At 40.8% G+C, this 144,179-nt stretch overlaps 1 protein-coding gene across 1 annotated transcript; it reads right to left on the bottom strand.

The window, feature by feature from the left end:
* Positions 1–38,460: 38,460 nt before the first annotated feature.
* On the bottom strand, positions 38,461–143,730 carry SLC6A11 (solute carrier family 6 member 11). Its single transcript, XM_054281045.1, has 15 exons — positions 143,509–143,730; positions 142,872–143,102; positions 140,091–140,225; positions 139,777–139,917; positions 138,281–138,371; positions 118,170–118,302; positions 91,697–91,831; positions 57,677–57,780; positions 50,701–50,825; positions 48,892–49,004; positions 47,130–47,267; positions 44,366–44,468; positions 43,557–43,657; positions 42,113–42,283; positions 38,461–39,764 (listed from the first exon to the last, which is right to left on the bottom strand). Exons 2-15 carry the CDS (start codon positions 143,089–143,091, stop codon positions 39,612–39,614), a joined length of 1,863 nt encoding a protein of 620 aa, XP_054137020.1. The 5' UTR covers positions 143,092–143,102; positions 143,509–143,730; the 3' UTR covers positions 38,461–39,611.
* Between the last annotated feature and the right edge of the window lie 449 nt (positions 143,731–144,179).

Raw genomic sequence — 144,179 nt, 5'->3', positions numbered from 1 at the left:
CAAGCACTGGGGAGAGACAACAAAATGGGAATCACAGCAAAGTCCATTTAGGGTGCCCAGTTCTGTCCTCAGATATTTCTTCTCGGGGATTCTGCTGCTCAGAGTGACTCTGAGATGCGTTAGAAAGTCCCTTTTCCCAGCCTGGTGGTCAAAGGAGGAGTCAGAACTCTTTATTTCTCGTTCTCAAGGTTGTTCATTGTTTTTTATCTATAAAATTCTTTCTCCAGACCTGCTGAGGTCTGATCAGCAGGACAGACAGAGGCACTTCCCAATACCTATCACCTATGTCAGACAGTGAGCTTCTACCTTAAACCAATCTAAAAGTGCCAACATCACAGCAGAAGATGGAGGCCAAGAAGAAGAAGAAGGAGCAAGGCTGGACACGCCCAGATCCCTCCATCTTGCCCCCTGAACCCCCAATCTAAAAACCCCAAAAATCTACTTTTTCACCCTGTGATAAATTTACTATCGTTCTACTTAAACATTCGTGGCTTGTAATTCTTCATACAAGGTTGGTAGTTGTTTTTTCAAAGGTCTTGGGTTCTTTGCCAAGGTCTCTGAGCCCCCTGGTAAAGGGCTCAAGTCCTTCAGGGCAATCAGAGGAGTTTCCTGGGTTCCCACAGTTTCTCCCAGCAGGGCTCCTCACCTGCCTGGGTGAGAAGGGCCAAAACAACCAGAAAGGGTCAGGAGAGGCCTCAGAAAGTGAATATTTGGGAATTCAGATGGATCCCAGCCTGTTTCAAGCAGAAAGGCAGTGGGGGCAGAGCTTTGGGTCGGTTTTCATGGAAGGAGGAAGGATTCCATGAAATTCCTCCTGCCCTCCCACTGGGGCTGGGCTTTTGGCAGCAAAGAGATGGAAATGGTGGGATTGAGCAGCAGCCATCAGGGATCTCCTGGATTCACTCCCAAACCTCCCCAGGCCTCCTGGTGCACCCTGAGTTTGGCATTTCTGGGGTGGCTCTGGAATCTGCAGGAGCCAAGGGATGGAATCTCAGCCTCCATCAAAGACCTGGCACTGTCACATTTCTGAAAATTCCCTTTGCCAGGATTTCTTCTCCTGGGAAACTGAGGAGCCTCAAAAAAGAATGAAAACAACAATTATCTGATTGCTTCTCCTGTATTTGCTGCTTTGGAGTGTGGACTGGAGATTGTTTACCAACTGGTCAATGTTTGATTGGTTCCATGTGAATTTTTTTTAATTAATGACCAATCACCATCAGTTGTGTTGGACTCTGAGGAGTCAGTCACGAGTTTTTATTATTTATTCTTGTTAAGCTTTCTTAATGATGTATCCATTTTCTTTCTTTAGTACAGTTTTAGTATAGCATAAATATAATGTAGTGTAATGTAATATATAATATAATATAATATAATATAATATAGCATAATATAATATAATATAATATAATATAATATAATATAATATATAATACAATATCAGCCTTCAGAGAACATGGAGTCAAATTCTCATCTCTCACCTCATCCTGGGGACCTCACAAACTCAACAAAGGCCTGCTATTCATTTCCAACCATGCTAATTGCAATTTAAAAGGTGTGAAAGGAACCCCTTTAAAAATTGCCTCCCCCACAAGTCCAGTAGTATTTTTTAAATTATGAACATCAAATTTTTGAGGTCCACATTTTAGGAATTCACGATTTTGAAATTCAAATAGCGATGCTCTTTTGCCATCTGACACAACCAATTTTTTGTGGCTTAGATTTTTGTTTTTTGTTCTGTGTCTAAATTTTAATTTAAACTGCTCAATAGAAATTACTGGATTAATTTATTTTATTTAGAAATAGAAATAGAATTATAGATTAGAAATATAAAATAGAACTAGAAAAAGAATTATAATAGAAATTACTGAATTTTTAAATTCTTTTTGAAAGAGATTTTCTGAATTTTGAAAAGAGTTTTATGCTTGTAAGTGTATCCAGGATACTTAAAAAATTTTAAAGCTAAATGTATAAGTCAAAGCCCCTTTTATAATTATGATCTCTTATTCAATGGGGTACAGAGTGGCTGCATAGAATGCATTAAATTATTATTTTTTTTCACTTACACGATATCCAGATACAGAAATCAGGAATACTCCTGGTATTTCTCAGATTCAGAACCTGAATTCAGACTCACACACAAGAAATGAAACGAGGCAGCCAGGAGAGAGCAGATAGTGACTCAAGAGAACATTCCTTGAATATTAACCACCATTTTGAATAAAGTCTTTACACTCTTCCAAAATGTTGTTTGCTGTTCCTCAGAGCAAATATTTACAGAAATAACAGAAGGATTTGCTGGGAACAGCACAAAATATTCCCAGCGTGGTGCTGCAGGAGCAGTAGGAACTTCCTGAGAGCATTTTTGTGCGTGCACCTCCAGCTGAAGGCAGAGTGTTTACACGGCAAACAGCCTCGTGGAGCAGTGCAGAGCAAATTCATCTTCTCAGGGCAGTGCAGGAGGGATTCTCAGCTGGGCCTCCAACAAGCAAAAATGTCTTTGTTTGTTTGTGTGCAGGAGAGGATCCTGCGCTGGACCAACGGATAATGCAGGGGTGTAAATCAGAGATGTCTTGGAATACCCCAAAATGAAGGATGCAGAATTTCCATGTTCCTAACATCCATGGAAAAAAGCCCCATATAGAGCAGAAAATAAAAATTAATTCCTTCTGCATTGCCTTGAGATGGTCAGTCTCTTAACTGGAATAGCTGGTAGGGAAGGTAGCAATGGAAACAGCAAAACCCCCAAAATTACTAAATTTGGTAAGTGCAGTGCCTTTAAAATGGCTTTAAAAGTGGAATTATTGGGCAGTATCACCAGAGAAAAGTGTCCTCAAACTTAAGAGGCATTTTTTGTCCTTGGATATTGGACACTTCAGAAAATTGATCATCTCAAGGCAATGCAGAAGGGACTCTCAGCTGGGCCTCCAACAAGTAGAAATGTCTTTATTTGTGTGTGTGCAGGAGAGGATCCTGTGCTGGACCAACGGATAATGCAGGGATGTAAATTAGAAATGCCTTGGAATACCCCAAAATGAAGAATGCAGAATTTCCATTTTCCTGACATGCATAGAAGCAAACTTCATACAAGCAGAAAAATAAAAATTAATTCCTTCTGCATTGCCTTGAGGTGATAAATGTCTTCATTGATGGTAGGGGAGGTGGGAATGGAAACAGCAAAAAAAAACCCCCAAAATTACTAAATTTGGTAAGTGCAGTGCCTTTAAAATGGCTTTAAAAGTGGAATTATGTGGGCAGTATCAGCAGAGAAAAGTGTCCTCAAACTTAAGAGGCATTTTTTCTGCTTGGATATTGGACACTTAAGAAAATTCATCTTCTCAAGGTAGAAGGGGATTCTCAGCTGGGCCTCCAACAAGTAGAAATGTCTTTATTTGTGTGTGTTCAGGAGAGGATCCTGTGCTGGACCAATGGATAATGCAGGGGTGTAAATCAGAGTTGTCTTGGAATACACAAAAATGAAAAATGCAGAATTTCCATGTTGCTGACATGCATGGAACAAACCCCACGCAGAGCAGAAAAACAACAATTCAGAGAGGACTCCAGTGCCGGAGAGAAGAGCAGGAATTCTGCAGGGCTGCTGATGGTGGAAAACTCCCTGTGCACTTTTATGGGTGAATTATTGCAATTTTTGGGTAAATTGTTGCATTTTGGGGCTGCAGCCTTTGGGGTTCTTGCTCTGGCCAATGGGATGGACCTTAAAGCTTAAACTTCAGGAAAATCCAAGATATTGAAAATATTAAATATTTTGGAACAAAGTTTATAAAAAGTCAATGATAAGTAATTATAAAACAATAAATTTATGATAAATGTCCAATAAATGTTCAATAAAAGTACAATAAATGTACAATAAATTAAGAATATTTTTAAAATAAAATGTCCTTTAATATGACAAGTGGCAAAGACTATAGGGCCCATTGTGGTGACTTATTGCCCTGAATTTTTTGTCTTGAGGACGATGATTCCTGAGGGTTTGACAGTTTCTAACTCCATCAGAAGCTGCAGGTGTTGCTGCTGCCATTATTCTGATTGGTTACCTTGGATTGCTTGGCAAAAATACAGTTTTCATTCCAGCTTTTTTGGGTTTTCTTTCAGCCTTTTTGGCCCCGTGTTGGCCAAGCTGCCTTGACAAATATCATCTTTCCTTTGATTTATGCTGATCTTAATTCATAAAAATCATACATTTTTATGAGAAATCCTAATTCCTCCAGCTCCTTCTTTGCACTCCAACTGAAAGGAGACAATTTCATTTTTTATCTGACATTTTAATTCCTATCTTAGCACCCAAACGATACCAAGCTGGTGGAATTGGACAATTTGAAGCTGGCCTGCACTTTTTGACACCACAAAAACCCCAAACCAAACTTCCTGGCCTGAAAACCCCATGTGTTATAAAAAATCTGAGAACAGCCCCATTTATTTCCCTTTTTCAGTCACAGCTGTCTCACCCTTCCCTTCTTTTGCTGACTTGCATAGAAAATGTTCCTGCAAAAAATGTGATTTTTGTATTGGGGTTCCAAGACAAAAAATGCACAAACCCCCTGATTTTGGGGTTTTTTCCCCCACTTTCCATCCCAATGTAAAGTTGGTGCTGAGAAAACTCAGTAATTTTGCTTCCCCTGCCTCACTTCACCTTTAATACCTGCAAATCGTATTAATTACCAATAACTCACAGCAAGGGGCTGTGGCCACAGACAATTCAGCAGCTCAATTTTCCATGGATATTAGGAATAAAATTTAAAAAAAAAAGACATTAGAAATCTCTTTCAGGTTGCAAAGTCAAGCACCAAACAAAGAGGAAGTGCTGGAATTAAACTTGCCTGCAAAACCTTAATTTGGCCCTTTTATGCACAAGTATTGTGATATAGACTTTAATTACATGAACACAGCCTATTTTTTCCACATCTAAATTGCATAGATGTGCAAATTCTCAAGCAGTTGACTTGATTACAAGGATGCCTAATATAAAAGTTCAATAGTCTATTGATATTTAGTCAGATTGCAGAAATTCCACATATTCATGGCAGCAGCTGACTATGTTGGGAGACTATGCCAAGAGCTGAACAAATGAAATCAGATTACTGCAAATGACAAGGAACAAATAGCCAGGAAAAAAAAAAAAATAGCAGGGCCACAGGAGAAAAAAAACAACAAACCCAGCATGGTGAAGAGTAGACAACTGAATTAGGTTCAGCTGAAACAAAGCAAGAATTCTAAAGCAGCCCACGAATAATATTTAGTTTTTTCCTCTGGTCCCAGGAAAACAGAGGGATCAGCACAGCATCACTTGATATTGGCAAAGTCCAGAGACCAAACCATGGAAATGGGGTCAAAGCTGAGCTTTGAAATACACACAAAATATTCGAGCCGACATCTTGGCCCGTAGGTCTTCTTCTGGCTGCAGAAAAAAAATAGAAAAAGGTTAATTTGAAGGTTAGAACTAACCTTGTTCTGGTGGGTTTTTTTCCCCAGAGCCCAAAGCAGAGCTCATGGCCAAGATGTCACCTCGAATATCCTTTACTGTCTCAGCTGTGAGGTTTATATTAACCTTTTCTCCTAAATTTGGCAGTCAGAATGCTCTGAAGGTTTTGCTGCAGTGTGAAGAAGCTTGGCTTGATCTTCTTTTAATCAGTGGCCCAGCAAGCTCAGGGCTGGGGATGTTGGTGGCAGCGTTGCCACCCTTTTGCACCTCCCAGAGCACAAACCAAGGCACAGCTGGGCTGGGACCTCTGCAAACAGCAGCCAAGGAGGGAAAAGCTTTATTATTCACAGATTTATTTCTCTTTTTGATGTCTGAGAGAAACGCTTGGAGATACAGGAACGTTTTCAGGCTCTTTTCCCACATGCTGCACATTGTTCTGCTCAGTAATTCATGCCTGATCCTCACTTGGTTTGCTGAGAAAAGTTCAGGACCAGACCTCAAAACTGGCCTGGTAAATTCCATATATTGCATATATTCTAGAGATACTCAGATAAGACTGGATAGTCAATCCAATTTTCAGCAAAACCAAATTTCCCTTTAACAGGTTCTTATTTATTTATTTATTTATTTATTCATTTATTTTTTAGCCACTCTAATTCCTCAGCTGATTCTCTTCAGCCCCAGCCACATCCCTCTCCATAAACAGGGATGCTCAGAGCTAATTCCAACTTAAAAGCTACAAATTGCTCTGAACAACAGCTTTGCCCACTGGTTTCCAGTATTTTATTTAAGGTTCTTTTTGTGATGGTATCTTTGGTGATGCGAGTGTTTGGCAGAGCTTTTTATTTTTCATTTCCACCCAGAACTTCCCACATCCCACCTCATTCCCACCCTGATACCCAGAGCAGAGCATCCCATTGCAAAAGCCTGAACCTTTTCCTAGGCTGTTGGATTAAATTATTTTTGATTTACAGATGGGGTAACTGAGAGGTGTTTTAAAAAATTTTTATTTTATTTTTAGTTTTATCTGAAGAGTGAGTTAATACAGATGTTATAATTCCTATTCTTATTTATTAAACTCCAATATCTCTATAAAAACTAAACCGACTAGAAATCTCTATAAAAAGTCTCTATAAAAACCCTGAAACTGGCATGAAGCACTGAAATTATTGTGTGATACAGCATAAAGATTAGCATAAGAATACTAACCTTCAATAAACAACTAAGCTGGTTTTACAGGAAACATATTCAGTAAAGTATTTTATATATTAAGCTATTATATTAATAGCTCTTATATTAATATTTTATATATTAAGCTGTTATTTATATATTAAGCTATACATAAGCTATTCTTAATATTATGAAATGGAGGCAAGGAAAAATAAAAGAATAATAGAAGAAATAGATTTTTTTTTTCCTATAAATCCATTTCCCACATTAGGCTTTTCCACAGTATTTTACAGCACATCCCAGTGCCATCAGGATAGTTAGAGCAAGCAGTGCTCACCATTTGTGCCAGGGGTGAAAATACAAAATAAATACAAAATACACAACACAAAATACAAAATAATACAAAATACAACCCCCCCCCCCCCAAATAATACAAAATGCAAAATAAAAAAGTACAAAATAATACAAAATACAAAATGCAAAATGCAAAAATCCAGTGCAGCCCGCATGGGTGCACTGATGTTGGAGTGTCTCCCTGCCTCCTCTTGATGCAAAATGTGGGAAATTCAGCTTTTAGTTCAAATTACTGAACTGAGCCTTCTGCTAATTTTTCTGTTCCGTGAGAGAGTTAAGGAGAATTTTGCAGCTCCTTCTCAGGGCTCCCAGGCTGGAGTGCACAAATATAGTCCAGAGGGAGGAAGAGCTCCAGGGAGAAGCTGTCCAAGGCAGTGTCAGTGCCCTGCCACAGCAGAGCCGGGCACAGGGGATGCCCAGGGCATTGCTGCCTCCATGTGCTGCAGGGGGCTTTGATTTGGGGCAATTAAAGCCAGGAAGGAAAGGGATGAAGCTCAGGAAACGGGCAGCAAATCTTGGTACCTAACCACGTTCCTGTTTTGTGTAGAAATATCTCGTGGATGTGCTCGTGAAGATCAGGTTTCTCTGGTTTGAAATGGGGGGTTTGGGGGAGAGCAGCACAAATCCAGGCACAAATCCAGCACAAACAACGTGGAATGAAGAGAGAAAAGCAAGCAGGATGGGACTGCATGGGCTAAAGGTGTTATTGGGAAATTAACTCCAAGATGCAAATGGAGCAGAGCTGATCAAAGTGAGAGGCCCCGTGCCCGGTCGTGCATTTTGGGACCAAATGGATTCTGTCTTTGCTGGTGACAGAGAAAGAGCAGGAACCATCAGTTTGGCTGTGCTGGGGACAGGACACAGGGCTGGATCTGCTCCATGAGCAGCCTGACAAGCACAGCCTTATTATTATTATTATTATCCTCATTTATTCCTTTCTGAAGCAAATGCAATGAAGACTTTGAGGCTGCAGGAGATGGGATGGCTGCAGGCTGCTGTGACAGAGCTTGGGGCTTGTTCCTGACATGTTCCCTGCAACTGAACCTTCCCTCCTCGCAGGGACAGCCAGGGTTCCATGCTCTGACTCATTCTGGAGCAATCCCACGTTCTCCTGGTGGCAGTCTCATTAGAGACCCCCAGGAGCAAGCTGGGCATGGAGCTGAGCCAGAGCCCCTGGCCAAGCCAGGCCAGGCTCAAAGAGAGAGCAAAGAGAGCACCAGGTGCTCCTGCTGCTCTCCTGAAAAAGGAATGGAGTCAGAAATCACCTTTAATCCATTCTGTGCTGTTTGAGATACGGCTCTGTGCCCTGCAGGAACTCTGGGTCCATGGATTGCCAGGCAGGCAATAATGTCTCAGGTTTGGCTTTTATATTTTTCACGTTCTGTGCTGCTTTAGTGTGTGGGTCTGGGCTCCATATGAAGGGATGGTGAGCTCTGTGCACAGAGCAGGGAGACAAAACAATTCCTGCTCCAGCTGGGCACCAAGGACAAATGATCCAAATCTCAGCCCAGGAACACAAACACCGTGGGCTGGAGAGAGAAAAACAAGGATGGGACTGCATGGGCTAAAGCTGGAATGGGACAATGAACTGCAAGGTGCAAATGGAGCAGAACTGATCACAGTGACAGACCCCGTGCCCGGTCGTGCATTTTGGGACCATTTTCGTTCATCTTGGGTTCATTTTGGGGCCATTTTGGTTCATCTTGGGTGCAGCCCTGGCTGGGTTCTTGTGCTGCCCAAGGTGGATCCATGGAGGAGAACCTTTGAATAAATCCCTGCTTTATTCTGTAACTCCAACCAGCCTCTGTTCCAGGTCACCCTTCCCAAGGCATCAGGAATGTTCCTTATTCCACCAGGCAAAGCTCTGTCTCTGCAGAGGAAGACATTGCAGCTCCTCTTCACTGGAGCAATGATTTCCAATCTCATTTCAAAGAGTTGGAGTTAAAAGGATGAAGAAGAAAATACCTCAGGTATTCCCAGGTGCTCTTTCTTGTCACCTATAACTCAAATCCTCTGTCCTGCCCATGGCCTCGCAGCTGGTGCCCAGAGGCTGGCACACAATCTTCTTCTCTATATTGCAGCAGGAATTTTATTACTCTTCCAAGACTTCCCAGAGCTTTCCTAACTAGCTGAGAATGACATTTTTATGGGATTAACACTTGCAATAAAATGCAGCCCTGGCTCTAAAACTCAGTTAAGAGCACAGCATAAATGAGATGTGACAGTAGAAAAGATGAGATATTAAAAAGATGAAGAAAAGCTTCAACCTCAGCCTCCCATAACTCCATTAAACACTGAGAGCCATGAGATACTCAGTCTGCTGTCCCACAAAACACCAACAGACCTCTTTGGCAGGGGTTTTTTAGCACATCACTTCTGATTTCCATGCCAGTCCCATCCTTTGAGGGCCCCAAAGCCACCATCAAGAGTTGCCTAGTGACAGCACTGAGCCTGGTGGGACCATCCTGCCACTGATTCCCGCACTGATAGTTTGGTTCCAAAGGATGCTTTGGAACAACAAAGGACACTAATAACCCTGTTTTCTTAATTAATGCTTTTGCTGGTGTGAAAGTCACTGCTTTCCAAAAAAATCTAACTATTAGTCAGCTCTCTCAGGGAATCTGGGAGCAGCACATGGCACTGGGTCCAGAAAATGAACCACAGGTTTCAAACAAACAGCGTCTGGAGATCTCTAAATCCACACAAAAATCATCATTAGCCATGAATTATTGCTGGTGTGACTTCTGAGCCACAGAAACAAAGCATTTCAGGTTGAGGAGATGACTCCAACACCACCTCAGCTCACTGAAGGTCTTTTTAATTAATTCTATTCCACTCTTGCAATCAGTGTGAGGCCCAGGAGCTGTTTATTACATATAAATGGATTATTTTAAATCTAGACCAAAGGCAAAGGCAGCAATGATTTGTGTCTTTAAGAAAACACAATAATACTCTTAGGCTAAGTGGTGAATTTCTGTTCCATCCTGCCCCAGCTCAATGACAGAAATAAAAATCCTTCAATGATTGAGGACAGTACTTTATTCCCCTTTGTTTCTGCTGATCTGAACAGATAAGTCATAGCTGTCGCTATATTAAATATGTTTCTTCTATTAATATTAAAATTTGGGAAAAAAGTGGACAAAATTTGAGTAAGAAAATCCTGGGGCTTTTAAATCCCATGGCCAGCACAGTAAGAATCAATGAGACAAAGTATTTATAGACCTGCAAATAAATAAGCAAGGTGTGAAGTACACCCTAGAAATGGGTCTTAATTTGCGTTTGGGGAAAGTTTTAGGATATTCCTACTCCTTCATCTTCTGGTGGATGCTCAGGTAAGAGGCACTTAAAGTTCAGGAGCTGGAGGATTCTTCTCCCAGAAGGTTGAAATCTGCTGGTGTGCAGCTCACCCCAAACAGGATTTTTAAGCCCCTGCTTTGTGAAGCCTCTGTGCCTGAGCAGGCACTGGGACACAGGGACAGGAAGGGGCTGGGAGAGGGATCTGAGCACAGTGCAGGGACAGGGTGGCTCCTTCCAGCACAGTGAGCCACAGGTCAGTGCTGCTGTTCACAGCATTTGTGCTCCTGCCATGTGCAGCTCCTGGTGACAACCACCCTCCTGACTGCCATAGATATATTTTATGGAAAATCCTTTACTTAGGACAGGCCTCAGAAATGAAATGTTTGCAAATATTATCTGCTGCTGTGGAATGCAACGGGTGCATCTGGGATTGGTCTCATGTGGTTGTTTGCAATTAATGGACAATCACGGTCAGCTGGCTCGGACTCTCTGGTCAGTCACAAGATTTTGTTATCATTTCATTCCTTACTAGCCTTCTGATGAAATCCTTTCTCCGTTCTTTTACTTTTAATATAATATATATCATAAAAGAACAAATCAGCCTTCTGAAACATGGAGTCAAGGTTCTGATCCCTTCCCTCATCCTGGGACCCCTGTGCACACCATCACATTTGGTGACCCCGAGTGAGGAACATTGCCACACCTGACCCCAGACTAAAGCCCCGACTAAAGTCTAAACCTCTCCCAGATGCTCCTGTACAAGCTGGTGTCAGACTGTCACATTTCCAGGGTACTCCACACCAGAACCCCCCAAAGATCCAGCCCAGACTGGCATTGCAATAGCAGCGATGGAATCATCCCAGGTTTGATGGGAAGCAGGATTCCACTAATTCCACATGGGAATGGATTCATTCCCACTGAAAATTGTCAGTTCTCAGCTTCTTTTCTGCCTCTGTCCAGATCAGGATTGAAGTGCTCAAGATGGTATTTGGTGTTCAAGCTCAGGTGTTTGTTAGTTTTTATCTCCATCACAGTCTCACAAACCCTGAGTTCTACAGCATTCTACTAACTGTTGAATTCGCTGGCAATCCCAGCATGGCAAGAGATGAGGATCTGACTCCATGTTTCAGAAGGCTGATTTATTATTTTACGATATATATTATATTAAAACTATACCGAAAGAATAGAAGAAAGGATTTCATCAGAAGGCTAGCAAGGAAAGAAATGGAATGATAATAAAATCTTGTGGCTGCTCACAGCCTCGACACAGGTGGCTGTCGTTGGTCATCAAGTAAAAACAATTCACACGCTGGGTGAACAATTCTCCAGATCACATTCCAAAGCAGCAAAACATGGGGAAGCTGAAGCTTCTCAGCTTCTCAGAAGAAAAGATCCTAACAAAGGGATTTTTCATCAAATATGTCTGTGGCAACTAACAAGCTACAAAATGGCTCACTCATTATCTATTTCTACAAGGCCTTTTAAGGATAAACTGTCCAATTAAGAAATGACACCTAAATTATTTTTACTTCTAACCCAATAACCAACCACCCCTGCCTGCAATGTGGACTTTTTTATCCAATCACACAAAACCGCCCAAACCCATGGAGAAGAAGGTGAAGAAGAAGAAGAAGGTGAAGAAGAAGAAGGTGAAGAAGGTGGAGAAGGAGAAGGAGAAGGAGAAGGAGAAGGAGAAGGAGAAGGACCAGCCACTGCCCTAAAACCTCCATCTTGCTTTATATCTATTACTATATTCTAAACCCTTAAACTCTGAGTTTCCCACCCTGTGATATGACACACTTCTGATCAAACTCCACACCCATAATTCCAGTTCTATCATTCCATTCTGGAAGCTTCTCCACAGCCTCAGGTCAGTGCAGTGTTCTCTTGTGGGTCTTTGTCTTTCTGCACAGAAAGTTAAAATTCTCATCAGCCAGGGTTCCAGCAGAAAATGCCTGTCCATCCATGCCCCCAAACCTGAATTTCAGCCATCAAGCTCTGCAGAGCTCTCCCCACACAGATTTCTGCCTCCTCTCCTCAAATTCAACTTTTCCTCTCTGCCTCTGCTCTGGCTGCCAGGAAACTGCAATGAGACCTCAAGTGGCTTTGGGGAAGGCTTCAACCTTCATCCCAAAGAAATCAGCTGGCATGATTCCCTCTATTTTCATGGCAGAGGCAGCTCTCTTTAACAAGAGAATCTCAAACAGAGCGAGCGCTTTGACAATTATCATTTTGAACAAATATTTCCAGCTTCACGCAAAACACCGTGGCACAAAAAAAGGCAAACTTTCAATAAACAGAAAATAGATGATTGTTCTCAAATGACAGCTTTCACGCTGTTTATCCCAAAGGATCCTCAGAGCTTATGGAGTATGAAATAAATTTGCCACTGGTTAAAAATGTAAATTCTTTAAATACATAAAACCCTAATGAAAAGGCTTGTAACATTTCCCTTTTCCTGATTCCCACTTTTCTCTTTTTATCTTCCTAGAAGAAGACGTTGATTATAATTACAGTGGGAACTAAAATGTAGGCTTGATTTTGTGTTTAAAAAAAAATTGGGAAGTAAAAGGAGCTCTTGGTGTGATTGGGTGTGTGCGTGTGCTTCCACACATGCATGTGTGGCTGAATGGTGTCACGGCATTAAAAAATACATAAAAGACCTGATAAATTCCGTATTTAAATGCACATAATTTGTGGAGAGCGCACAGAAGAGAGGTTCTGCTGATGGAGATGAGAGAGAAAAGCTGCTCTGAGCTTCCAGCCCCTCTTTGGTGCTTGCAGAGTGCACAGGGATGCAGGAGGCAGGGCTGACACTGCTGTCCTTGGGCAGAGCGAGGATGGAGGGATCAGATCTCTCTGCAAGAGTTCAGGTTTGGCTCTGGAGTTTGCAACCCAGATCCTCCTCTGCCTTTTTGTCTCATAGTGAGAAGAGCACAGACACAAGAACCCCCAAAACAGCATTTTGTTTGTATTTTTAGTGAAATATCTCACTAATACTTTCTGCCTTTTTCCTAAAAAAATACTATTTTTACAATCAAACAAACAAACAGAGTGAAAAAAATGTACCATCCCCTCCCTTTAGTTGTGACAGAAGAACAAAAGGAGCTCTAATGCTCACGTGGGCTTGAGTTCAGATTCAAATTGTGCTTTATGTAAAATTTAGGCATTCTTCACGTTTTGCAAGTTCCTCACGAGGGAACTTTGACTTACTGGGTTGTCTGAATTTGCTCTGAGCATGAAGCTCACGCTGACTCTGGGGCTAAATCAGGCAGCCCAAGTAAAGCTCAGTCAGGTCTCAACCCAGGGTCATGGCAGGGGAAACCAAAGTGCTTGAAAATGCAAACCCACAGCCACGTTTCTGTGCCAGATGGGGCATTTTTCACACCACTCTTAGATCGTATGAAATTCATCCCATTTTCCATTGCATTAATGACAAAGGAGTTGGGAAAAGTTTAAAATAGTCTGAAGCAGACTAAAATATTGATTGCTCACTTCACATTTTTATGTGGGACTGGAGATGCTGAAAAGTTTTTTGGTTTTTTTTTTTTCTCTAAGTGATTTATTTATGTGAAGAAGAAGAAGGAAAGAGAAACAGATATTCCCAATCTCCTGCTAATACTGCTTCACAGATTGCAAACAGTGGGAAATTGTCATAGAAGATCTATTACAAAGGTTATAGCAATTCCAGGGCTGTGATTTCCAAAAGCCTTGTTCCAGCTTTGACTACTTTGAGACCTCAAAAGGATTCCAGAGTTTCCCCTGACTGGAAGTTTTCAACACCTTCCTTCCATGTCAATTTTCTTCTGTCAAAACATGACAGTGCAGCTTTTCCCTCTGGGAGAAAAGAGATTTAATTCCCATAAATGCAGCACCTTTCATAGGTTGGCCCTTCTCTCCTTGGCCACATATTTCCAGAAGCCTTTCAGTAATTCATTGTCTCGAGCCCTCTGTCCCCTTCTCTCACACAAGCACAAAGATGCCTGAGGGCACGAGGAGAAATGAGTGTCAAAACCTCCCAAGATTCATTTCCTCAGGATGAAGATAAATCAGCTCTCAGATATTTTCAGCTGAACCCCTGGCTGGAGAATTTGGGAGGATGTGACTCTCCAGCCTTGCCTCTGAGCTCTGCTGGGAGCAGTGCATGTGGAGTTTCTCAGGCTCCTTCTCTTCCCACATCTCATTGTTCTTGTGCCAAAAGAAAAGAACCACAACTCTATTTTTAGAGTAGGTTGTTCCAGCTAAATGCATCCATCATCCTCTGAAGTTATTGTACGTGGGTGAACCTTCTCTTTTCATCCCAAACCGGGCTGAATTTTACAAATATGAGTTTCAATGCAGGCAGGGAGCAGCAGATCTGACTGTTCAGAGAGGGATCTGCACAGGCTGGACCCATGGGCTGAGCACCTTTGGGAAGCTCCTGCCCTTGGGTCTGCTGAAATCTGGGGGATGAGGAGCTGGAGGTGCTGGGGACAGTGGCTGGACATGAACCCAGCTGTGCCCAGATGTGCAGGAGGCCAAGGGCACCTGTGCTGGGTCAGCAATGGAGAGGCCACAGGAGCAGGGCAGGGATTGTCCCCTGAGCTGGCCCTGCTGAGGCACCACCCCAAACCCTGGGGCCACTTTGGGGCCCCTCACAAGAGGGACCTGGAGGGGCTGGAGGGGCCCAGGGCAGGGAATGGAGCTGGGGAGGGGCTGAGGGAGCTGGGGAGGGGCTGAGCCTGGAGAAAAGGAGGCTCAGGGGAGACCTTGTGGCTCTGCACAGCTCCTGACAGGAGGGGATGTTGTAAAGTGAAGGAGAAGGGGAAGGAGAAGGAGAAGGAGAAGGAGAAGGAGAAGGAGAAGGAGAAGGAGAAGGAGAAGGAGAAGGAGAAGGAGAAGGAGAAGGTGTTCTCCTCTCTCAGGGAACAAGGGGCAGGACAAAAAACAGTCTCAAGTTGCACCAGGTGAGACTGAGGTTGGATATCAGGAAAAATTCCTTTGCTGAAAGGGTGATCAGACATTGAAAGGAGCTGCCCAGGGCAGTGGAGGAATTGTGGAATCACAATCCCTGGAAATTTTCAGAAGACACCTGGATGTGGCACATGTGGTGCTGGATCCATGACTGGACTCAGCCCTCAAGTCCTCCCCACCCTTTCCCCATTCCATGATTCCATCCCCCAGCACACCCTGGATCCTTCACAAGTCCCAAATTACCTGATTTGCCCTTCCAGTTTCTGTTGTGGATTCACAGCAAAGAAGCAAAGGGGACTTTGCACCCTGCTGCTGCTGCTGCTTGGAAGTCTCTGCACGCTGGATTTGTCCAAGTTATTTCTGTTAAAGGCAGCTATAAATAACCTGCATAATGCCTCAAGAGTGGTACAGAATCATTGGGAGTTTTGCCTGATTAGAAGAAGTAAGAAATAAAAATCTCTGAGGAAGGAGCTGAGGATTTTACACAGCAATAAAGAATAGAAAGTGAAGGGCCATATATCTATTTGTGGGCTTAAAAATGAAGAATACGCTCAAGTGTTTTGCTCAGCTGGAGGTAATTTGGGAAATGATATTGGTCCTTATATAGCCAATACAAAAATGGCCACAAGATACCTTGTGTCACACCATGTGTGAGTTTCACCCGAACTTTTAATTGCTATAAAATAATTTATTCAGTGTTCTCACCAAAACCTTGTTTGGGTTTCACTTTTCATGCCCATGATCCAGAAGCAATTTCTCAGGAGCTTTCTGGAGAATAAAGGCAATGTTAAGGTGGAGAATAAACTGCCAAAGATTGGCCTTGGACACTTGCAGGGATCCAGAGGCAGCCACAGCTGCTCTGGGCTACTGTGACAGGGCCTGCCTACCCTCACAGGGAAGAGTTTTATATTTAAAATATATTAATTTTATATTTAATATATAAATTATTTTATATTTTATATATATTAATTTTATTTATTTTTATATATATATATATATATATATATGCCCTAATATTTAATCTAAACCCACTTGAAGCCATTTGGAAGCCATTCCCCCATCCCCTGTCACTATTTCCCCTGTAAATATTATAAAAATGCCCTAAGGAAGGTTGTGTGTTTTTCCTGGAGCCATCATTTTGCTTGGGCTGCCACATTCACTGCTGGTTTATTTGGTGAACAGGAATTTAGGACTGGACTCGTGTCTCTGAAAACCTCTTGGAGTTTCTTTTTCCCCAGCACAGAGTTAAAGCTCCTCACATCCCTCCTTTTTCACCTGAGTGATTTCAGTCTGTGATAACAGGATCAGAGGAATCTCTCTCCTTTTCACAAAACCTCAGCCTTTAATTCTCTTTTGCTGCAAAGTCAGGGCGGTGGGAGAAGCTTTTACCACCTGGGCAGTGAGCTGCTGCTCTGCTAATCTAAACTATAAATTTATCCAAAATTATAAATTATCTAAATTAGAAATCTAAATTATAGATTTATCTATAAATAAAGGATAAATAAATATAAATAAATATAAATAAATTATCTAAATTATATTATACTGGATTTTGGGAAGGTGGCTACCTACTGGAATAGCTTCCAAAGAGAATTTTGCATTCCTGTGCCAGAAACCCAGGAATTTTCCTCAGCTGAAAAGTTTCCTGCTAAAAGCCAGGTTTCCACTACCTCCTGTAAATGGGGATTATTGGGAAGAGCTCACCTGGGGCCCTCTGGAGACACTGAGCTGGACTTGTGCCTTCAGTGGGTATTTGATGAGATTCAACCACCCAGGTGTGCTGCAGACACAGATTCCAGCTCAGGCACTGATGCAGGAAGTGCCCCATTACCATGGATAACGTGGTGGTTTTAATATGGTCAAAAATATTACAATTTATAGTTCATCTAAGCCAACCAAGAGCATCAATGGCATAAAAGATTATGATCTCTACATTTACTCAGTTTTCTGAGGTGACCATTGCTCAACCACAGTGCAGTGAACACTTTTTCTGTATAAATTTGAACAGTTTATCACCCATCAACCCCGAAAGTTAGAATCCTCCTGTTTTGTCTGACTCAAGGGCAGAGCTCAGGAGCTGAGGGACAAGGGAGCAGCAAGGACTTCAGAATTGTCTAGGAAATGCTTAGAGAGTGATGGCTCATATTTTAGCTTTTATATTTTCAGGTTCTGTGCTGCTTTAGTGTGTGGGTCTGGGTTCATATGAGGGCATGGAGAGCTCTGTGCACAGAGCAGGGAGACAAAACAATTCCTGCTCCAGCTGGGCACCAAGGACAAATGATCCAATCTCAGCCCAGGAGCACAAACACCGTGGGCTGGAGAGAGAAAAACAAGCAGGGTGGGACTGCAGGGGCTAAAGCTGGAATGGGACAATGAACTGCAAGGTGCAAATGGAGCAGAACTGATGCCAGGGACAGACCCCGTGCCCACTCGTGCATTTTGGGGCCATTTTGGTTCATCCTGGGTTCATTTTGTGACCATTTTGGTTCATCTTGGGTGCAGCCCTAGCTGGGCTCTTGTGCTGCCCAAGGTGCATCCACGGAGGAGATCCTTTGAATAAATCCCTGCTTTATTCTTTAATTCTGCCCAGCCTCTGCTCTAGGGCAGCCTTCTCCAGGTTCCCAAACCGTTCTTTATTCCATCAGGGAATGGATGCACAAGGCATCAAGAGAACAAATTCCACAAGCACCAGCATCCCCTGAAACCAAATATTAAGGAATAGATAAAATATAAATATTAATTTTGGAATATTGAGTAATATATAAAATATCTCATTTCCAGAGAAGAGGGGTTTGGTTTCCTCACTATGGAAGCCTCCAGAAAGACTGCCCAAGGACACAGCCACACAATCCCAGTGCTCCCAGTCCCTCAGGAGCTCAGCATCTGTTACCAAGCAACTGGGGAGGCAATTTGGGAGCAGGCAGCACCCTCAGCACTCTCTCCTTGCAGACCTGTCCCAGCCCCAGCCTCTCAGTGCAAATAATCCTCTGCACAAAGGCCCGAGGTTGATGTAAGAAGATTATACATTTCCAGAAATAAAACTGCTTCAACACTGCTCTAATCTATAGTTAGGGGGTGTTCAGTGTATAATTTTCCTCACAACCACTGGATACTTAATGCAACAACTGATCAGGCCAGAGCTCTTTTCTAGGTCAGAGAAAGAGTTTTGGGGAAAACTTTGCAGTGAATTCATGTCTTGGTCAGCAATTGATGTTCTTGTTGCCACAGTTCAGGCTGGGCTGCAGGAGGGCTTTATCCTACTTGAGAAACTCCCAAAGATCTCAAAAGTTATTTCTGAACACACATTCTGTGGGTCTCCATGTTAGATGTTGATGGATTTAATTTAAGAATTTGTATCCCAAAGATCTCAAAAGTTATACCTGGGCACATGCTATGTAGATCTCCATGTTAGATATTGATGGATTTAATTTAAGAATTTGGATTTCAAGTATCTCAGAAGTTATCTCTCAACACACATTATGTGGATCTCCATATTTGATATTGATGGATTTAATTTAAGAATTTGGATTTCAAGTATCTCAGAAGTTATCTCTCAACACACATTATGTGGATCTCCATATTTGATATTGATGGATTTAATTTAAGAATTTGGATCCCAAGGATCTCAAAAGTTATTCCTGAACACACATTGTGTGGATCTCCTTGTTTTAGATATTGATGGATTTTGTTTAAGAATTGGCTCACTCTGCATCAGTCATTGAAGATATTATCCAATTTACTGTGGGAAATGGCTGGTTTGTGGTAGGCAGAGGCCACAGCTTTTTTATGGGGAGCTACTGGATTATTTACTATGAGAAGGGAAGAAACCCCTCAAGTATTGAAAGTGAAAACTTACTCAAGTATTGTCAGTGAAAACTGCATAAAACAGCTGGAATTTAGGCACCAACACAAATAAAATTGTATCAAAAATCCGATGGCACTCTGGTCAAAACACTGGCTCAGAGAAGTGAAAAACCAAAAGATTTTGGGTCATTAGACAAGTGACCTTTCACTGCTCAAACACTTTTTTACCTGAGCAAAATTTGCATATCTTCTGAAAGGAGACTGGCTAAGCATCTTTTGCTATCTCTTTACTATTAATTTACTATTTTTCACTTTTTGTTGCCAATTTTCAATGGTTGGGTGTGCTCAGACATGCAGACATTTAACCAGGTCAGTGCTCAGGCAGTGAGAAGAGCCTGAAGGAACAATTGTCAGCAGAAAAAATTCAAATTACAGGGTGGTAGGGGCTTCAGACAGCAAGCAGAAATCAGCTGAGCATCTCAATTTTACACCATGTAGCCAGTCAAGGTTTTGGAGGCTTTCACTTAAGAAGCGTTAGAAAAGGACAAAAGGTGGCTCCAATCTGTTTCCTCCTCTCAAAAGAAGCTGCTGTAATTGGAAGTGTTCAACAGGATCCCAACAACACCAAGTGCTTTTCCAAAACCAATATTTGTGTTCTGCAAGGGCTCCCTGTGCTGCCTGTTACTGCCAGCCCATCACTGATAAGAGCTGCAGGAAATCTTTATCTAAACCCACAGATAACTGGGCACTCGTAATGCAGAAATGAAAATATCAGGCAGACAAGGCCTAATCTTGCCTGGCTTTGAGTTTAGACTGAAAACCCCTCTCATTTTCTGAGCTGTGTCTCCCATCAGGGACAGCACAATTCAATGTGAGCAAACCACAGAAGCAACCCAAGCCTTCCACCTGTGTACTTAAGCTTTGAGTGACGCTCAGGAAGATTTTAAAAGGATGATGTGTTTTTCCATAGGGACCTAAAAATAGGATATCTCTGCTCCTAATGTTGGTAATTTTCTGCTTTTAGCAGGAAATGGGATATCCAAAAACAACAGGGCTGTCCTGGGGTGGGTTGAGCTAACTCAGAAGTGTTCCAGAATTTTTCTTTTCATGAGGGTGCTGGAACACAAGATTGCCCAGGGGTTGCAGAGGCTTTGATTGCTGGAAACATTCCAGAGCAGGCTGGATGAGCTCTGGTGGAAGCTGTCCCTGCCCATGGCAGAAATGACCTTCAGAGCCCCCGGGATTCCTTGTTGCCTTGGTTTGGAAAGCCAGGAGTCTGCTAAGGAAGGCAGGAGCCTCCCCTGAAATGGAGAATGTAAACCCTCCCCACCTTCAGAATTGTTATAATTGTTAAAAATTTTAAATTAAGGGGCTCTTAGGCAAAAAATATGGGAGCAGGAAATAACAGTTCTTTAAGAGGGAAGGAAAAAAATAAAGGGATAAAATGAACAATGCAGTACACTAGAACAACACTGACAGAGTCAGAGCCCAACCTGACACTCTGTGGGTCAGGGTGTTGGTGGCAGTCCCATTGGAAATGTGGCTGCAGCCCTCCTGCAGTGTCAGGGGTGGTTCTGTTGGAGCAGGGGGATCTGTAGAGAAGGATGGATTCTTCCTCTGAAGATCCAGTGGAAGGGGAGGCAGCTGCTGTTCCTCTGGGGAATCCCATGGAGAAGCCGTGCTGGTGTCTCAGAACCTCTGGATTATATCTGGGCAGCAATGCTTGGCTCCTCCCTCTGGATTATATCTGGGCAGCAATGCTTGGCTCCTCCCTCTGGATTATATCTGGGCAGCAATGCTTGGCTCCTCCCTCTGGATTATATCTGGGTAGTAATGCTTGGCTCCTCCCTCTGGATTATATCTGGGTAGCAATGCTTGGCTCCTCCCTCTGGATTATATCCGGGTAGCAATGCTTGGCTCCTCCCTCTGGATTATATCTGGGCAGCAATGCTTGGCTCCTCCCTCTGGATTATATCTGGGTAGTAATGCTTGGCTCCTCCCTCTGGATTATATCTGGGTAGCAATGCTTGGCTCCTCCCTCTGGATTATATCCGGGTAGCAATGCTTGGCTCCTCCCTCTGGATTATATCTGGGCAGCAATGCTTGGCTCCTCCCTCTGGATTATATCTGGGTAGTAATGCTTGGCTCCTCCCTCTGGGCTCACATCTCCCAATGGGATGTTTCAGTTCTTATCAGCCATGCAGTGACATTCAATAGCTGTTATCAGCAATGTCCCCTCCCCAGGGAGGAGTGAATGTGGTCACTCAGAGAGAGATAAGGCAAACTGCCCACTTGGCAAAGGTAATCTGCCATACAGATGGGAATGGAAAACAACTTGCAGTTTTTAACACTTGTGCACAACAGGCTCTGGGGCTGTGGATCTGCCCCAGATTATCTGACATTATAATGCAAATTTCATTATGGAAAATCTCAATCTGCATGAGTTTAAATAGGCACAAAAATACAAGAAAATATTTGACCACATCAGGTTGAGGGCAAAATTTGCAGCTCCAGAAGAGCTCTTACAAACTCTCCCCAATCCACTGCAGATATAAAACTAAGCTTAGCCCAGAAGCACCATCTCCCCACTTTAGGAGCTCTGCTGAATTAAGCAGGAATATTCCCATGAAATCTCTTAAGCAGATTTTCCTAAAGTCACCAGAAACTTTTCACAGAAAGCCTTTTCCAGACCACTCACCCTGCAAATTTCCTTTTTGGATGCGTTCATCTTCATTTCTGGGGGTTATGAAAGCCCCCAGGTGCAGCAGGACAGTCCTCACCTGGTGGGAACCTCACCCCAATCCTGGTTTTATTTGGAATCCCAGCTCAGGGGTGGTTGTATGAGCTGCAGAGCTGTTTAGGTGAAGATGGGGGGATTTAAGGTTTGGTGTAACATTCACACAGCAGATTTGAGGCCAAGTTTTAGACAAAAATTCTCATCTTCCTACAGCAGGTGCCATGAAGAACCACCCCACACCCTGTGAGGTTTTTGCATGGCAAGAATGCCAAAATCATGCAAGGATTGATCCTAAAAGGACTTCCCGCAAGGGCTTTCATTGCTGCTCCAGGAATGTAAATGATGTTTAGGGCCATGGAGCCAGCTGTGCTTGGTAAAACTTGCAGTAAAATGCACCAACAATCAGCCACTGTAATCAAGCTCCTAATCAACCAAAATAGCTTGAAATGCACCACAGCTACCTGCTAGAAATCTGTTTTTGTTTTATTTTTATTGCTGTTTTACTCAAAGCTTGGGGAGGTGCAGTAAAAGAAAGACAGAACCAGGCAGGGAGTTGCCAAAGCAAGGTCAGGTATAAATGTATTTATGGCTAATGAGGCCAACATTGCCTGGTGAATAAAACAAGACACATGAATAAACAATTGGTGTTAAAACAACCAATAATCCAATGCAAAAAAGGAAATAAAACCCATTCACTGTGCCACCATTGCCTCACAAGGGCTTTTATTTCCCACCCCCATCTTGCCAGTAGTTGAGCATTAACAAATAATTGATAAATTGAAGCATTAATAAATAATTAATAAATGAAAGAGTATCAGAGAACCCCAGAAAAGTATCAGTGGTGTTGGGCTCCTTTCAGAGGAGTTTGCAGCAGCCTTTCATCTCTGCAGGTTCAATTTTGGGGCAGAAGGTGGAAGCACATCACAGCCCCAGTCCCATTTCCTCTCTAGCTCTGCAGAGCTGTGGGGCTGCCTCTGCTCTCTGCAGCCTTTTTTCTCCACAAACCTGGGTTTGGAACTGAGCTCAGCACATCCAGCCCTCCTAAAACGGTGGGAATGGGGTTCTGGTACAGAGCTCTGTAAGGGGCACCTCATGGCCATGAGCTGGCACAGCCTCAAAAATAAGAAATAAACTCAGTGGGAATATTTTCAGAATTACAGGCACGTCCCCTCTTTGATGAGAGCCCTTACATATGAACAGAAAGAGAGAGGATTTGTTGTTTTTTTGTTTTTTTTTTTTTTTTTTTCTGGGAAGGAGCTCTGTGCATCTTGCATTTTGTATTAATGAGCCTTTAGAAACTTCCAAGGGCTGCATTTTCCTGCCCATTTACATGAACGATAAAGAGGCACACGGGGGAAATGAAGGCCCTTTCCTGACACTTGTTTAAAGGGCTGAGCTATTTATGTGTCACTGGGGAGGCATTCATTGATTTCCCAGAGATGAGCTGGGTAATGGAATTCAGAGATTCTCACTTGGAGTCACTGAGTCAACTGCAGGTCATTACTGCCTAAAAAGAATCAGCCCCTTGCAGCAGGAGCTGTCTGACATCTCTGATCTCACCTCATCTTGTCGCTCCTCTCCCAGAGGAGCCCCAGATTACAATTCCTGGGATGGTCCCTCTGAGATTTCCACTGACATCAGAATTCCAGACGAACTTCCACCAGGAAACAGATTCCTGTTGCAGACATCTTTTATGAAAAGTCTTTTTTTTAGGGTTTTTCCTCCTGAGGAGCTGAGAGGCCTCAGGAACAAAATGTAAACAATGGTTATCTGCTGCTGTGGAATGCAACAGGTGCATCTGTGGTTGGTCTCATGGGGTTGTTTCTAATTGATGGCCAATCACAATCAGCTGGCTCGGACACAGAGCTGAGCCACAAATCTTTGTTATCATTCTTTCCTATTCTATTCTTAGCCAGCCTTCTGATGAAATCCTTTCTTCTATTCTTTTTAGTAGAGTTTTAATGTAATATATATCATAAAATAATAAATTAAGCCTTCTGAAACATGGAGTCAGATCCTCATCTCTTCCCTCATCCTCAGAGCCCTGTGAACACCGTCACAGATTCCTGCTTGCCCAACCCCTTTAGAGCAAGGCTCGAGTTAAAAGACAAAATTTTGTAACTCAGTCATCTCATTATGTAATTAAAATTTTGCACAGTGCCCTGACATTCCATTCTGTTGTAATAGATGGGGAAATTATGCAGCTTGCCAGAGAACTTACATTTTGAACAGCATTTACTGGATTTTCCAGCTATCTCTATCTGTTATTAAAAATGTTTTAGAAGTAATTAGCAAGTCTATTTAGATTTTAAGCGCTGTCTGCAGCCTCTGTGCAGTTATTTCAGCACCTTTTCTCACACTGTGAGTAAAAGGATGTGGAAAAGGGAGGGAGAACCAACTACACTGAAAGTGACCAGTGGTTTATAAAAGTTAATCAAGGTGAGACGGGCAGGAGAATCACAGCAACTCTGCTCAGCACAGGTCAGGTTGTCACACCTGGATAATTTAAAATGTATTACCCAAGTAATTCGTGCAGTAGTTCATGAATGGAGAGGCTCCTCTGCTGCCCTTGATGCTTCTCCACCCTCCCAAGCACCTGAAAGGATGATTCTCTATCTCTTTTAGGAGCACTCACACTCAATTTATAATTTTTGGCTGATTTGTGGCTCAGGTTCTCTGTGCAGCAGCTCAACTCCATCACTTGCTGCTTGTCCTTAGGAAAGTCACTTCTCTGCAGACATTTTACACTTGAATTTTGTAATGGCACCATCCATGGTCCCTGAGCTGAATTAGCTTCTGTCTTCTTGTCACTCTTTGAAAATGGAAAGTTGAGGACAGGGTTAGATTTTATTGACTTTTGATTTGATTTGAACACTCAACTTCCACACTGCTCAGAAACTCTCAAACTTTTAAGGAAATGGGACGGACAAATAGTCAGAGCTGACATTTTCCTTCTTTCTACACCCCACAAAACCCCTACAGCACGGTGAGGCTCTAGAAAGAAATCCTGAAACATCCAAGATGATACAAAAACCCAGAATGAAACCTGGGATGCTTTACCCTGATACCATATTTGAGTTATCCACAGGTTCTACATGGGAGATTCTGAATTATTTCACCCCCTTTTGCTGAGGAACCTGGTTTCACAATGGAAATGTAAAAATTTGGATTGCCAAAGCACTTTGAGCTTTGTTAGAGTGACATCCAGTGGCACTGAAAGTTTCCTTGCTGGTGGCAGCTTAAAGCAGAGGAATCTCAATTTGAGCAGCAGCAGCTGTGCAAACATTTCTGCTCAGGACCAGGTCAGTGACCAGGACAGGAGAAGCAAATGCATCAGCTGAACTCTCCAGATTAAAGAAGGACATGGAAACTGGTAATAGATTTATATAAATTACCTGCTGGTGTTGGGAAAAGCAGAACTCTCTGCTGGATTATGGAATTTATGGGAATTTCTGAAGAGCAGGATCTGGAAATCCCAGTTTATTGAGTCCAAAGGCACCTTTAAAACATCACCTCAGCAAACCCCACTAATGCAATAACCACACACTCTGCTGCTAAACCTGGGGAAACATTCTCTCTTCTCTCTTTTTATCCAGCTGTGCTGACAGAAAAGGCATCAGAACCTCAGAACCAGATCCCTGTGCACATCTGTGCCCCAAGCCCTGCAGAAAGGAACCCACCTCAATTAATTCTTAAATGGTGACAACACCAACAGGGGGATGAAACACTTCTCCACCCAGAACATGCTAAAAGCAGGAAAGGCTCCAATCTGAGGCAGATGTCACAGCCCAGAAAGGAGATATTGGAACAACTTGGACAAGGTTTTCCATTCCAATATTAATTCTTACCTGTTCTACAGAAGCCTGCTGCTCCTGCAAGCTCAGGTTCCAGGTTAATTCACTGTTTCATTTATTTTATGTGATCATGCAAGACTACACCTAGTCCAAGCAGGATGGCAGAGAAAATATCCAGAAAATATTTTAATTTAAATTTTGCATGGATGTGGAGAATCCAGTCCCATCTGAGTCCAGTTCCTTGGTGCAATCTGATGCTCCAAAGAGCAGCCCAAGGAGGAAAAAGGGGAGGATGTGGCTCAGTTAAGCCTGGCAGAGGGGAGCCCACGTTCAGGTTTCAGACATTGCCACCTCCTCTGATCTTTGCAGCTGAGGAGGAGCTCAATCAGAACCCATCTCCTCAGGCTGATGGGCTGTGCTTCCTGCTCAGCCTGGTCCTAAAAGCCCCAAAGAGCATCTTCACCTGGTCCTGAATCCCCCAAACATCATCTGTCTTCACCTGGTCCCTAAATCCCCCAAAGAGCATCTTCACCTGGTCCTAAATCTCCCAAAGAGCATCTTTACCTGGTCCCTAAATCCCCCAAAGAGCATCTCCAGCAGCAGCCAGCGGAGCCAAAGGGAGCCCCAGATGGGAGGAAGGAAACACTTTGGGGTCAGGGTGGAAGGCAGATCCAGCTGTGGGGTACATCCAGCTGTGAGGCAGATCCAGCTATGGGGCTGCCAGAGCCAGCTCTGAGGGGACAATTCCTGCTGTGGAGGGGAGAGGAGGGGTCAGAGCCAGGCCAGAGGAAATTTGGTGTTTTGAGCACCAACTTTTCCAAAGAAGGAGTCACAAGGAGTGGAGAACCAGAGCTGAGTCAAACAAGGGTGAGACAAAGCTGGAAAGGAGCAGCAGAAGAGGCCAATGGATTTCTCTCTGTACCCCTCCTTCCTTTCCCAAACAGTTCTTGGCAAAACAAGGAGAAAAACATAAGAAAGGTATTGAGGGATGGCAGAATTATCACAGAATCATTTAGGTTGGAAATGCCCCCTAAGACTGAGCCCAGCCACTGCTGGCACATCCAGGTACAAGTGACAGCAGAATTTAGGCTCAGCCTCCCTCAGTCTGCACAAGAAAATAAAATATTTCTGCTTTAACACTGTCCTCCAGCTGGTGCTTCAGACACTCTTTGTCCTGCAAGTTTACACAAACACAGCTCAGCCCATGCAAAATCTGCTTCAAAAGACAAAATTGCTGAAGCAATTTCCAACATTTTTCCGAAGCAAACGTTGCTCAGACAGACAAACCTGGTTCTGACATGCTCCCCAAAAATAGCCATGTCAGACTCAGAATTTACATCTACATAAAGAAGGTTAATGAACCAGGCAAATTGTACTGCACAGGAAACAAATGCCAAATATTGCTCTTAGCTTTTTCTTGTGAGTCAGTGGCTGCTCTGGGAATGGGGGCACTGAAATAAATAGTACCACAAAATCCTCAGTGCAGTTGGAACATTCCAAAATGCCATGGAGCTGTCGGTCTGCTTGTCAGAATCAATATGCAAGCTTGTCAGGAGAAAAGCAGGGGGAATTTGGGGCTTGAAATAGTCACCAGCTTCTAGGGTTTAGTTAAAAAGTTATATTAGTTTAAAAGTTGTAATGTAAATATATATATACATATAAAACAGAAACCCATTAAGTAAAATATTGATATTTTAACATATAAATAATTTTAATATTTATATTATATTACATTTTATTATTATTTATATTATCAATTGGGTTTTATATATAAATATTATAATATATAAATATATAAATATATTATATAAATATATAAACTATATATATATAAACTATATATATTTCTATAATATAGAAATATTATATATACTATATTATTTATAGATTATATAAAATATATTATGTAATAAATAATACATTATATCCACAATACAACAAAATTAAGTAAAGGTAATAAATCACACATAAAAAAAACCCTATAACAACTACCTATTAGTTTAGAAAGTTATATATTACCTTATAACAAAGAAACTTGTAACTACTCCTAACCTATAACCAATTATTTGCTGCTTTCAAATCTCACAACCTCTAATATTTATCTAAATAATAAATCATTCTTAACCTAAAAATAATCCCATTCCTTCATTAAACCAACAACAATAATAGTATTATTAGTATTAATGGAAGCAAGGTCACCTCAGGATTGTAAATCAGGCTCTTTGTTCAGAACTGTGCTGTAAGAATGTACTTTTCATGTGAAATCATAGGAGATACAAATTTATTCCTGTCTGAAAAAGAAATCTTCCTATCAAAGGTGACAAAACAAATCAGATTATTTGAGGATGTTCAGGGATCCAATCCAAGTCTAAAATTGGAAGCATTAACAAGATTTGGAGAAAGAAGGGCTTTGAGAAAGCAGAAGAATTTCCACTGCTATTGACAGAAAACCAGCAATGGATCCCAGAATTTCCAGGGCAAACCCTGAGGGTCCAAGCTGGAATTTCAAAGAATTCCCAGAAATTAGAGCTGAAGGACCTCAAGAATGAGAAACCTCCCAGTTGAAGCCTCAGTGTGAATTATTCCTCATTTTCCCCCTTTCAGCCACATCCTGGCCCATCTCAGGTGGTTTTTTTTTCTCTCACACAGGTCTGGTCACAAAGAACGCATAGAGATAGGGAAGGCTTTGCTTAAAATGCAAGCACCAACACAATTAAATACAAATTGCACTTTGTTCCTGTTTTCCTTTGCCTTTTCTGGCTTTCCTTTGCCTTTCCTATGCTGGTTTTCACCTGCACCTCACCACCTCACACCTGGATCCAAAACTGTCTGTGGGTGTTAATTACACCTGCTGCTAATTAAATAGGAGGTTTGCTTCAGCTGTTGATGCTCTGATTCCCAGATATTCAATGAGGAGCCTCAGAACTGTGGCTGATGATGGGCTGATAGTGGGGATATTTTATGTGTGCAGGCTGGATGTTCTGAGATGTTCTTCAGAAATATTGGGCAGGGTTCAGACAGAGCAAGAAAAAAAGAAAATTCAAATTTGAATTTGAATTTCCAGGTTCATGTAACCTGACTTGAGCAACAAACCCAGACGAGAGTGGCTTTTCCCACAGGATGTCTTGTCATCATTTTCCCTCACACCACAAGTTATTCCCCATAATTTAAACATCTATACCACTCTCAGCCTGAAGATTTATGGATATGTAAGAAAGAAGTTTCATTTTATCTTCTTGTAAGGACTCACTTCATTTTTTGCATCATGATTCAGATCCAAGGAAACCTCTCCTGACCTTCTGTCTTCCAGCTCTGGGGACAAACAGATTTTGTGTTGGCATGTGCTGCCACCTAATGATAGGGAAACCAAGATTTTGGAAGGAAAAACCTCAGAATTGCATTTAAAAAAGAGAAAAAAAGAAAAAGCAGCTACAGAAGGGATTTGTAAATTTTATCACCTGGTACAGGGAAGGGCAAGTCCATGTATGAAAAGTGAGGGTAAAGCTGGGTGTGAGGTGGGGATTGGATCCAAACCCAGGTTCAGACTGCTTCTAACCAAAAGGTGTCCCCACAGCACCACAGAAATGCTGTCCAAGGTTCTTTGTGGAGCACCTGCAGCCTGGGGTGAGGTTACCCTGCCCCCGAGGGCAGCTCAGGAGCCTTCCCCGGGGAGCTGCTGCCTCCTGCACTGCACAGGGCACACAGAACAATTGGCTTCCTACAATTCCTGATCTGAAATGGGACTTTCAGCTGGGATTTTTGAGTCAGATTTCACTTACTATGTCCCTGATAAGGAGAAATAATCTGTTTTGGATAATTCCATGTGAATGCTGTGAATGCAGAGTGGTGGTTGCTGCAGGGAGCTGCTGCCTCCTGCACTGCACAGGGCATGCAGAACAAGCAGCTTCCTACCATTCCTGTTCTGAAATGGGACTTTCAGCTGGGAGAAATCTGATTTTTGAGTCAGTTTTCACTCACTGTGTCCTTGATAAGGAGAATTAATATGTCTTGGATAATTCCATGTGACTGCAGAGTGGTGGCTGCTGCAGGGAGCAGAATCCCAGTGTGCAGAGTTCCCTGAGTTTCAGGGTTCCTCAGACAGTTCTATCAGCCCATAAAATATCCACATTTATATATACAATATTTATATCTATATTTACATTTATATTAATATTGTTTATATCTATATCCATATCTATATATTTTTATATTTATATTTAATAACAAGCCCAGAGAAGCAGAACCCCTTTTCCTGCCCTCGGTGCTGCCTCTTCACTCCATGCTGCCTGCAGACTCCTCCCCAAAACAGAGCTGACAACACAACTTCCCACAGATTGGATCATTTCACAAAAAAACCCCAAACTCTATAAAAATACAGGTAAATTGAACTAAGCTGAATAGATAAAATTTATTTCACCTTTCTAAAACAACTCAAAGGACACTTAGTATTAGTATACACTGTGGGATTAGTCCAGACTATGTTACATTCCCAAAAATACCAAACATGGCTTTGTCAATATCTGCTGAAAAAACCCCTTTAATTCCAAACAATTTTAAACCACTTTACTTGAATTAGCCAAATAATTAGGATTTTTTAATTAGCAGCAGTACTGTACTACACAGAGCAGGGTTACAATCCAACCTGCAGGGGTGGGGTGGATAAAACAGAGGGTTGAGGAGGCTGAGCTTGCCAAGGGCAGGAATAATTAAGGAAAAACTTGCACATTCAATGAATCTAAAACCTGAAAAAAAACCTCTCAATTTGGATCACAAAAAGGCCTCTGAAAACACCCAGAAGCACATGAAAAAACCACAAACTCCAGAAGTAACAACACTAGAAAATGAATTGAAAAATAAAGCTGCCACCCCTCCTTGCTGCATGCTCAAGGAAGGGAGAGACCTCAGCTTCATCCCAAAAATCCTGCCCAAAAATTCATCCCAAACTTTGTCCTGCCTTCTCTCCCTATCACTTCACTCTCCTTTCCCAGTCATGGACATCATGTGCAGCCAGATTCTTTTAATTAATCCAATTAGCTAATAGGCTCTAATAGGCTCCAACAGGAGCAGAGGCTGCAGTGGCAGCTGAAGATGTTGAAAGTGAAGCTCAGATGTACAAAAATGATGCCTACAGAAGATGGAAAGGAGGAATCTGTGCCCCAAGAACTCAAAAAGTTTCCTGTGAAGTCTCAGGAAAGAGCTTGGCAAAAATTCAGAGGCTTTTAAGCATAACCTGGGCTGGTTTGCGGGAAATAATATCTAAGAATAAGCAGGAAAAGCTGATTTAAGTGTCCCTTGTACCACTTCATGCTTTCATCCCTGCAAACAGCACACAGAGATTCCCTGTTCCTGTTTGATCTTAATGGCCTATTCTGCTCTTATTGCTGTTTTATGGGCTGTTTTTTCTGGTTTTCTGAGCTGAGTTTTAGGTTCCAAGGTCTTTAGCCTGTGACTTTTGCCTCCATTTCAACCCAGCCAAAAGAGCTGATTTCACTGGGAAAGGAAACCAAAGCCAGGCAAGGTGCTAAAGCCCAAAGGAATTCCTGAGCAGGTTTCTGTTGGAGTTCACACATTTGTTCTTCAAAGGTGATGTGGGGCAGGCTGGGGGAGACCTGGGTGTCTCCAGAGCAGGCAGAGCTCAGCTCCTGCTGCTCCACAGAGGGCTGTGAGCACAGACACAGCCTGACCCCCCCTGGCACCAGTGAATAACCCACAGAAAGCCTGTTCTTGTCAGGAAAATTAATCCTCAAACACCAGAGATTTGTGTCAAAAAGGGAGACAGAAGAGGCCTAGAACTTTATTCAAATACAGGGAGAGGCCATGGGCATTTCCTAAGGGGTGTCTCAAATTGTTAGAGCATGCAGTCATCTTTTTATCCCAATTTCCTGGCTGCATTTCCCTTTCTCTTTCCACATTGGCTGAGACATGGGACAGGTACAGACTTCCCAAATCATGTAAGACAGACCCCTTCTAATGTATACCCCCTTTTTCTTTTCCTAAGGAATTTCTGCTTCCTCCCATTGCTTCTTTCACCTCTCAGCATCCAGCTTTGCCCACAGTTTGTAAAGACAGACCCCTCTCATTCCTTTCATTGATCAGTGGAATCCCTCCCATTGTCTCTTCCACCTCTCAGTACCTAATTTTATTTACCAGCAGACCCCCAGCTTGTTTGTACAGACAGATCTCTCTCTCATTTCTTTCATGGACCAGTGGAATCCTTCCCTTGTTTCTTCCATTTCTCAGTACCCAGCTTTATTTACCAGACCCCCAGTTTGTACAGACAGATCTTTCTCATTCCTTTCATTGATCAGTGGAATCCTTCCCATTGTTTCTTTCACCTCTCAGTACCCAGCTTTATTTACCAGCAGACTCTCCCTTGTTTATAAAGCCAGATCTCTCTTATTCCTTTAATTAATCAATGGAATCCTTCCCATTGTTTCTTCCACCTCTCAGTAACTAGTTTTATTTACCAGCAGACCCACAGTTTGTTTGTACAGACAGATCTCTCTCATTCCTTTAATTAATAAGTGGAATCCTTCCCTTGTTTCTTCCACCTCTCAGTACCCAACTTTATTTACCAGACCCCCAGTTTGTTTGTAGACAGATTTCTCTCATTCCTTTCATGGATCTGTGGAATCCTTCCCTTGTTTTTTCCACCTCTCAGTACCCAGCTTTATTTACCAGCAGACCCCCAGATTGTTTTTAAAGACAGACCCCTCTCATTCCTTTCATTAATCTCTGGAATCCCTCTCATTGTTTCTTTCACCTCTCAGTACCTAGTTTTATTTACCAGCAGACCCCCAGCTTTATGAACAGATCTCTCTCATTTCTTTCATGGATCAGTGGAATCCTTCCCTCGTTTCTTCCACCTCTCGTTACCTAGTTTTATTTACCAGACCCCCTGCTTGTTTGTACAGACAGATCTCTCTCATTCCTTCAATTAATCAGTTTAATGCTTCCCTTGTTTCTTCCACCTCTCCGTACCCAGCTTTATTTACCAGACCCCCAGCTTGTTTTTAAAGCCGTATCTCTCTCATCCCTTCCCTTCTGAGCCCTGCTGAAGGCACGAGGGGCCATGGCTTGGCTGTGCCCCTGTCCCCTGCTCTCCCCCTGCCCGTGGCTGCCAGGGCTGTGACACCAGTGCTGAGCAGTCCCACGTCACTGCTGCTGCCAAACTTAGCCCTGGCCCTGGAGGTGTCTGCCCAAATAGCTGCTGTGTGCTCCTCTGAGCGTGGCATGCCTCAGCTGCAGACAGCTTCCAGCCCTGTGGCAAGAGGGCAGGGATGATTCATCCTGAGGAGCAGGGCAAGGAAGGGATGGTGTCAGCCCCAGCTCTCAGTGCTCCTCAGAAGATGTTTTACAGCAATATTGAAGGAAAAGTGCTGTGCCTCCTCCAGAGTGGAATGGAGGGGAGATTGAGGGGCTGGATTAACCAGCACACTCCAATATGTTGTCGTTAACCACTGCTAGCAAGGAATTCTTGACTATCCTTAGGCTTCTCTTCTTGTTTAATTGGAATACCACAAGGATGGTAATCCCTAATTCTCAAAGCCATGGAGCTCATATAAATTTAAAATAAATATCAATTATAACCATAACTATAAATATTTCCATAATATAAATTAATTTTATAAATATAATTTTAAAAATATAAATATAGATATAAATAGACCAATTTTATAAATATAAATATAGATGTAAATATAAATATATTTATATATATAGATATATAGATAGATGATATAGATATGTAGATATAGATATAGATATATAGATATAGATATAGATATAGATACAGACATAGATGTAAAGCCATGGAGCTCATCACAGTGTGAAAGGAGCCTCTCCATCAGCTGATATCAACACCTTGGGAGAAACAGGAGCCTGGCTGTTACTCTGGCACAGAGTAAAACAGCACAGAAGCACCGGGAGTGGCACAGTCAGAGAGGAGTGCAAAGGTTTTGTCAAAATCCACGTTTTCCTTATTAGAGCCAGACTTGGGTAGTCAGGATGAGAAAGAGCCTTTAAGAAAAGAATTTCATTTCCTGTGTTGCAGGCTGCAGGGTAAGAGGGTGCCTCAGGGGCAAGAGCAGAATTTTTCATGTGTGTGTTGTGTGTTAAAGTAAGAATTTCTCCCTGCATGTGGGCCAGAGATATAAGAAAAGGTCATAGAAAAATTTGGGTTGGAAGGGGCCTTAAAGCTCACCCAGTGCCACCCCTGCCATGGCAGGGACATCATCAAATGTCCCAGAGGGCTCCAAGTCCCATCCAGCCTGGCCTTGGGCACTGCCAGGGATCCAGGGGCAGCCACAGCTGCTCTGGGCACCAGTGCCAGGGCCTGCCCACCCTCAGAGCCAGGAATTCCTAATTGCCAATATCCCATCCATCCCTGCCCTCTGGCAGTGGGAGCCGTTCCCTGTGTCCTGTCCCTCCATCCCTTGTCCCCAGTCCCTCTCCAGCTCTCCTGGAGCCCCTTCAGGCCCTGCAAGGGCTCTGAGCTCTCCCTGGAGCTCTCTCCTCTCCAGGTGAGCACCCCCAGCTCTCCCAGCCTGGCTCCAGGGCAGAGAGGTCCATCCCTCTCATCACTTTTGTGGTGTCTTTTTGACTTATTCCAACAGTTCCACATCCTATTGATGCTGGAGGCCCCAGGGCTGAACACTCCAGGCACCCAGCAGAGCACAAAAGCATAAAATCAGAGCCCTGGCTGGGAGGTTCTTTCATTTCATTTCAGCAGCTGGAAGATGCAATTTCCCTCCCTGGGGCATCTCCTCTGGCTGGCCAGGGAGCTGAGGGCACTGGGAGCTCGTCTCAGGCTAGGTTTTCATCCCCAGCAGCTCCTGAAGCACTCCCTGCATGGCTCTGACTGTGCCAGGGACACAAAGGGGCCCCACAAAACCAGCCATGGGTGAGAGGGAAAGGCCAGCAGCAGGGAAGTGGTGGCTGGTCAGCAAATATATATATATATTTTTAATATATATTTATATTTATGCTTTTATGCATACATACTTATATACTTATATACTTATATTTATATTAATATCTACATCAATATCTATTTATATTATTCATATTTACATTTATTATATGTATATTTATAATTTATACTGTAATTTTTTACAAATTTAAAAATATGTTTTAATTTTTTAAATTTTTATAATTTATATGTATAATCTTTCTATTTATACTTACTTTTGCTTTATATTTTTATCTATATTTATTTATATCTATATTTTAGATAGATATTTAGATATAAATAGATATAGACATATTTATATAGCTAGATTTATTAATATAATATAATATAATATAATATAATATAATATAATATAACATATATATATATATATGGCTGAGAGAAACTAAAGTTCCCTGGGATCTATATCTATACTTATTTTTAATATATATATTTATACCTAAATATCTATATAAAATATAGATATAAATAGATATAGATATAAATAAATATGGATATAGGCCCCAGGGAACTTCAGTTTCTCTCAGTCACAGATTTGCTGCATGACCTCAAAAAAGTTGCTAAACCTCCTTTTGTTTCTCAGTTCTTCACAAAGGACATTTGTTTGCTCTGCCAGGGTAGCTGGGGTTATTTAATTCATTAAGGGAGTGTCATGTCCAGTACATGGATATAAACTAAAATACACAGAATGGGGTTTGCCCATTTCCTTCAATTTTTGAGAACAAAGTCAGTAGATGAAACCTTGTGCCCTTCAAAACCAAACAGAATTTTTCTTTGTGTAAAATGTTACAGAAACCTTAGTCATTGTTGATTTTTATTGTATTATTTTTAATAATTCTGCAGATACTTCAGAAAAGGGCAGATAAAAAAATCATTACCACAGAGCTGGGTTTTTTACATTTCCCCCTCATACAATTTCAAAAATCCCCCAACCACAATTAGGAAATTCACCCTCCCACTTCCCTCCCCACAAAAAGAAAAAAAAAAAATCTTTTTTTTTTTCTTTAAATCAGTAAAGTGTTAAACAAATCAGCAATTAGGAGCACACAGAGCACAGCAGTAAGAGCAGGGATGCTTTAGAGCACAGGTGAAATGTTCACAGCAGCACAGGAGCAGCTCCTGGGCACAGCACAGCCTTCCTGCACTCACACAGAACAGGGGACCCTTTTTGTCCTGCAGCAGCGTTTATCCTGATCCCTGTAATGCTTTAGGGTTTTAGCTTTTGTATTTTTCAATTCCTGTGCTGCATTATATAAACTCCATACAGAGTGCTGGTTGCTGTCTTCAGGTTTTGGTCAAGGACCAAAGCACTCACACAAAGCACAGGGAACCCTTTTTGTCCTACAGCAGAGTTTATCCTGATCCCAGCCATGCTTTAGGGTTTTAATTTTTGTATTTTTCAATTCCTGTACTGCATTAGTGCATAATCTCAACTCCATTCTGAGTGCTGGTTACTGTCTTCTCATTTTGGTCAGACACAGCAATTCCTCTCTGGGCCTGGAACTCAAGGACACCTCACTGTCTCAGGCCCCAAAAAATACAATCAAAAGTGAGCTTTGCGGGGAGCAAACTGAGGATAAATGACTGCATTCCCTGCAGCTCTAATTGGAGCATTAACCCCTGATCTGTGAATGCCCAAACTGATCATTGTGTGACAAACTCGTGCCTGTGGCCCGCCTTGGGTGCAGCCTCTGGAGGCTGTGGCTGCCCAAGCTGTGCCTGCTGAAGGCTTTCATAAATCCCCACTTTATGCTCTGAACCTTGCTCTGGGGGCACCTCCAAACCACCATTTCCTCTCCCATTTGGGTGCCAAAATCACCAAGGCATCCCCTCAGCCATTGTGTGGTCACTTTGTGCCCATGGATGGCCCCAGGAGCAGGGGCTGAACCTCTTGGCATTTCCTCAGAATCCTGATTGCCAAGGGAATGACACTGAAATCCAGGCTGAGCACAGCCTAAAGGTTCTCAGGAGTCCCAAATCCAGGCCAAACATAACCTAAAGGTTCTCAGGTTCTCTCATGTTCTTGTTTTTTGGCCTGAAATCCAGGCCCAGCACAACCCAAAGGTGTTCAGGAGTCTGAAATCCAGGCCAAATACAACTTAAATGTTCTCAGGATTCTGAAATCCAGGCCCAGCACACCCTAAAGATTCTCAGGAGTTCCAAAATCCAGGCCCAGCACAACCTAAAGGTTCTCAGGAGCCTGAAATTCAGGCCAAATACAACCTAGAGCTTCTCAGGAGTCCCAAATCCAGACTGAACACAACCTAAAGGTTCTCAGGAGTCCTGAAATCTGGGCCAAACACAACCTAAAGGTGTTCAGGAATCTGAAATCCAGGCCAAACACAACCTAAAGGTTCTCAGGAGTCCCAAATCCAGGCCAAACACAACCTAAAGGTTCTCAGGAGTCCCAAAATCCAGGCTGAGCACAACCTAAAGGTGTTTAGGAGTCCTGAAATCCAGGCCAAACACAACCTAAAGGTTCTCAAGTTCTCTCATGTTCTCATTTCTTGGCCTGAAATCCAGGCCAAACACAAACTAAAGGTGTTCAGGAATCTGAAATCCAGGCTAAGCACAACCTAAAGGTGTTCAGGAGTCTGAAATCCAGGCTGAGGACAACCTAAAGGTTTTCAGGAGTCCTGAAATTCAGGCCCAGAACAACCTGAAGATTCTCAGGAGTCCTGAAATTCAGGCCAAACACAACCTAAAGGTTCTCAGGTTCTCTCAGGTTCTCATTTCTTGGCCTGAAATCCAGGCCCAGCACAACCTAAAGGTGCTCAGGAGCCTTAAATCCAGGCCGAACACAACATAAATGTTCTCAGGAGTGCTGAAATCCAGGTCAAACACAACCCAAAGGTGCATCTCCCTTCACTGATCAGAAAATATCTTCACATTCTCCTTGGGAGTTACCATAACCCACCCCAGGGCCCACGTGTGGCTTTGGGGCCTTGGTTCTGCAGCCTGGGTTGGTGGAAAGAAAGCCCAAATCACAAATATTGTTAGAAATAGTCCTGACTTGTTGGGACTTCCAAAAATGTGAATTCCTAGATTTTGGAGTGTCAATGCCAATTCAGTTTTTTCATTGTATATAAATCAATCTGTGGTTTCAATTCTGGAACATTTCTCTCCCAATTTTCCCATGGGACTGAGTTTTGGTTCCCTCTGAGGGAGACACAAAATGATGGTTCTGTGCCTTCCTAAATCCAGGTTTCTTCCAAATGTCCTGCCCCAAGCACCTCACAATGGAGACATGCAAACAAGGCTTAGAGGATTTGAAGTCCTCTGCTAGTCTTCCACCTTGCCACGCACAAAATAAACCCCTAGAAATAAGATAAAGTAAAAATGAAATAGCTCTATTAGATTTAATGAAGTGACTCGAGACAAAGCAGTTCCATAAAAATGCTTTTTTTTTTAAGAAGTAACAGCAAGAGCTCAGAGAAGTGCTGACTGCAGGTACAGTTCTAGCCTATATTAAGATATATTTAGTGATTTCTAGGGAAACATTTCCTTGGGAGAAGGTCAGGAGCCATTTCTGTTGTTTAAAACTCCAGGTGCTGTGTCTGAGCTCCGGTGGGTTGGAGTTGCAGAGAAGGCAGCAGGTTTTATGACATTTCTTCTGGGCTGTCTCTTGTCTTTGTCCCCAGATCCTGTGCAGTACAGGATGCTGTTCCTCCACAGGTTTCTCACACAACCATCAAATAACAAAAAAAAGGCAAGAAAAAATTGTCCAGAACAAATAACCATGTTTGGAGTATTATCAGCTAAAAAAACCACATTCTTAGACAAAGTTTAGGAGTTTTCATACTGGGGCATCTGCACACCTCCCGGAACAACCATCCAGCAGCTGGATCCACGTACAAAACCACATTATTTAAAGCCAGGGAGTCAGTCCAGAGCAAGGGCTGACTGACACACCCAGCACTGCTCCCTCTATGCCACAGAGGGGTGACAGGAACCCTGTGTGAGTCCCCTCCTGCACCAAACAGAAGTGACCTCCTGGGGCTCCTCCATGCACAAAGGACATCACCCCAACCTCCTGCTAAAGAAATCCCTGCTCTGACTTCAAACTCCATCCCAGCTGGGCAGAGGAAGCAGTGCTTGATCTGAGGGGACCTAGGAAGGACTTTGAAGAGGAATCAGAATTGCAAGGATCATCCAGCCCAGCTGCTGGCCCTGCACAGGACACCCCAAACCCCACCCTGTGCCAGCAGAGGAGCTGGGTAGGGCTGCACTGTAGGATCCTGGATTCCTGTGGAGGGGAATTAGTTGTACAGACAGAGAGAGCCCTAAAGCTGGCCTTAAACCTGTTCTTTTCCCCTCAGGACACCTCCATTCTGTGAAGTAAATTGATCTGTTGGAGGAGCACACACAAACACAGGTCACTCCAGGGAGTGGGAAGTGCTGGCCAAACTTCAGGAGGAGCCACCCATGGAGGAAAATGGAAAATGTTTGGGAGCACATCCTGACAGAGACCAGGAACTTACAGCAGCAAAATTCAGAGCCCTTCAGAATCAGCCTCTATCCAATCTTCAGGAAAACAGTGGCTCAGGATGGGCCCATTCCACATTTGCAGCCCTGCTGAAGCCAGTGGAGGGTGGAGGGAAGGAGATGGGAGCAGCTGAGGCGCTGTCAGCATCACCAAACTCGCCCTGAAAGGAGATTTCTTCCCAAGCAAACCACAGGACAGGCTGGTCCCCTTTATGTACACACATGGACAGCTGAAATGGGCTGAAATGCTTACAGGTTAGAAGGTCTATACAACATTACACCAGCCACAAATCAAAGTAGAAAAGTTTTACAGCACATTATACAGGTCCCTCTAAAAGTCTAAAAAAAAAACCAAAAAACATTGACTGGAATCACCATATTACAAGAAGTCATCACTAACAGACCATATAATACTATTTCTTTTTCTTTTACAGAATCATTATGGATAGAGTAATTTAAAAAAATCACTTTTTAAACAAGTATACAATTTTCACTTTAAAATTAACTGGTTAATAAAATTCTGTGCAAAACAAGCCAGCCTCTATAATTAAGTGAATTTATTTATTTCTTTATACAAAAAAAATAAAACAAGAAAAAAAAAAAGTTCTTTCAGAAATGTGTCTCCTTTTCTGTGATGGTGGAAATGGTGCCATCTCCTTTCAGTTTGGCATCGCAGTCATTTATTGCTGCAATGTAGGCTCCTCCTCCAAGCTTGCCCCGCATTTTCAGGTCTGAGCTAGGTGTAATCAGCTTCCTGAATTTCTAGAAAATTGGAGAAATTGGAAATCATTATGTTTTTCTTGGTCACAGACACACCTGTCTTTAATAGATCCATTAGAAAAGCCTTTTCTCCTGCTTTTCTCATTTATTTCCCTGTTGTGGGCACACCCTCAGACCTGCAGGCTGCACAATTCTGGATAAATCCAGACCAAAGACGGCAAAGCTCAAAGCAAAGTGAATTTTTATGTTGATTTAACCATCCCTTTTTATGAAGACTCTCAGCACTGTGTCTGTTCTACAGGTACATTTTGTTTCTCATTTTATCATCCATGATGTCCACTGGAAAAAGAAAATAAACCAGAGACAGCCAAGGTGTATTGAGCTGTGATAGAGCAAAACCTGCTTTCACTTTTCTAGCAATGACATCCACAGCAAGGTTGCTGCTCACAGCAGGAAGTTGGCTCCTCAAGAAGCTCCCAGCTGTGATTCAAAGAATCCTCTTGTCATCCTGGCAGGGAAAAGATATTGACCTGTCTGCAGTGCTGCAGCTCCAGCAAAGTCTGCTCACCGGCAGGGACAGGTGAATTGAGGAGATATTTAATGTTTAGATTTGTGCAGGCTTCCTTTTTCGACTCTCTGAGACAACTAAATTATGGAGAATTCAGTTTTAGTTTATATATCCAGTAAAGATTTCCTAGGCAGTCTCCAGGCTGTGTTTAACCAGCTGAACAGGGCCTTTGCAATATGGACAAAACGAGGCTTTTCTGCAATGTTAGAACCCAAAATGGCTGAAAAACATTTGTATTTTTGTTTTTTCCACTATTGTTTCCTTCACTGCCTTTCTTTGAAGCTCCCACAGAAACGAGCAACTTCCAAACTTAAATTTGATGATAACCTCAGTCTAGACCTGAGCTAACCTGATACCAAATGTCAGAAAATTCCACTGAATCTCTATGTTTCCCTGAGTTTCTCATTTAAAGAACTGAAATTAGAAAAACTCTCCAGAAAATGGGAACGTGGGCAACCTGGCTCCTGGAGAAAATCCTGGCAGCACAAACGAAAACCATGGGAAAATGGAATGGCTGGTACAAACCTTGAGGGATTTGGGTGATAGGCAGTCTCCAGGCTGTGTTTAACCAGCTGGACAGAGTCTGCAAAACGAGGCTTTTCTGCTATGTTGGAATCCCAAATGGCTGAAAAAGGTTTGTATTTTTGTTTCTTCCACTATTGTTTCCTTCACTGCCTTTCTTTGGAGCACTCACAGAAACGAGCAACTTCCAAACTTAAATTTGACAACAACCTCAGCCTAGACCTGAGCTAACCTGACACCAAATGTCAGAAAATTCCACTGAATCTCTTTATTTACCTGAGTTTCTCATTTAGAGAACTGAAATTAGGAAAACTTTCCAGAAAATGGGAATGTGGGCAAGGCAGCTCTTGGAGAAAATCCTGGCAGCACAATGAAAACCTTGGAAAAGGGAGTGGATGGTACAAACCTTGAGGGATTTGGGTGATGTTACAACATTTTAAGCTACAAATTGTGCTGGGACAGAGCACTTTAAATTGGTTGGTTTATCACTGGCAGCAAAAATCCCAACAGGAATTCAGAACAAAGCAGAGAAAGTTCAGAATTTTCTTTCCAGCAGCGGCTGAGAGCCATAAGGCAGGGAACAGGGATGTGGCACTGCTGTTGTGATTAGAGGGTGCAGGTGAGTGTTGGAACTCAGGACATCCCTCTGGCTGGCCTGGATGGCTCAAACCCCTGCCAGGGGGCTCAGAGACCCTGGCACAGAGCCCAAGATCCCTGTGACTTTGATCTTGACCCATGGAAAAAATTACCAACATTATATGAAGGGTTACAAGCCACGAAAGTCTAAGTAGAATAATAATCAGTTTGTCATGGGGTGAAAAATAGATTTTTGGGGTTTTTAGAATGGGAGCTCGGGAGGCAAGATGGAGGAATCTGGGCAGGTCCTGCCTTTCTCCTTCTTCTTGGCCTCCATCTTCTGCTGTGATGTTGGCACGTTTAGATTGGTTTAGAGTAGAAGCTCACTGTCTAACATAGGTGATAGGTATTGGGAAGTTATGGTAAATAGTGTACACGTAGTTTTAATATAAAAAGATAACACCACCCTGAGGGTAGCCAGTGTGCCTCTGTCTGACCTGCTGGACGGACCTCAGCAGCCCTGAGAAAGAATTTTATAGATGAGAAACAATAAACCACCTTGAGAAAGAAAATAGAAGAGCTCTAACTCCTTCTTTGACTGCCAGCCTGAGAAAAGACACTTTCTAACATATCTCTGACCAGCAGAACTCCCGAGAGGCGAGGAGTCCACCCCCTTCCCAGCTCTTTTTGCAGCATCACTGATCTCTCTGCAGCTCTCTCTCACCTCCATGAAGGTGCCCTCTGTCTTCCAGAGCTTGATGCAGATCCACAGCGGGATGCAGACCATGGAGGAGAGTGCCATCATCCAGCCGATGCCGTAGCCCCAGTCAGGGTAGATGTACACGTTGTTGTACTTCAGGGGCTTGTATTTCACCAGGAAAAAGATGAAGATTCCCTGAAACAAGCAGAGATATTTTGTCAGAGGTATCTGGGCAAAGCCTGCGTGTGTAACAAGGATTTGGCTGAGTGTTTAGACCAGGCCAGGCTCCCTGAGGAGGGAGAGCAGAGGGAAGCTCTTCACTCACAGCAAAAAACCCACCAGCAACATCCTCTTTTCTGTACAGCCTAAATAACACATCTCAGAGGCTCCTGCAGGAACGAGCAACCTTTCAAGTTTAATCCTATTTACCTCTTGATGACAATAAACCCAGCACTTTGATGGCAAACAGCACCTGGGCAGGAAAGATTAAGTTTTGCTACAGTGAACCAGCTGTGATTAAATAACATGAGCTGGGTTCTCTCCAACCTGTCAGGATGAAAAATGAAAGCCAAAATTTTTGAAGTTGCTTTAATCCACTGTGTCTATCTGCAGTTCCAGTGCTTTCATCCTGCCAAAAACCCTAAAAAATCTGTCTCCATTTCTAATCAAGCAGCTTGGACCATTTCAATGTATGAAATAGAGAAAAGCTACCATGTAATTTTCCCCAAAGTGGTGAAACGAGTGCACATGGTATGGAGGCCATTTCAGATTTGGTGCAAATGGGTCAGAAATTTTCCTAACTTTGAAAATGGGAGCCTGGATCTCGAGGTGCCCCAGCTGCTGTGGTTTGCAGTTGCCATCACTGGAGTGTTGCACAGCTGGAAGGGGTTTTGGCATCTCATCCTCAATTTTAAGGGCAATCAGCTCATGCTGTTTTTGGAACTTTGTCCCTGTGATGCTGCCACAGCTCTGCAGAGCTGGCACCATCTTCCATCCCCTTCTTCATGCCCATGGGATGGGCTTTTGGCCTCTCCTGCTACTTTTAAAAGTAAAAAATGTCTTGTCTCCTTTGGAAAATGTCCACTCCCCCCAAAGAAAGAGGAGAAGGGAGGAGAAAGCAGCAAAGGACCCAGCACAAATCTGGAGGAGCTCAGGCTGTGTGTTGGCACACAAGGTGCACCAACTAGAGAGAAAAACATCTCTCTTGTTCTGGCAAATGTTTATTTAGGGCACTGGGATTATTTTTGTCCCTATGATTGTACCTACTAAGATTTTTCACAGAATATTTAGCAATTTTACAGATACTTAACAATTTTACAGATCCTACAAAGCACTTTTTATTTGAAATACATGCTACAATTCAATAGGCATTTCTCTCAACTATTAGCTGCAGCAAAAGTAGAAAAAAAACATTTTCAGTGCCCCCTCTTTATGTCTAAAACAAGTGTTTTGGACATTCTGTACTTACTGCACAAATACCTGGAGTTAGGACCATCCAGCACCACTTAATCAATGACACAGGTTTGTACCCAATCATGTCTTCGATGTTCTCATAAAAGCGATTGCTGCCTGCCCAAAACCAAAGGAAAAGCAGATGTAGAGTGCACATGGAAGGGGCTGTCCAGGTCAGGATTTAAAGCAGGGAAGGACAGACAGGGGAAGGCTGAAGCTGCTCCTCTTTCCCTGGAAAACTCCTCCCTCCCATCTGCACTAAGGGGTTGAGCTACAATTTCTGCTGCTATAAAACTTCTGCTGCTATAAAACTTTTATTTCATACAGATCATTGTATCATTTATCAGAGAGAGAGGTTTCATTAGTGTAGCACAAGCTGTCACAAAAATATGAATATTTCATTTAGTCCTACTCTCCTTTTTCCTCCACACCTTGAGTTTTGCTTTCCTTCAGAACAAGTATAAACCTAATATATTCTGCTTAGTTGGTTTATTTTATTTGTTGTGGGATCAGAGTGTAAACAACTCCAGTCAAAGAGTATCTATTGTATATATAAATATAAATATAATTTATATATGTGAATATATTTAGGTGCTTATGTGTGAACCCAAGGATAGCTGGGCGCATGTGATCTGCAGTTCTATGGTGCTTTACAAAGTGAAATTATCCAGAGAGTGCATCTTTGTGGAGAAAAAGGCATTTATGATTTTTTGGGGGGAATAGGAATGGGGAAGGTCCCATTCCATAAGGGTACAAGGTTGTCACTTTGTTTTTATGCAAATAGAAAACTTTGATAAGAAAACCAGTGCAATTTTCATCACTCACCATACACCCAGCCTATGCAGACACACTCAAATATGGCCACAAAGAGCAGGCACATCCCACTGGCTGCATAGGAGTCAAAGAGCTGGAACACATACATCCCACCCTGAAAGAGAAAATGGGAAAGGGGAAAAAAAATTGGGGTTGGCACCAGTGGGAATATTTAATAGCAAATCTCTTTAAATTACACTGTCAAGCTGTTGGCTGCCTGGCAAGCTTCCTATTCAAGTTGGTTCCTTCTTGAACAAAGAATTTTAATTTCTTAGTTTGTTTTTTTACTCTGCACTTCTTTAAGGGTGGTAAATCTGGAGTGGGGAGAAGTAAATTTGATTTTTTTTTCCCAAAAATGCTCTCCTACCTCCCTGCTTTTACCTCTGTTCTTTTTATCACATCAAGCTGTAGATATTCCCAGGTGATTCTGACCTCCAGATCCTGGTTCTGTATCTGTGTTGTTAATATGTAAAATATTTAATTAAAATGTGGGGAAAGAAGGTAAAATCTGTAGCTACAAAAATCCCTCTCTGATGGTGTAGGGACTAAAAATTGAGTAAAGTGACCTAAAAAGTGTGAATGCAGCTCACAGACTTGAAGCCGCATGACTGAAACAAATCTTTATTATTTGTCACAAAGAAAAAGAAATAAGAATTCTCCAATCAATAACATTAGGGTTCAAATAATTAAAGTTTTATGGATAATATTATGCTTTTTATGTAAGACATAATTAAAATTATATAGATAATATTACACTTTTTATGTGAGACACAATCATTTATCACATCTGTATTTAATATTGAAATAATGAGGAGCAGGAGTTCACAAGAGAGCATTTCAAAGGAAAGGAATTCCAAGGAAGGAAAGAGGGGCTTGAGATGAGCTCCTCAGTTGGAATGTAATGTTTTTTGGGGAGCTCATGTAACCCATTGCATCTCAGACAACTTTCTGCAGATGGAAGAGAATCCTAAAAATAGGAAAAAAATTAAATTTCTACTGCAAAATCATCATGGTGAGGCTCAGCAAATACCTGAGCAAAACGCAAATTTAGAAAACAACCAACTAAGACAATACAAGGTAAGGAGAACAAAACCCCTGCATGGATATTCCTGCAGTTTGCACAACTTGCTTCCCTTTCACTTCTCAGTTTGTATTTTTTATTTCTTTATATTTCTTTTCTTATATTTCTTAGTATATCTTAATATCTCTCAGTGCTCTGTTCAGCATGTGCCCTGTGGAGGGGTTATTCCAAGATTTCCCATTTTGCATAGCAAAGATGATTTATTTCACTGAGAATAAGAATAATTTACAGGTAAATATAGAGTCAATAAATATATAAAATTTCTGTTCAATGCATTATTTCACACAGAGCATCACATCTCTTATCAGACAGGGAGGTTTGATTAGTGTAATCAAATATTAATGTTCCAAATTCCAGATTTTTCCAAGTTGGAAGGGACACGAAATTTCTGCTCAGAGACTGGCAGCACTGACTGACATGGCCTGGTGATCTGGAAACCAAAGATGGTTTGATTTTCTCTTTTCCCTTCATCTTTATTGTTCTTTCCATCCAAAATGTGGTTGTTCCTGCCCAGGGCAAGCAAGCAGAAGCCATGATCAGTGTGTCAGTCAGCTGCACTGATTGACATGGCCTGCTGATCTGGAAACCAAATATGGTTTGATTTTCTTTTTTCACTTTACTTCATCTTCTTTATTGCTCTTTCCATCCAAAATGTGGTTGTTCCTGCCCAGGGTGAGCAAGCAGGAACCACAATCAGTGTGTGTGGCTGTCTGGTGCAAAGCAGATGGAATTTCGTTGGCTGGGCTGTGTATTTCTGATTAAAACATTTCCTGAGCTCAGCTGATAAAACAAAGCCACTTTTCCAATTTCAGTTGTTACACAGGAGATGAGAACAGTCTCTCAAGGATTTTATGGCCACATTCCTGTCTGTGGCAAAGGTTCTTGTGCTTTATCTGTGGTGGTAAGAACCACAAGTTCTTTCTCTCTGAGCAGTGCAGGAAAAGCAGGGGAGAAAGTGGGGGAAAAAGTGATGGGGAGAAAGTGATGCATTCATTGATATCAGAAGGCCAAATAATTACTTTATTGTCACCATGATATTTTCTGAACAATCCCTTTGCCAGGATTTTCTCCTGAGAAGCTGAGAAGCCTCAGAGGAAAAGAAAATCAATAATTATCTGCTGCTGTGGAATGCAACAGGTGCATCTTTGATTGGTTCATGTTGGTTGTTTCTAATTAATGGCCAATCACAGTCAGCTGGCTCAGACTCTGAGAGTCACAAGATTTTATTATCATTCCTTTCTATTCCTTTCAAGCCTTCTGATGAAATCCTTTCTTCTATTCTTTTAGTATAGTTTTAATATAATATATATCATAAAATAATAAATCAGCCTTCTGAAACATGGAGTCAAGATCCTCATCTCTTCCCTCATCCTGGGACCCCTGTGAACACCACCACATTTTATTATACTGTATTATTCGATATTATATTACACTACATCTAAACTCAATCTGCACAAGCACCCAGCTCAACTGCACAGAATATTGTGATTGTGGGCTGAGTCCCAACACACACATTTGACCCTGACAGGCTGAAGAAACAAACCCCCATCACTTTGGGGGAACAATCTCCACATTGCATTCTGCTTTGGCACAGCACAGACACAGCAAACGAGATAAGAATTGTTTTGATCATTCTTTACTCTGCTTCTCTCAGGTTCAGAGGGTGTGAATGCCTCAGAGCAGGGCAGCTCTCACCTCAGTTAACATGACGAGGCCGAGGAAGTAGGACACGACGGAGAGGCCGAGGATGAGCAGCTCCCTCCTGTAGCCCCTGCGGAACACCTTGGGGTACATGTCCACCACGGCTGTCACAATGCTTTCCACACACACAAACTGCAACAAAGGACAGCAAAGGTCCAGTCACATCTGTCTCCTCTGCTGCCGCCATTGGCATTTGCCACCTAACACTTCAAATATCCTGCTGTGTTTTCATCATCCCCAGGGTGATCCCTGGGGATGCTCCATAAGGAGAAGCTCAAGCTGAGAGGAACATCTCCCAATGAAAAAGTCCAAGTTTATGGATTTCCACCAAATTTAAACAGTTGGATGCTCTAATATTATCCCAGACTGTATTTACCCTGTAGCAGGTGGACTAAATGAAAATTAAACCTTTCAAATGTGGCTTGAATGGGAATTAAATAATGTACAAACCCTTCATGGGATCATGTCACTCCAGGCACTTTTGCCAGTTTTGCTATGTATCCTTCAACCTGCTAAAGGAGCAGCAGGGTTTGGGGGAAGTTCTCTCCATTTACCAGAAGAGAGAAGTTCCCCAGAGCTGTTGAGTGCCCAAGCCAGGTACCTCTAACAAAATTCAGTGTCTTTAAACATCAAAAAAAGCAAAAGCCCTGAGCTTCTGAGTCAGGGCGCTGGAACAAGGTTTCTAAAACAGACTAATTCTAACCTAGTCAGAGGTCTATGAAAAGTCAAAAAATATTGTGTTCTTCTTAGACAATGGAAATGGAATCAGAACAACCTATTGGTTACTAGCAACATATTCCTAAAACTTATTCCCTTATAAAGAACTATTCCCATTAATCACCATATAGACAGCAACACTATCATTAAAATAGAAGCCCTCTTATTATCACCACCTGGATATGTAGTAGTATACAGCATTTGTAAATACTTTTAGAACATATATATATATATATATATATATATATATATATATATATAAAAACACACACACATGTATATATATATATAAATTTACATCAATTTTTAAACATATATGCCTGAAAAAAACTAAATTAACTCCCCAAAATAGACATTGGAATAGTCAAGAGCAGAATCCAGGAACTGGTCACTTAAAAAAAAAAAATACTTTTAAGAACCTGATAGATCATTAAAAAGAACAGTTATTAAAACATTAAATTTAAGGATTGGAAATGTCATGCAAAATGAGCCCTGCTGAGCTGTAGAATCATAAACTTTCTGCACCCAGTGGTGCCAAGGGCTGAGCTGCATGCTAAAAATCTCGGGCACTTCACATTTTTCTTTGAGCAGCTTTTGTAATTTTTACAGTCACACAAGGACAACGACTTCTGTGCTGCCCCTTTGCTGCAGGATATGACTGCACATTCCTTGCTATGGTGTCTTGCAGTAAAAATACACCATAGAAAATTACATTATCCCTATCTGATATTCAGCTTCAAAATTCATTGCCGAGTGCTTTAAGAATGGGCTGGTGTTTTACTGAAGCGTGAATTTTAATCAGCCCTGTTGAAGTTCAGACTGATTTCCATGTTAATAACGAGAGCTGGAGTCAGGCTGAGCCAGCCTTTGCAGTGAATCATGAAGGAATATCCAGAATCACAACTGAGATTTAAAATAGCAAAGAATCGAGTTAGGGTTCAGTCATTCATCAGACTGATGGTGTTTAGGAGTGATTTCCACCTGGTGGGGAGGTGGAAATAAAAAGCCAAAGCTCATTGCAGTGGGGTTTGTTTCATACCTGACTGTCCAAGCCCAGGAAGATGAGCATCATGAAGAACAGAGCTGCCCACAGAGGAGACAGAGGCATCATGGTGACAGCTTTAGGGTAAGCAATGAATGCAAGCCCTGGTCCTGAAAAGGAGTAAAGAAATTAAAAGTTTATACTTGTGTGGGAGTTTGAGATGGAGTTCAGCTCCTCCACAGCAGCCTGAGCTGTGGGAGAACAGCACTGCTGACACCAAAAGTGAGCAGGGCTCACTCAGCATCACTTTTCACACTGTTTTATCTGGACACAGCCATTTTCTCACTTTTCCTCTTCCTGCTCCGTTCCCCATCCCCTGTGGAAGCTGAGAGTGTGGATGCCCAGCCACTGCTCAGGGTCAGCCCACCACAATCTCATTCTTTTCCATGGCAGATAAGAGGAACTAAACCCAAGGCTGAACTCTTGACAAACTCTGCATCTCTCATAGTCTAAACAATTTTATCAGAAATGGCACAACCCTGCCTGCATTCTGGCCAAAGGATGCTCAGCTTCTCTTCAGGCATCCCAGTGCTTTCTGTTCCCCTTTTTTGTGTGGATGTGCAGCTCTACAAACATCCCTGAATAAATCATAGCTGTGCTCCTGTGATTGCTTTATATAACTTAGGAACATATCCTGGAGTCTTTTTTTTTTTTCTCCTATTTTTCTTCAGGTTGGTTCCCATCCTGCTCTGTGTTTTGGGGTGCTGCTGCTGCTGCTGTGTGACATTGGCTACATATTTAGAGAAATCTTCAAAATAGAACATTTTTGTAACTGATAACTTCTCAGATCTGCTAAGGCACCTTCTCACCTTGCTCATGTTTTTCTGGTTTTATTTATCAGATGTTTTTTTATGAAGCCAGCCAGCTTTCAAAGCAGGGGCACAAAGGCCAATAAAGAAGAACTCTGTGCTCCTGCTGCAGTAACTTCAGTGCAGATCTGTCACACTCTGCTGCTTCTTCATTTAAAGCAGCATTCAATAGCTCCTATAATGAAGTGGAAACCAATTGTATGGATTTTAGGAAAAGATAAATATTTTCCATGAGAGCATCAGTGAAACCCTGCTTGTTTTGCAGTTTTCCTGGGATTAACTCCATGAGAGTCATTTTTCGTCCTCAACAGCTCAGCATTACATTGGTTTGGTGTTATATTTTTGGGGGGTTTTTTTTGTTTGTTTTTTTTGGTTTTTTTTGGTTTTGTTTTGGGGTTTTTTTGGGTTTTGGGGGGTTTTTTTGGTTTTTTCTTTTTTGGGGGGGGGGGGGTGTGCAGCCTCCTGCTCTTTTTCTCCTGCTTGAGGATGTTACAGCCACAAAGGTGTGGAGTAACTTCCATCAGATGCCCAGCTCCAATGGTGGTTGTGGATGGTTAATTTTTCATAAATCTATGTCTGTGTGCCCTTCTGATTTCTCATTTAACAGCAACAGCATCTTTTCTTTAATATCCTTTTTCATTTTTTTTTTCCTCCCAGAAGGAATAAATACTTGTGGATTTAAGTCTGTCTCACTGAAAAAAGCTGGAATGCAGATGAGGATTAACACTCGCAACTGAGTTTATCTCTGCTGAACAACATTCTGGATGCTCAGCTGGAGAAAGTTTGTGTAGTTTGTGACTCCCTGAATTCATCAGTTTGGTTCTGTGCACAGCAACATTCATTTTTTCCACACACAAATGTGTGGCCACAAAAAAAAATAGTTCAGAATTCTTCCTGCAGCAGTTATTCCATTGAGTCATCCCATCCACAGACTGTGAACTCTGGCCTCAGCCTCTGGGCATTTTTGTTAACTCAGAAATCTGCTTTTGGAACTCACCTGATTCTGCAACTTCTGCAATGGGCACGCCTTGTTCATAAGCCATAAATCCAAGAACTGAAAAGATAGCAAAACCAGCAACAAAGCTTGTGCCACTGTTCAAGCAGCAGAGCATGATGCAGTCTCTGAAAATATAAATAAAAAACACTGCAGTTGATCTCCAGAGCTGGGGTTTCTTCCATCCACTCAGCCAGAGGACTGACACAACCCTGGGCTGCAGGAATGGAAAGTTCATTAACAGTGTTGTTCATTAACAGTCAGGTCCCAACTCAGATTATTCCTGAGAGCAACCGGGAATTAGGAGGATTATCAGAATATCCTTGCTTGTGTTCTGACTGCTGGAGTTGACTTGTTGCAAGGCCCTGGCAGTTTTCAAGTAAAATCTTTAAAAAACATGTAAAACTATGTCAAACATGTAATAATTGTTAAGAACAATTTCTCCATAATAATTATACTAATAGATTCCAGAGGGTATGAACTCATTAATAAACTCCATAAAATGGTAAAGCTTGTTTGCTGGGGGAAAAAAACCCAAAATGTGGTCAGATCTCAGCTCCTTCTATCCCTATTAAAGAACATTGGAAAAATATATCCATGCAATATATTGGCAAAATATATCCATGCACTTTGGTTGCTAGACATATTTAAGAAATGAAAAGTAAGAAATAAAAATAAAAATAAAAATAAAAATAAAAAATAATAAAAATAAAAATAGAAATAAAAATAAAAATAAAATTAAAAATAGGCAAGGGCTGTGCAGGGCCAGAGAAGTGTCAGATAATCACATCCCACACTTCAAACCACGACAAGGAAAAGGCCAAGGTGAAGGAGGATTTCTTTACCCAGGCTGGAAACATCTTTGATAATAATTATACTAATAGATTCCAGAGGGTATGAACTCATTAATAAATTCTTTAAATGGTACTGCTTGTTTGCTGGGGGAAAAAAACCCACAATGTGGTCAGATCTCAGCTCCTTCTATCCCTGTTAAAGAACATTGGAAAAATATATCCATGCAATATATTGGCAAAATATATCCATGCACTTTGGTTGCTAGACATATTTAAGAAATGAAAAGTAATAAATACAATAAAAGAAATAAAAATAAAAAGAGGCAAAGGCATTGCAGGACCAGAGATGTCTCAGACAATGATATCCCACACTTCAAACCACGACAAGGACAAGGCCAAGGTGAAGGAGGATTTCTTTGCCCAGGCTGCAAACATCACCAGAGTAAATCACTTTGCAGAAAGGGAAGATCCTCCTGCAGAAAGGTGTGATTCCCCTAGAGCCCAAGGAAATATAAATTTTGCTGTTCCTGCTGCTCTGACAGCCCTTCAGGAGTGACAGGTGATTGATGCTGACAGTCCCTCCTTGGGGACTGTTTGCAGAGACAGCTGTGTGCTTGAGAGAGTAACAATCCAACCTGGATGTCTGGGGTAAATTAGGGTTCTAACCCACTGAAACACAAGGCAAGCCTGGGGCTGTCTCCAGCCCATCCCTTAATCTGCTTTATCCCCATCCCACTGTGGCTCTGAAGGAAATTTTTATGCAAGATATCAATGAGAAGAAAGGACCCTGTAAAATCCAGCAGATTCCTAATTCACAGCTTCAATAATTCAGTAAATATTAATATAAATAATAATTCATCTTTGTCACAGATTTGTTGAGAATCAGAGACAAATCCTACTTCCAAGTCCTGGCAATTATTCCCTCCAAACTTCTCTGCTGATCTCCCTACTAAATATTTGTCCCATTTAGTATTTTTATCCTGCCACTTCTCATCCATTTTTGGAGCTCAGAGTGAGGTGAGCAGTTCCAGCATCCTATTCCTTCACTGAAGAGCCCTGCAGTGGCTCCCAGATGTGCCCAAAGCTCTTCTGGCTGCCCTGGGACTCACTGAGCACCAGGCACACACATTTCCCTGGCAGGGAGCACCTGCACATCCCTGAGCTGCAAAGCCAAGCACCAGCTCAGCCTGGGGCCATGCGAGCCTTTGGCTCCTTCTCATCACCTCAGCTACACTTCATTTGAACTATTATTTTGGGAAGGTTTTATGTTTTCACAACAAATTCAGAGTGAAAATAATCTCTGTGGCACAACATCTACAAATTGCCAAAATGTGCCCAGCAAAGAAAAAGAATGAATATTCCCATTTGTACTGGAGACTCAGACATGGACAGGTGATGTTCACACTTGATTCATGCCTGGACTCTCTCTCACACTGTTCATTTGCAGTGAAATACTTGCTGAAATACAATTCTAACCTTTATTTATTTGTTTTTCATATTAAATTCTCCCTGTACTTGTGCCCTGTGGCACAACATCTACAAATTGCTGAAATGTGCCCAGCAATGAAAAAGAATGAATATTCTCATTTGTAATGGAAACACAGACATGTACAAGTGCAGTGATGTTTACACTTCCTTCATGCCTAGACTCTCTCACACTGTTCATTTGCAGTGAAATACTTGCTGAAAATACAATTCTAACCTTTATTTATTTGCTTTTCATATGAAATTCTCCCTGTAGTTATGCCCAGCCAGGCCAGTTCTACACTTGGGACGTTTTAAAGCAAAATAGCAATCCAAAATATAGAACTGAGGAGCACAGAGGCCGTTGTGCTTAGCAGAGATACAAAAAAAAAAAAAAAAAAAAAAAAAAAAAAAAAAAAAAAAAAAAAATCGGCCCCTTCTTGAACTTCTGAGTGAATTTCAGCTCTGAAGAGCTCTGGGGGGACTCTCATCCCACCTCTCTCATCTCAGCAACTGGTGAGTTCAACACCAAGAAATTGAAACTGAGTGTGATGAAACCCTGTTGATAAGAGAGGTCAGAAAGATGAATTTTATCATCCTCTGGGGGGAAAAGAGAGCTCCTGCTTTGGGGGGATGCAGCCAGATGATGCCTCCACTGGGCACGGGCTGTTTGCTTCAGATAAGATTTGCTTTAGATAATTCCCTGCTTCAAATGCAGTCTGAACAAGATCTTTCCTTCTGAGAAGTGCTGTGGCACAGGGAATTTGAGAGCTGCTGGTTCTGAGTGGGAGATAAAGGCTGAAACCCCTGGCAGTGATGCCTCAGGTTTTGGCTTTTATATTTTCAGATTCTGTGCTGTTTTAGGGTCTGGGCTTCACATGAGGGGATGGTGAGCTCTGTGCACAGAGCAGGGAGACAAAACAATTCCTGCTCCAGCTGGGCACCAAGGACAAATGATCCAAATCTCAGCCCAGGAGCACAAACACCGTGGGCTGGAGAGAGAAAAACAAGCAGGGTGGGACTGCCTGGGCTAAAGCTGGAATGGGACAATGAACTGCAAGGTGCAAATGGAGCAGAACTGATCACAGGGAGAGACCCCATGACTGGTCGTGCATTTTGGGGCCATTTTGGGACCATTTTGGTTCATCTTGGGTGCAGCCCTGGCTGGGCTCTTGTGCTGCCCAAGGTGCATCCATGGAGGAGATCCTTTGAATAAATCCCTGCTGTCACGGACATCTTTTATGAAAAATCCTTTCTTTAGGATTTTTCCTCCTGAGAAGCTGGGAGGCCTTAGGAACAAAACGTAAACAATGATTATCTGCTGCTGTGGAATGCAACAAGTAAATCAAGTAGATCTGTGATTGGCCCATGTTGGTTGTTGCTAATTAATGGCCAATCACAGTCAGCTGGCTCGGACTCTCTGTCCGAGACACAAACCTTTGTTTTGATTCTTGTTTGTCTATTCTTAGCCAGCCTTCTGATGAAATCCTTTCTTCTATTCTTTTATTATAGTTTTAATGTAATATATATCATAAAATAATAAATCAGCCTTCTGAAACATGGAGTCAGATCCTCCATGTCTCTTCCCTCATCCTCAGAGCCCTGAGGATCTGGATCCATTCACTGTGAAACCAATGAGTTTTAAACCACAAATGCTCAGGAACCAATGGAAGGGCAACATGAATTTTTTATGTGCCACCCTTGGCAGGAGGACATCAGAGCCTGACTGAAGCCCAGACTGATTTCAAGTGAAAGGAAAACTTGAAATTTTTATGAAAACTTCACATTCTTGCAAATTAAACTCCTGCCAATCACCTGAATAATTGAAGATGTGCATCACTTCTCCTCTCCCTGTCTGACAGGCAGCACACCTCTGAAAATTCATCCAGCCTTCCTGAGGAGCCTCTCTGAGCCCACAGAGCCCCTGGCATCCCTCCAGTCCCTTCCTTGCCTTTATGGGTTCCTTAAAACCCAATTGAGAAATTCCCATTTCTCTTTTCCTCCTAGACTAGAAACTTGACAAAGGACAAATGTTCAGGTCTTAAAAGTTTTGTGCATGTGTGAAATCACTCCTTCATCTCCTGCTCCACAATGGGAACAGGGGAAATGACCCTGGACTTTTACCTGGGAATGGATTTGGGATTCTGAGTTGGATAAAGATCAGAGGAAACATCAGTACAGCTGTGTGTGATCCCTGTGGGGAAACACTGCCAGGGTTTCACCTTCTCAGAGGATTCACTTGGGATCCACACTCTGGGATACCCCGGAAGGAATTTTTTTATGTTTTCCATAAAGTTATGTAAAGATGATAAAAATTCATTTCCCATTTAAAGATATGAAGTGAATTTTGCAATTCATGTACCACATTAATTAAATCAGATTTAAATCTTTAAATTCTCTAAATTAAAATCTTTAAATTCACAAGGCCCATGTGCAGTTCAGGCTTTCACAATTCCTGCCATTATTCCAATTCCTGCCATTATTCCAACTCTTGCCATTTTCCCTTAGGAAAGGGACGTAAATGGAGTAAAAAAGAACAGAAAATGATGATGTTACAATCAGACTGTGAGAACTGCAGAAGAAAAACCCCCAGCTTGATTTTATTATTTTTAAGTGCTGATTTGAATAAAAGATTGTCATTTTCACATCAGAGCTCTGTTATATTTTTCAATGAAAGGTACGTAAGGATGATAAAAATTCATTTCCCATTCAAAGACATGAAGTGACTTTTGCAATTCATGTACCACATTAATTAAATCAGGTTTAAATCTTTAAATTCTCTAAATTAAAATCTTTAAGTTCACAAGGCCCTTGTGCAGTTCAGACCTTCACAATTCCCACCTCTTGCCATTATTTCCTCCTGCAATTTTCCCTGAGGAAAGGGAAGTAAATGGAGTAATAAAGAGCAGAAAACGATGATGTTACAATCAGGTTGTGGGAATTGCAGGAGGAAAAAAATCACCTGCTTAATTTTATTATTTTAAAGTGCTGGTTAGAATACAAAATTATGGTTTTCACATCAGAGCTCTGTTTATGTCTTGCCCTGCCCAGCTTGGCCACATTCTGCTCATCACTGCTGTCCTCCCCCTTCCTTCAGACTCATTAAAAATCACATGTCAGGACACATTAACATCTGTTTCCTAGCTGGGAAATTTGGGGAATGTTTTGTGAGGGGAATTGTGGAGCCTGGATGGAGTAAAAGGTGTTTGGCTGCAGCATCCTGCTCTGCAGCTCCAGAGCAGAGCCCCAGGGTAAGGGAGAAGGAAACAAAATTCCATAAATCCAAATTCCTGCTTTTTGTGAAAAAAAAAAAAAAAAAGAAATCTCAGGAAAAGCATTCCTGCACTCCTTGAGGCATTGACAGTTTCTAGCTGGCATACAACTGGAAAGAAATATAAATAAATATAAATAAAACTGAATAAGAGAGGAGAGGAGTGGTGTCTTTGCTGAAGCTTGTGCTAATTAGGGAAAAGGTTCATAAGCAGCAGCTCTGGAGGTTTTAGGGGACTCACATCACTTTCTGCAGCAAAACATTTTGTCTTGCCAAGACATGGAAAGAAGGAGCATTTCCTAAAACTGCCTCCTGAGATGTCCAAGTCAAACTGCAATTAGGAATTTAAATAAATTTGGGGGTTTCGGGGTGGTTTGTTTACGATTCTTTCACTTTTGGACCGTGTTATTTCCCTTACAAAAAAAATGAAATTTTAATTCTCTGGAGATCTTAATGGAGTCACTACAACCAAAATTCCTTGTAGGAATTTTAGGAGAACTAATTCAATAGCCATGAATTCCAGAAGAAAAGATTGGTGTTCACATTGCTGCCCATGCCAGAGATGTGGAACAGAGATTTTGTGCAAATCAATCCTTTGGCCATTGACTCAGGAGAGATGAAAATCTGCTGAAGCCATTGGCAATTCCCTCCTTGGGAATACAGAGATAAACCATGAAATGCCCCCCATTACCTTTGGGCTGGGGACTGTAAACCTCCCAAAAAACGGGGAAAAATGGCAGTCAGAGCATGGACCAAACTGAGGTGATTTTTATTGACAATTTCTGGTAGCAGTTTTCAAAAAGCAGCTGAAGTAATGCACACACATTCAATGATACCTGCCAGAAATCCTGCATTTTACATGAAATTTCTATCTCTGTGTGTGCTGAGGGGCTGTGGAAGGCTCAGATTTGACCAAAAGGGATGAAACCACCACATTTTGGATCAGAGTTCCTCTGGAGCCATTCCAAAGAACATTACAGATCTCTGTCCTACAAAACCACCTATGGGAATACGGAGATAAACCATGAAATGCCCCCCATTACCTTTGGGTTGGGGACTGCAAGCTTCCCAAAAAATGGGGAAAAGTGCCAAACATTTTTATGAGAATTTCTGGTAGAACTTTTCAAAAAGCAGCTTAAGTAATGCACACAGTGTCGTGGTTTGAGAGGAAGTGAGTTATTCAATTATACCTGTTTGAAATCCTGCATTTTTACATGAAATTTCTATCTCTGTGTGTGCTGAGGGGCTGTGGAAGGCTCAGATTTGACCAAAAGGGATGAAAACCCCACATTTTAGAGCAGAGTTCCTCTGGAGCCATTCCAAGGAACATTACAGATCTCTGTCCTACCAAAACCACCTGTGTGTGCTTGTGGTTATCCATGGAGGAAGGGGAAGGGAAGTGGTTCCAAATGCCACCCCAGGAGCAGAACTGCAGGCTGGAGGGTGTTACCTGTAGCAGTTGTTGTTGTAGTTGTTGTAGCTCCCCAGGGCTGTCAGGCACCCCAAGCAGATGGCGTAGGAGAAGAAGATCTGTGTGCCAGCATCCACCCACACCTGGGGACAGAGAGCAGGGAGAGCCTCAGAAAGCAGCCAGAGAAATCCCCTCCTGCCAAATGTGGGCTGCAGACCTGCACACGTGGCTCTGCAGGTCTGGAAAAGCTTTTACAAATCATAAACTCCAAAAAAATAACGTGCTGAGAGGGAAATTCCCCTTCCCATCCCAGCTGACCTTTACAGTCTCAACCTAAAGGGATACAGAATTCCTAGAGAAGAACCTCACCCATTACATTCAATAATTGCTTTTAGATAGTTTTAGTAATTGCAGCCTAAATAGGATCACCTGCATTTATCTCACTCCTGTTGGAAAGTTATTTATTTAGATTTAAAAATGTACTGTGAATAATTGCTCCAAAGACAAAATGTGCTATTCCTATAGCACATAAATATATAATATATTGTATATATAATATACAAAGATACATATAATCATTATACGTAATAAACATATAATAATTATATATTATCATATTAAATAATAATATAATATTATAATTCAGATAATATATATTATATTTTATATATATATATAATAATTCCTGTATTATATAATAATATAATACAAATAATACATAAATATATAATATTTATGTATTATCTGTATTTGTGAATTATATTATCATTAATATATATTAATTATATCTATTAATATATATCATATATATGAATTATAATAATATAATTCATAAATATAGATAATACATAAATTAAGCTGAGGAAAGAAGGGACAATTTATCCAGGGAAAGGATGTTTTCAGCAAAATTTAATGGATCAAACAGGCAAAAAGTTACAGCTTTGGTCACTGTACAATCAGCAAACAAATGTTCTGTAGAGCTTAATGAACCAGTAGCTCTGTAATGCCATTGTGGGAACATTTGTATCCTAAAGTGATGTAAACAATTTGAAATCAGAGAAAAGGAAGCGTGAGTTGCCACAGTGAGATTCTCCTCCTCAGAGCAGCCTCAGACCATTAATGAGCAAGTTCATTTTACTTTAACAATATTGTAACAAAGCCATTTATTTCACCTGACCAGTGTGGGTGTGTTCCCACTGAAGGTACCCCTTGAAGTCCTGGATATGGAGATATGGAGACCCCAAACCCACAGAACTGCCATCCAATAAAATCCTGTTTTCCTGAGATAAATGATCCCTTTAGGTCCTTTGTTTTCCTGGGATAAATGATCTCTTTAAGTCATTTTTTACAGCAGAACAACCAAAACCAGACCCTGAGTGATGCTCAGAGGCAGTGGCTGTGCAGCCATTCCCTGCTGAAGTTGGAGCCAGGGGAGAGGGAGTACAGGCATGATTTCCTGGGATAAATGATCTCTTTAGGTCCTTTGTTTTCCTGGGATAAATGATCTCTTTAAGTCCTTTATTACATCAGAGCAACCAAAGCACCAGACCCTGAGTGATGCTCAGAGGCAGTGGCTGTGCAGCCATTCCCTGCTGAAGTTGGAGCCAGGGGAGAGGGAGCACAGGAATGATTTCAGTGCCAATAACAGCCATCAAACCCTCCTAAACACACCAAGGGGATGTGTTTGTTTTACAGCCGATCAAGTGAGACCTTGCTCTCTGGAGCTGTTGAGTGTTTCTGTTTAGAAATAACATTAAGATCACATTTGATTTACATCAGAGGCTTAAAGGGTTTCGTTGCTGTCACCCCGAATAAGACACAGCTGGTTACATCCCAGAGCTTCACCAGGAAAAGCTGCACACAGAGAGCCTTCTGACAGACAGGCTCTTTAACAGGACTGGAAGCTCCCAAAAAAGCTGTGAGGAGTGTGGGTCAGCTGAAATGCTCCTTCTTCTGGGGCCCACAGAAAAGCTGGGAAAGTGGATCAGCACATGGATCCTTCCCTTCCCTTCCCCTTTCCCTTTCCCTTTTCCCCTTTTCCCTTTTCCCTTTTCCCTTTTCCTTCCCCTTTTCCCCTTCCCTTTTTCCTTTCTTTTCCCTTTTCCCTTTCCCCTTTTCCCTTTTCCCTTTCCCCTTTTTCCTTTCTCTTTCCCTTTCCCTTTTCCCTTTCCATTTTCCCTTTTCCCTTTTCCTATTTCCCTTCCCCTTTCCCTTCTCCTTTTCCCTTTCGTCCTCCCTTTTCCCTTTCCCTTTTCCCCTTTCCCTTTTCCCTTTCCTTTTCCCTTTTCCTATTTCCCTTTCCCTTTTCCTTTCCCCTTTCCCTTTCCCCTTTCCCCTTCCCCTTCCCCTTCCCCTTCCCCTTCCCCTTCCCTTTCCCTTTCCAAATAGGAATGGAGAAGCAATTTTATTTGCTGAACGGAATAATACAACCTGTACAGCTTCTTTGGGGTTGTATGCTCAGAGGACAAGTGACATTTAATTCTTTCAGGTTTCCAAAATGGCCAGAAGTGATCAGCAAAGTGGCAAACATGAACATCCATTTAGAAACCACAGGTTAAATTTTCTGTGGCTGAAAACCACGAGAGCTGGAGTAACCCTGGTGTAAACTGCCAGACACACCAACACTTTCAAGCCCTGAAAATGACATTTCAGATCAGCTCTCCATCTCCTTCCCCTGCAGCCAGGGACCAGCTGACACTTAGCCTCAGACTGCAGCGCTCAGTTCGTGGCAGGAGGATGTGGTGAGGTCTCAAATTGTTCATTAGTCTGATTGTCCATTAGTCTGACTGTCCATTAGTCTGACTGTTCATTAGTCTGACTGTTCATTAGCCTGTGTCACCCCAGTTTGCTCATTCCCAAAAGACACCTCAGGGAACTTGTTCTCATTCCAGCTTGATGGGCTCCTGTAGAACACCAATCCCAAATCCAGGTGCCACCCACCCAGCTCACAGCCACCAAACCATGATGGGACATTTCTGAGAGTGCTGAGTCTGCCTTAAAAACCAGGAGTTGTTCCCCTTTCCATGCAGAGCAATGACACTCTGAAGGGCAGGGACGCAGAGGAGGACCTGGGGCACACCAAAGAGGACATTTGTCTGAAAGGTGACACAGCTCCATGAGGAGAGGACCTGAGAACACCCTGTGGGTGCTTTATGAACTTTAAGCCTTGAAAACCCTTAGGTCAGTGATAATAAATTCAATTTAGCACTCACAAACTTGGGATTGGAACAGTTTTCTAGTTTCTATCAGCTACTACCTTAAAGAAAGTAAATAGACTTTTTCTAGCTTTATTCAACTCATATTAAAAGTTTCCATGCCAAAACAAGATTAAAATTAAAGCTCAAAAACTTTGACAATTAATGCTGATATTTGAAAAATCACAATTTCAAATGACAGAACCTTACAAAACAATAAACAGGAGCATTTTCTACTAAAAAATTGAAAGTGCTGCTCTGCAACATCTAACTCTCAAGCCTGGCAATGCCCTCAAAATTTAAACTCCGTGTGGGTAACCTCAATTTGGCCTTCTTGTGGCAGGTCTGGGGCACAATCTCCATTTCCATGGGTGTTTTCTGTGCCCAGGGAGATGAATGGAGCTGGCCAAACACAGGATGCTGCTGTCTGGAGGATGCCCTGCCTCCTTTGTAGCTCGTGCCATGAAAGCAGGAGGAGGAAGAAGGAAGGGGGATGTGCTGTAGTGCAGACAACACAGCCCTGCTCTGGACAATTGGCTTCTTTTCATGTCCCTGCCATAAAGTTTCTATGGGATGGTATGTCCATAAATCACTTCAAGCCACCTTTTCTCATGTGCTCCTTGGCTTGGCTGTGCCCTAATGGGTGTCCAAAGCAAAGGAGAAAGATAAAGTTAAAGTTTGCTGCAGATAAAGTGAATTAAAGTCAATTTTTGAACAACTAAAAAACCCCACAGTTTAACAAACCAAACTGCAAATCCCCAGAAGAGTGACAGCCCCTCATTTTAGTCTCAATAAAAATGTATTTCTGTCAGTAAGATGGGGTCATGCCATACACTGAAAATAAAATAAATGAGGTGTTGAAGCACATGGCCAGTGCAGAAATAATTCCCTTTGCAAGGCTGAGCCTTGAGTGTTTTTGTGATGATCAAGCCTTATGCAGTGAATTTAGAGGGCCAAGCAAGGGGTGAGAGGGATAAACCAAAATATTGCATCAGTGTCCTGAGCTGAGCTCAGTGCCTGAGCAAAGCAGAGACCTCAGGGACAACCTGGGATGTGTTGGTGCTGATTATTTCCATCATGCATGGAAGAAAAAACAATTCCTTCAGGTGGAATAAAAAACAATTCATGGAATTGTTGTTTCTTTTGGAAAATAACAAAATCATGGAATAAAAACCAATTCCTTCAGGTGGGATAAAAACCAATTCATGGAATTGTTGTTTCTTTTGGAAAAAAATAATGGAATAAAAAGAAATTCCTTCAGGTGGAATAAAAAACAATTCATGAAATTGTTGTTTCTTTTGGGAAAAACCAAATCATGGAATAAAAAACAATTCCTTCAGGTGGAATAAAAAATAGTTAATGGAATTGTTGTTTCTTTCAGAAAAAACCCAAAATCATGGAATAAAAAGCAATTTCTTCAGGTGGAATAAAAACAATTCAGGGAATTGTTGTTTCTTTTGGAAAAAATAAAATCATGGAACAAAAAACCAATTCCTTCAGGTGGAATAAAAAACAATTCATGGAATTGTTTCTTTTGGAAAAAGAAACCCAAAATCATGGAATAAAAAGCAAATCCTTCAGGTGGAATAAAAAACAATTCATGGAATTGTTGTTTCTTTTGGAAAAAAACCAAAATCATGGCCTAAAACCCACAATATCTCAAATTCCAGGGGTTTCTCTAACTTTGTTCCTTCTCTTTGCTTTCTGTGCTCTCTGGATATATTTTGAGCAAACTACAGTGCAGCTGTTATGAAATCTCTCTGTGGCTGCAGGAAGCATCTCCCAGGACACTCTGACTTTAACTGGCACTTCCTCCATGACAAACAGCTGAATAACTCCATTTTTTGTAGTTGTGTAAAAAAAAAATTTCATCAAATTGTTCCATGTCTGGGCAACATGGGGAAGTCAGGCAGCTATTTCCAGTCTGATCCTCCCAAAAGACAGGCACGGCTTTTTTAAAAAAAATAAAATATATTCTGTTGTCACCTGAGAAGGTTCATTTGACAGCCCAGGGGATCATGTGCAGCTTCTCTCGTAGCACAACACATCTCCACTTCTATTTTGGCAGCATTTTAAGTTCCATTTCACAGGTTTCTGTGAAATTCCCTTTCACAGATCCCTGGGACACTGCCCAGGTGACAACCTGGGGTTCCAGTGTCATTGACACCTGGTGCCCAGGTGTCAGTCTGGGGGAGCTGCCACATCCAAGGGTTCTCCATGTGAACAGGAACAATGGAACACCCGGAGGGTTCTCAGAGTAAATAAAATCAATATTTTGGTTTTCTCTCTGTCCCTGGCCTTTCCTACAGCCCACACAGCTCTGTTTGCTCCCTTGAGAATTGCTGTCAAAATCAAATGCAATAATTTCAAATGCAATAATTTCACATTGAAGCCCAAAAACTGGCTGAGATCTGCATAAATATTCACTTTTTTTCCCCCCCATCATTCTTAACAGTGAGGTTGAACACCAAAGCTGAAAGCATCCTTAATTCCAGAGTGGAAATGACAATCCCATCATGAAGCACTGCCTGAGAATATGGGAGAGCTGACAGACCAGTTAAAACCTGTGCTTGCTCTTTAAAACACGATGTTCCAAATGTTGACAGTCATTTATTTCCCATTTTGTTATCAGAGAACAAGCAATCACTCCAGGTTTCCTTTTAATTTAAATTATTCATTACTTTCTGATGAACCTCTACAGTGTATGTATTTTAAAAAGCAGTTTGCCTTCAGTTTCAAATGCGAATTTTATAAATAAAGCCGTGGCTGTCAGGAGATAATAAATGAAATTTCAAGGTTAGGGCATGGAATGACTGCAGAATTTTATCACAAATGCCTGAATAAAACAACCTGTTGCCAGATAAGTTTAGGTATGACAGAACTGCGGGAAACCATCAAAACGTGAAGTCTTGACCTTGAGGTAACACCTGCACTGAATGAGTGACCCCAGCAGACATGGGGCGATTAGCCACAGGTTTAAGAGCACTAACAGAAGAATAAAAATTTTTGGAGAATAAAAGCATTTCAAAAGTACCTGCCAGAGCTCTCCCTAACAAAGCTTTCCTTCCTCTCATGTGGAATGAGGTGGGAGAGTATCACTGGCAGGGGCTGTGTACAAATCACAAATGGGACGGGGCTGCTGTGGAACGTGCCTTGAGCTGTTTCATTTTCCAGCATCAGTCTCATTACATGGTTATGACAATGGGAAGATGCCACCAGCTCACATCCCAGGCAGCAGACAAAGAACTCAATGTTACAACTCACTTTAGAAGTTTTTTGACCAATCCCACAAAGCAAAAGCACATTGAGAGTAGTTCCATCCAGCCACTATAAGCACACGTACCTTTGGTTAAAACAATGCTTGCTTATTTCAAGTACAATACCTGCTTGTAAGCCTGAAAACACAATGCACAGAGCTCCATTATTAAGCTTTAACCTTCCTAATATCTTGCTGTATAAACTGTTCTGTAGCTTAGAGAGTTATTCTAGACACGCGTTAATACACAGACCATTGTTCTATTTGTCCTTGCTTTTCTACTTTTTAAAAAATTTTTCTGCTGACCAATCTCATGGCTGTTGCTTAGCTCTGCTCACAGTTCTGCTGTCTCTGAGGCCTGCCTTTTGCAGCTTTCCCAAACCCCTCTGATTTTATGGATTCCCACAATTCCCCCTCTCTGTTCACTTAAAAAGAAACCTTCACAATTGTGTCATTTATTACTTACATTTCATAGTCTTACTATGATATTTCTGCCTATTACCTGCTTAAAGCATTTTCTTGCTTGCACTAAGCATTGCTATATTACAACACAGCAATTTAATGTTGTGAAAGTCCAGTCAGTTGAAAGGGCATAAATTACACCTGGCAATAGTTACAAGTCATTGTTCAAGAAAGTCTTGTCCAGGGTCTTAATTTAAAACCTTAATTCAAAATCAGTGGATCAGGTTCTGCAACTGAGCTGTTTAAAAAATTAAAAACGTACAAAGCTTTGTTCAGCCTCATCTGTGGTGTGACCTCTACTCCCCCTCTCTGTTGATCTAAAATGCCCCAAGCACTGCTGGAAGAACTCAGAACAATTTCTGACATAAACTATAGGAAACCCTCACAATAAATGCTAAAAACAAAAAACAGGATAAAAAAAAGGCAGTTTCTAATAGCTTTGGGAAGAAGGTAAAATCCCAATTCCACCCTGAGCTTTCATCTGCAGCATCCTGGGAAGTTCTTTTCCATCAATGGTTCACTGGAGCTGCTTTCAGTGCCCAGCTGACTGTGAAGCTGGGATTAAAAACCAGAGGGAATTGCTGTTTTCACCCACAGAAAACACAGGCTGCTCGTGCTGTGAACACCCCAAATATTCAGGCTTGGAGAAACAGATCCCATTCTGACCTTGCTGTTATTGCCCAGACAGTGAGCTTTAATATTTTCTATTTACAGCACTCCTTTTTCCAATCTTACATCCCAGGTCTCTCCAATAAAGGACAATTTTATCCCCAAGCTGAACTTTTGGTGACACCAGGGAACTAAGAGTCATTCTGCTGTAATGTGCAATGAAAAGAACCATTCCCTAAATTGCATTTCATTACACTCCTCTGCTACAAGCCCCATCTTTATGTATATATATAAAAATATATTTCCAGGAATAATACTAAAATAGATAGCAGTGGAAGACTCAGCATTTTACCTCTGTTCTTATTCCAATAAAGTGATTTTTTTATTCTCTGGCTTTTTCATTATAAAGAGCATCCAACCACATCCCAGCCTCCTCTGTTGGGCTTGGTGTGGCAGCAGGGGGAGAGAGGGAGCTGCACACATGGGGAGGGAGACAACAGATCCACACCTGGCTGCTTCCTTTAATACTTCCCCTGTTCCTCAGGCTGAAAACATATATATTATATATATATTATATATATATAATATACCACAATTCACTGCCAGCAACAAATTCCTGTGCAGAGGCAGGAAAATAAAGCCAACCAGTTTGCATTTACTCTCCAGTCACTCTCCTGCAATCAAGAGAAATTTTTTCTTAAATAGCAGCGAACACAGAAATCAGCTGAGTGTCTGGGCTGTGCAGCTGCCAAAATTCAGAATGCAGAGGTCAAGGCTCTGTTCTACTCACAAAACAACCCAAACACTTGGGGGATAGAGACATTCAAAGGGAATAATTCCATTCCTTGCATGCATCCTGCTGTTCCCTGACTAGGAGCACACTGATTTTACCTCATTCCTATCAATCCTATCAGGATTATATCCAATTCCTATCAGTCCTGCAGGCAAAATGACACAGGGAAGAATAAACTTTATTATCTTCATTTTCCCACATTGTCAACACAGTTGTTGTACCTGTATAGTTTACAATAGTTTAGTTCAGTTATAGTTAATTATATTTGACTCAAAAATAGCCAAATACAAAAATTTATTTGATTCTGACATAGTCTTGGTATATGTTTAATTAAAAAAAAAGACTACAAGTCTTCTGAACACAGTTAATTTAAGAGACATTTTGTGTTTAAAATCAGACAAAAGAAGTTATTTCATAAAATTAAACCAGGTAATCCCTGGGATCCCAATGAAAACCTTTTTGCTGAGTATGAAAATGCAGAACTAGAATCTTGAAACACCCAGTCAGTAAAACAGACTGCTATAATATAATTTTAAAGCAGAATATTGCTTTAGCTACAGACACAGGCTAAAGCCCTGAATTTTTAGGATGCTTTTGACAATAAACAACTCTGGATGTCACTGCTGTACAAATAAAATCTCTGATAAAACTTACTTCTGATATATTTATTTTCCAATGCATACATCCCTTTAAAAGTCAGCTTCCAACATCTTTTATCCTCTCTGCATTTATTGAACCTCTGCTGGGAGTGTGAATGTGGAAAAATGAGGATATAAATCAGACAAAAATGAGGATATAAAACAGACTGTTATAATATAATATTAAAGCAGAATATTGCTTTAGCTACAGACACAGGTTAAAGCCCTGAGAATTTTTAGGATGCTCTTCACAATAAACAACTTTGGATGTCACTGCCTCAACAAACACAATCTCTGATAAAACTTACTTCTGATATATATATTTTCAAATAAATACAGCCCTTTAAAAGTCAGCTTTCAACATCTTTTATCCTCTTGCATTTATTGAACCTCTGCTGGGAGTGTGAATGTGGAAAAACAAGGATATAAATCAGACAAAAATGAGGATTTAAAACAGACTGTTATAATACAATTTTAAAGCAGAATATTGCTTTAGCTACAGACACAGGCTAAAGCCCTGAGAATTTTTAGGATGCTCTTCACCATAAACAACTCTGGATGTCACTGCCTCAACAAACACAATCTCTGATAAAACTTACTTCTGATATATTTATTTTCCAATGCATACAGCCCTTTAAAAGTCAGCTTTGAACATCTTGTATCCCCTCTGCATTTATTGAACCTCTGCTGGGAGTGTGAATGTGGAAAAACGAGGATATAAATCAGACAAAAATGAGTGATATAAATCAAACTATCCACTGAAGATGTGCCTGGGGCTGCTGGAAGTGGCAGCATTGTGACATCCATCCATGCAGGAGTGTTTGCTGTGATGTTGGCCAAGTGAAGCTCAGCTCCTCCAGGCTCCTCCAGATGGCAAGAACAGCACAAAAATATCCCTCAGTTATCTCCAAGCAGCCTCAGCTCCAAGGAGTTGTGGCTGAGGGCAAAGCTGAAGAAAATAAAGGGAAAAAAACCCACTGGATCCATCCAAGCAGCCTGGCACCAGCCACGTTACCTAAAATAAATTAAACTCTTCAGCCCCTGCCCCCTGTCCCCAAATGCCTTCTTGGAAACAAACAAACAAACAAAAAAAATTAATTTATCTCTCCCAACTCAGTGGGAAAGGACATTAAATGGGGAATTAAACCCAAACAAAATATGAGCTGTGCATTGTGGGGAAGCAGCAAACAGAAATGGTGAGTTTTGGATGCAGGAGTGAGCTTGTGGCTGAAGTTTACTACCCAGGGCTTTCTAAACAACACAGCTTCTGAAAGCAGAGCCTTCATTAGAGCAGGAAAACAGCACTTAAACGGCCAGGCAGAAAATGGCTGAATTAAGCCCTTTTTTTCCCCTCTCTTTAATGGTGGTGATTCTCAAAAGATCCAAAGTAGGTTAGGGGAAGAATAAAACAGCTATGTTTCTAGTGTCTACCTGACAGCAGCTTTTGTAGGGGTGAATAATTACATGAAAATCACTTCCTTTCCACCTCTCTTTGGGGTTTCTGTGGGTTGCTAGGCACTCTCTCTGCTACCTTCTGCTAATGTCACTTCCAGAGGGCTGAATGCAGCAAATTCACTGGGAGAATGGAAACTCGGGAGAAGAAGGACCTAAATACTCCGAGGAGTTTTGTTTATTCATTGGTGCCTTTGGAGGCCAGCACTATAGCTGGGATCACTTTCCAACCATTGAAATGCTGATTTCCCAGGGGGTGTTGTCAGCCAAGAACCTCCCAGTTAAAATGGGGCAGCGCCTTCCTCCACACTGGAGCCACACCAGTTGCATGTTCCTGTGGCAACATCCAACTTGGAAAATCAATTTTTCAATTATCGAGCAATTCTTTTCCTTCCTCTCACTGCTTTTCATAAGTAAAATATTCCTACACTCATTAATCTAAAATTTGGGGGTATCTTGATTGTCCTGGTGTGACGAGGAGGCGCAAGGTGCAGTTGTGCTCCCCTGAGTAAATCATGAGGGTGTTCATCACTAAAGGGGTATCAGGACAGCTAAAAGTGATACAGACTCCATCATCAGAAGGCATGAAAAGACACATTGTTATTAGAAATCTAATAATTTAGATTAAAGATATCTAATAATTTAGACTTAAGTTCTTCTAGAAACAATGGTGGACCTAGGACCTGATTGGCTTTTAGGAATTTTCTCTCACATTACTGGTGAAATATGAGTAGCAGACTTTGGAGAACCATATCTATAAAGAATGCTTACAGAAAGAGAGAGAATAATTGTCTGAATTCTTTCCTCTGAGTTTCTTACAGATTATACACAGATTCCCAGGATTTTCCTGGCAGAACCATGTCCCTCTCTGTTCAGAGGATTTGTAATTACTACAGGTGTTCACAGAGGGCAGAAAATCCTGGCACAGGTGCCCAGAGCAGCTGTGGCTGCCCCTGGATCCCTGGCAGTGCCCAAGGCAAGGCTGGATGGAGTTTTGGAGCAACTTGGGACAGTGGGAAGTGTCCAGGACCAGGGTGGAGTTTTGGAGCCACCTGGGACAGTGGAAAATGTCCTGCCCACGACAGGGGGTGGCACTGGATGATCTGTAAGATCCTTTCCAACCCAAACCACTCTGTAATAGGGCCTAGGTTAAAAAAAAAAGAAGAAATAAATTTAGAAAAATTAATAAATTTATCCAAAGATGCCTCTCCAGTGCAGAGTGCTGGCTGAGCAGGGATGAGTGAGTGCCTCTGGAAAGGGCAGAACCAAACCCACAGCAGGGTTCTGAGGGGTCTGAAAGTGCCTTTGATTTCCACTTTCACCCTCCTGAGCTTGGATTTCTCTTTGATTCATTTTCATCCTCAAAGTTCCCTCACTCAGCCTGGCACAGGGAAATCCAGAGGTTTGAATTCACCTCCCTGTCAGCATTTTCTGAGGGCAGGATTCAAATCCCTTGAAATATCTGTCAGTTTTTCATTAATTTAATTCTGGAGCATGTGGAAGGAGATACCTGCCAGTATTAAGTACACAGAATATCCCAGAGATATTATTCATATAAAATAATTTCTATCCTTTTAAAATGATTTTGGGGAGGAAAAAAAGTATCTGGAACAATTTTGTGTCTGAGTGATGGGAAACAAAAATTGTCTTCAGTGGGTTGATAGCTTGACTTTGGGAAAATGGCAAGCTGGAAACATTTGTAGAAAGGTATTGATATTTAATCACAAAATCTCCTTTTAAAAGGTATTGATAAAAGGCCAAATATCATTAAATCCCAATATCTCTTGGGAGCAGCACCTTTTTCTTCACTTCTTCATTTCTCTTAAGTGTCAGGGCAGGAGGATGTTTTGTATTATTGTTCTGGGACGTTTTGGGTATGGAAACTATCCCACACTGTGGGAAGGTGAAATCCCTGACTGCTGAGCATCCCCATGGTCCAGTTTGCTGGGGAGCCCTCTTGCCTTAAAACCATCAAAAATTCTGCCTTCTCCTGTACTTTCACTCTATAAAGCTTCAGGCATTTGGAAATATAATTCTTTTTTTTCATTCTGTGTATGGTATGGAAAAAGCCCAAAGAATAAATACTGCCTTTCTTTCTCTTTTCATATTTCATATTTTTCCATGTATATTTCAGATCTTTTCAGCCCCAGAGACACCAGAATTTACCAGGTCTTTTAGGCAGCCTGTTAATGTCATTTCCTATAAATGATAAATAAAGATGCTCAATTTTTTTAAAATAAATGCAGGAAGTGCAGTCAACTAATTTTTAAAATGAGAGTGTTGATTAAAGTTCCACTTTACTGAAAAAACACCAACAAGTGCTCTCAGGATGAGAGATCTGGCAGCTCCCACACCCACCAGAATGCACTCACAGGGGTTTCAAAATATTTACACTTAATTCAGCTCAGGCACTGATGGAGAGGTGACCCTGAGTAGTTTCTGCCCTGCTCTGAATCCAAACCAACGTGGTTTTAAGGTGTTTTTTATTTAAATATTTTATTTGTGCTATATTTACCAGGGCTCTGGGGTGGGTTTGGCTTTTAGGTTTTCAGGGGGATGCAGGAGATTTAGCAAAGGCGGTGGGGTTCCGTCTCCTCTCACCAAGCTGATCAAAATATCCAATTTTTATTACAGATCTGCTCAATTGTAATATCCCATTGACAAAAACCTTTTTCCAATGGCTTTTTTATTAACTCCTCTTACTCTCTTTAGTTTTTTCACCATCCTTGAAGCCTGAGGAACACTGGAGATGCCAAACACAGCATCCAGCCCTGATATTTGAAGTATTTGCAAAGGGGAAATGCTTTGGTCATGATCATTATTCACAGAACTCATATGTTGGTCATGATCATTATTCACAGAATTCACATTTTGGTTATGATCATTATTCACAGAATTGATATTTTGGTTATGATCATTTATTCACAGAATTGATATTTTGGTCATGATCATTATTCATAGAATTCATATTTTGGTTATGATTATTATTCACAGGTTTCATTCAGAAATTATGAGGAAGCTGAACTTGGGTTATATAACATCAGGCGAAGTGTTATTTAATCTGACTTCTTTAAAAATAATAATTCTCAAGTTTTCTTTTTAAGCCACCTGAAGAATACTTATCCATAAACTGAACTCCTAACAAAGGATCTAAAAACCCTGTTCAAAACAGAAGAAAATGCAGTTACAGAAGCTGTGGATAGTTTGATCTTATTTTTTTCTTTTTCTTGAAAGCAGCCTGAGCCTTGTATAAACAGCTGACCCCAAAAGATCCTCCCAGAGTGGGTTCAGGTTCTGTTGGGAAAACAGAACTGCTGCCTGCAGAACAAAGCCATGCCCCACCACACAAGGTCACACATCAAAAACATTGGTTTTTCCCCAAAACTCCGCAGTTCCCTCCTTCAGAGGAGCCCGTTTTCTCTGTTCCTGATATGAGGAATGGAAACCACTCCATTGGGGTTTTTCCTGCTCTTCAGGAATCCCCAGGGATTTTCAGGGAGCCCAGAAGATCCCAGAGCACTTCAAGTTCTGAAGGTTCTGCTCCAGCTCCATATTTCACCTATTTCCATAATTCATCACATGAAAACGCCTCTGTGTGAGGTAAACTTGCATTTAGCACTGTGCTAAATGTACGTTTAGCACTCTATTTAAAAAATAGAGAAAAGGGTGCTCAGAAAATAAAGAATGAAATGCTTGAAAATTGTGCGTTTCTGCATTTCAAGTAGGTGAAGTTTCTGCCATGTCACGGCTCAAAATTCAAAGGAAATTTTCCCATCAATTTCCAGGAGCCTGGATTTTACCTTGCTAGATTTTGCAGAATTAGAATTCATGAAAACAAGAAATGCAACTAAATGCTGATTTATCAGCTTCTTTTTCTTGCAGAAATATTTTTAAGCTAAATTAAATATGTGAAGAGGTAATATATAAATATATCCTACCACTTCAATGTATCATTTGGCAAATGATGGGCTTCAGGACACAATATGCAGGGTAAAAATTAAAAAACCAAAAAATCATCCCTTACATTATAAACACCTTAAAATTGAGCTGGGTTGGAGTAATCAAATGTATGCTATAAATACTCATCTAAATAAAAAAACAGCCTGCAGGCTGTTTTATTTTAATATAAATATATTAATATATTTTAATTTTCTAAGCAATAAATCAAAGTTCGTCTCACCTAAGTTTAACTGTTCATCAGAGCTCTGTTTTCCCCTCACAAATCCCTTAGAGGACCAAACTGCCAAAGCAGCCCTGAAGGTGGCAGTGGGGTATTAGGCCAGGTGGAGAAAATAGGGAAAAATAAACTTATCCAGAGACTGTCTCCTTGGATAAACTGTCCCGAAGGCAAAGTTCCCTGCTAAGATCCCTGCATGACCTTGGGTGTCAATGAAGTGTTAATTGTGACTTCAACAAACATAACTCCTGATAAAAAGAACTTTTTCCAGTGGGACAGTTTTGTCAAGGGATAGCTGAGGGTGGGTTGGTTTTGCATACCAATAATACAGGCTTCTTTTCTCTGGGTTGGATCCTGCAGTGAACTCTACTTAATTTCTGGGATGAGGGTGGGACAGGCACCAGCAATGCAGGGCGAGCCCAACCCTGGTGGAAACAGCTCCCCTAAAATGTGCCCTGGATGCCCTGGGAAGGCTGAGCTAGAACAGACAGAGCTAAAGAATAAAGCAGGGATTTATTCAAAGGATCTCCTCCATGGATGCACCTTGTGCAACACCAGAGCCCAGCCAGGTGTTGAACCAAAATGGTCACAAAATGAACCCAAGATGAACCAAAATGGCCCCAAAATGCACGACCAGGCACGGGATCAGTTCTGCTCCATTTGCACCCTGCAGTTCATTGTCCCATTCCAGCTTTAGCCCATGCAATCCCATCCTTGTTTTTCTCTCTCCAGCCCACGGTGTTTGTGCTCCTGGGCTGAGGTTTGGATCATTTGTCCTTGGTGCCCAGCTGGAGCAGGAATTGTTTTGTCTCCCTGCTCTGTGCACAGAGCTCACCATGCCCTCAGATGAACCCAGACCCACACACTAAAGCAGCACAGAACCTGAAAAATAGAAAAGCCAAACCTGAGGCATCACCCTTTATGGTTAAGCATTTTTTTTCTTGTTTGTTTGTTCGCACATGTTCTACAGCAGCAGCTCCAGCACTAAAGGCTGTTTGGGGCAGTAAAAATTCCATTCCCACTTTCTCAGATCAGATCAAACCCTCCCTCAGTAGCTTCTCATAGGGAGCTGGGGTTGTTTAGCCTGGAGAAAAGGAAACTCAAAGGTGACCTTATCACTCTACAACTCCCTGAAAGGTGGTTGTAGTCAAGGGGTGTTGGTCTCTTTTTTCAGACAGCAATGGAGAATGAGAGAACAGAGTCTAAGGCTGCATCAAGAGTAATACAGGTTGGATAACAGGAAAAAGTTTTTTTACAAAAAGGGTGATAAAGTTCTGGAACGGCTGCTTGGGGAGGTGGTGGAGTCCCCATCCCTGGGTGTGTTTAACAAAGCCTGGATGTGGCACTGGGTGCCAGGGTTCAGTTGGGGTATTGGGGATGGCTTGGACTTGAAGGTCTCTTCCATCCTGACGATTTTGTGATTCTGTAATTCCTCTGTGTTGGGGAAGATGTCATTGCTACTGAGTTCTATTTCTCCTTCCTGCAGTTTGTGCTCTCACACCTCTGCTGTCAGAGCCTGCAGCCAGCAGGTGATGGTGAGGAAATCTCTGAAATCTCTGTCTCCTGCCTCTCTGGAAAGCAGAGGAACCCTCCTCAGAGCACAGGAACCCTCCCCAGAGCAGAGGAGCCCTCCCCAGAGCACCAAGAGCAGCCCAAGCCCGAAGGCAAACAGAGCAGGATTTGGCAGCGTGGCCCTGCCTGGAGGGCAAGAACAGATTTCCATTCTCAGCCAGCCTGGCACAGTGCCCTGGGTGGGCACCTCCAGGCTGGAGCCTGGCCCAGCTGCTGGAATGGTGCCACTGGCAGCTGCATTCTGAAAATGAAGGAACCAATGGGGTTTCTATAGCACTACCAGGGCAGAATTCACCTCGCTCTCTCTGCACAGCCTGCACCTTCTGTGCCTTCTATACTTGGAATTGGAACCAGCACAGAGGCTGCTGGTAAAGCTTAGAAACTGCAAACAAAAAAGATAAAATCCCCCCCCCAAGAGAGAATATTGTTCCTAAAGGGCTTTTTCCAAGTGGTCAGCAACCACGTGGTGGAAGGTGAAGGAAGCCTGGGTTTATATTCAAAATCACTTTGGAAAAAAAAAATCTGTCATTGAAAGCTCTTTAGAATTGAGCAATTGTGGTTTAAGAAAGTCACTGCTGGAAAAATCTCAGGGGAGCAACCTCCTGGAAGGTGCCAGGAGGGGACTGGCTGACCATCAGCCAGCAGTGGGCCCTGGAGCAAAGAGCAGCAGCTCCTGGGCTGAGGATGAGGATGAGTAGGAGTTACCAGCACCCTTTCCTCTGCCCAACACCACAAATTCAATGCTGGGATCCCAGTCCATGGGGAACAGGGATTTCCTGCAGCCCAGTGATGTGGTTGAGGGGCTTCTGCATCTTGGAAAAGGTGAAATTTTTGAGAGGCTGAGAGAGCTGGGACTGCACAGGTTGGAGGAGAGAACTCATAATTCTTGGGTGTAAATAAATGTGTATAAATAAATACCTGGCAGGGAGTAAAGGACAGGGAATCAGAGCCTTCTCAGAAACGCTGACAGAAGGACAAGAGGCACAAATTGAAACACAACAAATCTCATTTAAATTAAGGAAAAACTTGTGGAGAGAGTAGTAAAACTCTGGAAGAGGGTGACCTGACAGAGCACCCTTGGAGAGCTCAGAACCTGATGGAATGTGTGCTGGAAATTCAGGCTCTCAGGTCCAGGGAATGATTGGTATCTGACTTTAGGGTTTTGGAATGTTGAATACTCATTTTATTAAAACTATATTACATTACATTATATTTATGTATACTATATTTATCTATACTATATATATATAAATAATATAAATATAAATATGCATTATATTTATCTATACTACATTTATATTATTAAATTGTGTTAATAATTCTGTTAATAATTAAATTAGTATTAATTGTGTTGGAAATTTGGGCTCTCAGGTCCAGGGAATGATTGGTACCTGACTTTAAGGTTTTGGAATGTTGAATACTCATTTTATTTAAACTATATTATATTACATTATATTTATGTATACTATATTTATATTAGATATTATATATTGTAATATATAATATATTATATATCTACATATTATATTATATTATATTATATTATATTATATTATATTATTATACTATATATGACATTATATATCCTAAATTATTAGGAATACTAAAGAATACTTACTATTAGCTATTGAAAAATTTGTGAAATTTGTCTGTAGAAATACAGTCTACACAGCTTGGACTTGATTGTTTCTATTAATTAACCTATCTCTACTAGAATCTAACTACTAAATTCTTTCAGATAAACAATATTTTCTAACAAATTCTACATGTGCAAAACATTAAGAGCAGCAAGAAGAGATAAAAATTGTTTTCTCTCTGTGCTTCTCCAGGAAAAAACGTGAGAAAGAGAATTCTGTCTCTCTCTGTTTAGAGGACATGAGAAAACCACAGACATGGACTTTGGTGGGGTTTAGGGTTGCACTCGATGGTTTGAAAGGTCTTTTCCAACCCAAGTGATCCTGGGCTTGTTCTGCTTGAACCTGCTTTGGGGGGCTCCATTCAAACAGGAATTTTCTGACCTGCTGCCATTTTGCTTCTCTTTAATTTACACTTTATTTTCCAGCAGGGACACTGAGACTGCCCCAGCAGGGTGGACTCCCCAGGACAGGGAGCCTCCCAATAAAAGCTGCACAGAAACCAGCCAGAACCCCAGGTTAAATCTGGACTCTTGTGTTTAACAGCTCACAATTGGCCCATCTGTAATTAATTGAATTAATTGATACTTTCAGCCTCCCACATCCTCCAGCAGGGAGTTCCACCATTTAGTCATTCATTGTGTGAAAAAGCACATTCTTTTGTATTTTTCCAAACCCACTACATCTCCATTTTTATAGACTTTTGCCAAAGCCAGGGCAGGGCTCCAGGAGGACCTCCTGAGTTCCTGGCTGAGGGCCACCCAAACAGGGAATGGTGCCTTGGCTGTGGAATCAGGAGGAATGAGCTCCATTTCCAGGTTTGACAGTGTGTAAAAGCTAAAAGTAAAAGCTTTTTTACTTTTTTTTCCCTTTTTTTTTTGCCTTTTCACAGAAAAAAAGCACCAGTGACTGTTGGGTGTATAGTGTCCTACACTGCTATTTAAGGAGCATCACAAATAAATACAAATCTCTGAACAGCCACTCCAAAACCTCAATTTTCTACAAATGTGCCAAAACCGTGGCCTGGCTTCCAGTTATTATCCACCAAGTAACTCTATCATAATTTGATTTATTAAAAAATCTAATTTATTGCCTAAAGACCAAAAGGAAAAAAGGAAAAATGTTTTTAATTTAACAGAAAAAAATCCCTCAAGTAAACCCAGTGTTTAATAAACCCATTAAAAAGGCCAAGTGACAACTTCTGACCCACCATTGTGTCACACAAAGAAAATCTTAATTGAAGGCAGCATTGATTTCCTGCTGCCCACAGAACAGCCTAAATATTGCCCTTCATAAGTAGAATAAAAACTGAGTGCTTAGGCAGGATAAATACTAAAGACTCAATTAAAAGTTAATTATGTTTTCTAAAGTAACCTCAAAACAAAGAAATGAAATCTGGGGCAACACATTGCTTCAGATACTGCTAGTGACAATAAGGGTCAACAATCCAAAAGGACAGACAAGAAAGTATTTAATTTTATTCTAATTTAATGCCATTTCACTCAAAGCTACTGATGTGGATAATCCCATGTTAACTCAGCAAAAACTGGCCCAGAAATCTGTGAAAATCCATAAAGCTAACCTAGAGCATTAACCACTTTATTGAAACATCCTTTTTCATTTGAGAGCCATCATTTTCTGTTTAGTAAGGTTTAATAGCATGGAAAGGATTGAAATCACTATCAAGGCATGGAAATAAAACTGTTTTTTCACCTTTGCTAGTGATACTTGCAAAAGTAGCAAAAGTAGCAAAAGTGAAACCTGTGTCACCTGCTAGTTTCACTTTTGCAAGGGACACTCATTAGTTATAAATACACAAAGATGTGTTCAGCCAGTGCAGAGGTCACTCATTGCCCTTTTTTGATTGTTGCCAGAATCCATTGCAGTGACCTCCTCTGAAATGTAGGTCACAAAACCCTATAAATTTATTTACTGCAGCCTCAAACCTCCATAGTCACCAACACGTGGCATTCACATCCTCTGAACAGAGGGAGACCTCACTCTCTCTCCCAGGATTTTTCCTGGAAAAGCACAGAGAGAAGAAGAGAAAACAATTCTCATCTCTATTCTCTGCTCCTGTTTTTTTTGGCACATGTGGAATGTGTTATGGAGATTGTTCACCCAAAGTGATTTGATTATTGTTCCCCAGTGAGGGTTGTTTTGTTTCCTTGGCCAATTGGGTCAAAGCTGTGTCCTGGCTGTCTCAGACATGGGTTTTTCTTTAGTATTCTTTAATAAAATATCTCTTTAGTATGTAAATTAACATAGTGTTAGTGTAATATAGAATAGCTTAGTAAAGCATTTGTTCAGCCTCCTGAATCATGGAGTCATAGCACATTATTTCCCTAGATTGGGGTCACCCTGAATAAATACAAACACACACTCTGCTCCTTTTTTTTTTCCCCTGTAGCCTCACCCTCAAATTCCACCAATGAAAGTACTGAGCAAGCAACAGTCATTAATTTTGCCATTATACAGAATTATATTATTATATATATTTTGCCATTATACAGAATTGTATTATATTATACATGTTATATGGAATTGTAGAATAACTAAATTAAGTTTAGATTCATCTCTCCCCAGCTCTTAGGGTGGGAATTCCACAAGCACAGGGTGTGGGACCACAAGCCCCAGGCAGGAATTTGGGGTGGCATGAGGAGAAATGTCATATTCTGTGGCTGAATGAGCACGAGCCCAGCTCTGGCACTGCCAGGGCAGGGATGATAGCTCAGGGTGGCCCAGCTGCCTCTGCCTCAGAGTTAATTGCTGCTGAATGGTGGCTGGAATTTGCTTGGAACCAAACCAAGAGCTTGGCACCCACCCAGGATTATGTGCCAAGAATCTCTGAGATTACTCCAGCAGGCTCAGAGCAACAATTTGTCCGACCAACCTCTGATTCTAAGAAGTAATTTCTTTTTTAAAGGGGCGTTTGGGATTTGTGGTTTCTCTCAGTTACAAGGCACTGAGAGTCCCCCTGACAATTTAGGGAATTTAAGGAGATACTGACAGCACCCAGGCAGAAAAACCAGAATGAGCTCCCCAAGTAATTTTTATAAATAAATACAGGGAGGGATCAAAAAAGACAAAGCAATAAAGCAAATTTGGTTTTTAGACCTTGAGGCACAAGCTTGTGTTCTCTGCCCTGTGACAGATTTGTCTGGGTGAAGTTAATTAGGAAAACAAACAAAGCACTGCTGATGTCCTGGGCTTGTTGTAAAGGTTTTTTTGAAGTGTTCAAAGAGTGGTTTAGGGGTGGCTTTACCCCAAAACCATCCCTGGTGTTGTGTCTGTCCCTCAGAATCACTCCCTGCATGTTCCCCCTCCATGGGAAGGACCTTTGGCTTCTCTCCGCTCCGTCCAACCTACTATTTTGGGTGAATCACCCCAGGAATTTAATCTAACCTTACTTTGGTACAAAGTATTAAGGAGAAAGATTACAGGGAAAATACGCTGACAAGTATGAGTGAGTCTTCAAGTGTCTCTGATAGAACAAAACTTTTTCCAGAACAGTTGAAGGAAGAAAAGGGATATCTTACTTTAGGAACAGAAATTTCTTCACGTCCACATAGGTAATTTATGGTGATCCTTTCTTTTAAAGATATACAAATGCAAAAGCAAACTGCATCTCACACCTTAGCCTGCCCTGTTTGCCTTTGCCTGTTTTTTGTAGTATTTAAACAGAAATATCCATTCTCTCCAACCAGCCTCCTATGTGATCACTCCCTACACAGAGTGGAAAAATTAAAAAATTCATGGGTTGGTTTATTTCTTTCCTTTCTCACTTGCTGCCAGCTCACTTAGTGTTGCCTTCTTCAACTCTGTATTTTGGAAATATGCAATCATCTCTTAATTTTAGTTGACCATGGACTTGAATTTTAAGCCAGAGCATAAAATTAAAAAAAAAAAAACTCAAACAAACAAAAACCCCAAGCAAACAAACAAAAACAAAACAAAACCAAATCAACAAAAAACAAAACAGAAACAAAACCCCCAAAACAAACCCAAATAAAAAAAGCCCCAACAAACCACCTAAACTACTTAAAAACTAAACAATTTAACAATCTGCAGGTAAGTGGAGTTCTAGAAATACAAAAACACATTTACCAGCAATATACCTGAACTGAAAATCATTGTCTGCTGAAGTCAAAATGCACAAGAAAGTGAATTAAGTGTTATTTAATTTCTGCCTGGTTCACTCAAGCTGAGGCATCTCTGCTGTGGCTCTTGGGCATTCCAAGGGCTCCACAGGACCAGGGCAAAGAGGAATTTCTGGGATTGATGATTTCTAGAACCAAACCACACTTTTCCCTCCCCTGTTCAATACAATGGCCCTAACCACCTCACCCACTTTGTAGCCAAGATCAAATCACCAAACAGACAATTTATATTTGGAATCCCTCCTCCTCTGGCACATTTCCTGCCCCCATAACCAGTCACTCACTGAGGGATGCTGCTCCCCAGTGGATTTTTTGGTGCTGCCATCATTCCCCAGCTCTGCTGTGCTCCCCTTCGTGGCTGGATAAACAAATTCCCTGAGCCCCCCAGGCTGGGAAAGCACCAGGAGCTTTTTGTGAGCATCCCCCAGAGCGCCCATGTTGTTTTATTATTTTACACAGAAGGGATTTGGAGCATTCTAAAAGCCTGAGTTGTTTTTGGAGTGGCAGGAGCTGTGTACCCAAGTGGTGAATTTTAGTAAACAAGCCACTCAACATTCACTGGGATTCTGCTGGGAGCCTGGGCCTTTTTCAAGAGAGCTGGGCAGTGGAAAACCTTGCAATTATGCCACAGAGCTGGCAGGAACATAAAGTAAAACTGAGATTAAGACCAAAAAAGTGCTAGGATAAAAAAGCTGCCATTTAGAAACCATATTCAGGACCTTACTTCTTGTCATTTGGCCTACTAAATGTACTGAATTTAATCAAATGCTTAATTTTGCAGAAAAGTGAACCTTCCATTTAATTTTATTTGCAAATTTGTATGAAACATAAAAGCATTTGGACAAAAAACTGGAAGGTGATTTGAGAAGCCAAATGTTGTTGCTCCATTTTTTAAATTAAGCATTTGCTTTTTAATTCCTAAACAAGATTTTATTTCAAAATGTAGCAATAAGTAAATAATTCAAATGTTTAAAATAAAAACAATTTTTAAAGCTCTGGTCTCTGTGAAATATTTTCTGTCTATTCTGCTAAAACATCAGTGTGCAAACAGAACTTGAGTGCAGAATCACCAAGAACCAGATCCCATTTCCCATTTTCAGGGGTTCAGCTCCACTTTTTGATTTAAATATTCTCTGGAATTGACCAAAAACAAGTGAGAAATCAGTGAACGCTTACCCCAAACTGCAGCAATGTCTGCAGATTTCCTGCCAAATTTGTAACACATTTTCTCAATGTATTTCATTCCCTTTCTGCTTGTGACACCCCAAAATTTTCTTATCTTTTCCTTATTTACAGACAATTTTACAATTTTACCTTAATTGCAGCAGCACTGTGGGCTTGGCCCTGGTGAGACAAAGCCCATTTTATTATTTTATTTATTTCTGTTCCCCAGTGGCATCAGAAGCTGAATTCTGGGGAGAATTCTGGGTAAAACTCAATTTATTGAGCCTCAGTGTTTAAAGCAGCTGCCTATAAAAATCCATATGGGTAAATCCGTTTGCATGTGGAAACTGAGACTGTGCACACAGCTAAAAAGTTTTCCTTAAAATATTGATGATCTTTATAGGAATTCCTGTATCACCAAGTTTTCTGGGATTTAATGTTAACACATGACAATTAATCTCTTTAAGGACTCTCAGAGGAGAGAACATGAAGTCACACAATGCACCACAGCCAAATGGGAAATGGGGAAAATGTTCATTTCCCACCCTGTCATTTACCCTCACAGGCACTTTGGTGATATCACATCAGTGTGAATATGTGGCTATGGTGCCAAATTTATTTTTTACCTCCCATTGCAGAGTTGGTTCTCCCTTCTGCTTCTCCCTTATCAAGCAGAAGGGAGAAACAACTCTGCAATGGGAGGTAAAGAATAAATTTGGGACAATAATCCAACAAATAATTCAACAGTCTTCTCAGGACTCTGGCTGCTCAGAGTGACCCCAAGATGCATTATAAAGTCTCTTTTCCAGTCGAAGAAGGAGTGAGAACTCTTCATTTCTCAGTCTCAAGGTTGTTTATTGTATCTTATCTATAAAATTCTTTCTCCTGACCTGCCGAGGTCTGCTCAGCAAGACAGACAGACGCACACTGATAACACACACACTAATAACTGGTGGTGTTGTCTTTTTATACAAAACACTACGTGTACAATATTTAAGGTTACTTCCCAATACCTATCACCTGTGTTAGACAGTGAGCTTCTACTCTAAACCAATCCAAAAGTGCCAACATCACAGCAGAAGATGGAGGCCAAGAAGAAGAAGGAGAAAGGCTGGACAAGTCCAGATTCCTCCATCTTGCCCCCTGAGCTCCCATTCTAAAAACCCCAAAAATCTATTTTTCACACTGTGACAAACTGATTATTGTTCTGCTTAGACTTTCATGGCTTGCAGATCCTCATATAATGTTGGTAACTTTTTCCATGGGTCATAATCAAACCCACAGGGGTCTTGGGCTCTGTGCCAGGGTCTCTGAGCCCCCTGGCAGGGGTTTGAGCCATCCGGGACAGCCAGAGGGATGTCCTGAGTTCCAACAAGTCTAAGCCAACCCTACACCAACACAGTAACTTCATCCATAAGGAAGGAAAAGGCAGCAATGCAGTAAATCCCATATTTAAGCAGAAATGTCCCACAGATTTCAGTGGATACCAAAACCTTGGCAGGGAATGCTGAGGGAAGCACCTTCCAGCCCCACAGCCACCCCAGGGCAGCTTTGGGGCGCACACTCTACTTTTCTGCATTTTTACCCAGCCCTTTTTTCATTGTCTTATTTTGAGAGTTCAGCTGTAACTCCAGTTCTAGGGTGGAAATAAAAAGAGTTTCAGAAATGCCAGGGGGATTAGAAAGCATTTTGTTGTACAGGTCTTGAAAGAATAATCTTTAGGAGCACACAGCTTTGTAAAGAGCAAATTCCATATTTTCTGCAAGCAGCACATCATTCCACCAGTGCAATAATCTTATCTTTTCCTTTTTTCTCTCATTCCTCTGGAATAATGGGATTAAGAATCCTACTAGAAATTCTTAAAATAGCTCTGGATTTCCAGTGTCTCTATTTATATGGTATCATAAACCCTCTTGCATCACAGAAATAACATGGAATATTCACTTGCTTCACTTCCTGACCCCCCCCCATTGTGTGCAAGCTCCCTTGTTACTATTTCCTCATTAATATCCATCTGTCACTCAGCATTTTATTTTACCAATTCTGAATTTCATCTGAAATTTGTACTTTTAACAGCTTTTCTCTGCTAGAAGACTGGACTTATAAAGTAGCTGACAGAGTGAAGTCATTGATATTATTTGTAATCCTTTAAATGTTCAAATTTATGCAAAAAAGGCTCTCTAAGTTTCTCTGGTATTTCTTTTCAGGTTCCATCATGAAAGCAGAGGGAAATCTCTGGCTGTCATGCCCATACTCTGAGTTAATGTGTGGATCCTGTCTCCCTCCAGTGGCAACTGCACCAGCCACAAATTCTGATATTAAAGTGCAATTAAAGCCTCTCTGACACTCAGATGATGCCTCCCCACTGCCAGGCTTGCTAAGGGGCTGCAGGGACAGCTGAGGACCTAACCCAGAAATCCCAGAGAAATCCCAAAATGAGCCCATTCTTCCAACAAGTCTCATCCCACTGCCCAAACCTGCTCAGCTTGCTGCTGCTTGTGGGCAAGAACAAGAAACACAGGGAGAAACCATGGGGAGAAGGAGGCAAACCATTTGTTCAGGGCTTGAAACAACACCCCAGAGGCTTAACTGGAGTTCAGAAAGCTCATCTGGCACATAAAATGAGCAGTCACAACATGATGCTGGTGAGCAAACCAGAGTTGACTGGGGAGCCATGAAAAGGTGACTTAAATGCACTGACACACCCCAAAATTTTTGTGTATGGAATTTAGACTGAGCCTTTCTCACAGAATATTGAAATTTACCCGTGAAATGTTTGCACATAAATGCACAAAAAACTCTTAAATGCACACAAAACTTTTGCACTTAAGCATTCCCAAAACATTTTCACAATATAAAACCCAACGTGGTGAGCAAACAAACACTCCAGGGCAGCACAGGGAGTTGTTTTCTGCCCCAGGAGAAGCCCTGAGTATCCCCATCCCATCATTTTGGGATGTGTGCTCCCAAGCAGAGGATGGGATGCAGCTGCCTTGGAGCAGGGGAAATGCAATGTGCTCCCAGGCTGGCTCTTAAATTGGGGAAATTCATTCTCTTGATTTGGGGAAAATGGGGAATCCATCCCAAGAGGGATTTCTGCCCTTGCTCAACACCTCTGCCCTTTCTCTGCATTTGGGAGTTGTTGCTCTCTTTATTCTTTAAAGCCACATAATCCATAGTGCAAAAGCTGCAGGACATATTAAATGAAATATTCCTCACTGGGGAGGTTATAAACTGTATTGCAGGAAAAATATCTCTAAGCATCACACTGGGCTGTATCCTTGAATTTAATTCCTTACAATTTCAGTCCTCAGTAATTTGTAATGGTGGTGCAAACAGCAGACATGGACAAGAATTAATTCTTTTCCCAGTTTAAATTTGAAAATTTGAAGTTTAAATTTGGGTAGGGCAAATTTAAACTTTACACAAAACAGCACCACAAGACCTCACCTCCAGGAGCAAGGCTTTCTCCTTTCACTGAGAGAACACTTTGGAATTTAGATTATTGCTTGTTCAAAGGTCCAGGTAAAGGGGGAGTTGCAGTTTTACAGATAATAAATTTGGCTGAGGATTTTCATCCTTGCAGCCTTTGTATGGATTTCTGACTTCCACTCTTGTTTTATTTTACTGTAAATCACACCTGGTTCAGACTGTGAATGCCTGCTGAGGGAAACAATCCAGAGAATGGGAAGAAAGTGGGAGGAAAAAGAGTAAATTCCACCCCCTTAGCAGAACTGCACAAGTGTGAGAGGAGCTTGACATCCTCCTCCTCTCATTGCTGCTATCTTTTCCTTTTTTCCCAGTTAATTTCTTTTTTTTTTTTTTTTTAATTGCTGCCCAAACTCTTATAAAAGCCAAAAATGCAGTAAATCCCTGAAGGGTTTTCTAACTTATTAGTGCCAAAATTCAGGTAATATTCAGGATGTTTGACCTGTCTCTGAAGCATTTTTCCAAGCACTATGCTTAAAAACTCACCAAGCACTATTGAAGATATGCTATGGAGCAGTTTCGCCTTCCACTGCAAGTTTTTCCCTTAGGGAATCATGGAATTATTAAGGTTGGAAAAGACATCTAAGGTCGTCACCTGTCACATTTAAAAAAAAATTTTAAAAAGGATCCAAAAATTCTCCAGCAATCAGAGATAATTTCATTGCCAACATCTGAAAATCCCAATTACATTGTTGAAGGTTTAAATGCAGGACAGGTCTGAAAGCACTGCTCAGCAACCTGGATTTTCTGAGCATGAAAGCAGCCAAAAATGAAATCCAAATTTCTTTTACAACCTTTTCTTTTTTGGAAAAAGCAGAGACCTAAATTTATGTTCGAATGCAGCAGTTTGCTCCACTCTGAGAGGCAGAAAAGAGAATTTTCCTCTGCCTGGCAAAAAGGCTTCCCTGGCCTCAAGGTGGCGACAGCATTGTGGATTCTGGGGCTGCAAATCCTAAAATTGAGTCAATCTCCTCATTTCTTCTTCCTGGAGCAACTCAGCCCCCCTAAATCTTGGAAATAAAAAGGGAAGAGAAATTCTCAAATGGGAGAATTTCTCTTAAGGGAAGAGAAATTCTTAAATGCTTTTGCATTTTGGGTTTTCAGATCAGGATTTAAGGAAATATCACCTCCACATTGATCCAGTATTCCCAAATTTCTCTCATCTGTATGTATAATATAATCAGACTGATTGGAAAAAATTGTTTGCAGTTTTGCTGAGCAGCATCCTTTAAAAAGAATATTGTTATTTATTTGCTGAAACAGATTAATATCATGTTAAGGAGAGAAAAAACCCACCACAATAAACTCATGCTAATGCAAAAATTAAGGATATGTAATGAAAAAATACAATTTCCAGGGGGGAAATAAACAATGTGGATTCATTTTAGAGTGACTTTTTACCAGAAAAAAAAGTGTTTTCTCTGAAAGAGATGTAATAAATGGTTGATTTCTCTGCAACTACACATGAAAACAGCAGAAATGCCACAGAAGAAAAATAATTTTTTTGATCTAGAGGGCAATGTAAAGAAGAGAGGGGTCTCAGTAAGGAAGAGAGGGATCTCAGCAGTATAAAATCTACCCAGGATAAGTGGGTTATCAGGTTAACTGATGCTCCTTGCTCTGCATTTGTGTTTTGGTGCTCATTTTCAAGAAGGAAAATCCAGTTGGATTTCAAAATTCAAGCCAGCCAGCCAAGTCCCAATGCCAAGGAAATTGATGGGCAAAGTCCTTCTGGAAGCATCTCCCAGTCATCACCTGCACATCCCAGCTGCCTTAAAGTGAATTCTCCTGCCTGAGCTACCAAAGAATTGCAGAAATATTTCTGCCACCACAAATTTTATTGCTATTTTGTTTTCCCCGCTGCAAATAAAATACCTGACAAACCTAAAACCAATTTACCTGTCATGGCTCTGATTTTCCTGTACCTGATTAAGTTGGCTTTGTTCCTCAAGCTCAAGATTCCCATCAGAGTTTAAGAGAGATGAGTTACAACCTGTATTCTTCCCACAGAGAAATGGCAATTTCTCCAATATTTTAGAAATTTAGAAATTCTAGAAATTTTAGAAATCTTGGAGAAATTTCCTTTGAAAGCTGTTCAGTGCAATTGTTGCTGTGTTAATAGATGCCCTCATGAATATGTTCATTAAAACAATTCACAACTTTAAAATTAAAAAAAGCAAAAAAAAAAAAAAAAACAGCAACTTAGCCAATTTTTAACATATAAATATACAATAAAGAAGAAAGCTTTATTCTTATTTTCCTCCCCTTTTTAACAAGCCACTGTTACAGCAGGGGTTAAATTGATGTGATTTTCCATACAATTATCCATACTGATACTGCCTGACCCATCAATCTGCTACTTCTGCCCCTCCCTAAACTACTTCCAGGCACAAATGTTTGCAAAATCCTCTTACAAAGCCCCAAATGTTTAGCCCAGAAGGGCTCAGTGAGCAGCACACACAAGGACAATCACCCTAGATCTGTGCAGGGACAAGCAGAGCCATATTCTGAGTCAGGCTTGCACACAAACCCCAGAACAATCCCATTAACTTGCTTTTGTGTGAGTTATAACCCAGCAAAGATCCCTTATTTCAGCTACAAGCAGCACCTGTATGTCCCAGATTAGGGCAGAGGGATCTATTTCAAGCCAATTTGAGCATGAAGATTGTTGAGACCTTTTTGTTGATGAAGGAAAACACTTCTGAGGCTTAAACAGAGTTCCAAACTGTTGCAGCTTCCACTGAGGCAACACTAAGTGATTGGAATGAGCTGTACACATGACAGAAAATGGCATTTTCAGAGTGAGGGGATTGGGTCTGCTGGAAAATAAAATATAAAAATGGAATGGAGACCAAAGGCCTTGGAAGCTGAGGGGAGCCGCAAAGATGAATGGCTGCTCACAAAGCTTTAACCCACCATGGAATGCAAATTGCACAAAGACAAAAGAGCCCAGAACTTCAGGCTGAAGTGAGCCTTGAAGAGAAATTTCATTTATTTAATCCCCAGCAGACAGAGCTGGCTGTGGGGCTCAAATACCTCTCTCCTCATGCAGACCATGCACCCTCCCTGAAATATTATTGAAACAGGCCTGCAACTAAAGAGGAAAACAAATCCTGCTGGTCAACATGATTAATGCTCTGGCATTAGGGAGTAAATCCAGTGAAATTGGTAAACATGGAAACTGGAAACACGAATCTCCAGGTAATGTCAGTTGTGCTCCTTGGCAAAAAGCTCCAGAACCAATTGGCAAGAGGTTTATGGGGTGGGGGAGGTTCTCCTGAAATCTGTGGTTTTGAACATTGAATTCTGCATTTCCATAAAATGGAGATGCATTATATATATATATATATATAATATATATATATATATATCATCATCATAATGTAATATTATACATTATACATTATACATTATATATTATATATTATATATTATATATTATATATTATATATTATATATTATATATTATATATTATATATTGTATATTGTATATTGTATATTATATATGTACACACACATTATAACACAGATATTATAATCCACACCATCACAATCAGAAGTGACTCTAAATCCATCTTATTACCATTAAAAGTTGCACCAAAATAAAGCTGGACCAAAATATATTTTTTTAAAATAAACTATCTATTTTTAAAATAAAATCTATTTTTAAAAGAATCTATTTTTAGAAATAAACTAGTTGTGCCAAATTCTAGTTTTAAGTCTGAAGAACTAAGCTTCCTCTGTTTCTTGAGAAGGGCCTAAAGATCACACCTATTAGTCTAAAACCTTTCTTCAAGTATTGAATTAATGATTCTCAACAACCCTCAATTCTCAATTTTGGTGGAATGAAAGTTTTTTCCAACACAAAAATAATTCTCTAAAACCAACGAACTCTACATTTCCATTACCTGCAATGGTGTTCACCATCTCTGTTATGGCACATTTTTTCTATTAAAAGGTTTTGAAATCCAACTGGAGAACAAGAACGTGTCAGTGAAAGTCTGCCTGAGGAGGAATTGGCTCCTTAAATCATTCCCAAAAGGAATTCCAGTCCCAAATATGAGGGACAGACAGACACAGCCCACGGGTGAGGGACAGACAGACACAGCCCACGTGTCTCCAGCCCTCAGGCTGCTCCCACCAGCCCATGGGCTTTGCAAATTGTCATGGCAACACGACTTTCTCTACAAGTACCACCAGGGGAGTAAATAAGCATATAAACCGTCCCTGGAGCTGGCAATCATGTCCCTAAAGCTGGCAACCATGTCCCTTAGGCTGGCAATCATGTCCCTTAAGCTGGCATGCCCTCCCTCAATGACAAACACGAGCAAAGGTGTCAGTGGCACGTGGGAAATCCACAGGCTGGGCAAAATCCTGTTAGGAGCCTCTAGAAAAGCACTGGGCAAGGGAAGGAAGCAGATTTTAAAGAGCAGCACTGAGCCCTGCTCATAGAGAGATCTCAGCTCTGCTGGCACAGCTGGGATTTTTCACCTGCACAGGTTTTGGGGTGATGGAATTGTGGCCTTGCAGGGCCTGGAGAGGATGCAGGAAAGATGGAGAGGGAGTTTTTACAAGGGATGGAGGGACATGACCAGAGGAAATGGTTTCACATAGACAGAGGGCATGGATGGGATATTGGGAAGGGAGGTGAGCCCTGGCACAGGGTGTGCAGAGCAGCTGGGGCTGCCCCACCATTGGAACTGTTCAAGGTCAGGTTGTGATGCCTCAGGTTTTGGCTTTTATATTTTCAGGTTCTGTGCTGGTTTAGGGTCTGGGCTTTATATGAGGGCATGGTGAGCTCTGTGCACAGAGCAGGGAGACAAAACAATTCCTGCTCCAGCTGGGCACCAAGGACAAATGATCCAAATCTCAGCCCAGGAGCACAAACACCGTGGGCTGGAGAGAAAAAAACAAGGATGGGACTGCCTGGGCTAAAGCTGGAATGGGACAATGAACTGCAAGGTGCAAATGGAGCAGAACTGATCCCAGTGACAGACCCCATGACCGGTCATGCATTTTGGGGCCATTTTGGGTCATCCTGGGTTCATTTTGGGGCCATTTTGGTTCATCTTGGGTGCAGCCCTGGCTGGGTTCTTATGCTGCCCAAGGTGCATCCATGGAGGAGATCCTTTAATAAATCCCTCCTTTATTCTGCAACTCTGTCTGGTCTCTGTTCTAGGGCATCAGTTCAGGGGTTTTTTTTCTGCTATGGGAAGAAAAACCAGAAGGGAGGCCTGGATCCATTGATTGTGAAACCAATGAGTTTTAAAACACAAATGCTCAGGAACCATGGGAAGGACAACATGAATTGTTTATGAGCACCCTTGGCAGGAGGACATCAGTTAGACATTGGAGCTTGGAGCAGCCTGGGACAGTGGAAGGTGTCCCTGCCATGGTTTGGTTTTTTGGGGTTTTTTTTGGTTGTTTTTTATTTTCTTTTGGGTTTTTCTTTTGTTTGTTTGTTTGTTTGGGTTTTTGGGTTTTTTTCCTCCTGTAGAAATATTATTTGTTTAAAGCAAACTTCACAGATATTTCAGAAGCGCCAAGGAAATTACCTGAACAAGCCCCTCTATTGTCTTTTATTTTATTTTTTATTTCAACAACTACATGTCTTAAGTAAGCAGAGATTTTAAAAAAATTATGCTGCCACATCTTCAGTAGGCAGATTAAAAAAATTCATTTTGACAAATATTCCCAAATTCCTTTCTGTCTGCTTCTCAGGATCCATTCAATAATGGAATAGCCCCAGGAGAAACACTGTGTAATGTCTTTTACAGTGCCAAAGCAGATCAGTAAATGCTGTCTGCAGCCTGTCAGGTTCTACAGAGATTGTGTCACTTTCCCCCTTCAATATCACACAAGTGATGGACAATAACTGTTCTATTGTAATCCTCTGTCACTGGAAATTTAAAAAAAAAAAAAGCACAAACTTAATCCATGATTTCCATGTTCTGCTCTACATTAGAAACAACAAACCAGGCAGATTTCCTAGTTTGAACACTTAATTCCTCCCCAGCTGCATATTCTGCTAGAAAGACAGCAATCATCTGAATAATTTCTCTGTTAATTCTGCCTGAGATTTAGATTTGGAAGGAGCAAAGAACCAAAAAATGGCAAAATCCCAGTAAAATTTGTTCCCACTGAACTGGTGGCAATGTTCTTGTCCCTCAGTGGCAGAAGCACCAACTGCAACTGGCTCTGCAAATCCTCATTTATCAACCAAAGTACTTTCCAATTTAAAAACTGATCTGTGCCAACACACAGCATGGCTTTACAGCCCTATCCCCAATTCCACAGCTCCAGTGAGGAGCTGGGTAACTTTCATTGATTGAGTTCTTTGCCAGCTATTTTCTCCTCCTTAGTCTAATCAATTAAACAATAAACACATGGGATGGACACGGTCCTGCTCTGAGCCTTAAATTCGGTGGAAAGGATGGAGTGGCCAGATAATGGCTTTCATTTATTTAGTACTTTGCCAGCTATTTTTTCCTCCTTGTTTTAATCAAACGTTGCATTTAACAGAGAACAGTCAGCAGACACATCCATGTGATGGCCCTGAAGGCCTTGCACATGTAATATTTGTAATATCTATAATATTTCCCTGTGTTTCCTTCCAATCCTTTTTTCCTTGCAATCTGCACTATTTCCTTGCATTTCCTTCCTTCCCTGCACTGCTGTGCAGCGCACCCACTGCTTCCTGCACATCCCACCTGCCTGGAACGTTCTACCTGAGCAAACACTGGGATGTGCAGAGGCAAATTCCTGTCCAGGTTGTGTTAAGAGCATTTTCTCTCTTATCTCCATCAAATAACAGCCAACATTATTAATTTCTGCGGCCAAGAACGGCCAGGGACAGGGGGTTGGATTAAGCTCTTTTCTGACCCAGAGATGGGGCAACTGAGAGGTGTTTTAAGAACTTTTATCCCATTTTCACTCTCATGAGAAGGGTGAGGCAGATATTATAACACAGATATTATAATACAGATATTATAATTCACACCATCACAATCAGAAGTTAACTATTCCTTAATTATAATACACTATAAGCATTTCTTAGCTTTCAGCTTTTTGCCACACCATGCTGTAAATGCCTTAAAGCCAATAATCTAAAATTACCCCTCGTGTGTCCTACTACAATGCATCTTTCACAACTCTATTTCTCCAAAGTATCTACTCTTATTTTCAAGGCCATTCTTTGAAACTTGTTTCTAGTTCAATTTTTTCTCTCAACAATGTCTGTCCGGTTCCATGGCATTTCTCAGTCAGCATTTTTTATCTCCAGGTTTGCACAGAGATGCACACACTGTGTGAGCCTATAAATTCATTCCCTACAAATTCATTTCCCAAAGGGATCTGTGCAATCCCCCAGCAGTCCCCGGAGTTCAGACTTCAAACCCAAGGGCTCCTGCAGGTTTTCCCCGGGCACAAAGGCACACAGGGATGCAGCCGTGTCCTACCTGTGGGTCGGAGAGCCGCGAGATGTCGGGGTAAAGGTAGAACTTGATGCCCTCGGAGGCGCCAGGTAACGTCACCCCCCGGATCAGGAGGATCATCAGCATGATGTAGGGGAAGGTGGCTGTCACATACACAACCTGGGGGGGAAACAAACAGCAGAAAAGGATCTGGTGAATTCTGTGAATTTTCTTCCAGCTGCAGCAAAACCAGCTTCTTTTCACACCCGCTGGAGGAAAAGTGCTTTGGGTGCCTTTGTGCAGGCAGTTTTGTGTTGGGGTCTCTGGCTGGTCAGAGTGACCCTGAGAAATGTTAAAAAGTCTCTTTTCCCAGCCTGATGGTTGAAGAAGGAGTCAGAACTCTTCAGTTCTCGTTCTCAAGGTTGTTTATTGTTCCTTTTCTATAAAATTCTTTCTCCTGTCCTGCCGAGGTCCGTTCAGCAAGACAGAGGCACTCTGCCTGCCCCCAGGGTGGTGTTATCTTTTTACACTAAAAATTACATGTACAATGTTTACAATTACTTCCCAATACCTAGCACCTATGTTAGACAGTGAGCTTCTACTCTAAACCAATCCAAAAGTGCCACCATCACAGCAGAAGATGGAGGCCAAGAAGAAGAAGGACAAAGGCTGGACACACCCAGATTCCTCCATCTTGCCTCCTGAACCCCCATTTTCAAAACTCCAAAATCTACTTTTTCACTGTCATTCTACTTGATTTGTCATGGCTTGCAGATCTTCGTATAAGGTTGGTAATTTCCTCCATGGGTCAAGATCAAACCCACAGGGGTCTTGGGCTCTGTTCCAGGGTCTCTGAGCCCCCTGGCAGGGGTTTGAGCCATCCAGGACAGCCAGAGGGATGCTCTGGGTCCTGACAATTTTTGTCCCCCAACCATATTCCTTTCTAAACTCCTCAGGGTTTGTGGGAGATGTCAGCACTTTTAATAGAGATTAAGTTCTCTGCAAGTGTATTATTTCCAAACACATGATAACAAGTAATTAATTAATCTTTTATAATAATACAAGCAATGGATTATCAGTCACCACAGAATTACTAAACTGATTTCCCTTCAGACTGCTCTGCCTGCATGTCTGGGTTTCAGGAATAAACATTTCATTAAGCCCAAAGGTTAAATTCTGTCCATATCTCTTTGGGATTTGATAGAGAACCCTTATCTCACAAAGAACCTTCAAAATGTCTGAGGTGCTGAACCCCAGCAATTGCTGTTTTCACATACATGGCCACACTTTTTTATTTCCAGAAATCAGTTTGTTCTCTGCATGGGCAGCAACAGGAAACCTGCAAGAATTCACATTTTCCAAAGGAAAAATGGAGAAGAATTGGTCCTGTTTCACAATCCCAAACGTGAGAGCAGCACATGGCTACTCAAACTCAGAGAAGGAATAAATAATAAATTTCATGCCACTATCAATATTTTCTTTATATGACAAACACACTGTCTATAAATTTAACTCTCTATAATTTCCTGCAGCCATTTTCACCTGTGTTCCTCTAACACCTGCCTTGCACCAGTCAAAATTAGCCCAGCTGCAAGAATGGGAAAAAATCATTTGGTGAAAAATACAACCTCAAAAAAAATATGTTTTAAACTGAGGAGTCCAATATCTGCCTCCTATGGCAATGAGAAGGAGACATCAAAGAATGACCTGTGAAAGGACTCTCAGACATATTTTTGTAATTAATGAATGAAATTGGATTTTCAGACTATTTAACCCCAAACATGACATGATCTCATGTGCCTCATCAGGTACCCTCAAAAATGGAGGAACTCTTTTGCTTCAGCAGGTGAGTGCACTGTGCTCAGAGAAACATTAATTCCTATTTTATTCCCTTCCCCAGGAGCTCCTAAGGTGAGGCAGGATGGGGAATTTAGGAATCAGTGCCACTATTAGCATCATCATCACATCTGTCAAAATTAGTTCAGCTGCTGGATGGAAAAAAATAATTTGGTGAAAAATACAACCTCAAAAAAATATGTGTTTTAAACTGAGGAGTCCTGTATCTGTCTCCTATGGAAATGAAAGGGAGACATCAAAGAATGACCTGTGAAAGGATTCTCAGACTTATTTTTGTAATTAATTAATGAAAATGGATTTTCAGACTATTTAACCCCAAACATTAAATGATCTCATGACTCATCCTCAAAAATGGAGGAACTCTTACTTCAGCAGGTGAGGGCACTGCGCTCAGAGCCATTAATTCCCATTTTCTCCCCTTCCCCAGGAGCTCCTGAGGTGAGGCAGGATGGGGAATTTAGGAATCAGTGCCACTATTAGCATCATCATCACATCTGCGGGGCATTAAAAGTTTCCTGAATTGTTTTCTTTTCTTTCAACACATCGAACCTCTCTGAATATCAATGTGAACACAACTGTTTCTAATTACACCACATCCTGTTTTAATTGACTTTAATTGCTTGCTATGTTAATTTGCATCCCAATGCTCAAAATGCTTTTTTTAAACCCTTGTCAGAGCCATGCCAATGTTTAAGCAGTTGGAAACGAAATAAAAAATTTCTGGCAGGCGAGTTTCTGCACCAAGTTCTCCTCTCACAATGTGCTCGAAAGAAAAATTGACAATGATATTTAGACATACAAGTAGGTGGAAATGCACCCAAAAACTCTGAACTACCCTTGGGTGCTTCACTGAAAGTACATTGGAACCAAAGATCCTGAAAATTGATATTTTATTGGCTGCCACGAGCTTTAAGTATCAAAGAACAAATTGAGTAGCAAGGACTGGAAATTTAAATACCAAAACCTTAAAGAGGCTTAGACGTCACTCAAGGTTAATATATAAATATCCAGGTACCTATGAAATGATTTCATGAGTGAGGCACCATAAAGACTTTGAGAACTGAGCTAGATTTCAGTTTTATCTTTTCCTGCCTAAATATCTCAACAGCACAGACATGTGCCTGTGTTCCAGTTTGTCCCCTGGGAGTGCTGAACTTCTTGTCCTAAATGAAAAGATGTTTTTGTGAACACTCCAGGCAGACCATGCTGCAGGGAGAGGGGATCTGGATTTTGAGGAAAAATAGAAGAAATTGAGGATAACCCTGCTGAGATTGAGGAAGATTTCCATGCAGTGAACTGAGCCCTAACCCACGGAGATCTCAAAGCCCCAAATCAGATTTCTTTGGCCAAAGCTCCTGCAGGGCACAGCAGCCTGAAGCTGTGAACCTTCCTCCTTTGCTTGGCTTTTCCTGAGAACACACAACCAGAATTCCTGAACTAAATATCACTTGGAGGCCTGGAAAGTGATGGAATTCTCCCCTGCAAGCTGCAATGTTCAAGTCTGTTTGCACTATTAGGAACTAAAAGTGTTTTATAAATGGGATAAAATTTATCTTGATGCTTCAGAAAATGACTGGCTTGCTAAGCTCTGTCCCCTGAAATCCTCTATTGCTCCACTGGGCTGTAAACATGAGGAATATCAATGCAGGAATTGCCAGAGATTTGCCAGAACTTACTATTTAAGTGTTTATGGAAAATCAGATCTGCCCCCATGCCCTGCTCATCCTTATTTTTCACAGTGTTTTAATCCTGGTGTAATTTAACTTTATTTATTCATTTATTTATTTATTTGAAACCATGAGCATGGAGAACCAGAATGAAACCCCAACTGTGCCCACACTGCACTGCACTCCTGTGTGGAGAAGCTGCTCAGGAACCAAAATTTCACCCAGGGATGCAAGAAGGAAAAGAGTAATTTTTTATCCAGGGGAACAAATTGGCACATATATATATATATATATATATGTATGTGTGTATATATATATATATGTATGTATATATATATATATATGTATGTATGTATGTGTGTGTATATATATGTGTATGTGTGTGTATATATATGTATGTGTGTATATATATATGTGTATATATATGTATATATGTATGTATGTGTATATATATATATAATTATTATATATAGAAGTATAATATATCCCTGCCTGGCAGCTCAGGGATATATTATATTTCTATATATAATTATAATTAGGGATATATCCTCAGGATGTTGCTGAGGAGCCACACCCTCCTGCCCAGGAACCACCAATCTGGGCAGGATTTCCATCAAAAGTTTTCAAATTGTCCCACAAGCCCCAGTCAAACCAGACTTGGCCTCACTGATATTTGCCAGTTTCACAAATTCTAATTTCTTTGATAGTACCAACCTACCTAGATGATAAACAAGATAAAAGATTTTCTTTTTCAACTTCCATGGGATAGTGTGAAGTATTCCATGCAGCATTGTTGGGAAAAAAACTTTTTGTTCATCTGACTCTACACCATCTACAGAGCTACCACTGAAAAGGGAGATTTTCCACATTAATTGGATTTACAAGTAAAATGGCATAAAATGGCATAAAGGAATGACAGCTGATTCACAAGGTTTTTAAAAGGATGTCAAAAGGGAGAAAACATTGGAGGCCCACCTACATTTTAAAATATGCAGAGAAAGAAACACAAGGAAAAACCCAAGAGAGCAGCAGGTAAGTGGATTTGTATAATGGAATGAGGGGAGAGGTTAGAATCAGCACAATGGCTGATTTTCCCATTTTCTCTGAGCATTTCATGAATTTATTCAGCATCATCTTCTGTTTGTCATCTTTGTTTATCCACAGAGGGAATCCTGCACCAGAATAATTCTGTAAAACCAACCTTAACCAGATTGCCCATGAACTGCAGAATTCCTCCTGAATTACCGCTGAATCATGTGTGAGGGCAGGAATAAATTCAAACGCCAACAGCTAAGAAAATTTCATGAGATTTGAGGTTTGAGAAAAAGGAAAAATCCATTGGGAATGAAAATTCAATGAGATGAGATACAAAGAGGGGCCAGGAGAGGACACTGGGTGAAGGGATGGGAGAACCTGAAGGAAACAGAAGTTTCCACATGAAATAATAACTGCAGGAAGGAATAATTCCAGCACCACATCACACTGGGGTCATTGCCTGAGACACAGAAAAATCCCAACCTGGCAGAGCTGGGCAAGTCCAGATATTTTTCCACATGGTGGTCAAGGCAATAAATAAATAAATGAAAGTCTGATCCCTGCTGGAATGGTTTCCTTCACAAGTAAAGGAACACTTCACTACAAAACTCATTGACTCAATTAAAAAAAAAAAAAAAACAAAAAACAAACCAAAAAACAAAAAAAGACCAACAACCAAATCAAAATGTTCTGCCTGATTTTGGTTTGGCATTCTTCTAACTGAATAGGCAGAAGAGAGTTCTCTCTTGAATAAAAAACGCTTTAACAAGCCCAAGTTGTTATTTAGAAGCCTTAATCCCACATTAAAAATAGGTGAAAAAAACCTATTTTCCATACATTTTGCAGCACAAATTATTCTTTACATTGGGCCTGACTTTATAGAATTTTCAGCACTGCCCAAATTCCTCTTCAAATATTCTGTGTTCACAAAACTGCCTGCCTGTGGTCCAAAGTTCCAAAAGAAAGAGAAGTTATGGTGGAAGGCTGAATCCAAAATGCTCTATTAGAAACCCGGGCATGCAGCTAAAATTGGAAAACAATGAGACAGCACCAAGGGCAGACAATATCCATGCACAGCAGCAGCAGCTCATTTTCCCAGCTGAATTGAGGGAACAATTCCCTTCCATGATGAGCTCCTGCTCCCCATAAATATTCCTAGAGCAGCAGCAAGTTTTCTAAATATGTGTAATTTCCCAGCTCCTTCCAACAGCTGGGTTTGCTTCCAGCTTGCCCAGGAGCATTAAAATCAAGATCTGTCTTCTTTCTGCTAAAATTGCTCTTCAGGCTTGGTAGTTCTTTTGATGAGGTCTACAGATCTCCTTCTTAATAAGAAAAAATATCAGATTTCCTTGTATTTGAATAAAAATTCTCTTATTACCAGATCTTACCCTAAAACATTTGTTTGTAAGACTACCAAGAACAGAATATGCAGTAAAAAATCCCAGTCATGGACACCAGAACACACAAAAGTACCCATAGAAAATGTAGAAAAGTGAATTTTATCCCATTATTGGAATCATTTATGTGAGCACCTGTATTTAAACACCATAATAAACTGAATTGTAAAATAAGTAAATAGTAATGGCAAATAAGTTTGTTAAGAATAAATTATTAAGAATTAATAAATAAATAATGGCAAATGGAGATAACCAGATTAATTCTTGATACATGCACAGCTTAATAATGACCTAATCAGTGACAAATAATGTGCCAACAGCTTCAAAAAAAAGGGGGAGTGATCATAAATAATGGGCTGGATCCTGAAAAAATGACTTGATGTCACCATTCCTTTTATTTCAAGGATTAATTTCAACCAGGATAGGGTTGGTCAAGTTCATAGTGCCAAATTCACAGTAAAATTTACACATTGAACAAATCAGTTCAGATTGTGGTGCCTGCTCTGAAGTGGTTTTAAATGTTCACAAGTGAATCCACACTAAAAAGGATCAGCCTGAACTAAAAGCTGAGCAACTGTTGGAAATGTTTCATTCATGTTATTACATTTTTGCTGCCATTAAATACCAGAAAGAAAATAATTTATCTATTTCATAGCTCAATATCTATAGTAAATACAACTCAGGAGCTCAGTGCCTCCTCCCAGAGCTTCCTCGGGCTCCAAAATTATATTTCCCACACTCAACATCAATCCTCCACTCACCAACTGTTCTTAGAGGAGTTATGGTGATGAAAAAATTGAAGGATGCAACAACCCTCAACACCAACAGTCCCACAAATGTTCTCTCCATGTGTTGGGAAGTGTGTTCCTCACGTTGAGAACGTGCTGTTGGCACACTGCTCTGACAAAAATCCCAACAGTTGTAAACCCTGCCTGCCCAAAATAGCTCTGGGAGGCAGGGGAAGGCTGGGATTTCTCAAAGGCAGAAATCCTTGAGCATAAAGGAGCACTGCAATTTGGCAATTTTCCAATGGAAATACAAAAACAGAATCCCAATGCTAAAATCATGGTGTTATTGTCGCTAATATTCCAAAAACCCGGAATGTCTTTGTCAGAGGTTTTTTCTTTAAAAGCAGTGGGTGTTTTGGGGTTGGAGGTGTCTTTACCCCCAAAAAATTCTTGATTGAAGTTTATTATTTTATCTCCACCATTAATGGTGCTGATAAACCAGTGCAATAGCAGCATCCTCTAACTGTGATTTGATTTTTTGTGTAACATTCAAGGGCACAAAGAGGAAGAGCTGCCCTCTGGTTGTGGGGAAGGTCTGTGCTGGAATTCTCAAGCAAAATGAGTTCTAAAATTTGGCAATCAAACACAGCTCTCCCAGTGGAAATACAAAAGCAGAATTCCAACGCTAAAATCCTGGTGTGATTGTCCAAAGACCTGGAATGTCTTTGTTGGAGGTTTTTGTTTTTGTTTTTCTCAAAAAGCAGTGAATGTTTTGGGGTTGGAGGTGTCTTTACCCAGAAAAAAATTCTTGATTGAAGTTTATTGTTTTATCTCCACCATTAATGGTGCTGATAAACCAATGAAATAATGGTGTCTGATAGCTATAACGTGATTTTTTTGTGCAACATTCAAGGGTTGGTTGTGGGCAGGGAGAGGAAGACTGATGGGGAGGAAGCAAATTTCAGCATCTTGGCTGGGCTCATCATGCAAGCCAAGTGTTTATGTAGAGCTCCCATCAAGGAGGGAATTTGCAGAGCCACAAATATCTCAGAATTAAAGACTTCTATCTAATCAAGTAAAAGTCAACTTTAAGAATCAATCAGGAAGAATTTTAAATATAAATTAGGACTAATTAATCAACTAAGGGTTGGGGTTTTTTTTCTATTTTTTAAAGGAGTTTAAAATGTACAAGGTTTTATAAAACAAAGCTGTTCCTTTCCAGAACTTCCTAGGATTTTCAGAGCTCTCAATGCCACCTAGTTTACCTTCACAGACAAACCGGATACTGTGAGTTACACATATACCCAGAAATTTACATTTTGCTTAAAAAAATATGTAAAATGGGATGACTATTCCTCATAGCACCCCCATTTTTGTGAAAATAATTCTGAATCATCCCACAGCAGCCCCTGAATTTCCAGCTGTGTCACTGATTTTCCACAGGCAGAAATAGGGGCTCAATAATGCATTAAATGAATTGGAATTTTTAGTTATTCTAGACAGCCCTTCCAGTTCTCATTCCTCAGGTCCTGACCCATCATAAAATTGTTTAACCTTCAGCTAAAATGTTTAACCTTTAGCTAGAGATGCAGAGCAGGAGGTGAATTTTCCTGTCACTTCAAAATGTGTAAGATCTTAAATGTGTGCATTGGAATGGACTCAGAATTTTTGACCAATTCCTTCTCCTGGTTCAGGGTTTGTTTGCTCTCTGACTCTTCCTGCAGAGCATGAAACTGGGTTTCCTGAAGGAGTGTTGTCCTCATGGAATTATTATGGATTATATAATAGATTTTATATAATAATTCTACATATATACATATATATATATTCTAATTTTATTTATATGATCATATATATAATTATATATAATTATATATAATTATGTGTAATTTTTATATATAAGTGTATATATATATAATTATATATAATATATATAATATTTATAATATAATTTATATTATATATAATTTATATATTATTATTTATAATGTATATATTTTATAATATATATTTATATGTATTTTTATATAGTAGGTATAATTATATATATAATAGACATAATATTATATATTATATATTATATATTATATATTATATATTATATATTATATATCATTATTCCCTTCAATGATTCATTTTAGTGAATCAACATTTTCCAATAAAATTAGGATTTACCAGAGTATTCCTTATCATCTCCAGCTTAGATTATTGTTTGATTTCCATCACTTCTCTTTAAAAAACCCCTCAAAATAACAAAACCAACAACACAAAAACACACTCCCAAATGAACATCAGCACTGAGGGAAAATTAGTGCTGGATGAAGTCTGGGAAGTGGAATCAATGTTATGACCAAAGGATTATAGGGGTAAAAAAAGGTGGCCTCAAAACGTGAAAGGTGCCAGCTGGAAAAGATCAATGTGTCAGCCAGACTCTGCTGTCACCAAATAAATTAGTAACATTTCAAATAATTGCAAATATTAAAAACACAGAACATTAATTTAATGGTAAGAAAAATTTTCTCTAGAATTTTGCTCCAAAATGAGTCATATGTGAGACTTTGTTTGAAAACTATCCTATCAATCCTCCAAGCACTCCAGCAGGTTTGCTAATGGCCATCTCTAAATCTAGCAGTCACTTCTGCAGTTTTCTGGGTACGACAGCACTATTTCATGTGTTACACTATAAATACTGTAAACTATTTATTTATTTGTGCAGTAAAAGCTGGGGGAAAAAAAGATGTGTAAAGTGGGAGGCAGAGATATCCTATAGCTCAGCCCCACCTCTTTGTCTTTTGATGGTTTTTGTAATCATGGTGTTGAAGGAAAAGGGTCAGATGTCCCCAGGAGGGACAGTGGAGATTTCTGCTCTGGTTTCTGCTCTCTGGGACAGGAGCCAGGGAAGGGCTGGGGCTGGGGTCAGGGTGGAAATCAGGGAAAGGTTCCACCCTGAGGGTGCTGGCACTGCCCAGGGAATGGTGACATTCCCAAGGCTCCCAGAGCTCCAGGAGAGCTTGGACACCACTGCCAGGGGTGCCCAGGGTGGGATTGCTGGGGGGTCTGAGCAGGGCCAGGAGTGGGGCTGGATGATCCCTGTGGGTCTCTCCTAACCCAGGATATTCCCTGAATCCATGAACTGTCCTGTGCCTTCCAACCAAACCATAAAACCCAAATCTGGCAGACCTTGATCTTTCCCTAGGTGATAAATTGTGACCGCGTTCACAGGGGTCTGAGGATGAGGGGAGAGACGAGGATCTGACTCCATGTTTCAGAGGTTTGATTTATTATTTTATGATATATATTATATTAAAACTATGCTAAAAGAAGAGAAGAAAGGATTTCATCAGAAGGCTAGCTAAGAATAGAAAAAGAATTATAACAAAGGCTTGTGGCTCAGACTCTCTGTCCAAGCCAGCTGACTGTGATTGGCCATTAATTAGAAACAACCAACATGGGCCAATCAAAGATCTACTTGATCTACTTGTTGCATTCCACAGCAGCAGATAATCATTGTTTACGTTTTGTTCCTGAGGCCTCCCAGCTTCTCAGGAGGAAAAATCCTAAGGAAAGGATTTTTCATAAAAGATGTCTGTGACAATAAATCTGTTAAACAGACAGGCCCTGTCTTGGAATGTTCTATTTTGTAATGATAAAGGGTCATAGAAATTTAGTATAATTCAGGTTGTGAATTATAGGAAGGGCATGTGAATGGCTTATAGAGCCTTTCACTGCACAAATCAGGAGAGAAAGATCAGGACTGGCTGAATTTAGAGTATCTCCAAATACAAAAACTGTAATATCTCTGAGCATCTGTTCCAGCATCTGAGCATCCTCCGAGTGAAAAAGTGATGCTGTGATCCTATGGGGAGCCCAGGACTTTAGCAGGAGAATAAAGAGCTCCCATTTCTTTGGGGAAAGGTGTGTTTGTGTGCCCCCAGCACGACAGCCCAGCTCCTGCCAGCCCCTGAGCAACACCAGCTCTTATCTCCATGGTGACCGCTGAGGGATGGATGCACCATGAAGCATTTACAACACTCCTTGTGCATTAAGTATCATAACAAAAGCACAATAAATGGCCTCAGCACTCAGCCTAACAAGCATCCTTATCATCCTGACCCTGATTCTCCACGTTTCCCTTCCCTGTGGCTGCTCCACCCCCCTAAAGCAGTTATCACACCTTGATGAGGGTTTATTGCTCTCTAACTTCCCCTCTCAATGTTGCTGCTAAATCACCCCAAGGCTGCCTTGTAGGACACCAATCTGACAGTGCTGCAACTAATTTGTGGGTTTGAGAAGAAAAGGGGGTGTGATGCATAGAGAAGATGAGAGGGATCACACAATAAAACCCTTGGGCTGAAGAGAGGGTGGGTGAGGAGGCTGTGAGTGTCACAGACTGATTTTCTCCTGATTTTCTCTCTCAGGGAAAGGCTTTGATCTCTCAGCTCTCCCTTCACACCCTCAGCTCTGCAGAGATCCTCTGGGGATGTAAAGGGGCTCTCCCTGGGGAGCACAGACCTCTCCCTGTGCTCATCCTCATAGAAATAGCAGATTTGTCTTTCCAAACAGGCTGTGGGTCTGCAGGTGGATAAAACCAGCACTGGGAGATAAAAGAAACAATGGGAAGGATTCCACTGATTGATGAATGGAAAAAGATATTTGCTTTTACAAATAAACTGTAGATTTGCTGATAAATTAAATTAGACATTGAAAGATGAAAGAAACAATGAGGAAGAAAAACCCCTAAGAATTAAAAATTAAAAGGGAGGGTTATACATCAGAGGGAAATCTCTGGTATCAGGTGTTTTGGGAAGTCTGAAGATCTCAAGTACCTCAGAAATGGGGAAACAGAGAAGGGAAATGTGGCTTGGAAATTGGGATAAAAAGGATTGGGTTATACATTAGAGAGAAAGGAAGGGTTGTGCATTAGAGGGAAATCTCTGGTGTCAGGTGTTTTGGGAAGTCTGTGCCTTTTAAGTAGCTCAGAAATGGGGAAAGAGAGAGGGGAAATGGGAAATTGGGATAAAAAGGAGGCTGAGTCCTCCAAAAATTTGAGAGACCCCAGGGGATGCCCCATGGCCTCTCCCTTTATTGGAATAAAGTAAAAGGATTCCTCTTTGGACATAAACCATAAATGTGTTTGCGGGTTAATTTTCCTGACAATCTTACACTTGGAGCCCTGAGATTCCACCCTCAGCAAGGCACTCCAAGGACAAGGGACACACAACCCAAAGCACAAAAATCCTCCCTGACCTCAAGAACTGCAATTCTACAAACACATTTTACGCCCACAGGAAAGAACTCAGAATTTTTACTCTTTCTGCTTGTATTTCCCAGCAGATGAATCTATTCTCTCACTTTAGGGCCACATGCCAGTGATTTTTGCCCAACTGGGAATGAGAAGGCCTCAAGAGAGGTTCTGCTATGAGAGAGGTCCTCAATAAACACAGAGTTACCCCATATCAGAAATATAAGCGCTGTTCAAGCCTGTTTTTTAAAATTGACTTAATTCAGAGCCTTATACTTTCCACAACACCACTATGCACTAATTGTCCAGAGTGTCTGCTTTCCATGACCCAATCCAGCTTGCACAGGATGTTTTGGGTTTCTTCCTTTCTCTTTTTGGAGGTTTTTTGCAGCAGCAGAGTGAATAGCAGGTGCACAGCAGCCAGCTCCCTCCTGGGGTTGTGTTTGAGTTTCCAGCCCAGCACCAGCAGCTGCCTGAAGCTGCCTTTGTTGAGGCAATTTATTTATTTATTTCATGAGGCTTTGCCATTCCTGGGAGTGAGTTTGGATCTGGGCCACAGGATCTGACACTGGGGTGGGATACAGGACTGGAGTTTGCAAATCTCACAAGAACAGCCTTGTAAACAAAACTTGTACTACAAAGACATCTTCAGGCTGGAGATAAAGGCAGAAATGTGGGCTTGGCTGGCTGCAGAGTGCAGAGCCTGCCCTCCCACTGGCAGGAATTTGGGTTAATACAGCCGTGGCATGCAGGGTATGGGAATGGAGAGCTAAAATTGCACTTAAGGAGCCAGTCCTAAAGCTGGAGAGATCAGCATGAGAGGAGGACAAACAATCTGTGTGAGAATAGGGAATTGTAACTATTCTGTTTCATGGAAAAGAAATATGGAATTGGAGCAGCATTGGGGAACTCAGAGCTAAAAATGTTTGTGTAACCCTGTGTGCTCCTGCAGAAGAAAAGGGGCAAATAATATTCTAAATATACAAAGTAAGACTGAAGACATTGCAATTACTGTGCAGAAATTCTGTGCACACATAGAGACCAGGACGTGGCAACCACAAAGTTTTGGAAAAGGCAGCTTTGGAAACCCCTCAGTTGTAAATCCCAGCCTGCAGCAGTGCCCTGCACCTGAAGGAATAATATTTTAACCCTGACACATTCATCAACAATGATAATAAACTGGAAATGTTCTATTTTGGCTATAAATTTGGGGAAGAGGATGGGTAAGGAAGGGCAGGTTCTAATAGGAAATTGTAGCTGTTCTGTTTAATGGGGAGAAATATAAAATTGAGGCAGCATTAGGAAACTCAGAGCTATAAATGTTTGTGTATCCCTGTGTGTTCCTGCAGAAGAAAAGGTGCAAATAATATTCCAAATATACAAAGCAAGACTGAAGACATTGCAATTACTGTGCAGAAATTCTGTGCACACATAGAGACCAGGATGTGGCAAGCACACAGTTTTGGGAAGGATTTCCCCTCTGTTGGAAATCCCAGCCTGCAGCAGTGAAGGAATAATATTTTAACCCTGACACGTGCAACAATAATGATAATAAACTGGAAATGTTCTATTTTGGCTATAAATTTGGGGAGGAGGATGGGTAGGGAAGGACAGCTTCTGAACCATGAAGAGATCATACTCTGAATAAATATCTATTAATAAGTATATATCAATAAATCTATATTTATTTATTAATTATTTATATATTTATTTAAATATATATAATAAATATATATTAATAAATATATACTCTGAATAAATGAGTGCAGCTGTCACATTGCTAAAACCTCTTTGTTGGGCCAGTGTAATTTGGATAATGAGCTAAAAGTTCCTGGTAGCCTCAATGGCAGAAAGAAGAAGAATTTGTTACCTTTGGCCAATCAGGGCACTTTTCCTCCAGGGATTGCTGTGCTCATCTGTGCCCTGGGGCTTTCCCTTGAATTTTGCAGCAATTTCCCCTGCATTGCCACAGCAAAAATCCCAGCTGGCCTTCCACCCTCTGCCCCTCCCTGCCCCTTCTGCTTTCTCATATTTAAAGTTCACAGCCCCAGTGATTTCTGTGCCCCGAACCTCTCCCACCTGCCCGTGCCCTGAGCTGTCCCTCAGTGCCCTGAACACTTTTTACTCTCTTCAGCTGTGGATCAGGGCTTAGATCCACCCTAAATATTCATATAAAAGTGGATTTCCCCACTAAGGTGCAGCTGGGAAGGACTGAAATCATAAAAACACAATTTTTACTGAAGTTTCCTATAGATGAAACCTTCCCCAGCTGTCAAACAGGTCAGAAAAACCAACGAGAAGCGCAAAAATCAATTTTTTTTAACAAACCCGAGGTGTCCTTAAATGCTCAGCGCACAGGAGAGTGGAGAAAAAAATGAGTTTAGAAAGCTCAGGGAGAGGAGGAGGAGAGCAGGAACTCTGCATGCATCTCATGAATGTTCTACTTTCCCCCTTTGAATGCAGACATCAGCCTTGGCCACGGCCAAAGCCTCGCCATGAAGGGCCATTCTTTGCTGTCACTTCAGCCTCAAACAAAAGACACTTCAGGAGATACAATCCTTGCTGCCCAGTTCCTTTTCCTGGGCTCTTACAATGGGCCCTAGTTCTTTCTTTTATTTTTCTTTTTTTTTTTTTTTTTTGCCTTCCACACATCTTTCTCTCTTTTATTTTTTTTTTTTAATTTTTTTGTTTCTGTCCTTTTGCTCCTTCTTTCTGCCTCATTGAATCCATTAAGGCCTTTAGATGGGCTGCTATTGAGAAATAAATTTTCTTTGGGGCTAGTGACTGAGTTTTAACTGCTGGCAAGCAAGGCTTAACTCCTGAGGGGAGGGAAAATGATGGGTAAAATATACAAAAAAACATTTCTGAGTTTGGGATCTTCAAGCACACTGGATACCTAGCAATGCCTTGCTCCTCAAGGAAAAGGAAAAGGAATAACCTAATCCCAGGAATTTTCCTACTTTTCCTCAAGGAAAAGGAATAGCCCAATCCCAGGAATTTTCCCACTTTTCCTCAAGGAAAAGGAATAACCCAACCCCAGGAATTTCCCCACTTCTCTCATGCATTTATCTTGACACACTGAGTTTTCTTTCTGCTGGTATTTCTCAGCAGATTAATATATTCTCTTATTTTAGTGAGTGATTTTTGCACAACTGGAAATGATAAGGCCTCAAGAGAGGCTCTGCTATAGAAGAGGTCCTCAATAAACACAAGATTACCCCAGTCAGAAATATTTTTCATTCAGGCCTATTTTTATAAATTATTTCAATTTTTTTTAATTGTTTTCCATCACAGAATTGTTGGCCCACCTCCATAAGTGTAAAGTGCAGAAACAGAAATACAAATCTCACTTGATTTTCTTCCTCAGTTTATATCCCAGAACCAGCAAAAGATATATTAGCTCCCCTTATTAGGCATTTTTTCTGCTTTGTGACTCAGGGAGTGGGGACAGTTACAGAAATTCTGTGACTTTTTCTTTGCAGCCTTGCTGCAAATCTTTAGGCAGAATAGAGAGGCTCCAAGCTTTACAGAGAGGTAAGCAATTGAATCCAACCAGGTTTAAATTAAGCAATTAAATCCAACCAGCTTTAAACTTTTAAGTTTAAATTTTAAGCTTACAAAAGATGTTTTTCTTTGGAGAAACCATTGAAACTTACTGCTTGGTATTTGAAATTCTTTGGTTTAGGCAGGAAAAAGATCACATTTGGAAAGAACAGATATAGGGCTGAGTTATTTGGTTCTCCTCATTAGAATTCATAATTTTTTTATTATCAAAAATTATGAATAAAAATAATATTGGACATAATTGGGGGGAACATTATGTTGTGATAGATTATTTCAAAGCCACCAAAACCCAGTTCAAAGCAAGAGAGCTAAAATTCACCTCAGAACCAGGACAAAAAACCTTAAACCTCAAATTTCTGAGAGTGACAGAAATAATTCACAAAATATAAAGAAATATGAGCTGGAAGTGTGTGGGGGGGTGCAAAAATAATTTATTATGTCTGGAAAATAAAGTTTTTTGGGGATGTGCATCCAGCTCCCCTCCAGGGGGAGAAGGGAGCACAAATATAAAACCAGAGCTAAGGGAGAATATTTTGAATTCAATAGTGAGAGGCAAAACCACACTCAGCCAGCAGGGCCTGGGAACTCCAGCTTTGCATCTTAAATTGTTCACAAAAATTCTGGGCATTTTCCTCAACAGCAAAATGAAAAATATATTATAACCAAAAGTTAACTACAGTTGCAGCTTTATTTAATAGGTTTAATTTAGTAGTGCACAGTGTAGAGCTTAATTTGTTGGAATAAACTCCCAACAGGTTTGGGATCAGGGGTCTATTTTATACTGAATTATTCAGAACTGCAGCCTCAGTTGAGGAGAACAGGTGCTCCTCAAAACTGTAGGCATGATATTTTCTGAAAAATCCCTTTGCCAGGAGTTTTTCTCCTGAGAAGCTGAGAGGCCTCAGGAACAAAATGTAAGCAATGGTTATCTGCTGCTGTGGAATGCAACAGGTGCATCTGTGATTGGTCTCATGTGGTTGCTTTTAATTAATGGCCAATCACAGTCAGCTGGCTTGGACTCTCTGAGAGTCACAAGATTTTATTATCATTCCATTCTATTCCTTGCTAGCCTTCTGATGAAATCCTTTCTTCTGTTCTTTTAGTATAGTTTTATTATAATATATATCATAAAATAATAAATCAGCCTTCTGAAACATGGAGTCAGATCCTGGTCTCTTCCCTCATCCTGAGACCCCTGCGAACACCACACACAAAACCATCATAAAATAAAAAACCAACCCAGATGTCTCTACCTTTAGTTACACCTTGTTAAAATGTAAGTGTGAATTAAGGATTTTTTAGTACATTTCCTAGGCCACCTCAATGATTCATTACAAATGGTCCAGCTTTCAGTGACTCTTTCCTGCCCATCATAGATTAACAATAATGTCAAACCCCTTTTCAGGAGATTTTTCTGTTGTTGTTAACTGGATTCTATGTCAAGATGTCCCAGCACACAGGCTGTACCTGTTCTCTTTCATCTCTGGGGTTTTGACATACATAATTAATGTAGATTTACAAAAATGTCCTGACACTTCACCGGCCCTTCAGTGCCTCCAGCTCAGCAAACCAAAGTGATCCATGGCACTAATTACCAAGGGATCCATGGCACTAATTACCATGGGATCCCTGGCACTAATTACCAAGCGATCCATGGCACTAATTACCACTTGATTCCTGGCACTAATTACCACATGATCCATGGCATTAATTACCACGTGATCCATGGCACTAATTACCAAGCGATCCATGGCACTAATTACCACTTGATTCCTGGCACTAATTACCATGTGATTCATGGCACTAATTACCAAGTGATCCCCGGCACTAATTACCATGTGATCCATGGCACTAATTACCATGTGATCCCTGGCACTAATTACCAAGGGATCCAGGGCACTAATTACCATGTGATCCATGGCACTAATTATCACTTGATTCCTGGCACTAATTACCATGTGATCCATGGCACTAATTACCAAGTGATCCCTGGCACTAATTACCATGTGATCCCTGGCACTAATTACCACGTGATCCATGGCACTAATTACCAAGAGATCCCTGGCACTAATTACCAAGAGATCCATGGCACTAATTACCATGTGATTCATGGCACTAATTACCAACTGATCCCTGGCACTAATTACCAAGGGATCCATGGCACTAATTACCATGTGATTCATGGCACTAATTACCAACTGATCCCTGGCACTAATTACCAAGGGATCCATGGCACTAATTACCATGTGATTCATGGCACTGATTACTAACTGATCCCTGGCACTAATTACCAAGGGATCCATGGCACTAATTACCATGTGATTCATGGCACTGATTACTAACTGATCCCTGGCACTAATTACCACGTGAGGAGCAGTGCAGCACAGCAAAGATCAGCAGCTGTGCAGCCAGAACATGAATTTCAGGCAATCACAGAATAATTAAGGCTGGAAAAGACCAACCCCAAACCCAGCTATGTCAAAGCCACCGCTGTCCCCAGGGGCCACATCCACGTGTCCTTGGAACCCTTCCAGGGATGGGGATTAAACCACTGGCCTGGGATCCTCATCCCCTTTTCAGGGCAGAATTTTTTCCCAATGTTCAACCTAAACCTGCTACAACATGAGGCTACTCCTCTCATCCTGTCCCTTGTCCCAGTTCTGTCAAAGCCACCACTGTCCTCAAGTGCCACATCCACATGTCTTTGGAATGCTCCCAGGGATGGGGATTAAACCACTGCCCTGGGAGCCTCCTCCTGTGCCTCAGCACCTTTTCAGGGCAGAATTTTTTCCCAATATCCAACCTAAACCTGCTGCAACCTGAAGCCACCTGCTCTCATGCCGTCTCTTGTTCCGTGGGGGCAGAGCCTGACCCCCTCCTGCCAGATCATTTCAGAGAGCAATAAAGTCCTCCTTGAGCCTCCTTTTCTCCAGGCTGGACATCCCTTTTGTTCCTTTTTGTTCCTTTTGTTCCTTTGGGAGAAATTTTTCCCAATATTCAACCCAAATCTGCTGCAACCTGAGGCCACCTCGTCTCATCACGTCTCTTATTCCCTGGGGACAGAGCCTGACCCCACCTAGCTGCGCCTTCCTGACAGATAATTTTAGAGTAATAAAGTCCTCCTTGAGCTTCCTTTTCTCCAGGCTGGTCATTTCTTTTGTTCCTTTGGGAGTCATTTTTCCCAATATCCAACCCAAACCTGCTGCAACCTGAGGCCACCTCCTCTTATCCATCCTGTCTCTTGTTCCCTGGGGAACCACCTGGCTGCAGCCTCCTGACAGATCATTTTAAAGAGCAATAAAGTCCTCCTTGACCCTCCTTTTCTCCAGGCTGGACGTTCATTTTGTTACTTTTTGTTTCCTTCTTTTCCTTTTGGAGACATTTTTCCCAATATCCATCCCAAACCTGCTGCAACCCAAGGCCACCTCCTGTCCCTTGTTCCCTGGGGGCAGAGCCTGATCCCTCCTGCCAGATCATTTTAGAGCAATAAAATCCTCCTTGAGCCTCCTTTTCTCCAGGCTGGACATCCCCATGTCCTTCAGAAATTCATCTTAAACCCCTCAGACTGCTCAGAGCATTAAATGCACTCAGCAGCCTCTGAGGACTCTGGTGTAAGTTTTGTGTGTAAAGCTTAAATTAAATGCTCAAAGCAGGAAATATCTAGGGCTCTGAATGGAATCTAACTAATTTTCCTAAATGGAACTTTTAGAGAACATTACAGGTGAAGGCAATAAGCACAATCACAGAGAAAAGAGAAGGAAATCACTAGCAAAAGAGTAAAACAAGAAATTATTCCCTCATTTGCACATATCTTGCTTCTTGTGGTACCTACAGGAGCGAAGCTGTTCCTCTGAAAATATAAAAACTTCTCTGCTTTGCTCTGGTGCTTGTAACTTTTCCAGTGGGTTTGTGCAGAAAGTGGAAGATTTAATGAGCAATGAAGGTGGCAAGGAGAGTATCAGAGCCCTTTGTCCTTTTATGTTTATATCCAACAGCTACAAATGCTGCCAGGTCATTTCTCAGGGTTTACAACAGTGAGCTGCAAACTGAGCAGTGTCCTTCTAGAGCTGCAGTGCATTCCCAGTGATAAATCAGGGGAGAAGAATCCTGGGCAATCATGAATCTGTTATTTTTTTGACTCACAGGAGTATTTAATCATGAATCTTGGTTTTTTTTTGACTCACAGGAGTATTTAATCCAGCATTTTAGCTCCTGTTTCTGCAAAAAGAGGAGTCACATCAGAGCTTTACTCATGTGCCACAGCAAACCCTGCAGAGCTCTCTGGGCTGTGGGTGACAGATTCTGCAGGGTGGAAAGGGGTAAAAAGTGTCTGACAGAACCACAATATTATCAAAGGCTTGATGAGAATGTGCAAGACATTTTCAAATTTGATTATGACCTGAAAAGCCAAGCAGATTTATTTTAGACCCTCTTGGCTCTGGGGCTACAACATCCCTGTTCCCAGTCCTCAGCAGCACCCTTTGTATTTAAAATATAAAATATTGAGAGGCATCTTAAATTCAGCACCTTCTGACATCAGCAGGAAGTGGGAATTCAGGGAACTTTGAGCACAAAGAGAAGGAAAGGATCCAAATATTCAGAAGTCAGAATCAGAATAATATCCAGTGATTACGGCATGTAGAGGAGTTCCAGGAAATGTTGAAGAAAGGGTTCCTGTGAGATTTTTCTCTCTTGCAGCTGGTTCTGCACAATGGGAAGGATTTCTCATCACTTATTAACCAGTAACTAGTGCAGAAGTAAAAAATCACTGAGCAAGAACTATTTGAGTTTAGCTCTGGCAAAAGAATATTTGCATTATTTTTACAAGAACCCATTGAAAAAGACCCAAAATATATAAGAATTCAGTGTTCATACAATCAGTGTGATATTCTAATAATAAATCCAGAGGGAGAATATTCTTTCAACACTTCACACCAGAAAATGCTGCCTTGGTGTTGAGTCATACGTGACAAAACCTCATCCACACTTTAATTAATGTGCTGTGGGTGGCGTAAAATGCTCTGATATCAATAAATTAAAAATGATACAAAGACTCTGGGGGTTTTAATATTTTTGATTCAGCTTCTCCTCCTCTACAACACAAATCCTGAAACATATCCGTGCTGATTTGCTCTCATTCCACCTCAAGTGGTCCAGGCAGGAAAGCTAGATTGTTTTTTAACTTGAGTCTATTAATTGAGGTTATTAATACAGAAGTCTTTTCAGATCAGTAGTTGGAGACACTCAAACCCCTACTCTGTAGTGACACAGATGATACAAAAAATAGGCTTTGATTTGGGCTGGATATGAGAAATGTAACAAAATAATAAAAAAGAAATAAATTTTAAACAAAATCAAATATTGTAATGAAGCAACAAGTAGGGAATAATTGATTAATGGAGAGAAATTAAGTTCTAATATCAATAAATTTTAAATGATACAAAGACTGTGGGGGTTTTAATACTTTTGATTCAGCTTCTCCTCATCTAGAGCACAAAATCCTGAAGAATCTCAGTGCTGATTTGCTCTCATCCCCACTCAAGTGGTCCAGGCAGGAAAGCTAGATTGTTGTTTAACTTGAGTCTATTAATTGAGATTATTAATATAGAATTCTTTTCAAATCACTAATTGGAGACACTCAAACCCATGCTCTGTAGTGACACAGGTGATACAAATAATAAGCTTTGATTTGGGCTGGATAACAGAAATGTAACAAGATAATAAAAAATAAATATTTTTTTAATAAAATTAAATATTGTAATGAAGCAACAAGTAGGGAATAATTGATTAATGGAAGGAAATTAAGCATTGGGAGAGGTTTTCCCAAGACATGAGCAATCCCTTAAAAACGTTAAAGGTTTTTAAGATGCATCCAAACACGAAGACAACAGCTCCAAGTTCAGTGCTGAGCCTTCTTTGACCAAGAAGTTTCACCAGAGACTTTCCAAGGTCCCTCCCAACTTTTACATTTTTATAACTCCAAGTCCCTGCCAGGGTTTCTGACCAGGGATATCAGCACAGGACAGGGATGTGTTGATGCACCCAAAAATTAACCAAGAGCAGGAAAGAAAACTGAAAATGCTTTTCTGTAACTTTGAGTCCAGCAGGCTCCTCCCTCCAAAAGAACAGAGAGACCTGAGCTCAATGAAATGGTTTGTTTGCAAAAATTCTCATGAAAATAAAAAATAAAAAGGAAAATATTAGGGTTACTGCCTTCAGCAAGTAATTTAGGAAAAATGCATTGGCAGCTACTGGGGTTGCTCTCTCAAAGTTTAAATTTGGTTAAATTAATAAATGAATAATCAAGATCCACAAAAGAACAGGTTCCCTTCTACCTGAAGATTGCATTAATGAAATGGGAAGATAAAAAATTAGGGAGACTCAGCAGCTCTGTGTACAATACAGAAAAACTCCGAATTTTCATAACCACAAATCAAAAGAAATCAAAAAGTATTTTCGAAATCAAAAGAAACCAGAAATCAAAAGTATTTTAGAAAAATCAGATACTGAGCCAAACCTAATGATCAGAGACTGGAATGATAATTTAAATGTTAAAAAAGTTAACTTTCTTCAGTCTTCTAGATAGTTCTTACCTCATCTTTGGAAGCATTTGATCTCAGCTACTGACAGGTCTTCTCCATGAGGTGGAGATCAGATATTAACAAAGCAATATTCAAAATACAAATAAAATTATGGTAACTGCACTGGCATATTTTTCTCCTTCTGATTTTGAGTTTCTCATTGAAGGGTCCTGCATTTTGCATATTTTCAACATTTAAAATGTGAAAGCTGGCACACAAATACCTTCAGATCTAAGATTGGATAATTCAGGGCAAGAAAAGTTTGAATAATTAAGGACAAGGAGCTCTGAAAGGGCACAAATCCATTTCACCTGAAAGCTGCCAGAATCACCTGGATTTATTTCGCCATTTCACAGCTGTTGGAAGGGAAAATGGAAATGCTTTGTGAGAAAGTGATGGATTTCAAGAACAGTAATGGAAAAGTTTGGAACATCCTGTTAACAGTGTAATAGGCACTTCCTCTGGAGTTAAACTTGATGTTAGTCTTAATATATTTAATATCCTGAAATATTAAATATTCATGATCTGTGGTAGTGCTGGTTGGAGAATGATGGAGTTATTTTATAACAGCTTTTAAGGCTTGGATTTTTTTTTCCATCATGCATTAGAATGCAGAGTAAAAAAGAGGAAAAGGGTGAAGAAACCTCCTGAATATTTCAGAAAGCACAAGTGTGTGGAGAGGACTCACCTTCTCCGTCTCATCTCTGGTTCCCCTATCCTCTTTCTCTCCCCTCTCCTGTCCCACAGACACCTCCCTTTGAAAATGTTTCAAAGGTGATAAAACTTTAAGTTTTTCTGCTTTAAATAAAAGTATTTTTTCATTGAAATTATCCAATCCAATTAAAGTCTGTCATAAATTTAACAGAATGTTACATTATTATCATAAAAAACCCCAGAAGTCAATTTTAAATGTTTCCGGGAAATGAGCATATACTAAATTCAATTTAGTGGGAAGGCTTATGGATGAGCTTAAATATGAGTTTTAGAAATGGCATTAGATTTGAAATGGAAATTTCAGCTGAGAAATCTGCTACATCATTTATATTTCAGAACATTTCATCCATTTATAGCATCTCCAATACCTGAGTCCTGCCTTTGTTTTTAAGCTGGGAATTTTGCTGCTCTGGGAAGGCAATGCCATGGCCCAGATTCCCAGAGATTAGGCTGGAAAAAGTGGAAGAATATTGAATAAACAGAATTAAAAAATTAAAAATAGTGAATGTATGCCCAGGGGAAAAACCTGCACTGCAGAAACAGAGCTGGAAAAAGGAATTATCAATATGATATTGAATTATCGATTATCAATATGATATTGAATTATCAATATGATATTGAATTATCGATGTTGGCTAGAACACATATTTTAACCATTTATAGCATCCTCAACACCTGAGTGCTGCATGTATTTTTAAGCTGGGAATTTTGCTGCTCTGGGAAGGCAATGCCACGGCCCAGATTCCCAGAGATTAGGCTGGAAAAAGTGGAAGAATATTGAATAAACAGAATTAAAAAATTAAAAATAGTGAATGTATGCCCAGAGGAAAAACCTGCACTGCAGAAACAGAGTTGGAAAAAGGAATTATCAATATTATATCATATAAATTAGAAATATGATATTGAATTATCAATATAGGACAGATCCTCCCTGAGAGCCAGGGACCCTGTGGAAAGGCAGGTTCATGGGTACCACAGGCTCTCCTGAGAAATGTGGGAATTTACCAATCCTGAGGAATTCCTCGGGATTCTGGAAACAGAACAGGTGCTCGTGGCAAACTGATTTAAATGCTGCAAGTATACCATGATTCTGCCTCTTACAGAACCCTGGTCTAAAGGTTTTAAAGCTTGAGACCTATAAAGTTGAATATTGGGCATGAATTCCCTTCTCTTTGCGCTTCTGTTGAAAGACTAGAAGTTATTTCTGCTTGTTGAAAAGTTTATTATCCCATTTCTCGTGCCCAAGACAGGCTGTTCTCTCCTAGGCTGACCTCATCAGAGAGGTGGTTATCAAAATCACACTGAAATGAAATCAATTTATTCCACCTAGCTAAAGCTGAGGGTTTAGCCATCAGAAAAAGAAAAAAGCCATCAGAAGCCATCAGAAAAAGGAAAAAGAAAAGGTCAGACAGGTTATCCACCTTCAAAGCACAAGATCTGGTTCTGGGGAAATGGCATAAACTGAAAGAATGGAAGGACAATAAAATCCTGGATGCAAACTCCAGAAATGTAAAATAAATCCTTTCTAAAGTCACTTCAGCCCCTTCTGAGCCCAGGGCTGCTCCCACTGCTGTGTCTGTGAGTGCCTCTGCCCAGCCTCGCGTGCGTGCACACACCTGCAGCCTCAGAGCCTCCCCTGCACCCCTGGGGCACATTAAACCATGCTAGAATACATTTCCATCCTCAGACATTCCTTCTGATGGAGAAAAAAACCCAGTTTTGCTCAGTTTCATTTCTTCCCCTCAGCTGCAGCCCCTCAGAAAACTCCAAAGTGTTCATGCACCTCCCTGAGCCCACATCAAAGGTGTGAGGACATTGATCTTGTCGTTCCCTTGGATCACTTTGGCTTCTCCAGATCAAACTCTTTAGGATTTTCCCCTGCCTCTAAACTATTCATTCTTATCCTGATGCTTCAGGTTTGAACTTTTATATTTTCAGGTTCTGTGTTGCTTTAGTGTGAGGGTCTGGGTTCCATATGAGGGGATGGTGAGCTCTGGGAGACAAAACAATTCCTGCTCCAGCTGGGCACCAAGGACAAATGATCCCAATCTCAGCCCAGGAGCACAAACACCGTGGGCTGGAGAGAGAAAAACAAGCAGGGTGGGACTGCCTGGGCTAAAGCTGGAATGGGACAATGAACTGCAAGGTGCAAATGGAGCAGAACTGATCACAGTGACAGACCCCGTGCCCGGCCGTGCATTTTGGGGATGATTTTGGTTCATCTTGGGTTCATTTTGTGACCATTTTGGTTCATCTTGGGTTCATTCTATGACCATTTTGGTTCATCTTGGGTTCATTTTGTGACCATTTTAGTCCACCTTGGGTTCATTCTGTGACCATTTTGGTCCACCATGAGTTCATTTCATGACAATTTTGGTCCACCTTGGGTTCATTTTGGGGCCATTTTGGTTCATCTTGGGTGCAGCCCTGGCTGGGCTCTTGTGCTGCCCAAGGTGCATCCATGGAGGAGATCCTTTGAATAAATCCCTGTTGTATTCTTTAACTCCATCCAGTCCCTGTTTTAGGTCAGCCTTCCCAAGGCATCACCTCCTGCCCCTGGCAGCATTCTCAGCAGTGATTTTGTGATTTTCCCTGAACTGGGGAAGGTGGGGCTGCAGGAATCTATGTGTGTGTGTGTGTGGAAATTCTTCTTATGTGTGTGGAAATTTCTTGGGAAATGCAGCAGCAGCTTAAGTGGCACAGTTGGCAAACACACCCAGAATCAGCAACAGGGAACAGCCAAAATGTCGGTAATATCAAGGATGTGTGCAGTTGACACAGCTGAAAAAATTCACTCTGGCGTTTTCTAAATTTCAAAAATCCATTACTTGTCAAATATTTCATTTATAAACAAGATCACTAAAACAGAAATAAAAATATCCTCAACTACAACCCAAACTACATAAGAAACAATTGAAAATTAGATATTTCAGTGCAGCAATTTTGTTCCTGGTTTCCTTTATTTCCAACATGAGAAAGCAGTGATTTTTTTAAAATCTTTCCTCCAGATCTGTGGCTCTTTTCCTCTCTCAGTGCAGTTGATAATGCAGATATTCTCCTCAGAGCTGTGGCTGACACCATTCCAGGGGCATCTTCTCCATCACCCCATGGCTCCCTGCTCCCACGATTGAGTGGAATTCACCCAAAAAGTCCTAAATATTTTTATTTTCCCCCGTAACATTCCTGTCTTGGTCCCTCTCTGAGTGCTTTCATTATTTCTGCTCTTGTTGCTCAATCTGTATTTTTAAATTCACTTTTTATGTGCATCAAAACTCTCAGTGACTCTCTTTTGGGGCAAAATCCAAATTTTGCAGAATTTACACACAGAAATCAACACAACCTGGTTTCTTTCCAGTAAAGCTCATTGCTAGATTAACAAAAATAAAATGTATTTTAAAATTCTCTTTTTATGTGCATCAAAACTCTCAGTGACTCTCTTGTGGGGCTGGGAGTTTTGAATCCTGACAGTTTGGGGCAAAATCCAAATTTTGCAGAATATTTACACAGAAATCAACACAACATGTTTTTTTTTTTTTTTCCAATAAATCTCATTGTTAAATTAACAAAAATAAAAAAAAAAACCACCCAGCCTCACCTAAGAGAATTAGAGAAAAAGCAAATCACGAAACCAAAAGGACCAAAAAACACGAAGAACTCCTAATTACAATTAATTACAGTTCCTCACACATGTGAAATTCCCCTGTTCTGGTGGAAATAAATATTTCAGGCTCACCTTTCCAGTGGATTTGGTGCCTTTCCAGATGCAGAAGTAGCAAATAGTCCAAGCAGCCAGGAGGCACAGGGCGAGCTCCCAGCGCAGATTCCCAATGTGCTCAATCCCATCGGAAATCGCCAGCACCCTCCGTCTTCCATGGGGGGAAAAAAAGGGGAAAAAATTAAAATATTGAGCTGAAACGGCACTACATGGGAAATACTGGGATAAAAGTCGATTCATTACAAAAATAAAATTGAATATTGAGCTAAAATGGTGCTACATGGGAAATACTGAGATAAAAGTCAATAAATTACAAAAAAATTAGAATATTGAGCTGAAACAGCACTACATGGGAGATACTGGGATAAACATGAATTAATACCAAAACAAAAATTAGAATATTGAGTTGAAACAGCACTACATAGTAAATACTGGAATAAAAGTCAATTAATTACAAAAAAAAATTAGAATTTTGAGCTAAAACCGTGCTACACGTGAAATGCTGGGATGAAAGTGAATTGATTACCAAAAAAAATTATAAAATTGAGCTCAAACAGCATTACATGGGAAATATTGGGATAAAAATCAATTAATTACAAAGAATATTATAATAGCAAGGAAAACAACATTGTATATGGAATACTGGGATAAAAGTCAATTAATTACAAATCAGAATATTAAGTTAATTAGAATATTAAGTTAAAATGGCACTACATGGGCACTACTTAGTTGCAAAAAAAATTATAATATTGAAGAAAATATTTTTCATTACATATGAAAAACTTGGATAAAATTGAATTAATTACAAAAAAATAGAATATTGAGCTAAAACAGCACTATGTGTGAAATTACATACGAAAATGTAGGATAAAACTGAAATAATTATAAAAAAAATCTAATATTGAGCTAAAACACGATTACATGGGAAATACTGGGATAAAAGTGATTTAATTACAAAAAAAAAAGATTAAAATAGTGAAGAAAACAACATTGCATATGGAATACTGGGATAAAACTGAATTAATTACAAAAAAAAAATATTAGAACATTGAACTAAAACGGTTCTACATGTGAAATACTGGGATAAAAGTGAATTAATTACCAAAAAAATAGAATATTGAGCTAAAGCAGCACTAGTTGTTAAATGCTGGGATAAAACTGAATTAATTAAAAAAAAAAAGTGGTGATATCGGAAAATAACAGTATTACATATAAAAAACCAGGATAAAATGGAAATAATTATGAAAAAAATTATAATATTGAAGAAAGCCAACACTACATATGAAATACTGGGCTAAACTGAATTAATTACAAAATAAAAAGATGATTATATTTGAAGAAAACCAGCATTACTTTTGAAACAAAGGGTTAAAACTGAATTAATTTGATTAAATGACTCCTGTTTACCCACTACTGAAAACACCCCGTGCTACAGTAGAAAGAGACATAAAAGCAGAATATTCCAGGTATTTTGTATCTGGTTAGAAATAAACAAATGTTTCACTTTTCCAAGTTAGCGATGAAATTTTAACTTTAGAACAACTTTTCCTTAAAGTCAAAGAAAAATAAATTATTTTAATTATTTATTTTAATTATTTATATATTTAATTATTTACCAATATATGAGCTAAAATAAAACACTTCCTAAATAAATGGTTTTTCAATTTGATTTCTTTTCTTGAAAAAATTTTATAACATTTATTTTTACGTCTTAACCTTAAATTTCATTAATTTCCTTTTGTAATTAGAGCAATAACATTAAAATATTTCTTTTCAAAACCTCAACATTTTGAAGCAACTTAAAGCAACAAATGCACAAAGACATTCACTTAAAAGTTTTTTAAACACTATCCTGAAATAAATCATCCTAGGAAGAGATTTATTTGAAATCTTTATTTCAAGTTAATAAATAATAAATAAAATTAATAAATTAATACAGTTAAATTTATAGGTTATTAAATAAATATAATTTAATTTTAAAATTATTATAACCTCAGACTTGTATTCCTCTCCCTCCCCACTGTGAGTGAAAACCAATTAATTGATTTTCCCTGGTTTCAATTGATTATATAATTAATATCTACATAGGTATTCACATAATTTAATTACAATTTAGTAGAAAGGTTAAATATTAAGTTCAAACCAAGCAAACTATAGTTACATATAAAATAAATATAAAAGTATTCTTCCTTTTGTATTTGGTTCAATTATTGTCCGATTCAACAAATTTAGGGATATAAAGTCTGATCCTGTAATTCCAGCTAATAAAATATGACAGTTAAAGGACATAGAATATTTATATGAAAAATAGAATTCTTATAGGAGATAGAAATATTTAAATGAAACAAAATGAAATTTTAAAAATTAAAAAAAGGAGGAATCTGTGAAGGGAAATTCCTGGAGTGATGGAGTGGGAGGCTGGAGATGCCAAGAGGGAAAATGGAAATATGGAAGCAGCACCTGGGCAAGTTCCACACCTCCAGAGCTGCAGCTGCTGCTCATAAAATATGAGTTTAAAATCCCCCCTTTAGCTGGGGAATGACAGAATTACAGGGTAAACAAAAATCACAATTAAAACTCAAAATGACAGAATTTATCTCCATATTTCCCAATTAATAAAGACAGATTTTCCCACTCAAAAATAAAAGGGGGCAGGAAGTCAACACAAACTTTTGTAGAATTATCTGCTAAAATTAAAATTGTTGCTTTTGGGTAGGTTCCACACCTCCAGAGCTGCAAATGCTGCTCCTGATGGAGGCAGCCACTCATAAAATATGAGTTTAATATTCCCTCTTTAGCTGGGGAATGACAGAATTAACAAGGCAAACAAAAATCACACTTAAAAACCCAAAATCACAGAATTTATCTCCATATTTCCCAATTAATAAAGACAGATCTTCACACTCAACAATAAAGGGGGCAGGAAGTCAACACAAACTTTTTGAGAATTATCTGCTTAAATTGCAGATTTAAAATTGCTGCCACCTCATCCACATCTCCACCCTATCCAGGAATTGGTTTTATTCTTCAAATGTTTATTCTTTAAATCTTTATTCTTTAAATCTTTGTTATTAAAATCTTTATTATTCAAATCTCCACCAGCTTTTTTGGGGGAGAAGTGATCCAGCACGGAGCACCCTCAGTTAGCCAAGACCTGCAAAGTGCCTGAAGTTCTCTCATGAAAATGCACCCAAATGAAGAGAGGTGGCTTTTAATGAAGGGTTATTTTAATCAAGAAGAGGAAGGACATAATTGTTACCTGCACACAACATCACTGAGACATAATTGCACAGAGAGGTGATGAAATGCATCATTAAAATTCAAATTCTTCCAAGCTGTTTGACAGATGAGGGTGGAATTTTACCTAGGATGGAGTCCACCCTCCTTACAAATTCTCATCAAATCCCAAATGAAGTCCTTGAATTCTCAGATCACCCAGAAGAGGAATTAATTGCAAGAGAACCAGGTCAAAATCTGGCATAATACAATAAGAAAATGAATAAATAATATAGGGCAACAAATACTGAAAGGCCTTTTAAAGCAGTACATTTTTAAGATGAAATCTGAGACAAAATATTCATGGTTGGGCCACAATAATAATGAAATGGAAACAGTTTTCATTTAGCTATATTTACACTGTGAACTAATAATGAAAAAAATTCCTTCTGTTTTAGTCAAACTGGGTTTTTTATGGCTGTTTGGATTTATTTATGTACATGTGAACCTTAACATGAGCAAGGTTCCTTTTCCACAATGGGTGTGGAAGTCACTCAAGTTCCTACACCGTTCCCTATCTGCAAAACTTCATAAATAAATGTTCTCTCTTTCTCATGATTGAAATATTTCACCCACCAGAAGATGCCTTTGCCTTAAGAACATAATTTTTCTTAATTTTTTCTTTTTTTCATAATTCTTCTTAAGAACATAATTTTTAATGAAGGCTTGAGGTGAAGATTGTTAAAAACAACCAATTCCTGGGAGCAGGAAGAGCTCAGATTTTTCTGGATGCTCTGAAATCCCAAAAGAGCAGAGACACCTCCTTCACCCACGCAGGACTCTTGGCCAGATCCTTTTGTAAATTGTCACAATGGCAAATTAATGGGATAACCACAATTAATGGGATAACCACAATTAATTATCCCCGCGGGTCCTATTGAGAACAGACACGTGGTGCCAATCAAGGGCAGCTGTCAGCACCATAATGAGGAGTTAATTACCCCGAAGTGCTGTCAAGGCTTTGGATTTCCTTTGTTCCAGCAGAACAAAGGGTTGGTGTTTCCCTCGGAAAGGGAGCAGCAGCAAGTCCAGAAGTGATAATTAATCTGTGACATGAAATGTATGGAAAGAATGGAGCCAAGGAGGGGAAATCCCTCACAGCACTCCCTAAATTCTGCTGCTGGAACCATCTCAACAGCAGCAGGGGATGAAGTTTTGATAGGAGGGAGAAATCAGAATATGAAATTCTTCTCACAAAGCCTCAATTCAATCAAATCTGCCCCCATTCTTTTAGTATTCAACTGAAATAACAGGAAAAAGGGAAGCATTCTGAAAATCAATGGTTGCCCCTGTGTCTGAGATGTGAGGTTGATATTCAGGTGTCAGATCAGAGCTCAGCGCAGCTTCTACCTAAAACCTGCCATAAATCACTAAAAACAACGATAAAACAAGGTTCTGTAGCTTCTTCCAGTCCTTCCTCCTCTTCTCTTGCCTGCAAGAGCCCTGCACTGCCTTGTTCTCCTCAACTCCTCATGCACAGAGCACAGAAACATGCAGTAAAATCAGCAATGTGCCCCCCTCTGCTTTGAAGGAACAAGAATTTGAAAAGTTCTGTAGTGAATCTATAGCTCAGCTGCTTTGCATCCCACTTGGGTGAAAAGAAAGAAATAATTTTATCCTGCGTATCAGGACTTGTTAAAGCTGAGCATCTTTAAAACCCTCTTAAATCAAATGAGAAATAACAGACATTTCATTGCAATGCCTTGACTCTTTCTCACTAGAATTCACTGCTGGCACTTCTTTATTTGAAGTAATTATTATCAACAATATTCATTGACAGATAAAAGCCCAAGAACCTGGGAGACCACAGTAGCAGGCAGTACAACTGCAGGTAAGTATTTGAATTACTCCAGAACATCAAATCCCTGCTTGGTTGAGGCAGAATTTGCTGGCAACAACTTCAGGCTGCGTGAAACTTTTCTGTGAGAAAGATTTCTCCTGCACTGAAGACACAAATCATTAATTACTGCTGGATCTCATTGAAAACAGCAAGTGACGAGAGTTTGAAAGTTTTTATTGTAGGTTTTGAGCTGTTTGAGGGGATGTTGTTTTGTTGTGTAAAAATATTCAGCACTTCAGCCCCTTGAACCCACCCAGAGCCTGGGAGAGAGGCCAAGGGATTGGTGGCACTTGAGGTTTTTGGGCAGAATATTGAGGGAAACACATTCCACTGCCTTGGGGGAGTCTGGAATCAAAGGTTAACTCAAACCAGGGCAAGGTTTTCATTCAACAGTAGCAAATATTAATTCTCCACAGCAAATCTTGCTTGTAAGTAGAATATTAAACCCCAGCCAGAGTGGATTTGGGGTGTCTCGCACTGTGCTTGAAGGGTTCATTGCCTCTGATCACACACATTGAAATTGGCTAAATGTTAGTGAAGGTTCTTACATTTTTTCCTGTAAATAACACAGAATAAAAGTGGCAAAAGTTCCAGGAATCTAATGAATAAAAGATAAATTTAGGGGCAATAATAGAGCACATCTCCAAAGAGGGATTGTCAGAAATGCTGAGGTCTGGTCACAAGGGTCTGTGTAGTTGGGCTGAACAAAATCATTATCACACAAAATTACTACAGTGTAGATTAATTCTACTGGAGTAAAAAATATTGTAAGCCTGGCTTCAAACTCACTTGAATCTAAATATAAATGCGGATTTAAAAGGAAATAAAAATGGGTAGCCAGAAACTATCTAAATAGTTAGACTTACTAGAATTATATAAAGAAAAATTTCAGCATATTTTCACTGCACATAAAAATAAAATAATAAACCCAGGAATAAATTAGACCTCATACAAGGACCTGGTGCTCCCAATTGCCAAGGGTTACCTCTGTTCCCTCACATCACTGCACGTGCAAAATTTACACAAAATTTACCCAGATAAAATCCCACTGGGAGATGATTTCAACAAGTACCTACTGAAAATGGGACTAATTTGTTTCAGAAAGCACTAAAACACATTTCCATTTCGTGCCTCAGTGCATGGGAGAGGAAGAAGAGCTCTTCTGGTTTTGGGATTGCTGGAGAGGGGAAGGTGATGAGATAACTGAAAAGAAGCCTTTCCACCCAAATTTGAAAACAAACCTTCTGAAAGCTTACACACTATTTACTGGCTATGGGAACACTGGATTTTCCTGGGAAAGAGTGTCTTTAATAAAGTTGGAGTAGCTGAACAGCCTCTTGAGCAGAAAGAGGATTAACAGCTGCCAACACAGGGTTGAAAGGAATGTCCTGAGGTACTTCTTGAGTTATTTCATGATTTGGGAAGCTGAAGAACAGCTCCAATCTATTTGGGGAAGGTCCCTTCATGTTCCCACTTGCATTTGGAGCAGTTTCCAAGGCTTTAAAAAACCCAACAGCAAACAGCACCCAAAGAGAGGAGCCCCTTGAGGTGCCCTGTCCATGGAGGTGTGCCCAACCAGAGCATCCTGAGGGCACAAAAACAACAAAATCATGCAGTGCCCCTGTACAGAACCCTTTATTTTATATTTTATATTTTATATTTTATATTTTATATTTTATATTTTATATTTTATATTATTTTATATTATTTTATATTTATTTTATATTTTCATGCACTTTTATCCTGGCAGTTGTCAAACCCAGCCCATATTTACCTTGTGAACCTCGTCACTGAGCTCCTTGTTCAAAAATCATAACACACCTGAGGGTGTGCAGATTTCTCACCAGTTTAGGAGAAAAGGATTGGGATCTTTTAGACACCCTTTATTCCTGTGTGACAGCAAATTTAAGTTTCTATCTAAAGCTATTTCCTTAACTCACATCTTTCTTTCTCTCATTGCACTTTATGCAATTAATATTCATTTATTTCTCTGAAAATTACTTTGAATAATTGACACCCAAATGCATTCAGGTATCCTGTGCAAATACAGAGTTTCTGACTGAAAAACTTGAGCAGACATTACTTAACTCTGAAAATTCAATATTCCAATTCCAGGCACCAGAATCCTCTGTGGATCTTGAAATGCCAGGAGCTTTCCCTGCCAAAATACCTGTCAGGAAGGTGGAACATTTCCCTGTGCCTGTCTAATCTGAGCTAATTGCTGTCTAATTTAGAGAGGCAGATCCATGCATCCAGACTGCAGATGGAAAAGAAATAGCTGAGAAGGAACAAGTTGTTTTGCAAGAACCAGAGAACAAAAGATATTAAAGATTTGAGATATTCTCCACTGCCTTATCTGCTTAGATGACAACTTTGGAAAATGATACTGATAAACTTAAAAAAAATCTATGCTGAATGCTAAATATAAAACTGTGAAACCAAAATGCTGGCAGCTGACTTTGTGAAATTCTTGGGTTTTTTTAAGTTAAGATAAACATGTTTTATATAAATCAAGGTAAAAAAGTTATCCTTCAATAAAAGGAATCTAAAAAGAGTGGTTTTAATTCTTCAGTAAATTCATGACTGGATTTCATGTACTGGTTTGCAAGGTTTCTCTTTTCTGGTGTGGTTTGTTATCTTTTGACACTGAAAATGTAAAGAATGGGGCAATCTTGTCCTAGAGAACGGGTATAGAACATTCTATGTCCTGGAAGCATCAAAGCTGGAAAACATTTTTCAGCTTTAACACCTAAATCCTCTTCTGTACATTACAGGACTGTAAAAGATAACTGTCAGATTAGAGACTTTTTGAGTTTCATTGCATAAACAAAAAGTAATAGTTAGAAGATCACATACCTCTGATGAGGGACTTGGGCAAAAATGTGTGGGAGATCTCTCCCTTTTCCAGGAGGAGAGCACATATTTGAGCAGTGATAACCTTTATGAGCTTTAACCCCAGAGTGGCACAGACTCATGGAATGGTTTGGGTTGGAAGGGACCTCAAAAATCACCAAGTTTCACCCCATGGCATGGCAGGGACATTTTCCACCATCCCAGGTGCTCCCAGCCCTGTCCAGCCTGGCCTTGGGCACTGCCAGGGATGCAGGGGCAGCCACAGCTCTCCGGGCACCTGTGCCAGGGCCTCAACACCCTCACAGGGAACAATTCCTGCCCATACCCCATCTAACCCTAATCTCTTTCAGTCTGAGGCTATTCCCACTTTTCCTGGCACTCCATGCCCTTGTCCAAAGTCTCTCTGTTGGATGTCTTGCTTGTAGTTCCATTTCTCTCAACAATCTCTATCCTATTCTATAACATTTCTAAACCAACATTTCTTTTCTCAAAGTTTGCATACAAATACACACCATATAAACCTTCTATAAAATTTTAAAATTTTTCTACAAATCCATTTCCCACATCTCTCCATCTTCCCTGCAGCCCTTTCGGGTGATGGAAAGCCACAGTTCAGTGACCCCAAAGCTTCTCCTGTGCAGGTGAACAATGCCAGCTGTGCCAGCCTCTCCTCCCAGCAGAGCTGCTCCATCCTCTGCTCATCCTGGAGCCTCCTCTGGGCTCCTCCAGCAGCTCCCAGGGCTGGACACTGCTCCTGCCCTACACAGAGCACACCTTGAATCACTGTCAGAATCCAGAATTCAGCAGCACACCCCTCAGGCTGCACTAAATTGGTTCTGACCTTCCTTCCACCCAAATCCTCCAATGTGGATGAGCAGAGACACACTGGGCACTGCCTGACCCTGCTCTGTCTTGTGCCCTGATGTGATGGTGACATGGGCAGGAGTGGCACAGTGACAGTATTAACACCCTACAGATGGCAATTATCTGAGAGATAATGCCTTAAAATGAAATTATTCCTTTCAGACTTTCTTTCCCCTCCTTTAGAGTCTGATATTTAGGAAATTAAACATGGGCTGGTTGTGCCAGGTGTTTTCCCGGGGCAGTGGTGTGGTAATCACTGAAACACCTCCAGAACAAGCACAGCTACAACTACAAAATTAAACAAATGCCAATGGATTTTTTTAAAATCATATTTAGTCACTAAAAGTATTTAAAATCAAGAGAGAGTCTGGATGCAAAAGTCTCCCTGCAAGTAAACATGGGCTGGCACTTTGGCTTTTCTGGAATATCCAGAATAAGAGCTCCAGGCTCTGTGTAGTGTCCAAACCTCCCTTTTGGAGGTTTACTGGAAAATCTAAAATAGGAAATATACCCACAGGTTTCTAAAAGAGCTGAAAAGGTCCTTGACAGATACTGCTGGACACCCACATGTGCTCCCCAGACATCAGTGCTGAAGGATTGGAAAGAAGGAGTTCAGCTTTTAGAAGATAATCCATGGGTTACAGATTGAGATAAATTTATTTGAAATTCCTTTACGTGTAAGACTTCATTTCTGGAAATCCACTGAATTCCATCCTTGGCTTGTTTCTCAAAGCAACAGACAAACTATCCCCTGTGGTCACATTAGCAAGAATCCCTCAGCTACAGCATTATTCTAAATATTCACCTCTTCCAGCAGATCCAGTGTGAATTACACATAACAGAATGAATCCTTCCCGGCTGAGCCACATTTGCTGCTATCCAGCTCCTTCTCCTTAAATTCCTGCCAGGGTTTAACATTGTTCCATTCATTACCCATTTCTACACACCTCCAATTTAAAAGTGAAATTTCCTCTGCAGAATTCTTGTAGCATTCCCATTCTCTGATAAAATCCCTTCGCCCAGGATTTCTCTCCTGGGAAGCTGAAAAGCCTCAGAGAAAAGGAAAACAATCCTTATCTCATTTGCTTCTCCTGTGTTGTGCTCATGTGGAATGCGTTTGGAGATTGTTTACCCACAGGTGATTGTTCCATTGCATTCTGCTGTGAGTTGTTTGCACTCTTTGGCCAATCAGGACCAATCTGTGTCAGGACTCTGGAGAGAGTCACGAGTTTTCATTATTATCTTTTAGAATTCTGTAAATATCCTTTCTGTACTTTTAGTATAATTTAGTATTCTTTACTATATTAAAGTATCATAAAATAATAAATTAGCCTTCTGAGAACATGGAGTCAGATTTCCCCCCTTCATCGGGACATCTCCCAGCAAATACAATAAATTTACTCTGAAATTTCTAGTACAGCATGCTAAATATGAAAAGAATGACACATTTCTTGTGTCAACCCCTGGCTCATCAAGGTCAGTACAGTTTGACAGTATAAATAATAATATAATGTATAATATAATAATATAATGTATAATATAATATAAATTATATTATATACATGTATAATGTATATACATGTATATAATATAATTTATTATACGTGTATATATGTATAATAATAATGCATAAATATGTTATTTTTTTCTTTTTATAATTGTGTATCTGTGTACCTCTCACACTGAGACAGTGAGGGATAAACTCAGAACATCCCATTCCTGACCTATTTTCCTTACTCCTCTTTCATTGAAGTCATGGCAACTTAACCAACCCCAAGGGCTTAATCCTGTTAAATCACTTTTTGTGCTGCTCCACTCACCTCTGCTCTACAGTGTCTTTTCTCAATGTATCCAATGACTCCTTCAGGCATTTTTTTTTTGTAATTTTCCCTCTTCTCCTCTCTGAAGAAGTCATCCAGCAACAAAAATCTCCCTTATTGTTCACCTCGAGTGGTGTAAATTAGCTCAGCACACAGAACCAGATGTGAACTGAAAGCACCCAGAAGAAATCAAGTCAAGCTGATGCCTCTCAGAATTTGTGTGGAGCCTTTTAGAAAACCTGTACAGTTGTACCCAGCTTTTCACTATTAATTAAATGTTCATCAAATGAGAACTACTGAGCACAAAATATTGAGAGCTACTGCATGATCTTGTAAAACAGACCCTCACTGTGAGTTTTTGGCTACAAATTCACGTAACAAATGAATGGTGATAAGCTCTTATCTCTTCCTCACAGAACAGGCCAAAAGAAAACCATTACCTGACTGGCAAAAAAATGTTAAAAATTGAAAAAATTCCTCTGTCAACATATTTCTTATCTCACTGGCCTTAAACTCTAGTCACAAAAAAAAACCCTAAGATGTGAAAAAGAGCGGGGGGCACAAGGAATAAAAAAGAACTTACAGCTCAAAAGGGAAAAAATAAAGCTGTAAATGGACAGGAATTATTTTGGGAGGTCTCAATGCTTTGTCCACATTTGCAGCTCCTGGGTCTTCATAAAATATCACTGCTGTAGCACTTACAAATTACAGATTATTAATTAAATCCAGATTCATTCTACTGGATCAATTTTTCCTGTGTGAACTAAAACCTATGGACACCAGCTATGGAATAATTAAAGAAGAGATTTCTGTTGAAGGGATCTGGGGGGATTTCAGTGATTTTGGGGGATTTTAGTGAATTTCCTTGGTGCTCAGAGGACAGCAGTGCCCATAGTGATGCTTCAAGGCCTGCACTGATTGATGTCCTGGAGCCTTTCCAGGAATTCCAGGGCAATATTTAATGACCTTCCTCAGGAAATCCTCCTGACACAAAAAAGCAATTCTGCTGCCATATAAGAATATAGTGCAAAGCAGTGAAATAACTAATAATAATAATAATAATAATAATAATAATAATAATAATAATAATGATGTTGTTTTGTTTTGTTTCTTGCAGCCTGTGCTCATTATCATTTTTGCACATTAAAACCACTTCATTTAATTGGATTTAAAATCCCAAGCAACCACCCTTTTTGTTAACATCCTGAACCTACAAAGCCATATTTGGGAAATACTCTTAAAAAGTGTCTAAACATTTGATTTTTCTCATTATTATATTTTTGAAGAGCCAAAAGTAGACAGAGGCTTGATGAATTGCATGGAAATCTGTCCTTTACACAGTATCCATGCTGAGATAGCCAAAAACCTGTGTGAACAGGAATGTGATTCCTGTAAAATGATGTTTTCAGTTACTTGTGCATCTCTAAAATCCCTCTCAGCAAAGCCCTTCCCATTCCCAATTCCAAGGCAGGGAATAAATGTACTGGACACATTCCTGAACAGTTGGAAATAAAACTCTCTTCTTTACTTGGATATTTAAGGGATTACAGAGTTATGAAAAATATGCCTTGGGAGAGCTCCATGTGATTTGTTGGCACTTCCAGTCTTGCACATCTCTTTCCTGTGGTCAACCAGTAAAGAAAATAATTCCTGGAGTGGGCAACTTTGTCAAACATGGATGGGACTTTTCAGCTTGTCCTGTGGGGAGCTACTGGAGGGGACAAATTGATTTCAGACAGCAAATGGCACCAGAAGTATCCTACTGTCAGTTTTCCAAATTTAAAAGTTTAGATAAACAGTTCCTAATTTCAGTTCTAGATACTTCCTACTTTGAGTTTTCCAAATTTAAATGCTTGTGTAGACACTTCCTACTTTTACTTTTCTAGAATTAAAAGTTTGTACAGACACTTCCTACTTGCAGTTTTACAAATTTCAAAGTTTGTGTAGGTTCTTCCCAATTTCAGTCTTCCAGATTTAAAAGTTTGTGTAGACACTTCCTACTTTCAGTTTTCTAGAAGATTTTAAATTTTGTGTAGATACTTCCTACTTGCAGTTTTCCAAATTTCAACGTTTGTGCAGATACTTCCTAATTGCAGTCTTCCAGATTTAGAAGCTTATGTAGACACTTCTTACTTTCAGTTTTCCAAATTTAAATGCTTGTGTAGACACTTCCTATTGTCAGTTTTCTAGAAGATTTTAAATTTTATGTAGATACTTCCTACTTTCAGTTTTCCAAATTTTACGTTTGTGTAGACACCTCCTACTTTCAGTTTTCCAGAAGGTTTAAAAGTTTGTGTAGATATTTGTAGGAGGCTGTACATAATAAAGAAGAATGTACCTAATAAAGAAGTATCCTACTTTCAGTTTTCCAGATTTAGAAGTTTATCTAGACAGTTCCTAATTTCAGTTTTAGATACTTCCTACTTTCAGTTTTCTAGAATTAAAAGCTTGCGTAGACACTTCTACTTCCAGTTTTCTAGAAGATTTAAAAGGTTATGTAGATACTTCTTTCTTTCAGTTTTCCAAATTTTAAAAGTTTGTGCAGACACTTTCTACTTTCAGTTTTCTAGAAGATTTAAAAGTTTCTGTAGATATCTGTAGGAGGCTGTACATAATAACTCAGGATAAAGGGGATGAGCTGGTTTTATAATTGCAGAAAACCAGATATAGCTGAAGGGAGGCCTTTCAATGGAGAACTTTTAATAAAATTTTTTAAATTAAATTATTAAATTTTATTAAATTATTTGATTTTAATTTTTAAATTAAAAATTAAATGAATTTTTTTAATAATAAGCAAAAAATAATTTTAAAACTCCACACAAAAAAACCAGCAAACCAGCATGTTATGAGAAACCAATGAACCCCTGGCAAAGGCAGAAGAAAAATTATTACTTTTCCTGGTTATTTTGGCTCATGCTGCTCCTGGCTGGTTTGGCCAAGCCCATCATGGCACCACTGAGGTTTTACTATTTTAAACCTCTCACTTGATATTGATTTCCCCCCTTCAAGCAAAATTTGCTTTTCTCATGTAATTCTTTCCCTACAACAGCAAAATTGCATATATAGATGTAAAAGTCTAAACACACATTCCTATCTTAACCCCAGTAATGAAAAAGCCCTTGTTAGTTGCAAATAAAACAGATTTACCATTTTTCAGCAAAATTGGATATCTAAGCCAACAGCTTCTAAAGATCATAAATTTCAAGCACCTCACTCAGTTTCTGTGCATGTTTACCTATGATTAGTAGCAATAATAGCATCTTTAGAACTTTAACAATTGTGCAATTAAGGGATATTTTAAGTAGCTCACGTATGACCTTTACTACAAAAATTTAATTTCTGGTTTTGACACTACTGCAAGCCAAAACTTGACTGTGTATTAACACAGGAATCAACCAAATGCTACAAATTCCCAAAGCAGGAGAAAGTCAGGAGAATTTGCAAACATGGAGGTCATTTTTTTATCATCCACAGTGAAAGTGTTATATACAATACGAAACGTAAAAATTAAAAACCATGGAGGTTCATCACCCTGGCTTAGGGTTCAGCCTCCAATACAGAAAAAACTGTTGGACAGGAAATGCAAAAATCAAAAATCATGGAAGTTCATCACCCTGGCTTAGGGTTCAGCCCTCAATGCAGGAAAAAAATAGGCAGCATTTGGATAGGAAATGTAAAAATCAAAAACCATGGAAACTTTATCCACCTGGTTTAGGGTCCAGCCCTCAATACAAGAAAAATTGGCACCATTTGGACAGGAAATGTAAAAATCAAAAACCATGGAAGTTCATTCACCTGAGTTAGGGTTCAGCCCTCAATACAGGAAAAAATGGCAGAATTTGGACAGAAAATGTAAAAATCAAAGACCATGGAAGTTCATCACCTGACTCAAGGTTCAGCCCTCAATACAGGAAAAACTGTTGGACAGGAAATGTAAAAATCAAAAACCATGGAAGTTCATCTCAATACAGGAAGAATTGACAGCATTTTGATACCCATCCCATTTGCTTTTTCCAGCTGAAGTCAGGCGAAGTCAGGCAAAGTCAGCGGTCTTGAGGCAAACCCAGATGGAGAGCTCACGGGGCTCCAAAGAAAAAAGGATTTTCACACAGCCCCTCATGAGCTGGGCAGCAAGGGGAGGGTCTGGCACTGCTTAATGTCCTACCAGACACCCACAGAGGGGCTGGTTCTGTTTAATGCCCTACAAGACACCCACAGAGGGGCTGGTTCTGTTTAATGCCCTACAAGACACCCACAAAGGGGCTGGTTGTGTTTAATGCCCTACAAGACACCCACAAAGGGGCTGGTTCTGTTTAATATCCTACCAGACACCCACAAAAGGGCTGGCTTTGTTTGATGTCCTACCAGACACCCACAAAGGGGCTGATTCTATTTAATATCTTACAAGACACTCCCAAAGGGGCTGGTTGTGTTTCGTGCCCTACCAGACACCCACAAAGTTGCTGGCTTTGTTTGATATCATACCAGACACCCACAGAGGGGCTGGCTCTGTTTAATGCCCTTCAAGACACCCACAAAGGGGCTGGTTGTGTTTAATGCCCTACCAGACACCCACAAAGGGGCTAGTTCTATTTAATATCCTACCAGACACACACAAAGGGGCTGGTTTGGGGTCCCCTGGACCCTGAGCAGGCTCAGCTTACCCCTGACTCCTCAGTGTGCTGGGGATTAACCACAATGTGACTCCTGCACTCGTTTGCAGCCTGAATGAAACAGGAAAAAACCTCTTTTTTGACTTTGCAAGGAAAGGGTTTGTGCCTTTTCCTTTTTTTTTGCTGAGAACAGCCCCTTTTCTTTTAGGCCAGACAAAACCAATGGTTTTTTTTCTCACTAGGCTTTACTTGGAAAGGCTGGGGATGTGTCACCCCCTCCAGAGAGTGACAGAGCTCCTTGAACAGAGCACCAAGTTGTTGCTACACAGCCAATAAAAACCCATTGAGGTGGAATCAGCCACAAAACCGTGGCCCCTCTGTCTGTCCAGCTCCTTCCCAGGCTCTGGAAAGCTCCAATTCCTGCCCTGGGGACAGACTGGAGCAGCAGCCAAAAGGGCACAGGGGCAAGGCTGCGGGCCCCACACCTGCCAGGGCAATTTCCTCTCCTAGGAGAGCAAAAAAAGGATGGAGCAGAGCATCTCCCCTCTGCTTGTAAATAAACCCTCACGCACAGCTACGGTGGTTTTTAATATCCTGCTTTAATTTATCAGTAATTAGCAGCTAGCAGTATTAACTGTTCTAATTCTGAACATCAAAAATTCTATGTGCCACGCCTTGAAAGTGCAATTATTACATTTTCTTAGAAAATCCTTAAACAAGCTGTACAATTGGGATGAGGGCAAGGCCATAGATGGGAGAAAACAGGTCAAGTCTCTGAATGCTGGCACAAGCATGAAGGGAAAAGTGGAAATTCGGGCTCTTGTCTGTCCTTTGGAGCACAGCAGCAGTGGGTTTGAAGAATAAAAAGTGAATTTTTATCAGTTTAGCTGCTTTCCTGTACACACAGAATTTGGAACTTCTCAAGGCTGCAGCTTGCAAGGACTTCTGGAGTAAGAAATCCTTTAATCCCCTAATTTTGATCAGTTGTCAGTGGTGTCTGCTCACTCAAATGAAGCCTTAAAACACTGACAGAAATAGATATTTCTAAATAGAAAAAAAAAGAAAAAAAGAAAAGAGTGTCCAAACTGCCAAGTTTTGCTGCACCTCCAGCAGGATCAACCCATTTCCACTGTGCAGCTACAGAGAAGTGGTTATCAATTACATTCTTACAAAAATATTTAAAGTTTTGAAGTTTAATGAGGCTCTTTGGAGTGTACCAGGAGGAAAACAGCACCTAGGGCCTGCTGCAGGATTTTTCTCTGAATCTTTTTTTGGTTGGTTTGTTTTAACAAAGATTTTTAGAATTTTTAAAATTTAAAAATTTAAAAAGTTTAAAATTTAAAAAGATTTTAAAATTAGACTTTCACCCTCTGTGAGAGGCAGTTATCAAGGCAGGGAGAGAAGATGGATTATCAGGAGCCAGAGTGTTCCTGCTAAGGGAGCAGCATCCCCTGGGCACACCTGGGGATGGGAAATGGAAAACCCTCATGGCACTGCCAGGTATCCTCTGCCACCTCTGCCTGATTCCAGCCACAGCTTTAGGACTTGCCAAGGCTGCAGAAGCAGCAAAATCCACAAATATTTCAGCAGAGAGGCTGGAGTTTGGGTTTGCGTTCCTGAAACCAGCTGAGGACTTGGATTTACTTCCAGTCATGAGTAAATAAGGGCAGAGCCTTACAGCCCAGCAGCACCAGGTAAAAGGGGAAAAATTCCTTTCCAAAGCCAGAAATAAAGATGGTTTGGGTCTGGTGTATTCATTTATACACTTAAAACCAACTTGTCCCTCTGCTGGCACTCAGAGAATGTAAATCCTGTGTGAAACAACAACTTGAGCCTGCCCAGCACGAGGAGCTCTCAGACTGGGAGCACCGGGATTGGGAGCAGCACAGAGCACTGCAAAGCCACTGGGGAATTGCTGAGTCTCTCCTTGTGAGGCTGGGTTTAGTTAAAACCATCTGAAGAGAGAGTGTGATTATGTAAAAAGCTGTGGGATATGGCTGTGAAAGGGGAGCTGCAGCACCAGCCTGACACTTCACAGATGCAGGGCTGAGTTTCACATGTAAACAAGCTCACTCACAAAAAGCAACCAGGATCTCTGGGCACAACAATTACCACTCTAATCCACAGATTAAATCAATAGACACAAAAAAAAACAAAACAAAACAAAACAGGAAAAAAAAAAACCCACAAAAAATATCCCACAAACCCCCATTTTTTCCCCCCCACAGCCAACCCTTCACACAATAAATTGGCTTTAGTGGCCACAACTCAGAGGAATTTCAATGGCAGCCTTGGCATTGCAGGGAGCACAAAGTGTGATGGTTCTGAATGGTTCTTCTGGAGCCTCCCCCTTCCCTACTCCAGCAAATCTCCTTTTTACTATTTGTTTCAACAGGCTTACAATGAGTTTATGGCTCCTGGCAGCAGAATTTACAAAATCATAAAGCAGCATCACGAGAACACCACCGCAAGCTGAGGGAAATAACATTGCTGATAACACTTATCTCCACACAAAGTATCTCTTCTTGTACTATTCACTGGTCTGTGATCTGCTCTTTATACAGCAAGACCCTGCTCTGCTTTTATGTTTGATATTTAAGACATAAGTTAATTGAATCTTAATTCCAATTAGTTATTTCACAGCAAAATCAATCCTGATTTTTAATAAAGCTCATTCTTCCACTTTTTTAGAAGAAGTTTTTTTGGAAGTTTTTCATGGTTTTTTTTTTTCAATTTTGAAGCCATGCAACACCATAACTACTCTAAATTTCAAACAAGGCAAGCACTTTCCTTAGCAGGAAGAGAGTACATTTATTTCCTGTGTGCAAAACTATGCAACTCCAGTTTTACTTGGACAGAGAAAGTAGAAAAGTTGAATATCTTAACTTATTTTGGCCAGCAAACTGTTGGTGTTACAAAAAGTTTGTCTGTGACACAATAAAGAAAGACGTTCCAAATAAATAACAGATTATTTAATTTACCTTTTTGTGCGTGTGTGTGTTTGTGATTTAAAAAGGTTTGGAATGTGTATTTTCAACTTTTTATTGACAAGACCATAAAACCAGCTACAGAACAGGGTAAATCTGATTGTCCCTTCTAGTTTCATAATTTATTCCTGATTTAGCCAATACCAGGTAGGGAAATATGCCCCAGAACTGAAGGGTTTAATATCCACTGCAACCTGATTGCAAATGGAGCTGGAGAATCTTGTTTAGCTTCATTTTCAGAGATCTCTGATCCTTAAAATGGATTTGTGTGTGCTTCAAAATAACACTGACCCAGGAATTGAGGCACTCCAGAGATGAGCACTAACACAAAACCCACAAAACCACAGAAATATGAGTGTAAAACCATAGATATATGAGAGTGTAAAATCATAAGAATATGAGAGTACAAAGCTCACTCCGTGCCCTCCATAGAATTGAACTAAACATTTCCTACTTTGGATAACTGGAGCTACCATCAGTGGCAGAGTTAGGAATATTGTTGAAAAATCATTTAAATGCAGAGGATAAATTGGCTAATACCTGAGAAAATATATTGTTCATTTATTCCACTGATGTTAAGTCTTAATTCTCATTATCCCAAAGAACCATAGGAGATTTTTTGCTAAAATAAAATAAAGTTGTAGCATTAAATGATGCCACCTGAGAAACTCTTGTTTATTCTGAAATATTATCTGTGGGTAGTTATATCTTGATTTAAGATGTTAGATGTTCAGATTATTGAAAATTTTTAACAGAAAATAAAATTTCACTTTTACCCAGAGAGTGCACATGTCTCTCATGTTATTCAGGTTTATTTATTTTGGAGGGGAGGTATTTTATTTTTAAAAAAAACAGTATTATTTGCTGAAATAACTCATGAAATCTAAGTTTACTGATGTAGCAAGAAAAAGACATTCAGGCAGACAATAGCAAGTCCTAAGATTGAAGGAAATTATGTCAATGTAGAGTTTTCCCTTCAAGAAGTTTTAATTCCTGGTTCCTTTAAGTGTAGCTGTTGCTGTCCTGAACAAAAAACAGCCTCAGAATAAAATCAATGGGTCCTCAAGAAATTGTAGTAACCCAGAATTGTGTAACTGGCTTTGAATTGTGAAATCACTCAGAATTCAAAGTAACACTGCATTTCTCTGATTGGCTTAGCACACACTACACCCAGCAAGGAACAAATGGGAGACTGCACTGCACTGATTAAATATTTATAGTCAGAAAAAATATGTCACCACAAAAGCAGCTCATCTTGTGCAAACATCTGATTTCCTTCCCTTAGTCTAGCAAGAAATCAGAGTCAGGGGGAGAGGAGATAGTTAAACTCTGCTGTTATTCTAGCTGAATAACTAACACTTACACAGTCCTTTAAAAAATAATGAGATCCAGAAGCCAGAGTATTAGTTAGCTGAAACAAGGATAAGGATGTAGCTCTCCAGTTCCTAAGGGAAGAAACATTTAGGGGAAAAAAAAAAAAAAGAAAAAAAAAAATGAAGAAAAAGGAATATTGTAAATCATCTTCTTTCTTTCACCTTTGCCTCCTCATTAGTATGGGCTGGAGGCTCTTTCCTCCAGCAGCAGGAGCCAAGCTCCCGAGCAAGTGGCACACTCTGTTCTGTGTCCTTTCAGGATATGGAATTCCTTTCCTTGTGTCCTCTTAAAAAAGAGTTAAAAACTCTCATTCTGACCATGGCAGGATAAGAAAATTTTCAGCTGAACTCACTCCCTAAGTGCTACAGGTTTACGAGGTGTAAATGGTCAAATCATTGCAAGGTAATGAGGAGTCTGATCAAATATACAGGCAGTGAATAGTCTGATCAAATATAAAAGTAGTGAATAATCTGATCAAATATAAAGGTTTTTGTGCACTTACTCCCAGAATTCCATCACTGGAGAAGTGGCATTTTGTAAAGAGACTTGACTGCAGTTGCTCATGTTGAGTTTTTGAAATTCCACACAGTTTTCTAGAAAAGAACCACAAAAGCAAGGAGTTTGCTATGTTGACATGCAAGTACAGTTATTGTTCATGTCCCACTTTGTGCACCTTGGAAAGCCCCCACATTTTCTGGGTGGGTTAAAGGGTTTTTAGGGGCACTAAGGGCCACATCTGTTAATTCTGCAACACCAGGTTATGACAAGTCAGAGAAACATCCATCAGGACTCTGTTACAACACTTCCCAGAGGCACAGGGCCAAAAAATCACCTCAGGCAGAAGAAAGAAACATTGAGGCAATGGATTGGGAGTTAAAATTACAACGTGCTTCAACTCCAGCTGCTGGTTCAATGGTTTATGGCTACCAAGGGAACATGGCCAGCCCTAAGCTGCCACTTTTTCCTGGTAAGGAAAGTGGGTATTTCCTCTGGCTTATCACTATTATCATCATTGTTATTATTATTGTTATTGTCTCTAACACAAAGGCCAAAGCAGCTCAGCCCTGTGGAGCATTCGAGCACGGACAACACTGGCCAAGCTCCTTGGCAGGGCTGCCAAAATTGATACCAAAGCCTTCCACATCCACTAGGCCCAAAATTACCTCCCTAAGATTTCAGAAATTAAGGTTTCAGGGAGATTTAGGTGTGCTCAAAGAACACCAAAAATGGCCAATTAGGGCAAACTATGAAAGACAACATGCTGGGTGCTTGATTTGAAATTGGATTGTACATAAGGGATAAATGCAAAATTTCAGGAACAAGGACAGTGGGATGAGATCCTCCCCATGGATATTTGGGATCTAGAGACTCAATAAGCAGAGAATGACAGATATTTATATAAACGAGAAGACAGATGCAGAGCCCTGCCCTGCAAACCCTCCTGAATACCTCATCCTGCATGCAGGAGGCTCCTTTACATGCAGCAAGGATTATTTACGAGACTACATTTCCAGAAGTAGCTCGATGAACATTATCCCTCAACATCTGGCATTTAAAAGAGCAATTCCAAAGATCCACATTTAACATTTTTCCCTCTCCATTCAAACTCCTCCTGACTTCATTAGAGTGAAAGAGCAAGATTGCAACCTGTCATCAGGTCATTCTCTGCTGCAGAATTCACTCAGTGTGCTCAGGGAGAATAGATATGATTGCAAATGAGAGTCTTGGGATTTAGCCAGAAGATCTTACAGAATTAACAAATCCATAGTCTTTTTCTGCTGACATTCTATTCTAGAGGAGTAAATGCTTTACAATGACCTAAACCAAAAAGGTCCAAGGCAATTTAATTCCAGGTTTCCTATTTTTTTTGCTGTAGTGGGATGAGATTGGCCCATTTGCACAGATTTTGCTACATCAATAGCTTTGTTCAGGACATTTCAATATAGTAATCAATCTTTTGGGAGGATTTTACAGTGGTAATCTCTGCTGAGGTCATACCTGTATTCCATTCGTGGCCACAGGAAGCCCAGGGAAGCTCTGTAGTAAAGCAGTTGAACAAATAGAAGATAGCCCATGCTAAAATGATGATGTAATATACATTTAGGTGTGCCTCTATAACTTGGGTAGCATAGCCAATGCCTGGAGGAGCAAAATGAAAAGTGAGATACAAAAGAAAACCTCTGCTTTTCAGGCTGTATTTAATTTAAAAACAAAAGCTTACTCTTAAGCATATCTTAACTTCAATTTTGCTACAATTAATTTCATTTTACTTCAAATGGAATGCTTTCTTTTGCAGAACACAGAATTGTTACCTTCAAAGAGAGGGCAAACTTTCCTCCAGCATGTGATGCCTCCTTCACTTGTGAACTGTCCCAAGGCCGTCTCCAAGAAAAATACTGGGATTCCACAGCAGATAAAAAACACCACGTAGGGGATGAGGAAAGCACCTGGGGGTGAACATTGAGGGGATGTTGGTTAGAATGAGCAGGGCTCCACAGGAGCACAGAGAGGATTTTTCCATTAAAGGAAGGATCTTAAACTGGGAGCCATCAGTGCAGTGTAGGAAGGGTTCACTCCTGCCCCAAATATCCAAAGTTTACCTGTAAACCAGGGTTTTGGACTAAAACAGAGCAGATCAAAGTTCCTCAGCCTAAAGTCAGTCTCTCAAACACAGAAAAGATCCCAGCTATGCTCAGCTCAAAGTTCTGCTCTGCCCAGCACCACCCTCCTTGCTTTTCTCAGGGGTGAGGAAGTGTTACAGGTATTAAATCTGAGAAATCCTTTCCATGTTATTTATATTATAAGGATTGCAGAAAGAGAATGAGGAAAAAAACTTCAGAACTACTCGCAAGGACAAGAAAGCAGGACCTGGCCTTATCAGCCAGAAATATTGATGTGAAATTCTATGAAAATAATAAAGCATCCACGCTTTGGTTGGGTGCTGACAGTAAACTCCAGCACAGGTGGTGAACCACAGCAAACCCAACCACAGCACACCCACACCCTGCAACAGCTGCTGGGCTTCAGTCACCTGATGAGAAAATTGAGACAACTATATCCACCTGCTCTGTTTCCCTCATCTCATCACCAGGAATTCCTTCTCTCAGCCAGGAAATTTCCCTAGGGATGAATCCCAGGTGCCTCTCAAGAAATCTATAGGGATTCCACAAAACATGGAATATTTCCCTGGATAATGTAGTGGCCAGTATCATCACACACACTCTCACAGCAAGTTTAACAATGCAACTTGTGGAAGTCCAAAATACCAGCTTGTTTTTCCAACAAGAAAACATCAGGATGCCCAGCTTGCAAAGAGATAATGTTCCACAAAATACCTCATTCTAAACACACAAGAAATTAATTTTCCTCAAAACCTGAACATCCACAGCCCAAACTTCCAGTTGATTATTCCTACACTCCCTGTTATGACTTGGAGTAAGTGCCAGAGAGGTCACACTTCACAAGTTCCAAACTGCAGCCTCTAAATTTTTTCTGTAAAAAGCAATTTATTTCACAACTAGCTCAGGTATTTACCACTGTCTTCCCCCAGCACACACCAAGGAGTTGGATGCATCAGATTTAGGCACTAAAAACAAACTCTGGTCTAATTCCAGCAGGGGGTTACACAAGCTCACAGACTGAGCCTCCATTGACTAAAACTGGTCAATGGCAAATGTCCCATGGTGCCAGGACACGAGCAATTAAATCACACCCACTTATTCTATTCTTAAAGAGTACAGTGGTGATTAAATATGATATTTAAGTAATTACTTTTTCATCAAATCACCCAAAACAATGATGGAAATTCTTTCTACCTCATGTTACAGCCTTTAAAATGACAGCAAGCCAGCACACATCTACAAATGGGCACCTAAAGCTGCAGGAACCAAAAAACTACACAGCAAATATATATTCCTGTCATTTCCTCTGCCAAAAGTTCTCTGGGAACACTTTGACCATCAACAAAAAAGGCTTGTGTATATGATGTGCAGCATGTTAACGTTCAGGATCTGGTAGCAGCACTCTCTAAAGAGCTGAACTCTTGTTGCCTAAGTTTGGCCAAAATACAGAGACATAAAGAAAGGAACTTCCAACAATAAACACAATTTGCACAGGAGGGTTTGTCTTGTAGGAACAGCACACAAAATGGGCTAAAAACCATGCCTGAGTTCAGATAAGGAGGGACAAGGAATAGAAATTTGGCACAGCAAACCAACCCATCAAGGAGCAGATCAGTGCTTATCAGCCCTGAACATCCTATTTTTCTTCCAGCCTCTGTGTTTACACTGCCACTGACTCAGGCCTTAAGTGGGAAGAATGTTGAACCCAGTCCACAGAATTCTAAACTGAGTTTGTAATTTACTTTCCTTTCTTCCCTGCTGCCCAAGCTGATGTGCTTATTCTCATCTGTCATTTATCTTATACAGTTTACAGTTGGCTATAGCCAATACGTGCCACATGTTATACTCTGGAGAAGTTGAGTCTGCTCTTTCCTCTCTCAAATAACATTCATATGTTGTATTTATCAGGGCTTGCTTTCTTTCAGCAATCTGTAGTTTTACATCTTTCCCTACCTTGCTGTAGGAATTGGGGAAGTACTGAGGGAAAAAGAAAAAGAACATTGAAGTATAAAAAAAAAAAATCATTCAACAAACAAAATTAATTTAGTCCTTGTGGCATTATTAGAAAAAAAAAATTCATCCTCTCCAAAGCACACTGCTGTGACAAATGAAGTGCTGCCTTCTTTTCTGTGTCAGACAAACTTAGTTAAGTATGCCTGGGTGTGTATTCACATGCAGAAGACAGAGTGTACTACTATAACTGAATGCTGGCTTCTCCTGCATGAAAAATGCTCCTGAAAAAAAGATGTCAATTTACTAACGTAACAGCAACTTGTAAAAATAAACCACACAGTGTTTGGAGAGAGGGAAAGGGAAACACAACGATTTTTCTCAGTTGTCAGATGTTAATGCTTCCCTGTCTGCACATGCACTGAAACCCTGAACACGTCTCTGTTACTAGTGCAATAAATCACAGCAAGGCACTCTTAACTGTTTAATTCCCATCAAAATCCACATGTGATGCCATCTTACCTCCTCCATTCTTGTAGCAAAGGTATGGGAATCTCCAGACGTTTCCCAGCCCAATAATCTCCCCTGCCACAGAAAGCACAAATTCAACCTTGTTGTTCCAGTGCCCTCTTTCATGAACTTTCTTATCATTGCTGTGGACGAGGTTGGTACTCGAGGCTTCTGGGTCCAAAGCATCTTCTGGCTTGCCATTAATTATAGGAATAGTCTTTTCAGCTGTCATGACTTTTCAGCCTGGTGGAGAACAAAAGAAGAACACACAGGTGTGTTAGGACATTTGCTGGCACTGATCTTCAACCAATGAAATCCCCAAGGGTGGCACTGGCTTCTTGTTACCTCTGGAAATCTGCGGGTGAAAATGAGGGAGGCAACCCCACAAGGCTGGAAAAGTTGTAAAGCAGGGGAAAAGGAGAAGAAAGGGGTGGGGGGAAGAGAGAAATTCTGTGCAAGGGAAGGAGTAATTCCAAGTGGTGACAGCTAACTTGCTAGTGGACAGGGAAACCTTTCAAAAATCCCTCCCCAGGCAAGGATCCCATCCTTGCTGACCTACCAGAGGCCGGGGATGCGCCGCACCTCCCGGGCTCACACCTGAGGGCCGGGATGGCTGTGGCCTGTCGGCGGGAGCTGCGGGATTACTCACCCAGGGCTGTGCCCGTGCCTGCCTGCGCGCCGGGGACGGGGCCGGGCTGTGCTAGCGCTGCCTGCGGGCGATGCTGCGGCTCCGGCAGCGCGGGCAGGGCACAGCCAGGAGGGGAGGAGGCGTTCGGGATCCCCGCGAGCCGGGAAGCCTCGTCCTGCCCTGCCGCTGCTGGCGGCCCGGCGTGGGTTGCAGGATGCTCCCCGCGCTCTGGATGGAGCCGCAATTTGCAAATGCTCAGCCCTCCCCGGAGCGATGGTTTAACACCCGCCTCCCCCCTCCGCCCACCTCAGGCTGTCCCGCCAGCTCCCCCCTCCTTCTCTTCCTTCTCCTCCTCCTTCTCCTCCACCCAGCATCACCACCGAGCATCACCAGCGAGCAGAGAGCAGAGCATCCCCGGCTGCGCTCCCCGCCCGCCGCCAGGGCCGAGCCCGCCAGGTTGGGAGCCGCATCCCCATCCCCGGCAGTCCCATTCCCGCTGCACGCCCCTCGGCAGGGATGGGACCGCGGGTAGGGCAGGGCCGAGCCCGCCAGGCTGGGAGCCGCGTTCCGCATCCCCATCCCCGGCAGTCCCGTTCCCGCTGTGCAGTCCTCGGCAGGGATGGTACCTGCGGGCCCGCCAGGTTGGCAGCCGCGTGCTGCATCCCCATCCCCGGCAGTCCCAGCCCTGCTGC

The sequence above is a fragment of the Melozone crissalis genome, unplaced genomic scaffold, assembly GCF_028551555.1.
Source record: "Melozone crissalis strain CALT ecotype California unplaced genomic scaffold, PUWL_Pcris_2 ptg000029l_1, whole genome shotgun sequence".
In the NCBI taxonomy this organism is placed as follows: Eukaryota; Metazoa; Chordata; class Aves; order Passeriformes; family Passerellidae; genus Melozone; species Melozone crissalis.
This window is presented reverse-complemented; position numbering and strand designations above follow the sequence as displayed.

What these genes read in the sequence shown, in the direction of transcription:
- SLC6A11 (XM_054281045.1), bottom strand. Translation starts at nt 143,091, where the DNA reads ATGACAGCTGAAAAGACTATTCCTATAATTAATGGCAAGCCAGAAGAT. An exon ending in GCACCAAATCCACTGGAAAG is followed by an intron (nt 91,832 to 118,169) that starts GTGAGCCTGAAA and finishes TTTCCCCCCCAG; the next exon opens with GTTGTGTATGTGACAGCCAC. An exon ending in TAACTCCAGGTATTTGTGCA is followed by an intron (nt 42,284 to 43,556) that starts GTAAGTACAGAA and finishes TGCTTGTTTCAG; the next exon opens with GGAATCTTCATCTTTTTCCT.